This window comes from Amblyomma mixtum, chromosome 9, assembly GCF_055824585.1.
Source record: "Amblyomma mixtum isolate Tamu chromosome 9, ASM5582458v1, whole genome shotgun sequence".
Classification (NCBI taxonomy): domain Eukaryota; kingdom Metazoa; phylum Arthropoda; class Arachnida; order Ixodida; family Ixodidae; genus Amblyomma; species Amblyomma mixtum.
The window spans coordinates 107,543,834-107,686,378 of NC_143020.1; the positions used below are offsets into that span (position 1 = coordinate 107,543,834).

General features: G+C 45.9%; 6 protein-coding genes across 8 annotated transcripts; all 6 read left to right on the forward strand.

The window, feature by feature from the left end:
• Positions 1-372: 372 nt before the first annotated feature.
• LOC149330601 (D-beta-hydroxybutyrate dehydrogenase, mitochondrial-like) lies at positions 373-10,317 on the forward strand. Its single transcript, XM_089559457.1, has 6 exons — positions 373-577; positions 4,133-4,339; positions 5,677-5,859; positions 6,562-6,694; positions 7,714-8,073; positions 10,233-10,317. The coding sequence occupies exons 1-6, from the start codon at positions 373-375 to the stop codon at positions 10,315-10,317; spliced, it is 1,173 nt and encodes a 390-aa protein (XP_089415583.1).
• Positions 10,318-15,835: 5,518 nt separating this feature from the next.
• On the forward strand, positions 15,836-24,390 carry LOC149330602 (retinol dehydrogenase 7-like). Of its 2 annotated transcripts, XM_089561216.1 has the most exons (5): positions 15,836-16,215; positions 17,408-17,614; positions 19,448-19,630; positions 21,659-21,791; positions 23,693-24,390. In XM_089561216.1, the coding sequence occupies exons 1-5, from the start codon at positions 16,011-16,013 to the stop codon at positions 24,051-24,053; spliced, it is 1,089 nt and encodes a 362-aa protein (XP_089417342.1). In that variant the 5' UTR covers positions 15,836-16,010; the 3' UTR covers positions 24,054-24,390. The 2 variants fall into 2 exon arrangements, with proteins under 2 accessions (XP_089417342.1, XP_089417343.1); XM_089561217.1 differs by lacking the exon at positions 19,448-19,630.
• Positions 24,391-30,950: 6,560 nt separating this feature from the next.
• Positions 30,951-44,616, forward strand: LOC149330603 (estradiol 17-beta-dehydrogenase 2-like). Of its 2 annotated transcripts, XM_089561219.1 has the most exons (6): positions 30,951-34,782; positions 34,975-35,181; positions 36,291-36,473; positions 38,402-38,534; positions 40,076-40,311; positions 44,061-44,616. In XM_089561219.1, exons 1-6 carry the CDS (start codon positions 34,578-34,580, stop codon positions 44,138-44,140), a joined length of 1,044 nt encoding a protein of 347 aa, XP_089417345.1. In that variant the 5' UTR covers positions 30,951-34,577; the 3' UTR covers positions 44,141-44,616. The 2 variants fall into 2 exon arrangements, with proteins under 2 accessions (XP_089417345.1, XP_089417344.1); XM_089561218.1 differs by lacking the exon at positions 44,061-44,616 and having other exon boundaries at positions 40,076-42,268.
• A 7,840-nt stretch (positions 44,617-52,456) lies between these two features.
• Positions 52,457-64,222, forward strand: LOC149330604 (estradiol 17-beta-dehydrogenase 2-like). Its single transcript, XM_089561225.1, has 5 exons — positions 52,457-52,881; positions 55,432-55,638; positions 56,995-57,177; positions 58,314-58,446; positions 60,931-64,222. Exons 1-5 carry the CDS (start codon positions 52,677-52,679, stop codon positions 60,977-60,979), a joined length of 777 nt encoding a protein of 258 aa, XP_089417351.1. The 5' UTR covers positions 52,457-52,676; the 3' UTR covers positions 60,980-64,222.
• Positions 64,223-72,225: 8,003 nt separating this feature from the next.
• On the forward strand, positions 72,226-85,706 carry LOC149330605 (D-beta-hydroxybutyrate dehydrogenase, mitochondrial-like). Its single transcript, XM_089561215.1, has 5 exons — positions 72,226-73,016; positions 75,015-75,221; positions 77,816-77,998; positions 80,537-80,669; positions 85,113-85,706. The coding sequence occupies exons 1-5, from the start codon at positions 72,812-72,814 to the stop codon at positions 85,516-85,518; spliced, it is 1,134 nt and encodes a 377-aa protein (XP_089417341.1). The 5' UTR covers positions 72,226-72,811; the 3' UTR covers positions 85,519-85,706.
• A 5,864-nt stretch (positions 85,707-91,570) lies between these two features.
• Positions 91,571-107,222, forward strand: LOC149330606 (retinol dehydrogenase 5-like). Its single transcript, XM_089561224.1, has 5 exons — positions 91,571-91,775; positions 95,857-96,063; positions 98,141-98,323; positions 99,686-99,818; positions 106,225-107,222. Exons 1-5 carry the CDS (start codon positions 91,571-91,573, stop codon positions 106,586-106,588), a joined length of 1,092 nt encoding a protein of 363 aa, XP_089417350.1. The 3' UTR covers positions 106,589-107,222.
• Positions 107,223-142,545: the final 35,323 nt, after the last annotated feature.

Below are 142,545 nucleotides of genomic sequence, written 5' to 3' on the forward strand. Positions count from 1 at the left end.
AGCTCGCAAAAAAAATCTTGTACGTTCGGCAACCTTTGCGTATGCTGTGCACGGTCTTTTACAGAGCCTGGAGCGCCCATACAATGTGCCATCTTCGACCGGTTCTCGACGAATACTGTTACCTGTTCTACACTAACCGTAACTGTTTTCTTTTTCTAAGGGAGGTGTAACTAACTGTCGAAAGACGCTGTCAGCTTCGCGAACAGCATAATCAAAGACTCCGCACTTGGCGCTCTTCGCCAAAGCGGTCTGTAGTTCCTTCACTTTCTGTCTCTTCATTCCTTGGCTTTCTTTCGCTGCGCAAGATAGTCGCAGATCAAGTGAACGCATTTGTTCTGTAGAGAGCTCATCTGCTTGTGTTAGGGTGCGGCCATGCGGACCTCTTGGACATTGTTCGTAGCGTTCACGCTGCTCTTCTGGAACTTGTGGTATTCTGTGCCATTGCTTGAACAAGTTGGAGCCATTGTTGGATCCGTCGCCGTCGTCATCTTCGCGGCACACTGGCTATCCAGGCTCGCCTGGAAGTTGCTCCTTGTGAAGCGCCTCCCCAGTGAAGGAAAGAGCGTGCTTGTCACTGGTGAGTCTCCCGGGCTCCATTACTTTTTTGCCCCAATAGGTCACCTAGGTCACGTGACCATGCGGCGTCATCAAAACCTGCCACCGTGGCAGGTGGCAGTTACATTATCGATTGGTCTCTCGGGCCGAGCAACTTGAGCCTCACCATGCCCGCCGCTGGGAGCACCTGCCATCTCTGCAGGGCAGTGGCGCATCGCTTAACCGCTGCGCCAGGAGGGGTATAGGGACTCCCAGGGATCTATGAATGTAAAATAGAGAATGACCTTCTGCATACATGAGAATTAATCCATTAGGCTATCACGTTACACCCTTTATGCGGAGCTTAAGCCCCCTCGAATTTTTTCTGTGCGTCTGAAGATTTTCTGTGCGTCTGAAGAACGTTGCTTTCAGGTGCATTGCGCGAATCTAAAAACTATGTGTCCTGCTGACTTCAGGATGTTTGCTAGCGGCACAAAACCGGCCATCGATTGTTACTCTTCTGCTGACTAGTCATATCTTTCAAGTTTCAGATTCTGTACGTCTTGATTTCTGCTGGATACCCTGTAGTCATGGATAAAAGTCGGAATAATGGTTATGTATCCCCGGGCTTAGGTGTTTTGAAATCCTTAGCGAGTTTTATTGAAGAGAGCTTTGCGTGACTGCGCGCTTCGCGGAATAGCTGGTCCACACAGCGCGCGTGCACAGCGCGAAGAAGTGTTAGTTTTCACAGCGCAATTCTCTGAAGTTAGCGTTGCGGCTTTTCAGCACTTAGCGTAAAATATGGCAGCGTGCCTCCAAGCGAGAGCTGCCTGCTACAGCCCAAAAACCAGTAGTTCCGGTTCTCGTCGGCACGTTTGCCGATAACTGCTGCTGTTTCTGACTTTCGCTATACGTAATAACTGACCTTGCTTCGTCGACGAAGTATAAGGTGTAAATCATCCCGCTTTCTTAGATACAAACGAATTTGTAGTATATGTTAAAAATTTTTGCGAGCATTACACATTATACGATAGAAACCATTCCTGATCAAGCGGTTTTTACTTAGCTTTTCAGTATATGCCGCAATAATGTTTGTGTTTGTATTCAGCATATTCTTATTCGCTCTGACATCTTGAGCACTTTTGTCGTTTAAATAAGTGTTACTGTCTATCACGGTGCGAAAGGCTGATATATCGTGCCAAGTTAGCGGCAAAAGCTACAATTCAAGAAACGCCAGTAACCTTTATGTGCAATACATTGTGTTTCTTGTTTTCGGAACGGTACACTAAGACTCTCGCTACATATAAGTTGGTTGCGCCACGCTAACATAATTGTCCTTAGGTCTGTTATCAAGCTAATCCTATACTAAAACTCTCTACTAGTGAAGCGGACCCACTATTTCTAAAAATAAAATTGCTTTATTTTGTTACAGCAATCAGCTTACCTCTTTTTCTTTCCTTAATAGATCAATGCTTAGGATCACAGATATAAGCGGTTTAAACAATAAAAAATACCAATATTAAAAATCCCCATAAACTATACTTTAATAGAATATCGTGCTACGAGAGAGGCTACGAAAACACTGCTAAATATGAAAAGGAACTCCGTACGGGCCTCATGCACTAGCGCACACAAAACCGCTTGTGTGCCTGTGTTTTATTTCAGTACCTCGTTTGACTTCTTCTTCCGGGCACAAAGAAAAAAGAGAACATTTTTACCGTGGTGGTAGGAGTAAAGATACGTGGGTGCAGTGCTTGAAAAAACACATTTTTCCAATCATTCGTACCTGCGCCGGTGCAAAAGGTGCAGTGAATTAGTCACACCTACTGACAGAAGATTCCAAAGGGCGATTGCGGAATTGTTGTGCGACTGTCAGCCCAGACGATGGGGCTGTCTTCCTTAAGGCCTTTCAAAACGAGAGAGCGCTACTAAAGTTGACCATAGAACAAGAATTGTAAGGACGCGGTTTCAGTAAAGCTTCGAAATAGAAGGACGAGATGAACGCTGTAATAAGCTTCAGCAATGCTGAAGCCCATTAGTCGCACGTGTCTGCATGGAAGCACCTGGATTTACTCTTTGCGGTCCAACAGACAGACTGAAACGCGAAGGGATTAGTTGTCCCTTCTGTGACACATGTGGTAAAGCGTTATGATGACCGGTCACCCACACGAAGCTACTAAATAACAAACATTGTAACACTACTTTTCTTTTTGGAGGTAGACAAAGGTTGCGTGCTGATGAGCTCTTCTATAGCGCGTGACTTGCTAACTGCACATTTAGATAGAATCAAGTGATGCCTCGACGTTAAATTTAACGACGCTGCATGCCCAGATATGCTGCAGCGGTTGCTAAATAACACTTAATGTCAGTGGTGCAATGTTTAGGGGAATTCTCTTGCGCGGACTAGGCTTGTAATAATGGAGTCATTACTCATTGGCATGCACCCAAACGCAACCGTACGGCTGCAGAATAAAGCGATACAACTTTCACTGAATTTTGTTGTTGAAGAAAAATTTGCCGTGGTGCGGGGTTCGAACCCGGGGACAGGGGAGCATGCCCTCTACCAACTTACCTAAGAGGGACGGTTAGCATATTGTAGGGCGAAAGCGAATTTATGAATAACTAGAAGTGAGAAGGGTGCTAGTCGTATGTTTAGGCGAATTCACCATGGTCGAGTAGGTGTGCAGCAATTACTACGAAGTTTTTGTTCAAGCCGTATAGCTTTCCTTTCTAGCCGTATGGCTGCGTTTGATGCTTGAACTTGATGCATTTAGCCGTCGTTAAAAAAAAAAAGTGCAGAGAGTATTTGTGCGACCTGTGGGCTCTCTGTGATGGTGTGTTTATTTAATATACAGCGAGAAGCTCATTTGGCTGACTTCGGATGCGTTGCAAGTGGCATTCAGCGAGATAGTACACAGTTTTACTGCGATAGCATTAAAGTGGTCACCCACCCAAATTCCGCGGACGTCCGAAACGATATCAGCTGATTGGTTGGGAGAGGTCACGCGACCTTGTCACGCCATCACAACCTGCCCAGCCGGTTCTTACCAACCTAGTTTCTAGACAGCAACCTAGATGAAGAATCGAAATCCCAAAATCAGAAAAAAAATGCCACATACGCAGATGTCGGCACCGTCACAGCATAGCGGGTACCAGTTACTGCAGCTAGCAGTCTGAACTGTGCGGTTCATGGAGAGAAAACCACAAAGCGACAGACGCAAACACGGATAGTTGTAGTCGAGGGATTGACGGCATACAGTCTGATCAGGTATCATGGAGATTAGGAGTGCTGGTCACTGTCCAAGGTCAATAAAGATGAAAACTTTTCACGTTTTGGGAGCACAACGGCCACCTTGGCTAGTGACCAGCACTCCTCATCGCGGACAGTTTTTGCAGCACCTGTGAAAGCTGTGAAAGCTAATGCTACAGGATTCCTATCTTAAGATGAATTAGGCACCCACAGAGTTTATTTTTTCACACGTTGCATGAAAACGTTAATGCCAAAAAAATAGTTAAGCAGGTAGCAGCCACTGGTGCACCTGAAAGGCTATTTTTCGCGCGCTTTGTGTTTCGCTGAAGTCAGAGCGTTTCCGTCCAGGATGCGGCAACGGCTTTGGATTCGCACTGGCCAAGCGTCTCAGCCACGAGGGATTTCTGGTCTTCGCCGGATGCCGCAATTCACAGTGCGAGGGAGCCAAGGAGCTCAGTAAACTGGAGAACGTCAAGGTCCTTCAGATGGACATTACCCGAGACGAGGAAGTTGAGGAAGCCCTCGCCAGCGTGAAGAGAGAGCTCGGCTCCAGAGGCATTGTTCCTTTTCCTGAGCGCTTACGATTAAAATAGTACACCGGAGGAATATTTAACGCACACACCCGATCTGGTTTGTTTTATGGGCGTAAGGAGATGCTTTCTAGCAAGATTTAGTGGCAGTCGTAAGGCGGAACAATGTTGTCCGACGAGTCAGTCGGCATTTCCACTCACATCGGTAGACCTCAGGGTGAATTTTACAACAACTTATGCGACGTCATCGAACGCAGTGGTTCTTCTCAGGAAGAGCCAGTGCTTTTGGTGCACCAACTTCATCAGGAATATGAAAAGGGAGTAGTTGCTCGTTAACAACCACCTAAGTGCAGCATAACAGCTGATAAGGAAAGACGTTCAATTTTCTCAGAAAGTTCTCAGTTGAAGGAAAATTCGTCCTGCAGGTCCGGAGTTTGAACCCTGGACCACCGGTGCACCAGAGCAGTAGCTGTATGAAGTGAGCTAGACATAGGTTAGAATTCTTCTCCGCCTTCGTGGATTCGACTGAATATGGGGCCCTTATCAGGAATGTGGTAGTCAAGGTCGGCCGGTCGAACGTGACGTCAAGGAGCATTTCAAGGCTGGCTCCGACCGAGGTCAACGTTTGTCATTAATTTTAACGCTGTACACTAGTGTTATGAGCTCATTTTTTATGACTGCATGGCCCGTACGCCTCTTTCATGGCAGAAAACGGATATCCAAAAGCTTCGTATCCCTACCTTTTTAAAAATGTCTGCCTGCCTTGCCGTCAGTATTGGAAATTGATGGTTTCACGGTGGTCCTTCGTAGAACCAGCCTTTGCCAATATCTCTCCATTATTAAGCCAATTACTTGAGCTGCTTGGGGTTACAGTTCACCGGTTAACTGAACACCGCAGCCGCAACTAATACGGAGGTTCATTATCACAAAGATTTGGAAATTTAAAGTTACAACGTGGCCTGTCGGAGAGATGACAGTGAACAAGAAGCCTGCTAAGGAGAGCTTGAACGACCACCCGGTCCCCAAGGTCTACACCGACAACAAATGGGTCATATATGTTTCATTCTCATACCTCCATATCCAACAATAAACATTCACCTTAGTGTTCAGTGTTTTTGAAACAGAATCATAGGTATACAATTACAAGAAACAAAATTTACAGTAAAATAATTCATGTTTGTTCACTATGACGCTTATATGCTTATGTGCCTTTAAAAATTGAAAGAATGAATATTAATTGATCTCGTGACCCTGTTTTAAACATACGCAATTTTTTGGACGTGCCCAAGTGCATTAAAAAAGGTATTGCCGTTCCCATGCTCACAAACGTTGTTCTTGTTCTTTATATTTTCTCTTCGTCAGTGCTCTGGTCCGTCGTAGCCAACGCCGGCGTGAACAACGTCGGCCTTTTGGAGTGGCTAACGATGGATAGCATCATCAAGATATTGAACGTGAATGTCTTCGGGACGCTGCGGGTCACCAAGAAGTTCTTGCCAATGCTCAAAAAAAGTAAAGGACGGATGATCGTCGTGAACAGCCCATTTGGTAAGAATAAAGTCACACCTATATATACCTCGTATAGGTATATATATACCTATATATATATATATATATACCTCGTGACAATATATTTTGAGCCTTTCCTGTGGGTGGCTATACCTCGAAGAAAAAACAGAAAAGTTAGTTTTTGAGGAAGAGATGGCTAAGTATGTCTCAAATCTTGGTGGACACCGGAACCGCATTGTAAGGGAAAGGATAAAGGAGGGAGTGACCGAGGAAAGAGGGGCCGTAGTGGAGGGCACCGGAATAGTTTCGACCACCTTAGGATATTTAACGTACACTCACATCACGCAGCACACTGGCGCATTTTGCTTTTCGCCTCCATCGAAATGCGGCCGCCGCGGCCGGGTTCGAACCCAGGAACTCCGGTTCAGCAGCCGAGTGCCCTAGCCACTGACCCACCGCAGCAGGTTTAGGTCGAAGAGGAACCGTAGCTTAACGTAACCACTCTTTATGTAAGGGACAGAGCGGCAACACAAATGAATTTGTTTTAAAAGTAAATTCTGTTCTAGTTTCATTTGTAGCAGCCTTAATAGGTACATTGGTAGAACAATGCCAGCGTTTCATGCTCGTTTTCTTTTTCGGGAGCTGGTGCTGTTCCCAGATTCTTTACTTTTTAACAGTAGTCCTTGCTCCCTGACAACCAAGTGTCCTTCCTGATTACATATTCTTTTTTTTCATTTGCAAGGAACGTTACCATGCCAATGGCGATCCCATACTGCATGACAAAGTATGCATTGGTGTCAATGGTCGACGGGCTTCGAAGGGAGTGCTTAGGAAGTGGCGTAGAATTCATTACCATCGTACCAGGTATATACAGGTGAGTCTTCGGCACCTTGAAGTTTCTGAAAGCTGTGCTGATATAGGGGTGGGAGTTGACGAAAAGTTAGCTTTCTTACGCTACAACAACAAGGCTAAACAACAGGTGAATTGGAGGGAAGGTAGGTAAGAGCTCTTGCAGATATTTGGCCAATAGTTTAAGTTTGCCTAAAACACGTCTCAAATAATTAGCTGAGTTTTTGAAACGCCATGAGGATTTAATTCTACGGGCGCGAGGGCAGGTTATCGCACCATCGGTAAAGTGTTCTTGACCCCCGCAAAGTGAGGTACGAAAATGACCGCCATTCTGTTCCAAGCTCTGCGGGAAAGCCGCTTGTCATGTGGCACGAGCCCCACGAGACGGAAGTTTAGAGGCACCCGTCTTCGTCCTGTTGAAGGCTTCACAATACCCCCTCTGTCGGATAACAAAGCAGTCTGTGCTCAAGTTCAGAGTGGTGGTCTCCTCCTCTTCCCAGTGGCAGCTATACAGTACTTCCCTCAGTCGGGTAACAAAGCAGACTGCGCTCAAGATGGGAGAAGCTGGCCCCCTCCGGCTTGGACATCAATTTGAACATTTGATGCAAGCGGGATCATGTGATCGGCCCTTCGCGATTAGTGTTACGGGCAGCGCGGCGAACACAACCCAGTTCCCTGCAGAGTTGTGTTGTGTAGTGAGCAAAGTGCCCACCGTAGCAGGTGGCAATTAAATTAATGAGCGGTCACTAGAGAAGAGAAACCCGAGTCACACAAGGCCCACTGTTTCGAGCACCTGCCATCGCAGGGAAGTGGCGCATTGCTTTACCGCGGCACCATTGCGCCAGGAGGCATACGAGGACTACCGCAGATCTATGAATGCAAAGTAGAAATTGACCTTCATATATGGTAATTAGCCCATTACGCAATATGGCATCGCACCCTTAAGGCGAAGCTTAAGTCTCCCCCCCAGAAAGAAAAAAATTGTGCACACTAAACGCGCGCGTTGTAGCCTTGTGGTTATCTCAACTTTTCTTTTATTCCCAGAACCCAGCTGACGGCCAATATCGGCAACCCTACTATGATGCGGCAGGAAATACAGCAGCAGTCTCCGGAGATCACTGCCGACTACAGCACAGAGGAGCTTGAGCGCTGGTTTGACGCAGCGAGACTCCTTTACGACGTAATCATGAGGGAGAACCTCGACGAAGTCATCGATCAGATGGTGCTTGCGATTCGCGAGACGGATCCGAAGACCAGCTACGTTTCTCCTTTGCGGCTCGGTAGTTTCTTGTTCTACGCACCTAGAATGGTTCCAGCAGAGCTTGCTGACATCGTGATCGGAGTCACTATAAAGATCTTGTGTTTCGTATCACGAATTGCGGGTTACAACGATATAAAGGTTGAGTAAGTCTTGAACAGTGTCTCTTTTGCACGAGAAGCCCTTCTGGTGATGATAACCTGTCAGCCTAGTTGGTTTCCGCTGATCTTCACTACCAATCAATCATTCAATCAATTAATTAATCAATCAATCAGATCAATAAATCAGTTCAATCAATCAGTTCGATCAATCAGTTCAGTCAATCAGTACAATCAAAAAGTTCAATCAGTCAGTTCAATCAATCAGTTCAATCAATCACTTCAATCAGTTCAATCAATTAGTTCAAGCAGTTCAATAAGCTCAGCCAATCAATCAGCTAGGGAAGCTTTGTGCGCTAACAAAGACTGATAGGAAGGTGCCACTGGATCGGATAGCTCCACTTGTACCTTCTTAAAACACTTCACAAGGTGGAGCGCAAAGCTTAGCTTAAGACCCGGAAAAGAACACCTTGCTAACCCGTCATAGACGAACCGCTCAGATTGGGAAACTGCCATCCTTTCGAGAACCTCCTTCCTTACTGCCCATGTTGGCCTTAAATGCTTCTAAAAAGCTCAGAGTACAACTAACTAGTGTCGCACCAACATCTGTATAACCGCTGCTGTTGCGTGGTGCATCCATGTTGTCACGTGATTCGATGTCCGCCTGCTGCGCATGCTACCAGTAAGTATTAATCGTCTTCTCTGATATGCTGCCACGACTGTGGACAAATAGCTCCAGTATGAAAGAGAAAAGTAAATTTGCAAACAAGAACGAATTCCTTCGTTATACTTCCACAGTGCACAGTTCATGCGATAATTTGGAGCCTCATTTGTAAAGCATTTGTGCCTCCAAACAGCTAGAAATGAACAAGGGAGATTATATTCAGTAAGCAAAGCGAGGGATTAAACATGGCGATGTACAGGTATAACCGCAGTGCATTGCTTGGCGCGTCGCTGCTATGTTTAGTAATTGCTGCTCCGCAATTTTATGCGTTAGTGCGGATAATTGACTGGTCCCTCACCCGTGTCTTCTGGCCCTGACTCTGCATCTTCAAGCCACCTCAAAGTCGAGATGCCACTACAGACCAGTAATGTACGAGAAAAGTGACATCACGACAAGATTCAATTGTTTTATTCAAGCCCTGTACTGTGCATCTTCGAGGTTTGGCGCTCTTTTAGCAGTCATAAGGTCGGTTTGGCCGACCGAAATTTTTCGCTTTTGCAGAGGGCGGAAGGCGTGCATTCTCTGCCGTTTGGGTACGTCGCCCCGAACTTGAATCATGCTTGAGGCACCGAGCTTAGCCGTGCGAGGTCAGCTGTTTCCGACCACTGCAGATTTATACTGTTGAAACAAATTGTACATGATACTATCTACTCATCAAAGCCATTGAGTGTTGCCTCTTCGTAAAGATGCGTGTGCAGTTACCGAAAACCTACTGAACTAGCCACTTTGCTTGAAGGCTGCTGAAGGTAACGGTATTCGTACGGTCAGCGACACGTGTGGCTCATGCATGGTTCACTACTAAACGAGCTCTGTAAACATATTGTCTGCCCCCTTTTGTTTTAATTCTTGTTCGTGCTTATTGAATAATGTACAAAACGGGCCAAAGTACTCACTATTTTACACGTACAGCCGTTCTTTCAGGCCTCAGTTATAGGCTCCTTAGATGTAAACTATAAGTTATCCTTTCGCAAGTGCTTACAACCTACAAATCTTCCAAAAATGCATGCCTGTAGCCTAGTCACACTGACCACTTCTGTGGTCCTCTAGTGTGTGATTTTAACGCGAGAGAAGCTGGGTTCGCAGAAAATTGGGCTTCGTCGGCGTCGTTCACCGCGAGCAAAAAATCAACCAAAAGCACGCAGAGGAGCAACCTAGGTCTCGTGACCTTGCGGCATCATCACAACCTGGAGTGCAACCTGCCACCCGTGGCAGGTTGCACTAAATGATTGGTCGCTCGGAAAGAGGAACCTGGGTCTCAGAAGGTCCACCGCTGAGAGCACCTGCCATCGCAGGGCAGTGGTTCATCGCTTAACCGCTGCACCGCTTCGCCAGGAGTGGAATGAGGACTCCCAGAGATCTATGAATGTTAAGTAGAGAAAAAGCAATTCTGGAGATATCGGCATTAATCCACTAATCTATCGCGTCATATTCTTAAGGCTGAGCTTAAGTGCCCTCTTACATTTCTCTGTATTTTTGTTTTTAGAGCCTCAGATGTTCTTAGCTCGTTCCTCAGGTACGTAGCCCTGGCAGTGCCTCCAGTGGGCGTACCTCCAAGCACCAAACTGTAGAGGTGCGTCTACCACCTACGAGCTCAGCACCTCCCACCCCGCACATGCCGCACCTCCTGTGGCCAAAACTAATCGTGAGCTTAATCCACTGCAGGAGTTCTTCTACTTCGGAGCACATATAAAGTTTCGGAATGCTAAAAAAACAAGTACGATGAGCCAGCACAAACGAAAATGTGATTGGATACAGCGAAGTTCTGACTCGAAGTTTCGATCAGAAGATCGATCTTTTTCACCTTGAAAAAGATCGGTCTTCTGTTCGAAACGTCGAGTCAAATAAATGTTTCCTTTAACGAAGTGTATACTTGGCTATATACTCCTTTAAACAGTCGAGTAGTTTAGTCTCACAACCTATATATATATATATATATATATATATATATATATATATATATATATATAAGATGCGAAATTGAGAAACGCTTCGTTTATTGGGAGTCGACGTTTCGGACAGAGCCTGTCCTTTTTCAAGAGTCTTGAAAAAGGACAGGCTCTGTCCGAAACGTCGACTCCCAATAAACGAAGCGTTTCTCAATTTCGCATCTTATTTTAAACTAGCAATCAAGTACGTTCACCTTATTGTATATATATATATATATATATATATATATATATATATATATATATATATATATATATATATATATATATATATATATATATATATATATAAGGAAAGAGTTGAAGTACACTTCTTAGAGAAACATTTATTTACCGACGGTTTCGGACGGTGGACCGTCCTTCATCAGGGTAAGGTTGTTTGTGCACAAACAACCTTACCCTGATGAAGGACGGTCCACCGTCCGAAACCGTCGGTAAATAAATGTTTCTCTAAGAAGTGTACTTCAACTCTTTCCTTATGTTATCAGCAGTCGAGCAAGTTTTTTCATCGTAGTATATATATATATATATATATATATATATATATATATATATATATATATATATATATATATAAAAAGGGGGATGCATTCACAATGTAAAATCACTCCTGAAGAAGATCGGTCTTCCGATCGAAACGTCGTGTTGAATAATTATGTTTCCTTTAACGAAGCGTATACTTCGCTATATATATATATATATATATACCGGGTGTCCCAGCTAAATGTAACCAAACTTTTAAAAAAGGCGAAGTGTCCTAGTCCAGTGAAACCACCTCAGGGTTGTTCATAATCGCGTGGCCTAGTCATGAGTATTTTTTTCGCTCTTCAAAGTTAATTAATTAGTTAAGTTTAATTAGCTAACTTTTTAATTATTAACTTGAGGAAGAAAGTGTCAATCCAAAAGTTTTAGACCACCTCGAAAAACCGCTGGTAGTGCGGTTTCCGTCAAGTTACGATTTACGTAGCTTCATTTATTGGCCTTAAAAGAAAGTTGTCACGTGACCAGCTGCTCGCTCACTTCTCTGTCCCAGTGTGCACCCAAAGTCTCATCGAGGAGAGGACTTCACAAAAAATGGATTTTATTGTTTAAGGCGCGTCTTGGGACGTTGAAGTGGCACAGTTGTCATGTGAAAACTTTTTCTTATTGTGCGGGTTATGGTTAAAGGCCGGTAAAAAAATTACTTTACGTAAATATTACTTTGCTGCAAATGTCTCAGTAAGCTGTTTCTCAAAGCGATCTACAACTTTTCCATTGACACTTTGTTCCTCAAGTCAATAATTAAAAAGTTTGTTAATTAAGCTTAACTGATTAGTCAATCTTGAAGAACGAAAAAATACTGCAAACTAGGTCAAGCGACTAAAAACAACCCTCATTTGGTTTGAGACGGCTAGGACACCCCGTGTTTTTTAAAAGCTTGGTTACATTTAGCTGGGACACATTGCAACAACCTTTACAGCAACCTGTCCAAGTTTTGCTAAACAAGAATGTGGATTTTGTAGCAACCTATTTCATTCCTATATTTTTGTGTATACTCTGATTCTCTTTTTCACTTCTGAACAAGAGGTCCCCGAACACTTTTTTGCCTCGTGATCTCTTTCTGCAGCCCTAATATAACGCCGTGTAATGAATCTACCAAACTTTCAAATAAATGAATGTAAAATTAAAAACCGCAAGCTCCAAGAAAGCCGATAAAAGTGAGACACCGCCTGGCGCTTATCTCAGCTCGGGAGCTTCATGAGGAGGCTGTTGGAAAAGACGTAGTATTGAGATAAAAGCCCGCTGGGTGGAGCTACCAACACGAGATTACACCAGCGCGTTGGAATGCGGCACGAACAGCTTGCGCAAGCGATCGCATAAAAATCCCGGACGGGATGTCGGATGACCTTGAGAACGGTACTTTCTTACCAATATACTCGGACCTTCTCGTTTCAAGTGCGCGTACTCAGAATACAGGATGATGTCCAGATATCGCATGGGCAGCGTATGAAAACGAAGTGGAGGCCCAGACTTTATTATTCTCACGTCAGTTCAGTAAGTATTACGCAAAAAAAATGCCGACGATTACGTTACTTCCTAATGCGAAATTTGAGCGCAGCTGATCACCTGTTTCACCTTCTCGGTAGATTGAGGCAAAAAATTCGAGCGAGACATGTATGTACAATTACAGACAACTTGTTATTTTTCACACATATTCCTTCTTCAAGAAACCCTCCACTAACTGTTCTTGATTGTGATGAATGAAGCTTTGTGAACGGAGAAACAGGTGGATATATGTTCGACTTGCCGTACCAATGCCTGGTTCTTAAGGACGAGGTCAGCGCAAGTATTTCGCGAGGTTGTCACAGCTGTGGGAGCTGTCACGAGCGAGAGGAACGGGATGTTCTCCCGCATAAGGCATACGAAATTCCCGCTTTTCTTTATATCTACATTAGAGTCCACATCCACCCTGCCACCCTGGCAGGTGGCAGGGTTTATGGCACAACGTTGTCAATGCTAAAGCATGCAGCGCACATCTGTCACTACAGTCACGTAGCTTAAAGCATGATTGAGGTGTCCACTGTTCCAAGAGAGCCGTTATGCTCCTTCCCTCTAGTTCAGGTTTGCACCGAGATGTGTGAGACAGATACTGCGCATTTCCTTTACTTATAAACCAATTTACAAATTTACCCTCTGCTTTCCAACCCCCACTCTATTGGTTTCGCAGCCGTGTGAGACCGGTACTTCGCATTTCCTTTCCTCAAAAAAAAAATCCCGAAGACACTAGAAATTCTAAAGTGTGCTTGGCGAAAGCCTTGTGGTCAACCCACTGCCGCTTCCCCGAACCGCTTGGCGCGGAATCACGGGGCCGCTTCGGTGCCATGCGTTTCCCTCACTTGACTTCAACGAGACGTCTGGCGAAGGAGCGGCGGTGTAGCTGCCACTGCCGACGCGCGCGCTCATTCTACCGCTACTTTGTGACGTCATGGTTGCTATGCATAGCTGCTTCCTTCCTACAGTCGCAACAATGAAAAGAACATGGGCCAGTAGGTGAATGATTGCGAGGAAAAAAACAGCAGAAAAGGCGTTCACAAGAGGAAGGAGTAGACAGGAGAACGTTGAAGAGGCAACTAAATTTTGGTTGATTGGTTTATGGGGTTTAACGTCCCAAAGCGACTAAGGCTATGAGGGACGCCGTAGTGAAGGGCTCCGGAAATTTCGACCACCTGGGGTTCTTTAACTTGGACTGATATCGCACAGTACACGGGCCTCGGTGAAAGTTGTCGCAACATAGCCCGGTGCACATGCGTGTAAGCAACAGCACCGACAAAGAAAACATCTAAAACAGAGCGCCGTTTTGTTCCCAGCGTCGTACTGTCTACTCCTTCCTGTAGTGAACGCCTCTTTTCAGCTGTTTATTTTTTTACTACGAAAAGGAATTTGTGCCTAGGTTTTTATTTCACACTGAAGCGCTTTTGCCTTGCTTTCTCTATAAGGAAAAGAGGGCGGGTTTCACTACCGTTCAGAGTCGAACTTCCTCTTAGTTCCAAGGGTCACGGCGTGTGTGGGGTGACCCGTGAGGGAACTCGCCCTGAGACGCTAGCGAGCGCGCCCGAGGTGGTGGCTCGGCCGAAGTACTGCTCGGAAGAACTTCGCGAATGTCACCTCGAGCGCGAACGCAAGAGTTATCGGGTACGGGGATATCCGAAGGACGCTCGTGCGTCCGTCGATCTCAGCAAAAGCGTCATCAGCGAGCTCGCGGTGCCGAAAGTTGGGACAATCGCGTCAGAATATGGAATTGCGTTCTAATTTCACCCGATCCTGAAGCCACCGGACGCTCGAGCCTGGACCCACTCGATGCCGCTGAAGGTGCACCGTGAGATCAACGCTTACGCGTTGAGCTTTGCGGGTTCAGTCTGCGACAGACCCTCGAATACGCCGCGAATTTCAATGCTAGTTCTACGCTTCGCCGCGTCATCCTTAAGCAACAAAGTAGCGAGGAGTAGATCGGAGAGAAGCTTACGCCTCGCTACATCTTTGAAAGACAAGCCCTTTAATCCTTTCCATTTTTGTTTACACCGTTTTTTGCATTCGGCGGCAAATGTTCACTATTACATCGGGCGCCCGCAATTAGGAATGGGTAATGAGGTTACAGGGCGAAATATTACGAAAGGATGGGGATTGTGCTGTTTTCTCAAAACAGAGGAATCTTTGACAGGCGTAGACACGGATGTGACGAGTAGATGTGTTTCGGTAGGGTAGGAAACTTACCCGTGAGACGTTCTTAGTTTAGCCGGAGCTGCTTGCTGCGGCCAGGCAGCGTGCACAGAAGCCTATGGTGTAACTTCAGGCCGCTTCTCGTCTGGTGAGGCCCCTACAGGAGTACCGGTCTCGAACAGGTGTCATGAGAACATCTTGTGTACTGTTCGCGTTTTTCTGCCTTTTCATGAGAGTTTGAAACCACTTGGCGTCGATTGCGAAAGATCTTTTTGATCGTCGGTTCTGTGTGGGTCGCACTAAGGATATCCTACGGGTGTGCCGCTGGTGCCGAGTCGCCTCTTCGATTTGGAGGTGTGCCAGGAGACGGCAAGGCTTTCCTCATAAGCGGTAAGTGGATCTGTTTAGCACTTATCAAAGACGTGCTCCTTCAGAGTGAAGTTTATATGAGGCCTACAGTGCGCTTCTTAGGTTGTTTTATAAAAAAATATGGCTTCCCAATGTGAAAACAACCAAAAGCAAATGTTTCAAAGGAAAACCGGAGCGGTGTTTCTCCATCGAAGGCTCAAGACAACAGAGTTTGGAACGAAATAGCTGCATAAATGAAAAACACACTCCAAGAGTGTGCAAGCGCTTCGGCTTGCAGATCGACATCGATAATATCAGGAAAGAGTAGGCAAATCCATTCAATACCAAATGACCCGCAAGCCGCCACCGCCGGTATACCACTGCCTGTCGTGGAAACCTCTTTACCAACCGCTCACAAGCAAACGGCACGCTGCCTGTCGCTTCCGCGTAGGCAGCTCACGGCTATTTGCTGGCCTTGAACGTTCTATTGGAACGTCATCTATAACCGGTTCTCGACGGTGGCTTTTACGGACTCTAAATTAATGGAAGCGCACTTTTTTATTTTGCTGCGAGGAGTACGTATTGAATGGCTTTGCCAATGCTGCTAAACATTGGCGCCAATGACTGAGTCTTAGCGCCGCCTATTGTGAAAGAGTTGTCGATTGGCACTTCTTTTCCGACTGAAACCGTCGACACCAAAGTCAACTGTTTTCCTTCTTCTGTAGGAAATCAGTCCGCGCACTTAGGTGCCAGTGGTTTAGTGTGCGGCCATGAGGACTTCTTGGACGCTCTTCGTGGCGCTCAGTCTGCTCTTGTGGAACTTGTGGAATTCCGTGCCGTTTCTTCAACACTTGGGAGCCGTCGTGGGATCCGTCGCCATCATCCTGTTCACGGCACATTGGTTTTCAAGGCTCGCCTGGAAGGCTCTCTTTGTGAAGCTTCTTCCCAGCAATGACAAAAGTGTGCTCATCACTGGTGAGTTTTACGGGCTGCGGTGACGTTCTGTGCCGCGGAGATGGTGCTTCCTACAGTGCAAAAAATCGGTAATTAATTGCTATGCACAACATGGCTTTATGCGCAACATGAAAATAAGCATGTATTGCCAACCATCTATAAGCTGAACGTATATTTAAATTTCTCAAATCCGTAGGTCTCGATTTCTGTTGAATCCTGGGTATCCTGTAGTCCCGATGGAGTCTGGCGGTAGAATAGTGCATTTTTTGGTTTAAATCCTTTAAAAGTATTTCCTAAACACAGGACTCGTTGCTCCCCCACCCCCCCCAGAAAAAATATATCAGAGTAGTTTGCTCCCGTACCTTGTCTGAGAAAATTTTTATTAAGCCAGAATGAAATTGTAGACAGAGAACAAGCTTAAATTCGAAGAAATTGACTCTTTAATAGGTCTGGAATACCTTCAACCCGCTTCAATAAAAAGTATACAATGTTATGCAGCGAGAGATGCCAAAAAGAAACAAGCATGAATTTTTTTTTCGTTGAATATTTTACCGCTGGTAAGATGATATTCATGCCCTCAGAGTTCCTGCTAATTAGCTGCTGCCAAACGCATAGCTATTTCATGATCATGGTCCAGATCTGCGGTCACTACCTGTCCTAAGTGATGCTGATGCTGGTGGTTTGGTTTGGTTCGGTTTATAGCGTTAAATGTATACGAAAGCGAGTCCGGCTATGGGAGGCGGCGCAATGGAGGGCTCCGGATAATTTAGACTATCTGGGTATCTTCAGCGCGCACTGACAGCGCACAGTACGCTGTTTCTCTAGCATTTCGCCTCCATCGAAATGCGACCGCGGCTGCCAGCATCCAACCCGCGTCTTTCGTGTCAGCAGCCAGCGGTGGAATGTGGCCTGTGAAAAACTACGCTCCTACTTCTTATTACCGACAATCGTAATCGTCTTGTCAATTTTTTTTATATTGAGATGCACGTGACATTAGAAGCGCCCCCCCCCCCCCAATGTATATATATATATATATATATATATATATATATATATATATATATATATATATATATATATATATATTACGGGCGGCAAAATCTTCCAGTACGATGAACAGACAGAAGCTCACTTTTTTGTAGAAGTATTGTATGAAGAAGACCTATTTTTCACGTGCCTTGTTCTTCTCTGAAGTGAGTGTATTTCCTCTCAGGCTGCGGCAACGGCATAGGCCGTGCACTCGCCAAGCGCCTCAGCAGAGAGGGGTACCTGGTCTTCGCCGGGTGCCGTGACTCCCAGTGCGAAGGAGCCAAGGAGCTCAGCCAACTGAACAACATCAGGGTACTGCAGATGGACGTCACCCGGGACGAGGAAGTTGAAGAAGCCTACTTCATCGTCAAGCGAGAGCTGGGCTCCAGAGGTAATAGGCGTCTTCCTCAACGATTATCTCTCCGGACTTCTTTCTCTGTACACGACCGCTTCGTTGTGACATTTGTAAACTAAAGACGCCAGAAACCACACACACACACAAACAAGACCAGAGAACGGGACAGAGAGCCACTCACAACTAGTTTTTTTTGCACACCACAGATATATATATACACAATGCCAGCGCCTGCGCAAAAAACAAAATAACGCATCAATGTGACAACGAATGCTCAGAAAACTTTTTTTCCGCCTGAGAGAGAGATACAGAAGTTTCGCTAACACACGAACTGCCTTTTTTACTGATATAAAACGCTTCAATCAGTTCTCTGCCTTTGATATTGCTGCTTCTGGCAAGGATCTGCACGGATGAAAAGCATGGCTCACAAGAGCGTGAAGGGCAGGATTTTATATGTTTCGGCAAATTTGGGCCCTCTTTATTTTGTTCTACGTTTCGTTCATGTTCCCTGATTCGCTCATTAACGCAGCGCCCTGTTTGTACTATATAGGAACGACCGCACGGGAGGGGAATTTCATAAACAACCCCTTCGGAACATTTCATGAAAGGTCACCCATGCTTAGTACCACAGCCTCTTTCTTGTTCTTTTCCTTTTCGTTTGTCAATTCGAGGACAAATACTTCCGATCTTCAGGGGGCCTGAAAAGACGAGCGGGACACTATGCCTGCTCGCAACCTTCTTCAGGTTGTGGGCCAACTTGTGCACGCACGGCACCGCCACAGGTCTTACCTCTTCACGAGGGACCTCTGCCCCAGCTCTCACTGCCCTCATCTTCAACTTATGTAAGAGGCTTTGTAGCCGAGTGTGTCTGGTAACTGTGTAGGTTTATTCACTTGGAGTACGGGGCTATGCTACGACACACACCCCACGGAAAGGTCAGCGCAAAATGGAAATGCGGACCAGAAGCGTGTTCCCTTTTTCTTAAAGCTTCTTTAGTGCTCTAGTCTATTGGCTTCAACGGAAGAACCGAACGCACGCCAAGCACTAGAATCAACAACACGAACCTTTTCAGCCATGGCCGACTCGGTGGAGACGCGAAAACTGGAGAATTCAGAAAATTACCCAGTTCCGGACAGCGATCTTCATCCAGTATCAGCCAGGATGTAACTATTTTCATGGTAAGGACGTAAGGGATAATGTGCCGACAGTTATTACAACCTTATACCTGTGCGCGACTATCCCCGGTGTAAACAGCGTCTCAGTCGGCATAGAATGCCATGACCTTATTGGCCCCGGAAAATAAACCCTTATACTTGTGCCCTTACCGTTGAGAGATACGCACGCAACAGGGAAAATCTGCATTTTTTCACGAAAACGCAACGTCTCAAACTGCCTTTTCGAAGATTTTATTTCAATCTCTTATATTAAATGTGTATGTATATTAATAAAGAAAGACGGAATACCCTCCATGAGCTGCGGTAACAAGGCTTAAAATCTGTAGAGAGGGGAGGGGGGGGGGGGCGCAGTCTGCACCAAAGTTGTCCGTATCATTCTTCAACCTGGGAAGGCCAAGGAGAAAGCAAACTTTTTTCTCAGTTCAACGGATACTGCTCAACATAAAAATTATCTGATCAATAGCTATGGTCTTTTAGCACCGGTACTTTCCACCGCTTTCCACTAGTACCGGCTGTTTAAGTGTACAGACATCGCACAGCTCGCGGGGGTCTACAATTTCGCCACCGTTGAAATTCGACCTCCGTAGTCGGGATCGAACTAGGGCTCTGTAAAGCTATATCAAACGCTAGGCAGACGATTTCGGCCCGTAACTGTTACGGTTGTTCTTGCCTTTTCTTTATTTTCTTCGGACAGCCCTCTGGACAGTGGTAGCCAACGCTGGCGTGCGCGGTGATCGTCTCCTGGAGTGGCTCACGATGGAGAGCATCGTGAAGGTCTTCAACGTGAACGTCTTTGGAACCCTGCGGGTGATCAAAAAATTCCTGCCAATGCTTAAGAAGAGCAAAGGACGGGTGATCGTCATGAATAGCCCACTTGGTACGAACCAAGCCCGCAAAGAGTGTGGAAGAGTATATTTCGAGCATTTACTGTTGGCAGTCTCTTCCAAACACTCCAGGCTTTTTAAGAGAGCCAGTCACCTTCGGTTGCACCCCATCTTATTTTCAACGTGTATAAGAAAAAAAACTGCTTTAAAATTTCCAGAAATTTGACACATGCGAATCTGAAAATTTAGTTGAGCTCATATATTTTATACATGACATGGGAAAGAGTTTGACCACAATACCAGACACGTTACGAGTGGAACAACCTGAATATAGCTTTTCAGAGTAAATATTTACAGATTTTTCACGCCACCTCATATCATCCCCTCTCGCAGTTAAAATGTCGTGGATGTTTGGAAAACATTACGGCTTCCTCAGTTAAAAGGGAACAGCGCAAACACAGCATAATGAGGGGAACGTACAACAGAGCCTGACAACGCCCATTGCAGGGCAAAATCCCCTCTTATGTCTCTCCAATTAGCCCTGTCCTATGCTAGCTGTGGCCACCGTGTACCCACAAACTTCTTAATCTCATCCGCACACCTAACTTTCTGCCTCCCCCTGCTACGCTTGCCTTCTCTTGGAATTCAATCCGTTACCCTTAAGGGCCAGCGGTTATCTCCCCTTCGTGTTACATGCGCAAGCCCGATTCTTCCACTTGATTTCCACTAGGATGCCATTAACCCACAATTGTTCCCTCACCCGTTCAGTCCACTTTCGGTCTCTCAACGTTAAAGCAATGATTTTTCTTTCCATAGCTCGATGAATTGTCCTTAACTTATACTCAACTCTTCTCGTTAGGGTATATGCTTGGGCTTGTTGGTTCATAACTGAAAGGTGAAAAACGTAGCGCAAAGAGACGAGGACACAGAAAGACGGACAACACACGGCGCCGTGTGTTGTCCGTCTTTCTGTGTCCTCGTCTCTTTGCGCTACGTTTTTCATCTTCTCGTTAGCCTACGCGTTTCTGTTCCATAGGTGAGTAACAGTAAGATAGGGCTGTTTACTTTTCTCTTCAGGGCTATTGGTAACCGGTAACCTGCCATTCATGAGTTAAATGACGACTTTGAACTCTAAAACAGCTTTTCACTCTGGAGGTACCTTTAAAGGCCGGGATACATGCGGCGTTTTTTTCGACGACATTCGCGCGGCAGAAAACGTCGCGGCGGCGCGACGCCCGGCTGGAGATACATGGAGCGTTGAAGCGGCGGCGCGCCGCCGCGCATCCCTCGACGCGAAAGCAAATGTGATCAACAAGTGGCAAACACCAACTGTGCAAGGAGGTCTGTGAGAACAGTGACGCTGACCATTCTGTTAAAATCAGGAAAGTTTCACTTCGACACCACTGTGCAAAATTTAGCACGCGCGCTTATATCTATAAAGATTTGCGTGCTCGAATGCATGCCGTAGAGTACCTTTCGACGCCCGCTCAGCCGCGGACACCAGCGGCTGCGGTTTTCTTCGACACATTCGCTTCAGGGAGGGAGCGCAGGCATTCCGATCCAAGATTCGGCCGTGTTCTCCAAAAAAAGCGACATTTCAAGTCTGATGAAGCGTTTATTTGCACGAAAATAACATTTCCGTGCCAAAAACACCGCGTACCTCGTCGGCCATGGCGGCCATGTTGGCGGCGGCAGGGAGAGGACCGGAAGAGCGGGCTTACTGCGCTGCTATTGGCTCGCTTCAGCCGCCGCTTCCGGTCTCACCGGACGCCGCGCGTCAAAATCTAGCCGGTCCTGATCGGCGGCGGCGGGCGTTTTTCTCGACGCCGGGCGTCAAATCTGCGCCGTCGGGCGAAAATCGACGACTCGACGCGGTAAAAACGCTCCATGTATTCCGGCCTTAAGCCAGCAAATGGCTCTCAATCCAAGACGAAATAAGTTCGTTCCTTATCGAAGAGGATATGAGACGGACACTGGGACGGCACAGCGCCAGCTATTCTTTTGTCAAAATATAGTCAGTCAGATTGAATGCTCCCGACCATCGTCTTCCTTTCCTCCGTGCATGTTGCTCTCATTTTCAGGTCACGTTACGCTGCCAATGGGTGTGCCCTACTCCATGACAAAGCATGCACTGGTGTCGATGGTCGACGGTTTCCGCAGAGAGTGCCAAGGAAAAGGCGTGCACTTCATTAACATGGAACCGAATGCATACAAGTGAGCCCCTTTTTAAACCCGAATCGTAATGATAGTTCGTGAAAAATTAGATGTTTTAAATTGTGAACATGTTTGACAGGCGAGCTGAAGAATGGAAAAGTGAACATGCAGACATTTGGTCAATGGCGAACGTTGGCAAAGGCAGTGCATGATGAATATCTCACTGCAGCAATTAAATGTTGTCCTCACAAAGAAGTATGAAGCGCACGAGGCCATCGCCGTTAGAGCATTGTTGGCAGGGAATGGGTAGCTACGCAGGAAGAGTAAAAAACATTCGGTAATACCTACGCATAGTAGCCGCGTCGCGGGTACTATGGGCTATGGGTGTTCACCACTACAACCAAAGAGCGCCAAATTACACGTGCAGATGTCGTACATGAGGCGGCATCTGAAAAGTTCATTAATTTTGTCGTCCAACCTGATCGCAGTATAATTGCTAATCGATAAGTTATTACAGCCCCGCCACGATGGCTCAGCGGTGACGGCGCTCGGCTGCTGGCCCGGAAGACACGGGTTCAATCCCGATCGCGGCGGCGGAATTACGATAGAGGCGAAATTCTAGAGGCCCGTGTACTGTGCGATGTTAGAGCACGTTAAAACCCCAGGTAGTCGAAATTTCCGGAGCCCATCACTACGGCGTCCTTCACAGCCTGAGTCACTTCGGGACGTTATACCCCAATAAACCAAAATTGGTTGGTTGGTTGGTTGGTTGGCCTCAAGTAGAATGGCACATACCCACTACGGGGGAGTGGCCAAGACACAGGCGGTGAACTGTTGGAATGATTAGGAGTTTTAGAGGAAAAGGAGTATTAATAGGGTGTAGGATGACAGATTATTACAGAAAGGCGAGCTCAAGTCAGTGAACACAACTGGCTGGCTTCGCACCATTGTGTCCACACTGTTACTGACCGTAAAAGCATCTGCCGATGGTAGCAGCCATGCTTATATTCCAGTGTCCTCCGACGCTTCTCCGCAGTAGGAATTCTAGATCAGAACGCAGACACACGCAGAAAGGCAGCGCACGCTAAAAACTGGCTTGCTTCATTGTGCACATGCGCCGCACAGTATTCGAGATTCAGCTTTAACGGACGCTCAAGTTGCAGAGTTGTTTTTCAAGTTTAGCGCCGGTCGCTTTTCTATAAGCAAAGAAAACAGCTCTATCAAAGCGGCGACCGACTTTCAACCGAGGTACCCTCGCCTCTTGAGTGAATTTATCGTTGTGATTGCAATTTACGTTATGCTCGCCGGCTATAAATGCTGGAGCACAGCGCTTAGGGCTAGTTGGTTCATAGCAGACACGTACAAGCGCAAACAAACACGGACAGAGAAGAGACTTGGACAACACGAGCACTTGGACAACACGAGCGCTTAGCTCGTGTTGTCCAAGCGCTCGTGTTGTCCAAGTCTCTTCTCTGTCCGTGTTTTTTTGGGCTTGTACGTGTCTGCTATAAATGCTGGACCTCGCTCTCGTTTTTATCGTTTTCGCACAAAAACCTCGAATTCACAATAATGTTCGCGCTATATTTTGTTTCGTTCTAAGATTCAGCATGGTGAAGGCTTAAGCAAACGTGCCGCTTATTTCGCAAACACGAAAATATTTCATGTTATAGACTCCACATGTGGCATCACGGCTGATTGAGCATCATGGCGCCTGAGTTGGTGTAGGTATATATGAATGTGGCGATCATACATACATCGTAATGACCATTCAATTACTAGAGCTAGGCTTAAGTAAGACATCTTCGGCTATTCTAGAGGTCTGTATTAATTCAGCGTCTGCAACCCCCCCCCCCCCCCGCCCCCCTACCATCCTCTTTTAAATCGGAAAAGAACTTATTTTTAAAAAGAAATTTTATTTTGATAGATACCTGTGGTTTTCACAGCTTATACTTCCGTTGCAGAACTCAGATCATGGCCAACGTTGGTGATCCCGATTTGGTGCAGCAGGAATTGCAGCAGCAGTCTCCGGATGTCATAGCCGACTACAGCACGGAGGAGATTCAACGCTGGTTGGAGGCGACGCGGCTCTTCTCCGAAATGATCGTGAGAGACAACCTCGACGAAGTCGTGGATCAGATTGTGCTAGCGATTCGCGAGACGGATCCTGACACCTGCTACGTTTCACCGTGGCGCCTTGGAAATGTCTTGCTCTACGTGCAGAGATTACTTCCCGAAGAGCTTGCTGATTTAGCTGTCGGAGCCGTTCGAAAGCTGCTCCCTTCCGTGGCACGCAATGCGCGGTTCAAAGCAAAAGAAAACTAATTCTGGAACACCAAATCTCTGGCGCGAGAAGCTTCTTTTGTTATAGGATAGGTAGTTGGTCTGGTTGTTTTCTGTTATGTTACAAGGGAAGCATGGTGGACAAGCAAGGACAGATGGGAAGGCGAGTTGAGACACTGAAAGCGCGTACTTCAAGTGTGAATCATTTTGGCGAGAACTGAACTCTAGTGCTGCCTTCACGAAGCACTTGAGGAGGGCTCAAAGTATGAAGTAAGACATGATGTTGGGCTAGTCGGTTCATGGTTAGAGCAAAACAGAAATGCGCGAAAACGACGAGACAAAAGAAGGCACGAATACACACACACACACACACACGCACACGCACACACGCACACGCACGCGCACACGCACACGCACACGCACACACGCACACGCACGCGCACGCGCACACGCACGCGCACATGCACACGCACGCACACGCACGCACGCACACGCACACACATGCACACACACACACACACACACACACACACACACACACAAAGTAAGAATTGAAGTCCCGCAGAAAGACATATTGAAAATGAACCATAGCGGCGAACCGCTCAGAACGTGTCCATTGGCGACTGCCTCCTTCATTATCCTCAAGGTCAGTGCTAGCTGAGCATAATGCATCAGGATATTATCACGCACTGCGTTTGCGTACAGCGTCCCAAGAGCGCTCCTGCTTTGTTGGACCCGCTCGCTCCGGCTTCTCTCATAGATCCAGCGTTACGAGCACGACGTTCCTACTGTAAAGAGCTATAACAAGGTCCGGACCACGCTATAGTGGGGGCTTTCATCAGCCACATTTAAGCGACTGTAACCAAGTGCTGGCATATCCTTCTCGAAACAGTCAGTAACAGAAATGTGAAGCGTGCGTGAGGACACGGTTATTAAAATCGGATATTGTTTTTCGAAAAAAATGAACACTTGCCCAAATTCGTGCGCACATAACTTGGTTTGGTGCTGCGACAGTCTCATGGAGCCGCCGCGGTGGATCAGTGGTTATCGCGCTCGGCTGCTGTCCCGAAAGACGCGAGTTCGATCCCTGGCGCTGCAGTCGAATTTCGGTGAAGGCGAAATTCTTGAGGCCCGTGTACTGCGTGATGTCAGTGCATGTTAAAGAACCCCAGGTGGTCGAAATTCCTCGAGTCCTTCACTACGGTGTCCCTCATAGCCTGACTTGCTTTTCGGACGTTAAACCCCCATAAAGGTTAAAACAAACTGTCTCGTGGAGTCCTCATTTTGTACGCTTAGGGGAAAGGCAAGTAAATGGTGGTTCTTTGCCCGAACCGGCAATCCTTCCCAGAGAATTTGTGAACTTTGTATCGGAGCCATGTAAAGTTTTGTCGTGAATATTGAAGCTTCTGCAAAACTTATACCCTAAGAAGTTACGGTAAATCTATTGGAAGGAAGGGGCCATTTAGGAGCAACAAAGGCTGTGTAAGTAGGGATATCTGCCTCATTCATGAAAGAACGCAGCGAAACTAATTTTAAACTCTGCTAGTGTAGAAACTGCTTCTTACAGTATTCCTTAAAGGAAATACACTGAGGTAAGGGTGCACAGTAGCTCCGCGCAACCTAGTTCCGTTTCGGCCGAATAGCCCTTCTACTTCTTGAAAAGAATATTGGAACACTTCTGGAATCAAACTCGTGGCGTTATTACAAGAAAAATACTCGTTGATTACCAGAAGGTAACAAATTCCGGTGTAACAACGCCTTCTAGAGCATCACTGAGAACGTATTAACCTAACTGCGGCTTTGCTTGTCACATCGCCCACTGACAGTGACACCTGTTTTTCATTTTCTGCCTTTCAAGGCTTACAGGAGCTCCGTTCTCAGTGAAACTAGCCTTTTCCCATGTGGAAAAGTGTAAGCCCGCACACAAACTTATAAATTTTGGCCACACTGACACGTGGAGGTGATGCGCGCCAGAAAGAACAGCTACGCTCTCTCCAGATAACTGGGAATTACGGCACGGTCGGCGCCACTGTGTAACCTTGCAGAGCGCTCGGCCACGCGCTCGCGCCGTGCATCTCATACTGAGCGCGGTAGTACAGCCTTTGTCAAAAGCTTAGAGCCCAGGGCGTTTGCTTCTCGGCTGCATTGATTTGTTCGTAATGCGACCTCAGCGCCTCAAATCTCCTGAAGGTAAGAAGATTTTTGGTCCTGCTCCCTCCGATGCGTAGGACTTCCACAAGTGCTGCAGGAGCGCCAGAATAGTGCTCAGAAGCAAATCCCCTGGGCTCTAAACTTTTGGCAAAGGCTGTACATCGACCGTCTGAAGACGTCCTGAGGCCCATCGCAGCCAATTTCCGGGATTTCAAGCTAGTCTCTTCCCGCGTACTGACGTCACTGTTGCACCCGCCGTCTGTGGACAACGGACGCAAGTTCCCAAATCTTATCGTCGATGGCTGGTGGCCATGTGGAGCACTTCGGCAGGAGCCACAGCGGCCTGCTCCCGAAGGAAGGTTAACAGCGCTCGTCCTTTTTCAGGTTGGTGGCGTAAATTTTATATATACATTATAACGATGTATGCTCTGTAATGTCAATGCTCCCGATGTCATAAAAGCTACTAAGGCGTCGTTTTTCTTCTAAACTGTTGTTCGTTGTTGTCTGGTCATTTCCTGTAACGACCAGCCACGGGGGCTCAGTAGTTACAGCGTTCGGCAGCTGACCCGAAAGACGCGGCTTGCATCCCGGCCGCTGCGGCCGAATTTCGATGGAGGCGAAATTCCAGAGGTGCCACGTCAGTGCACGTTAAAGAACATCAGGTGGTCGAAATTTCCGGAGCCCTCCACTACGACGTCCCTCATAGCCTGAGTCGCTTTGGGACGTTAAACCCGATAAACCAACCAACCTTGTTTCAAGTGGTGAATGCTGCGTTAGATCAGGCGGAACCTAACAGATGCCGGGGAAGTTGAGGGGGAAGGGATACCGAGAGGGGGAGGGAGACGGCACGACCACAACAGTGAGAACTCTGAAGTCAGCGACTAAGATTCATTTGTGTTCATGACAACCGCACATCGTTTCTCCGTCATATGAAAGTACTCCACTGATAAGAGTTTTTTTTGTTTTTACTTCAGGAAGCTTTACTGTGTATCATCATGACTACGTACTTCTCATTTTGTTTTGATTTGGTTAGTTTTGCAAGTGCGTCTTTGTCCTGGGCCTCTTTATTTATTGGTTTGGTTTATGAGGTTTAACGTCCCAAAGCGACTGAGGCTATGTGAGATGCCGTAGTGGAGGGCTCCGGAAATTTCGAGCACCTGGGGTTCTTTAACGTGCACTGACATCGCACAGTACACGGGCCTCGAATTTCTCCTCTAAAGAATTTGTCCAGCCGTGTTCAGAAATAACCTGCTTTTACAGGGACTATGGAATAAATTAACTTAGATTACATAAAGCCGACAGGAGATAGGCATGACATCGTTCGTCACCTCAGAGCAAAACTTTTTGAGCTTGCATCAATATAAACGAAGTTATAGATGATTAAAAATTGCGCTCATCCTCTCCCCCCTCAACTCGTACACGCGGGGCACCGGAAAAACATAAATAAAACAGCTCTGGGACTGGGCCCCGCTCGTGATTACGTCATTCGCTGACGTTCGGCTTGAGACTTCCGGTTGCCGCATCCAGCACCCCAGCAGCAGCGTGGGCAGCGTCTCACCGGTCTCTCTTCGCCTTCCTGGATTGCGGCGCGCGTCGGATTTCTTTGCTTGTCACTGCGACAAAGGCACTGCGAGTGGCTCCCGAACTCCCGACAGAAAGAGGCGGCAGAGGTAAATTGAAACCATATGCGCGAAGGCAATGCCCTGGCTCACGCTTGTCCGAGGGGGTCGAGCGGCGGCACGAGCAGACGATTTTCACGGCCACCGGAAGTGAGCCCGTGAAGTCGTGGCTGCCGTGGCTCTAGTGAATGACAGCGTGTAGTGGCCTGCCAACGTAATGGGACCAGTGACGTCTATTTTCACGATTTTAGTTTCAGAATCGCTCACTACGAAGACACCAATCGGTCCACGAATTTTAAAACACACGATTTTTAAAAATCAAAATAAATTGCCGGGTCAGCTCCGAAGGCTCATACTTGGGGTTAATGCTTCTTAGCATCGTTTTTAAGCGCTGAAAACATTTACAAGCGACTTTTAATTCGTTGCATAGCCCCTTTAAAAGAGTGCATTTCTCTACCATTCGTCACGTTCAAATATATTTTCCAATAAGTTAAATAAAACGTTGACCACATGAGGAAATTATAACCTCAGGAAACTTGACGACACTGACCTCTATGTTAGACTGCAAGTTTAAAACGTGAATTTTATTTAAGCTGTGACTGATTACAGCATTTTAAAACACCCTCTGAGTGTTTGCGTAAGTGCGTGCGCAAATGTGCGTGTGCGGACGGGTTGGGGGGGGGGGGGCACTATTACCGGGGGTTGCTTCTCATTATTTCTAATATCTAAGGCATCGGTATATCGCACCTCACGTCTCGCACCAATGATGGTGGTGGATGTCAGAATCATCAGACTCCTGCTGCTTTAAGCAAACACTTAGTCACATCAGTAAAGCACTGGCATACCTTCCAGCAAAAGCAGACGACTTGACAACCATAAAAGAAACTGTGCCAAACATCGAAACGTCCCTCCAACACATGTCTGATAGCTACGACAAACTACTCGAAACATCGGAGAGGCATGAAAGGGAGATCGAGTTCCTTCGCAAGAGAGTTGACAACATTAAGGAAAGGCTTTAAATTCAAAAACTGCGCCAAGAACTGAACGACATAAATCAGTACAGTAGACGACAGAATATGGAAATTCATGCACTGCCAGTGACTGATGGTGAAAAGCTGCTAGACAAAGTTAACGATCTTGCGGGGAAACTTGATTTGCCCTCTATTGCAGAAAGCGACGTTGAAGGACTACATCGTCTTCCTTGCGAAGCAGACAGGGTCCCTGTAGTTCTAATCCGTTTTGCCAAACGGTCTCCTATGGCAGACTGGTTCTCGAAGCGCAAAGAGTGTGACAACGATGTCAGGTTTTTTGATCACCTGACCCCTTACAACAAGAAACTAATGTGGCTTGCTAAAAGGAAAGCTAAATGAAGTATAAATTTGTCTGGTCGAGGGAAGGAAAGGTGTTTGCCAGGCGCACAGCCAGGCGCACGGGTTATCAGGATCGCTTGCGAGGAGGACGTCGGTAAAATGATTTAAATGCATCAAGCTGTGTGGCTGCGCAGTGAACTTGCTCAAAAATGACATACTTCACTTCTTAGTCATTTAACGAAATGTTGAGTAATGCCTACCATTCACGTAACACTTTGTCTTTTATTATGTAAATTCCCAGAGCCTAAAAAACGAAGCCGAATAGTTAGAAGCAGAATTACACAAACTTAACATTCATTTCGACTTTATTGCTTTTACAGAAACATAGTTTAATTCAAATTCAGATGTTATTCAGCTTGAAGACAACAAACCGGTTTCAGTTTTTAGAGACGGAAGGCGTGGTGGTGATGTGTCTCTATATGTTCGGAACCACTTATCTTTTGATAACGTGTCAGATTATACCCTTGTCCACAATGACTTTGAAACAGTATGCATACTTTGTCATAACACTACCATAATGGCGCTGTATCGCCCACCTCAAGGTGATTTGGATCATTTCTTTCGGTGGATTGAGTCCTTCCTCAAGCTCACAAACCCGAATAAGTGGGGCGTTATATTAATTGGAGATTTAAACATTGACTTTATTTAAGATACTTCTTCAAAGATCAAATTAAATAAAACATTGCTTTCTAATGGTTGTGAGAATACCATTGATTTACCCACGCGCATATCAAAGTACTCCGAAACATTGATTGATCTATGTTTTACAAGTATTCCGGATAATAGAACTACATCACGTGTTTTTTCATCGACGATCAGTGATCATCTGCCCATCTTTTCACTTCTTTCAGAGAAAAAGAACATTAATGGTCTTGTTCGCATGCGGAGAATTCATGATGGTAACAATATTGCCCGATTTTGTAAGTTGATGTCGTCTACTAAATGGGATGAGGTATATCCAGAAACAGACCCGTCACGAGCTTACGATGTATTTATTGAAAAACTACGGAAACTTTACGATGCAGCCTTCCCCATGATGAGGATAAGGAAGCATAAAAAGGCCAGGAAAGAATAGATAACAAGTGCTCTGCTGAAACGAATTGATGTGAAGATTGAAATGTTTTCTCTTTTTTTAACAACAAGAAACCAGGAGGATTTAATTGAGTTCATGAAGTTCAGAAAAGACTAAATACAGATTTAAAAAAGGCCAAGTGTTTATTTTATACAAAGAAGTTTTCGGCAGTCTCGCGCAACCCTAAATTAATTTCGCAAGGTATCAGTGCAATCATAAGGAATAAAAAAAGATCTTCCCTGTGAACTGCGAATTGATGGAGTTAATTACACGGGTGTTTCACTTGCCAATAAACTTAACGATCATTTCATAGTAGCTGGAGCTCATCACTGTACTGTTCATTATTATGCATCCAGAGCGGTAGACTCATACCTGCTTTCCAGAAGTAATGATTCCATATTTTTGTCGCCTACTTCAATAGATGAAGTCGAATCCATTATAAACGCTCTTAGGAACATTTGTTCATCTGGCGATGACGAATTAGCCGTTTTTCCGATTAAATGTGTTGTTAGTAGTATCGCTGGCCCTCTCGCACATATCTGTAATAGAATGTTGCTCACATAAAATTTTCCTGACAAACTAAAAGTGGCGCGTGTTACAGTGCTCTTCAGACGGAGAAAGAAAAATGGCCCGAATAATTAACGCGCCATTTCAGTGCTGCCACTGTTTTCGAAAGTTAGTTTAGTTTCGTTTATCGGGTTTAACGTCCCAAAGCGACTCAGGCTATGAGAGACGCCGTAGTGGAGGGCTCCGGAAATTTCGACCACCTGGGGTTCTTTAACGTGCACTGACATCGCACAGTACACGGGCCGCTAGAATTTCTCCTCCAAAGAAATTCGACCGCCGCGGCCGGGATCGAACCCGCGTCATTCGGGTCAGCAGAAAGTATCTGAGCGCATACTTTTTAAGCGAGTAAATAGCTTCCTTCAAGTTAAAAATTTAATTTGCGAACAGCAGTATGGCTTTCAGCAAAGTAAATCAACCAAAGCAACACTGTTAGACATAAAAAATTGTTTAATTCAGAATTTTGAAAACAGGCTTTACACTGTTGGAATATTTCTAGATTTTTGCAAGGCTTTTGATTCGGTTAAGCTTTCAATATTGCTTAAAAAGTGAGAGCTATACGGAATTCGTGGAATTGCCAATACACTATTTGAGAGTTATCTAAATGCACGGAGGCAATACACAAAAATACATGATGCAAAATCTGAATTTGGTTTTGTAAGCTTTGGCGTCCCCCAAGGTTCTATTCTAGGACCCCTTTTATTCATTGTATATATCAATGACATTGTTAACATTCCTCTAACTGCTAATGTTGTGCTGCATGCCGATGACACAAATGTGTTTTTTTTTCAGGCCCTAGTCTACAAACGATTGAACAGAAATCTAATGTCTTAAGACAATAGATTGCTGTTAGATTGCTAATAACTTAAGAATTGAAGAAGTGCATAGCGTTCGTTTTCTTGGTGAGTATATCCGCAGTGATCTTGGGTGGACCGATCACGTGAATAGCGTCAGATTGAAAATGGCCCGATAGTTATGTGTGAGTTATCGAATGAGACACATTCTGCCACAACAGGTTAAAAACAATTATATTTTGGTCTGGTTCACTTCCACCTAGTATATTCCAATCTAGTATGGGGTACCTGCAATGCAACCGATTCACTTGAATTATTATCTTTCCAGAAAAAGAGCCTTAAGTGCTTTATGTCCACGTACAACTGATGAAACAAATCTCTTCAAAACTTTTCATGCACGCAGTTTCCTTAACTCCTACAACTTTAGTTTAGCGATTGGCATTTTTCATAAAATTAAGGAGGATTTCAATTCTTTTTGAAATATGTATCTTTCTAGAAAAATGAAATACGAACTGCACATCGTTTTTCTATCTATCACAAAATCCAGGACGAATTATGGAACGCAAAGTATGAATAATCAAATTTCAGCTTTATGTATTGCGCACCCATCTCTAGTGGAAATAGCTGAAGAAGCTGCAAGTTCTATTGCCTTTAAAAAGAAATTGAAGTTGCTCTTTCCTGTTTTGTAATTTTGTGTTTATTTGAGTGGGTCGCTACTGTTTTTTGTTGTTTTACCAGTGTTGAGTATTTTTCTCTTTCTTGCATATTTTTACTCCAGTGTCTGCTGACAATTTCGTAAAAGATTTTCTATTTTGCTGGTATTAGTTCTGTTGTATTTTTCTGGTTAGACAGTTCGCGCGTAACGGTGTCATGTTTCTGTTTTTTAAGATTTTAGGAGTGTCTTTCTTTGTTTGTCTTTGGGATTACACTTGCACCCTAAAGTATGTTGTTCTTTTCTTGTAAAGTGTTTTTTTTATTGCATATGTGATTTTCCGTTTAGTCACCTGTGTCCTGATGTGTTAGCGAGGGTGTAGGCCAACGTTTTTAGATCCCTTTCAGTTTGAAAGCTGCGGTGCGCGGATTGTCGCCTTTCCGTTTCCTCTCGTGCGGTGGTGCTCGCCACGCTGTTTGCCCGACCAGCGTGGCCCTTTGCGTCTACGCCATGGTCACCGCCGCCTGATTTGGAGCAGCCAGCAGATATCAGCATGGAAGATATCAGCTGTCCTGTGCCAGTTGTTGGCAGTGACGCTTATCTTACAGTATAAAAAAGCTTCAAGCAAGGGTGCTTAAAGCATCCCACCAAAAAGATGCTAGAGTTTACCAACATTGTAAACAAAGCAATCCCGATTTCTTGGAAGGAAGGTCCCGTTTTTGAAAGGGACGTTTTTTGGGAGCTGCTAGACGAGCTTGAATTGCAAAACCTTGTTCGGCTTGGATGTGCAGAGCATATGGCCACTTTTACATGCCAAGTGCTGCATTTTGTCCTAGTGACACGCATCCACTTCAAGGCGAGAGACGTGAACCGTCGGCTAGAGAACAGAGAAATATTGTCATTGCAAATAAAAAAGCTCGCCTTCAAGTAGCCATTCCCTCCGTGCTTCCGTCTTAGTGTGTCTGCATTTAATGCTTGTCTGTGTTCAATGAAATTAACATTCTAAAAATGAAAGTGCAGTACGCTGCTCCTGTCTGTGCTATCATTGCAAATAAAAAGCTCTTCTATAGTTATTCCCTCCCTGCATCCAGCTAAGTGTGTCTGCATTTATACTTGTGTTCTCTGAAATTGGAATTCTAAAGAACGTGCAAAATGCTGCTCGCATGTGCGGTGCTTCGTTGATAATATAGCGCGGAATTTCGTGACTGATCTAGAAGCGGAACATCGCTAGTTTTATCCTTTCATTAATGTTTCGTGCTTTCTCCCGAATAAATATTGATAGCTCTACTCCACCATACGCATATCATCAGCGCTAAACGTCGCAAACGTGATGCGATAAAGCGCAATGCAAACGATTGGTTTTTTGCGAACTGGCATCAGCCTGCTCTTTATCTCACCCTTACTAGCCAGGTGAAACATTTCTTTAACCATGAGGCTGAAGTTTCAACGTGACAGCTCCAAAAGTACAGCAAATTTGAGTTCGACGTGTTCGCTCCCAATGTTATCGCGGATGAGAACAGGCTGTCACAGCAACTGCCAAGCGCGAGCGCTCCGGCGCCTCCGGGCCGACAGCGACAGCAGCGCCGCGTGGTGAGTGGAAGCGGACGGGGGCCGCTTTCTCGGGCGCGGCGCGGGGGAGCTTGCAAACTGAAAGGGATCTAAAAACGTTGGGTGTAGGCTTCGTCAGGAGGCGTGCTTTGTCTGCCTTCTTTTGCCTCTCCCATGGGGCATATTGTAAATATGGCCGAATAAACTTTTCAAACCTTTAACCTTACAAAAGGTTTTCGGCGCCGAAGGTTCAAGACAACCGAGTTTAGAAAAAAAAGCTGCATAAATGAAAAACACACTCCAAGCGTGTACAAGCGCTTCGGTTTGCAGATCGACATCGGTAATATCTAGAAATAGTAGGCAATTCTATTCAATGCCAAATGACCTGCAAGTCGCCTCCGCGGCTATACCTCTGCCGATAGTGGAAACTTGTTTACCAACCGCTCACACAAAGATGGCACGCTTCCTACCGCTTTCGCATATGCTGCTCGCGGCTATTTGTTAACCTCGAACGTTCTAGTTGAACGCCATCTACAACCGGTTCTCGATGGTGGCTTTTACCTACTATAAATTAATGCAAACGCAATTTTATTTTTGCTACGCGGAGTATGTATTGAAATGCGGTGTCACTATTGCTAAAAATAGGCGCCGCTGACTGAGTCTTAGCGCTGCCTCTTTCAAAGAGATGCCAATTCGCATTTCTTTTGCGAGCAAAACCATCGCCGCCAAAGCCAACTGTTTACCTTCTTCTGTAGGAAGTCCGTGCACTTAGGTGCCGGTGGTTTAGTGTACGGCCATGAGGACTTCTTGGGTGCTTTTCGTGGCGCTCAGTGTTCTCTTGTGGAACTTGTGGGACTCCGTACCGTTTCTTCAACAACTGGGAGGCATCGTAGGATCCGTCGCCATCATCCTGTTTGCGGCGCACTGGCTTGCAAGGCTCGCCAGGAAGGCGCTCTTTGTGAAGCATCTTCCCATCAACGGAAAGAGTGTTCTCATCACTGGTGAGTTTTACGGGCTCCGGTGACATTCTGTGACGCGGAGATGGTGCTTCCTACAGTGCACAAAATTGGTAATTAAATGCTATCCAGTCCGACAAAGAAACAGAATGTCACTTTTTTCAAGAAGTATTGTGAGGAGAAGAGCTGTTTGTCACGTGCCTGCTTGTTCCCTGAACTGAGCACATTTCCTCTCAGGCTGCGGAAACGGCATAGGCCATGCACTCGCCAAGCGCCTCAGCAGAGAGGGTTTCCTGGTCTTCGCCGGGTGTCGCGACTCCCAGTGCGAAGGAGCCAAGGAGCTCAGCCAACTGAAGAACATCAGAATCCTGCAGATGGACGTCACCAGGGACGAGGAAGTTGAGGAAGCCTACTCTGTCGTCAAGCGAGAGCTCGGCTCCAGAGGTAATGTGCGTCTCCCTCAACGCTTATCACTCCGGACTTATTTCTCTGTACACGCCTGCTTCGCTTTGACTTTTGTACCCGAGTGTGTCTGGGAACTGTATAGGTTTATTCACTTCGGGTACGGGGCTACGCTAAGACACGCAGCCGCCGCGGAAAGCTCAGCGCAAAATGGAAATGAGGATCAGAAGGGTGTTTAATTTTTCCTAAAGCTTCTTTAGTCCTTTAATCTCCTGGCTTCAACGGGTGAACCACGCGCACGCCAAGCACTAGAACATCAACAACACCAACCCTTTCAGCCATGGCCGGCTCGGAGGAGACGCAAAAGCTGGATGATTCAGAAAATTATCCAGTGCTGGGCAGCGATCTTCTTGCAGTGTGGGCCTAGATGCAGCTGTTCTCGTGGTAGGACGCAAGGGGCAATGCGACGCCAAATATTACAGCCATATATCTATGCGCGACTGTCTCCTTTGTAAACAGCGTCTCAGTCTGAATAGTATGCCATGACCTAGAAGTCACGTTATTGGGGCTTGGAGAATAAACCGTTATCCTTGTGGACCTTACCTATGAGAGATACACTGGCAGCAGAGAGAACCTCCATTTTATTTTTTCATGAAAACGTAACGCCTCAAAATTGCCTTTTAGAAGCCTTCATTTCGGTGTCCTCCATTAAATGGGCATATATATGAAAAAATATAGAAAGAATATCCTGCACGAGCTGCGGTAACAAGGCGTAAAATTTGGAGAAAGAAGGGGGGGGGGGGGGCGAAGTCTGGAGCATAGCTGTCCGTATAATTTTTTTAACCTTGGGAGGCCTAGGAAAAAGGAAACCTTTTTCTCAGTTTAAGGAACACTCCTTAAACTAAAAATTAAGTACCGGAACTTTCCACCGCTTTCCACTATCACCGGATGCTTAACGCGCATTGACATCGCACAGGACACGGGCCTCGACAATTTGCCTCTACTGAAATTCGACCGGCGTATTCGGGATCGAACTTTGTGAAAGGATGTTATTTTCAAGGGCTCTATAAAGCTAAAGAGAAAGCTAGGCACACGATTTCGGCCCGTAACTGTAACAGTTGTCCTTGCCTTTCTTTATTTTCTCCGGACAGTCCTCTGGACAGTGGTAGCCAACGCCGGTGTGCGCAACGACGGACTCCTGGAGTGGCTCACGATGGAGAGCATCGTGAAGGTCTTCAACGTGAACGTCTTTGGAACCCTGCGGGTGATCAAGAGATTCCTACCAATGCTCAAGAAGAGCAAGGGACGGGTGATCGTCGTGAATAGTCCATTAGGTAGGAATCAAGCTAGCAAAGAGCGTGGCAAAGTATATTTCGAGCACTTACTGTTGGCAGTCGGTTCAAAACACTCCAGGTTTTTTAAGACAACCAGTCACCATTGATTGCACCGCATCTTATTTTCAAGGTCTATTGGAAAAGAACACGGCTTTCCAATTTCCAGAAATTTGACACAGGCGAATTCGGAAATTTAGCTGAATTCACATATATTATGCATAGAATTGACAATGAGGTTGACGACAATACCGGACATGTTACGAGTGAAACATGCCTGAATATTACTTTTCAGAGTCAAGATTTACTGATTTTTAGAGCCCCAATTTCCCAAGAGCGTCGATGACTTGAACAGGTTACACACCGAGGCCTGTGAGTTTCGTCACCGTGTTGTGCTTCAGTGGTTACCCGCTCACTGCGGCCTCGCAGGCAATGATCGTGCTGATGGTGCAGCAAGATCGGCGCATGGCGACACCTCCTTGTTCCTACCCATACCCTTTTCTCGTAGTGATGGCGCGAGTCCTCTTGCTACTAAATCCTGGCAGATGCAACGCTCTGTGGTGTGATCCGCGGCGTCAGTACAGACCCCTCTTCCGCATCGACCCCGCTTCTGAATTCCGCATGCCACGAAATTTAGAGAGACGTAACTTTAATTTCCTTCACCGAATTCGTCTGGACGTTCCATTTACTAAATTCTATCTTTACAAAATTGGTATATCAAGTAGCCCTCTGTGCCCGACATGTGTGCGCGAGGATATTCAACACTTGATCTGCCACTGCCAGATCTTTAATACTCATCGCGAGACACTGTTAGGTGCTTTAGGACTTCGTCAGGACGGCCCCGTGCAACTGGAGCACGTCCTTGAACCCTGGACTGATGCGACTTCGGCTGAGCGAGGGACAAAAGCTTTCTTAGTTTTTTTAAGGGGCACGGGTTTAGTGGACATACTTTGATAATCATGTATGTTTGTGAGTGCGTGAATGTTGAGTATGTTTGATGTCACCTTTTTTTTTTCTCTCTCTCTCTATCACCCTCTTCTTTCACCCTCATCTGGAGTAGCATGCCAGGCCTATAATCAGGCATATCTCTCCATTATTCATTAAAGTCTCTCTATCTCTCTAACTCCCACAGTTAAAATGTCGTGGATATTTGGAAAACATTACGACTTCCTCAGTTAAAAGGGAACAGCGCAAACAAGTAGTAAAGAGAGAAACGTACACTAAAGCCTGGCAACGCCCTCCAAAAGGCAAAGTCCTCTCCCATGTCTCTCCAGTCAACCCTGTTCTTTGCCAGTTGTAGAGAGCGCGTATACCCCGCCTACTTCTTAATCTCATCCTCCTACTTAACTTTCTGTCGCTCCCCTGCTACGTATGCCTTCTCTTGGAATCCACGCCGTTGCTCTTCACGACCAGCGGTTGTCTTGCCTTCGCTTCCATGCCCTGCCCAAGCCCATTTATTCCTCTTCGTTTCGACTACGATATCATTAACCTACGTTTGTTCCCTCACCCGTTCTGCCCACTTCCGGTCTCTTATCGATACACCTATAATTTTTCTTTCCATAGCTCGAGGCGTTGTCCCTAACTTAAGTTGAACCCTTTTCGTCAGCCTCCACGTTTCTGCCGCATAGGTGCATACCGGTAAGACACACTGCTGTATACTTTTCTCTTCAGGGATATTGGTAACATGTCATTCATGAGTTAAATGACGACTCTGAACTCTAAAAACAGCTTTTTCACTCTAGAGGTAAGTTTAAGCCAGCAAATGGCTCACAGTGCAAGACGAAACAAGTTCGTTCCTTATCGAAGAGGTAGTGAGACGGACACCGGGAGGGCACAACGCCAGCTATTCTTTTCTCAAAAAATAGTCACTCAGGTTGAATGCTCCCGACCATCGTCTTCGCTTCCTCCGTGCATGTTGTTCTCATTTTCAGGTCGCGTTACATTGCCAATGGGTGTACCCTACTGCATGACAAAGCATGCACTGCTGCCCATGGTAGAAGGTTTCCGCAGAGAGTGCCAAGGAAAAGGCGTGGACTTCATCAACATGGAGCCGAGTTTATACAAGTGAGCGCCCTTCAAAACTTTCTAATTGCTGAACTAAAATAGCAACGAAAGTTCGTGAAAAATAAATGCGTTGAGTTATGAACAAGATGTTTGACAGGCGGACTCAAGTATAGAAATGTGAACATGCTGGCATTCGTTCAATGGAAAACGTTGGCAAAGGCACCGCATGATGAATATCTCACTGCCGTAATTAAATACTCTCCTCACCAAGAAGTATGAAGCGCACAAGGCCATCGCCATTGGAGCATTGTTGGCCGGGAATGGGTAGCTACGCAGACAGTGTAAAACAGTTGATAATATTCGCCTATGGTAGACGCGTCGCAGCAGACAGTAGCCTTGGAAATTATGTGGATAAACATTACGTTCGCCACTAGAGCCAAAGCCCGCACAGAATTACACGTGCAGATGTCATACATAAGGCGGCATCTGAATAGTTCATTATTTTTGTCGCCCAACCCGATCTCAGTATTTCTTGCCATACGGTAAGTTATTACAGAAACACGAGCTCAAATTAGTAAAGACAACTAGCTGGCTTCGTAACATTTTGTCTAGGACATTTTATATATGTGTATGTCTCTTGCTACAAATACTTGGTTGCGTCATCATTATTGCCTTGGTGTGCTTTCGCACTATAGTACACCCTGTCACTATCGTGTTGTGCTGTGTTTTCTTTGTAGTCCCAGATAGTAAAGGCAGTAAAAAGACAATGTAAAGGCAGTGTAAAGACAAAGTCAGAGTAAAGGCAGTGCAAAAGCAGTGTTCGACCGCACTGTCACTGACCGTAAAAGCACCTGCCAAAAGTAGCCATGCTTATTTTCCGCTGTCTTCCGATGCTTCACGGTAGTAATAGGAGCTCTAGATCGGAGAACGCTGGCATAGGCAGAAAGGCAGCGCAAGCTAAAAACTGGTTGCCTCCTTCTGCGCATGCGCCGATTCGAGATTAAGCCTTAACAGACGCTCAAGTTGCGGGGCTGTTTTTCTCAGCGCAGGTCGCTTTTGTATACGAAAAGAAAACTGCGCTATCAACGTGGCGACCGACTTTCAACCGAAGTACCCTCGCCTCTTGAGTGAATTTACCGCTATAGTTGAACTTTCTGCCAGGCTCATCGGCTATAAATGCTGCACCTGGCTCTCGTTTTGTACCATTTTCGCACTAAAAGCTACAATTCGCACTATTCCTCGCGCTACATTTTGTTTCGTTCTACGATTCAGCATGTTGAAGGCTTAAGAAAACGTGTCGCTTATTTCGCGAACACAAAACAGTTTTTCGTGTTATAGACGCCGCATGTGGCATCACGGCTAGTTGAGCATCATGGTGCCTGAGTTGGTGTAGGCATATATACACACATCGTCAGGTCCGTCCAATTATGTGAGCTAGGCCTAAGGAAGACTCCTTCGGCTATTCTAGAGCTCTTTATTAATTCCGCGTCTCCAAGCTCCCCCCCCCATTCCCTCTTCTCTTAAATCGGAAAGAGATCTTCTTTTTAAAGAAATGTCTTGCAATATACCTCTATTTTTCAAAGCTTATACTTCCGTTACAGAACTCAGATCACGGCCAACGTTGGCGATCCCGATTTGGTGCAGCAGGAATTCCAGCAGCAGTCTACGGATGTTATAGCCGACTACAGCACGGACGAGATTCAACGCTGGTTGCAGGCGCCGAGACTCTTCTTCGATATGATCGAGAGGAACAACCTCGACGAAGTCGTGGAGCCTATTTTGCTAGCGATTCGCGAGACCGATCCAGATGCCTGCTACGTTTCACCGTGCCGCCTTGGTAGTATCTTGGCACTCGTATTTCCGATTCTTCCCGCAGAGCTTGCTGACTTGGTTGTCCGAACCGCTCTGGAGCTGTTGCCATTTGTAGCACGAATTGCGGGTTTCAAAGCAAAAAAAATCTAATACTCAAACACCACCTCTTCATCGCGAGAAGCTTCTGTCGCTATAGGATAGGTAGTCGGTCTGGTTGTTTTCTGTTATGTCACAAGGAAAGCACGGTGGACAAGCAAAGACAGATGGGAAAGACAAGCAGAGGCACTGAAGAATTGATGTTCAGCCGAAAGACCACTCAGAACGTGGCCATTGGCGACACCCTCCTGCATTATCCTCAACGTGAGTGTCCAACAAAGCACGTCCAACGTACTTTGTTGGGCCCACTCGCTCCGGCTTCTCTCATAGGTGCAGCGTCCCGAGAAAGAGGTTACTCCTGGCAAGCGCTATAGCAAGAGCCGCTACAAGCGGCCACGGATCATACTACAGTGGGGGGCGTTCATCAGCCGCATTTAAGCGACTGTAGTCAAGTGCTGGCCTATATTTCTCGAAACAGAGCCATTAACAGAAATGTCAAGCGTGCGTGGGGAAACTGTTATTAAAGACAGATGTTTTTCGGAAAAATAAACACTTGCTAAAATTCGTGCGCACATAACTTAGTTTGGTGCTGCGACACAGTCTCGTGGAGCCGCCGCGGTGCATCGGTGGTTATGGCGCTCGGCTGCCCTCCCGAAAGACGCGCGTTCGATCCCGGGCGCGGCGGTCGGATTTCACTGAAGGCGAAATCCTAGAGGCCCGTGTACTGTGCGATGTGAGTGCACTTTAACGAACCCCAGGGGGTCGAAATTTCTAAAGACCTCCGCTACTGCGACCCTCATAGCTTGGCTTGCTTTGGGACGTTATACCCCCATAGACGGCAAACCAAACTCCACCGTGGAGTAGACATTTTGTGCGCTTAGGGGAAAGAAAGTAAATGGTGGTTCTTTGCCCACACCGGGAATCCTTCCCAGAGAATTTGTGAACTTTGTATCGGAGCCATTATAAGGCTTTGTCTTGAATAGTGAAGCTTCTGTAAAACTTATATCCTAACAAGTTACGGCAAACTTCTTGGAAGGAAGTGTTCGTTTAGGAGCAAGAAAGGTTGTGTAAGTAGGGATATGTGCCTCATTCGTGAAAGAAGTGTCTCCGCAAGGAAAGAAATTCTAAAGTGCTGCGAGTGTGCAAACTGTTTCCAGCAGTGTTCCTTACAGAAAATACACTGAAGTAATGGTGCAAAGTAGTTCCTCGCAACCTAGTTCCGTTGTGGCCGAATAGCTCTTCTGCTTCTTGAAAAGCATAATGGAACACTTCTGGAATAAAACTCCCGACGTTATTACCAGAACAAATACTTCTTGATTATCGGAAGGAAATGGATGTCGGTGTAACAACGCCTTCGAGAGCATCACTGAAAACGTATGAATCAAACTGAGGCTTAGTATGTCATAGCGTCCACTAACGGTGACACCTGTTTTTCATTTTCGGCCTTTCAAGGCTTACAGGAGCTCCATTCTCAGTGAAACTAGCCTTTTTTCTCATCTGGGAAGGTGTAAGCTCGCACACAAACTTGGAGATTTTGGCCACACGGACACCTGGAGGTGATGCGAGCTAGAAAGAACCGCTACGCTCTCTCCAGATAACTGGGAGAGGAGGAGTATAAACTTTACTTCCGCCCACAAATGTAGCAGACGGCATGGGGTTATAGCCCCATCAAGTGGCCATGAGCCTGTGGCGCTCGGCGACTTCTAGGGCTTTTGTCACAACCGGATCTGTGTGTCCGAGTCGGAACTGAGCAATGCGGCCTCCCACTGGTCTGGATTCGAGAGCTGCAAGCCTCGAGGATAGGAGTCCCGAGGGCAAGCCCAAAGTATGTGGGATAGAGTGGCATGTTGGCCACATAGTTGACAGGAAGGAGAAGTAGACCACAGGGTATAGACCAGATTTTTTTACCCTCGCACGCAGGCTGCGGACGCGCGCCTACTCTCGACGCCAGTCGCCATCTGTCGGCGCGCGCGGCCCGAGGGACTGCGGGTCGCGCCGGCGCCGCGCATAGAACGCATGTTTACGTGTTCGCTTCTGCCGTGTTGTGCTCCATCAGCTAACGTATGAGGGTGTGTGCTGTGCGTCACTACTCAAATTTGCCCTCTTCCAGACAGTGCTGCGGTTATCTTGTGCGCAGTTACTCGTTAAAGTGACATCCGAGGGTAGTCGACCAGGTAGTGTACGGACTGGAAACCGGCACTTCGAAGCAGATTTCTGCGCTGTCGTGTCGTTTGTTGTCGCCTTTTACGTGCGATATCATCTATGATTATAGTATGCATCAGAATGTAGATCTATTGACTTGACTCAGTGGAGTAGTAACTGGATAGGCGAGCTGCAGACTGAAGGTTGTCCCGACGGAGCGCGTGTTTTCGATAACCAGTACGTGTTCAGCATCCTTGCGCTGAGCTTGCTCTTGTTCCCATTAAGAACATTTCATGCACAAGATCGTAAGCACGACTGCTACCGATTTCAGCTGCTTTTTCCGCACGCATGTCAGAGGTATCTGGGGGGTAAAGGTTTATCTATAGTACCTTTCTGCTGTTGGTATCTACCTTAGCTTGGTTTTGTTTATTAAGGTTTTACGTCCCAAAGCGACTCAGGCTATGAAGGACGCCGTAGTGAAGGGCTCCGGAAATTTCGACCACCTGGGGTTCTTTAACGTGCACTGACATCGCACAGTACACGGGCCTCTAGAATGTCGCCTCCTTCGAAATTCGGCCGCCGCGGCCGGGATCGAACCCGCGTCTTTTGGGCCAGAGCAGAGAGCCGTAACCACTGAGCCACCGCAGCGGTGCGGTATCTACATTATTCATAGGAAAATATGCGCGATTTCATTACATTTTCCACACTTAGCCAAACGCCTACGCTACGCTCTCACACGCGGCGAGAGCTCCTGAATAAAATAACGCGACTTCGGACCTCAGAATTAGTGAAAGCTGGATTAGCTGCTCATATCTATTCAAGCTTTTATAAATTAAGCGAAAGTACGTTTTTATGCACCAGGTTGCATAAACCATGACAAAATTTGTTTTCTGTTGGCGCTGCGACTCAGTTGAGCTCACAGCGGTAATTTGTTGATAAACTGGCGCGGCGACAAGGAAGCCATGTGTGGAAGGGGGGGGGGGGACTTTATGGCCGGCAGGAAGGAATAAGAGTGCATGGGAATTGGAACTGCATACTAGCCGCACACCTAATTCTTGATATTGAATAAAAAGTTTCTTTGCGGTGGAGCACCAAGACGGAATTCGATATAAGCACGAGCGCGTTCTAAGCGCCGGCACAATTAACCTGAATGTCAAACTAAATGTCATTAAAACGCGTCAATGTTATCGCTTTGATAACGTAAATACTTCCTGTGACACAGCCACGCAGCAGAAGTATGCTCGGCAATGTTTTTTTTAGCGCCCGAAGCGCGGCTATATGCAGGCGCGGCCGCGGAACTGCCGCAGCCCCGCAGTCCCCAAAGAAACGCCCGCACCGCGGCGCGCCAGTCGCTGCAAAATGGCCGCGCCGGGAAATATATCGCGGGGTTGGGGAAGGTGTTCGTTTGGAGTTTCCTCCACGCAACCTCTTGGGGTTTGGTGAGAGAACTATGTCCAGGGGATAAAGAAGCCTACCTAAGAGGTAGTGCATGGCTAGGTCATGAAGTGTAACCATACGACCTCTCGCCGTCCGCAGGACAGGCGACACCACTACGGCACGATCGGCGCCACTGTACAACCTTGCAGAGCGCTCGGCCAGGCGCTCGCGCGGTGTAGCTCGTACTGAGCGCGATAGTATACATCGACGGTCTGAAGACGTCCTGGGGCCCATCGCAGCCAATTTCTGGAATTTCAAGCTATTCTCTTCCCGTGTACTGATGTCACAGCTGCACCCGTCATCTGCGAACAACGAACGCAAATTCCTAAATCTTATAATCGGTGGCTGGTGGGCGTGGCTTTGCCCATTTCGGCAGCACCCGCAGCGGCCTGCTGCGGAAGGAAGGCTAACACTCGTCCTTTTTCAGGTTGGTGGCATATTGTTTGATATTATATAACGATGCATGCTCTGTAATGTCAATGCTCCCGCTGCCATAAGAGGTTCTAAGGTGTCGTGCTTCTTCTAAACTGTTGTACGTTGCTGTCTGATCACTTTCTGTAACGACCCGCCGCGATGGCTCACTGGTTACGGCGCTCGGCTGCTGACCCGAAAGACGTGAGTTCGATCACCGCCACGGCTACCACATTTCGGTGGAGGCAAAATTCTAAAGGCCCGTATAATATGCGATATCAGTGCTCGTTAAAGAACCCCAGTTGGTCGAAATTTCCGGAGCCCTCCACTACGGCGTTCCTTGTAGCCTGAGTCGCTTTGGGACGTTAAACCCCATATACCAACCAGCCTTGTTTTAAGTGGTGAATGCTGCGTTAGATTAGGCGGAACCTAACAGATGCCGGGGAAGTTGAGGGGGAAGGGATACGGAGAGGGGGAGGGAGACGGCACGACAACAATAGTGAGATCTCGGAAGTCAGCGACTAAGATTCATCTGCGTTCATGACAAAAGCACATCGTTTCTCCGTCATATGAAAGTACTTCATTGATAAGAGTTTTTATTGTTGTTTACTTCAGGAAGCTTTACTGTATATCATCATGACTACTAAGAGGATTCTGGTGTGGGCTAGTTGGTTCATGCTTAATAAACAGATTCACAACAGCGCTACGGAACAAGGACAGAAGGAACACGAAAAACACATTTTTGTTTTGATTTGGTTAGTTTTGCAAATTTGTCTTTGTCCTGGGCCTCTTTATTTATTGTCAAGCCGTATTCAGAAATAACCTGCTTTTAAGGGACTATGCATTAAATTAATTTAGATTACATAAAGCGGACAGGAGATGGGCATTCCATCATTCGTCACCTCAGAGCAAAACTTTTTGAGCTAGAATCAATATAAACGAAGTTATAGACGAATAAAAATTACGCTCCTCATCTCCCCCCTCAACTCGTACACGCGGGGCACCGGAAAAACATAAATAAAACAGCTCTGGGACTGGGCCCCGCTCGTGATTACGTCATTCGCTGATGTTCGGCTTGAGACTTCCGGTTGTCGCACCCAGCACCCCAGCTACCCCAGCAGCAGCGTCGGCAGCGTCTCTCCGGTCTCTCTTCGCCTTCCTGGATTGCGGTGGGCGTCGGATTTCTTTGCTTGTCACTGCGACAAAGGCACAGCGAGTGGCTCCCGAACTCCCGACACAAAGAGGCGGCAGAGGTAAATTGAAACCATATTCGCGAAGGCAATGCCGTTCCTCACGCTTGCCCAAGGGGGTCACGCCGCGGCACGAGCAGACGACTTTCACGGCCACCGGAAGTGAACCCGGGAAGTCGTGGCTGCCGTGGCTCCAGCGTATGACAGCGTGTAGTGGCCTGCCGACGTCATGGAACTACTGACGTCTATTTTCACGATTTTAGTTCCAAAATCGCTCACTACGAAGACACCAATAGGTCCGCGAATTTTAAACCACACGTTTTTTTAAAAATTCGTAATAAATTGCCGGCTCAGCTCCGAAGACTCATACTTAGTGTGAATGCTTCTTAGCATCATTTCTAAACACTATAAAAAAATTACAAGCGGCTTTTAATTCGTTGCACAGTCCCTTTAAAAGAGCGCCTGTCTTTCTCTCCCATTCATCACGTTGGCTGAAATATCTTTTCCAACAAGTTAAACAAAACGTTGACCACATCAGGGCATTAAAACCTGAAGAAACTTGACGACGCTGACCTCTATGTTAGACTGCGTGTTTAAAACGTGGATTTATTGAAGCTGTGACTGATTACAGCATTTTAAAACTCCCTCCGAGTGTTTGAGTGAGTGCGTGCGCAAATGTGCCTGTCAAGACGGGTTGGGGGGGGGGGGGGGGGTACTATTACCAGAGGTTGCTTCTCATTATTCCTAATATCTAAGCCATCGGTATCTCGCACCTCACGTCTCGCACCTCACGTCTCGCACCAATGATGGCGGTGGATCTCAGAATAATCAGACTCCTGCTGCTTTAAGCAAACACTTAGTCACATCACTAAAGCACTGGCATACCTTACAGCAAAAGCAGACGACTTGACAACCATGAAAGAAACTGTGTCGAACATCGAAACGTCCCTCCAACACATGTCTGATAGCTACGACAAACTACTAGAAACATCGGAGAGGCATGAAAGGGAGATCGAGTTCCTTCGCAAGAGAGTTGAAAACATTGAGCAAAGGCTTGAAATTCAAAAACTGCGCCAAGAACTGTATGACCTAAATCAGTACAGTAGACGTCAGAATATGGAAATTCATTGACTGCCTGTGACTGAAGGTGAAAAGCTGCTAGACAAAGTTAACGATCTTGCGAGGAAACTTGATTTGCCCTCCATTGCAGAAAGCGACGTTGGAGGGCTACATCGTCTTCCTTGCGAAACAGAAAGGGTCCCTGTAGCTCTAATCCGTTTTGCCAAACGATTTCCTAAGGCAGACTGGTTCTCGAAGCGTAAGGAGTGTGACAACGATGTCAGGTTTTTTGATCACCTGACCCCTTACATCAAGAAACTAATGTGGCTTGCTAAAAGGGAAGCTAAATGAAGTATGAATTTGTCTGGTCGAGGGAAGGAAAGGTGTTTACTCGGAAACAGCCAGGCCCACGGGTTATCAGGATCGCTTGTGAGGAAGACGTCGACGAAATGTTGTTGTTGTGTGTTGTGTTTAATGGCGCATAAGCGGCTGAGGCTATCATGCGCCAAGAACAAGGTTTAGAAAAATTGGCTCGAGCAAAGTTTGAAGACAAAGTGTATAAAAACGGTGGTGTAAAGGCCCTAAAAGTTATTTTTATTACCTGGCTGATTAAATACAAACACTTTAGAAATGGCTGTTTGCAGAAGCTTTTAAAATTTGGTTAACCTCCGTGGACATCCTTGGCTTGCCAAGGATCTCCAGGCCCCCAACTACTCAGATAAAAATCTCAGCTTCCATCTCAGGACTGAGAAAGTGTGTCGATGAAATGATTTAAATGCATCAAGCTATGAGGCCGCGCAGTGAATTTGCTTAAAAATGACATACTTCACTTCTGAGTCATTTAACGAAATGATGAAGAGTAAGGCCTACAATTCGCGAAACACTTTGTCTTTCTATCATTTAAAGTCCCAGAGCCTAAAAGCAAAGCCGAAGAGTTAAAAGCAGAATTACACAAACTTAACATTCATTTCGACTTTATTGCTTTTATAGAAACATAGTTTAATTCAAATTCGGATGTTATTCAGCTTGAAGACTACAAACCGGTTTCAGTTTTAGAGACGGAAGGCGTGGTGGTGATGTGTCTCTATATAGTCGGAACCACTTATATTTTGATAACGTGTCAGATTATTCCCTTGTCCACAATGTCTTTGAAACAGTATGCATACTTTGTCATAACACTATCATAATGGCGCTGTATCGCCCACCTCAAGGTGATTTGGATCATTTCATTCGGTGGGATGAGTCCTTCCTCAAGCTCACAAACCCGAATAAGTGGCGCGTTATATTAATTGGAGATTTAAACACTGACTTTATGGAAGATACTTCTTCAAAGATCAAATTAAGTAAAATATTGCTTTCTAATGGTTGTGAGAATAACATTGATTTACCCACGCACATATCAAAGTACTCCGAAACATTGATTGATCTATGTTTTACAAGTATTCCGGCCAATAGAACAACATCAGGTGTTTTTTCATCGATGATCAGTGATCATTTGCCCATCTTTTCACTTCTTTCAGAGAAAAAGAACATTAATGGTCTTGTTCGCATGCGGAGAATTTATGATGGTAACAATATTACCCGATTTTGTAATTTGATGTCGTCTACTAATTGGGATGAGGTATATCCAGAAACAGACCCGTCACGAGCTTACGATGTATTTATTGAAAAACTACTGAAACTTTACGATGCAGCCTTCCCCATGATGAGGATAAAGAAACATGAAAAGGCCAGAAAAGAATGGATAACAAGTGTTTATTTATTTATTTATTTATTCAAAATACCTTACAGGGCCCAGAAGGGCATTGAGTAAGGGGGGCAAAAACAATGGATTAAGCAAGTAGTAAGAATAAATTAAAAACAACGCGTGATACAATGCAAAAATTAAACACAATTATAAATATACAGGGCAAAACGTACTAAAAGACATACATCACCGCGAGCAACAAAAATTAAATTAGTAGCAAGAATGCATCGCATGTGCCCAATACACATCAAAAGAAAAAGCAGTAGCCATAAAAAAAAAACATACAAATGGTTGAAATTGCACAAGAAACCAAAACTTTGTAAAATACCAACGAGAAGAAAAGGGAACCAAGGACACAGAACAACCTGAAACAAGACACTATGTCGTTAAAGAAAATGTTTGTGCAGTTGGTCTTGAAATGATTGGTGGTTGCCGATAGATGCGATACAGTTGGGAAGATCATTCCAAAGAATAATGGCACGTGGAAGTGCAGATGAATTGAATGCTAAGGTTCTTCCGTAAATGCGTTTAATGCTATACTGATTATGTAGGCGGCGTGAAATGCGTGAAGGCTCTTCGAGGGGCAAAGGAGATGGCCTGGTGCTATGACGATATTTATGAAGTAAGCATAAAAGAGCGATGGAGCGACGAATATGTAATGGTTCGAGGGAGATATCAAGTTTAATCTTAGTGATACTGGACTGGGGGTGGTACTTTTGTGTGATGAAACGAGCGGCTCTATTTTGTACGGATTCAAGCATGTTGATCAGGTAATTTTGATAAGGGGACCACATAGGTGAGGCAAATTCTAGTTGAGGACGCACGATTGTTAAGTAAGCGACTTTTCTCACGTTATTAGGGGCGTTTCGCAAGTTCCGGCGCAGGTACCCGAGTGATCTTGAAGCTTTGGCACAGATGGATTGAATGTGTGTGGCCCATGAAAGATTATCCGTGAGGTGAATACCTAGATACTTATAAGATGATGCCCGAGACACTGCGGTACCTTCAATGGAGTACGAGAAATTAGAATTAGTACGCTTGCGGGTGAAAGAGATGACCTTGCATTTCGATGAGTTGAGCATCATTTGCCATTTACTACACCAATTTGAAATTAAGTTCAGGTCAGTTTGGAGGGCAAGGTGATCATGCATAGAATTAATGGGCCGGTAAATGATGCAGTCGTCAGCAAAGAGTCGTATAGAAGAAGATATGTCTGTTGGCAAGTCGTTAATGTATATTAGAAACAATACGGGGCCAAGAACACTGCCTTGGGGTACGCCAGACTCTACATCACTGAGTGGGGAGGTGAAATTGTTAACTGTAGTGAACTGCTGGCGAAATGAAAGAAAGTTACGTAGCCATGACAGTGTTAAAGAATCTAGGCACAGAGCAGACAATTTTGAGAACAAGCGGGAATGAGCAACACGGTCGAAGGCTTTAGCAAAATCTAAAAAGATACAGTCAGTTTGAAGGTTAGCATCCATGTTGAAATGCAAGTCTTGAAACGAAACGAATTGATTTGGAGATTAAAATGTTTTCTCTTTTTCTAACAACAAGAAACCAGGAGGATTTAATTGAGTTCAAGAAGTTCAGAAAAGACTAAATACAATTTAAAAAAGGCCAAGTCTTTATTTTGTACAAATAAGTTTTTTCGGCAGTCTCGCGCAACCCTAAATTGATTTGGCAAGGTATCAGTGCAATCATAGGGAATAAAAAAAGATCTTCCCTCTGAACTGCGAATTGATGGAGTTAATTACACTTGCCAATAAACTTAACGATAATTTCATAGTAGCTAGAGCTCATCACGGTGCAGTTCATTCTTATGCAACTAGAACGGTAGGTTCACACAGGGTTTCCAGAAGTAATGATTCCATATTTTTGTCGCCTACTTAAATAGTTGAAGTTGAATCCATTATAAACGCTCTTAGGAACACTTGTTCACCTGGCGATGACGAAGTAGCCGTTTTTCCGATTAAATGTGTTGTTAGTAGTATCGCTGGCCCTCTCGCACATGTCTGTAATAGAATGTTGCTCACAGGAATTTTTCCTGACAAACTAAAAGTTGCGCATGTTACAGTGCTCTTCAAAGGGGGAAAGAAAAATGACCCGAATAATTATCGCCCCATTTCAGTGCTGCCACTGTTTTCGAAAGTAGCTGAGCGCATACTTTTTAAGCGAGTAAATAGCTTCCTTCAAGTTAAAAATTTAATTTGCGAACAGCAGTATGGCTTTCAGCAAGGTAAATCAACCAAAACAGCACTATTAGACATAAAAAATTGTTTAATTCAGAATTTTGAAAACAGGCTTTACACTGTTGGAATATTTCTAGATTTTTGCAAGGCTTTTGATTCGGTTAAGCTTTCAATATTACTTAAAAAATGAGAGCTATACGGAATTCGTGGAATTGCCAATAGACTATTTGAGAGTTATTTAAATGCACAAAGGAAATACACAAAAATACATGATGCAAATTCTGAATTTCGTTTAGTCAACTTTGGCGTCCCCAAGGTGCTATTCTAGGACCCCTTTTGTTCATTGTATATATCAATGACATTGTTAACATTCCTCTAACTGCTAATGTTGTGCTGCATGCCGATGACATAAATATCTTTTTTCAGGCCCTAGTCTACAAACGATTGAACAGAAATCTAATGTCTTAAGGCATTCGATTGCTGTTAGATTGCTAATAACTTAAGAATTGAAGAAGTGCATAGCGTTCGTTTTCTTGGTGAGTATTTCCGCAGTGATCTTGGGTGGACCGATCACGTGAATAGCGTCAGATTGAAAATGGCCCGATTGATTTATCGAATTAGACACATTCTGCCGCAACAGGTTAAAAACAATTATATTTTGCTATGATTCACTTCCACCTAGTATATTCCAATATAGTATGGGGTACCTGCAATACAACTGATTCACATAAGTTATTATCTCTCCAGAAAAGAGCCTTAAGTGCTTTATGTCCACGTACAACTGATGAAACAAATCTCTTCAAAACTTTTCATGCAAGCAGTTTCCTTAACTCCTACAACTTCAGTTTAGGGACTCGCATTTTTCATAAAATTAAGGAGGATTTCACTTCTTTCCGAAATATGTATCTTTCTAGAAACATTAAATACGAATTGTGCATGGTTTCTCTATCTAACACAAGATCCAGAAAGAATTACGGAACGCAAGGTATGAATAATCAAATTGCAGCTTTATGTATTGCGCACCCATCTTTAGTGGAAATAGCTCAAGAAGCTGCGAGTTCTATTGCCTTTAAAAAGAAATTGAAGTTGCTCTTTCCTGTTTTGTAATTTTGTGTTTGTTTGAGTGGGTTCCCACTGTTTTTTTGTTGTTTTATCATTTTCTGGATTTTTCTCTTTCTTGCACATGTGTACTCCAGTGTCTGCTGCCAATATTGCAAAAGATTTTCTATTTGCTAGTATTAATTGTGTAGCATTTTTCTGGTTAGACAGTTCGCGTGTAACGGTGTCATGTTTCTGTTTTTTAAGATTTTAGGAGTGTCTTTCTTTGTTTGTCTTTGGGGTTAGGCTTGCTACCCTAAAGTTTGCTGTTATTTCCTTGTAAACTGTTCTTTTTATTGCATATGTGATTCCGTTTTGTCACCTGTGTCCTGATGTGTTCGCTGAGGTGTAGGCCTCGTCAGGAGGCATGCTTTGTCTGCCTCCTTTTGCCTCTCTCCGGGGGCATATTGTAAATATGGCCGAATAAACTTTTCAAACTTTCAAACTTACTAAAGATTTTCGGCGTCGAAGGTTCAAGACAACAGAGTTCAGAACAAAGTATCTGCATAAATTAAAAACACACTCCAAGCGTGTGCAAGCGCTTCGGTTTGCAGATTGACATCGGTAATATCTGGAAATAGTAGGCAAATCTAATCAATGCCAAATGACCCGCAAGCCGCCACCGCGGCTATACCTCTGACGATAGTGGAAACCTGTTTACCAACCGCTCACGAGCAGATCGCACGCTTGCTGTTGCTTTCGCATATGCTTCTCGCGGCTATTTGTTAACCTCGATCTTTCTAGTTGAACGCCATCTATAACCGGTTCTCGATGGTGGCTTTTACCCACTCTAAATTAATGAAAACGCAATTTTATTTTGCTACGAGGAGTATGTATTGAAAGGCGGTGTCACTATTTCTAAACTTGGCGCCACTGACTGAGTCTTAGCGCCGCCTCTTTCAAAGAGATGCAGATTGGCATTTCTTTTCCGAGCAAAACCACCGCCGCCAAAGCCAACCGTTTTCCTTCTTCTGTAGGAAATCCGCGCACTTAGGTGCCGGTGCTTTAGTGTACGGCCATGAGGACTTCTTGGACGCTCTTCGTGGCTTTCAGTCTGCTCTTGTGGAACTTGTGGAATTCCGTGCCGATTCTTCAACAATTGGGAGGCGTCGTGGGATCCGTCGCCATCATCCTGTTTTCGGCACACGGGCTTGCAAGGCTCGCCTGGAAGGCTCTCTTTGTGAAGCATCTTCCCAGCAATGGCAAAAGTGTGCTCATCACTGGTGAGTTTTGCGGGTTCCGGTGACATTCTGCGCCGCGGAGATGGTGCTTTCTACGCTGCGAAGAAATCACAATTAAATGTTAGGCACAGCTTAGGTTTATAATAAGGGAGTAATTACTAATTGACATCCACCCGAGCGCAGCCATACGGCTACAAAGGGCTATACAGCTTTCTCAGAAACTTCGCAGTTAAAGAAAAATTCGTCCTGGTCCGGGATTCGAACCCGGGACCACCGCTTCACCGGAGCAGTCGCTCTACCAATTGAGCTAACCGGGACGGCAAGCTTATGGTAGAGCGAGAGCGAATTGATCAATAACTCGAAGTGGGAACTGTGTTGGTCAAATGTTTAGGGGAATCCCCCAAGGTGGAGTAGATTTGTATTAAGGGAGTAATTACTAATTGATTTGTAGCCGTATGGCTGCGCTCGGGTGGATGTCAATTAGTAATTACTCCCTTATTACAAATCTACTCCACCTTGGGGGATTCCCCTCAACATTTGACCAGCTTAGGTTTATGCGTAATACGAAAACAAGCATGGACTGCCAGCGATCCACAAGCTGAACGTATATTTCAATTTCTCCAATCCGTAGGTCTGTATTTCTCTTGAATCCTGAGTATCCTGTTGTACCGACTGAATTTGAAGGTAAAATAGCGCATTTTTCTCCTTAAATGCTTTAAAAGGATTACCTAAACACAGGACTCGTTGCCCCCACACCCTCCCTTGGGGAAATAAGTCAGTATAGTTTGCTCCGGTACCTTGTCTGAGAATATTTTTATTAAGCCACAAAGAAATTGTAGAAAGAGAACAAGTTTTAATTGGAAGAAATCGACTGTTTAATCGATCTAGAATATGTTTAGTCCGCTTCAATGAACAGTATACAATGTTATGCAGCGGGAGATGCCAGCAAGAGACAAGCATCGGATTTTTGTGGTTGAATATTTTACTGCTAGCGCCAACAAAATGTACTCTACGGCTGCTATCTTGCTTGAGAATCGCGACAGATTGCTGGCACCGAGTGCTCGGATCTGGAAAGAAATTGTAGCTTTTGTAGCGTTTAACCTCACAGTGAAGTTTGCTCGAAATTCAGCATAATGTATTTTTACCAGTCGCGATGCAAATATAGCTTCAGCTGAAATATTGTACTGTTTCAAAAGGCTCCAAAAAATGTTACAAAAAGGTATCGTGACTCAGTTCTTCAGGACGCCTGCCTATTGATCTTTGCTGTTGGATAGGGGGCCTGAAGCTGTGCTCGATGAGGAGGAATTAGCCCTGAACCCTGTCCTGCTCTAGGTGCAGAAACCTTACCCCCTTCATCCTCTGTAATCAAATCTGCCCACATGACTTCATATTTTGCCCCCTCTCCTCACTATGTTCGCCTTCCCATTTAATCCACTCCTTCGCAGTAATGCGCTATCATTTATGAGCTGTTCACGTTACACTGTCTCCCTATGATTACTTATTCTTCAGTTCATCTATAGGAAATTAACTCGCGTTTCTTCTCTGATCCACTCTGATCACTTCCGGTCTTTTAATGTCGCAGCTATTGTTTTCCCTTCCCCGCCTCGTTGCGTAGTCTCCTGTTTCACTTCGACCCTTTTCGTTAGCTTCCTCGTTTCTGCTACTTAGATGAGTACCGGTAACGTGCAGCTGTTATGTGCTTTCCTCTCGAGGGACACAGGCAAGATGCTATTCACGCCCTTAGAGTTCCTACCAATTAGCTGCAGCCAAACGCACCGCTGTTTCATGATCATCGTCCAGATCTGCGCTCACTACCTGTCCTAAGTGGTCCTGATGGTGGTGGCTTGATTTGGTTCGGTTTATAGGGTTTGTGTTTGCTTTGCTTTGTTAGAATACAATAATTTAACTTCGTGTTTGAGCGTATGTTAAGTGTATTGGATGTAGTGTATACGTTAGTGTCTTTGTTTCCTTTTCTGTTCAGTTTCAACGTTTGCTGCCTGTACAAGATGTCTGGTATATGCTTGCAAATTTTGTGTGGAATTACATGCTGTCTGGCGTTTCAGTTCCATAGGGCAGGAGCTCCTGTCAGGCTACGCGTTTAGCTTCTTCTTTATTGCGTGTTTTTTACCTGTATGTCAAAGCAATGAAAAAACTTCAAACATATACCAAAGTGACTCCAGCTATGCGAGGCGCCGTTATGGAGGGCTCCGGATAGTTTAGACTGTCTGGAGATCTTTAATGTACACTCACATCGCACAGTACACAGGTTCTCTAGCATTTCGCCTCCATCGAAACGCGACCGCGGAGGTCGGTATCGAACCCGCGTCTCTCGTGTCAGGAGCCAGCGGTGGTAGGTGAGTTGTGAAAAACTGCGCTCCAACATCTTATTTGCGACTATCGTAATCGTCTTGTCATTTTTGTTGCTTCAAGATGCACGTGACGCTCGAAGCGTGAAAAAAATATATTACCGACGGCAAAATCTTCCAGTCCGGTGAACAGACAGAAGCTCACTTTTCTTGACTACTATAGTAGAAAGAACAGCTGTTTTTCGCGTGTCTTGTTCTTCCCTGAAGTGAGCGCATTTCCTCTCAGGCTGCGGAAACGGCATAGGCCATGCACTCGCCAAGCGCCTCAGCAGAGAGGGGTACCTGGTCTTCGCCGGGTGTCGCGACTCCCAGTGCGAAGGAGCCAAGGAGCTCAGTCAACTGGAGAACATCAGGGTGCTGCAAATGGACGTCACCAGGGACGAGGAAGTCGAGGAAGCCTACTCCATCGTCAAGCGAGAGCTCGGCTCTCGAGGTAATGTGCATCTTCCTCAGCGCATACCACTCCTGACTTCTTACTCTGTACATGCCCACTTCGCTGTGACATTTGTACACGAGTGTGTCTGGTAATTGTGTAGGTTTATTCACTCGGAGTACGTGGCTATACTATGGCACACAGCCTCCACGGAAAGTTCAGCGCGAAATGTAAATGAGGATTAGAAGCGTGTTTCCTTTTTCCTAGAGCTTCTTTAGTCCTGTAATCTCTTGGCTTCAAAGGAAGAACTGAGCGCACGCCAAGCATTAAAAAGTCAACAACACGAACCCTTTCAGCCATGGCTGGCTCGCTGGAGACGCAAAAGCTGGACGATTCAGAAAATTACCCAGGCAGCGATCTTCTTGCAGTATGGGGCTGGATGCAACTGTTCTCGTGGTAGGACGCAAGGGGTAATGTGCCGCCAGTTATTACAGCCATATATCTATGCGCAACTATCTCCGGTGTAAACAGCGTCTCAGTCCGAATAGTATGCCATGACCTAGAAGTCATGTTACTGGGCCCGGAAAATAAACCGTTAAACTTGTGGCCCTTACCTATGAGAGATACACTCGCAACAAAGAGAATCTCCATTTTTTCAAGGAGACGTAACGCCTGAAACTGCCTTTTAGAAGCTTTTATTTCGGTCTCCTCCATTAAATCTGTATATATATGAATAAAGAAAGAAACAATCCCAAGCCACTGTGGTGGCTCAGTGGTTATGGTGCTCGGCTGCTGGCCCGAAAGACGCGGGTTCGAACCCGGCCGCGGTGGTTGAATTTCTTTGGAGGAGAAATGCTAGAGGCCCGTGTACTGTGCGATGTCAGTGCACGTTAAAGAACCCCAGGTGGTCGAAATTTCCGGAGCCCTTCACTACGGCGTCTCTCATAGCCTTAGTCGCTTTGGGACATTAAACCCCATAAACTAACCAAGAAACAATACCCTGCACGAGCTCCAGTAATAAGGCGTAAAATTTAAAGGGGGGAGGCGCAGTCTGGAGCATAGCTGAACGTCTCATTTCTTCAACCTGGGGAGCCCAAGGAGAAAAGAAACCTTTTTCTCGGTTTAAAGAACACTCCTGAAAGTAAAAATGAACTCATCTATTCGCCATGATATTTTAGCACCGGAATTTTCCACCGCTTTCCACTAGCACCGGATGCTTAACGCGCATTGACATCGCACAACACACGGGCCTCGACAATTTGCCTCTACTGAAATTCGACCGCCGTATTCGGGATCGAACTTTGTGAAATGATGTTATTTTCAAGGGCTCTATAAAGCTATAGAGAAAGCCAGGCGCACGATTTCGGCCCGTAACTGTAACGGTTGTCCTTCCCTTTTTTTATTTTCTTCGGACAGTCCTGTGGACAGTGGTAGCCAACGCCGGTGTGCGTAACGACGGACTCCTGGAGTGGCTCACGATGGACAGCATCGTGAAGGTTTTCAACGTGAACGTCTTTGGAACCCTGCGGGTGATCAAGAGATTCCTGCCAATGCTTAAGAAGAGCAAAGGACGGGTGATCGTCATGAATAGCCCATTTGGTAGGAATCAAGCCGACAAAGAGTGTGGCAGTGTATATTTCGAGCACTTACTGTTGGCAGATTGTTCAAAACACTCCAGGTTTTTTAAGAGAGCCAGTCACCTTTGGTTACACCCCATCTTATCTTCAACGTCTATAAGAAAAGGAAACTGCTCTAAAATTTCCAGAAAATTAGGCGAACCTGAAAATTTAGAAGAATTCATATATTTTATACATAGCATGGGCAAAAAATTTGACCACAATACCAGACACGTTACGAGTGAAACATGCCGGAATATAGCTTTTCAGAGTGAGTTTTTACAGATTTTTAAAGCCCTGATTAAATTATTATTTATACCCCACTCGCAGTTAAAATTTCCTGCATGTTTGAAAAACATTACTTCTTCTGTTAAAATGGAACAGCGCAAACATAGCACAAAGAGAGAACCGTACAAAATAGCCTGATTACGCCCACTGCACAGCAAAAGTTTTGCTCATGTCTCTCCAATTAACCCTATCCTTTGCTAGCTGTGGATACCGTATCCCCCGCCAACTTCTTAATATCATCCGCCCAACTAACTTTCTGCCACACCAGTTATACTTGCCTCCTCTTAGAATCCACTCCGTTACCTTTAAGGACCGGCGGTTATCTTGCCTGCGCATAGGTGCCTTGCCCAAGCCAATTTATTCATCTTGGTTTTGACTACAACGTCATTAACCCACGTTTGTTCCCTCACCCGTTCTGCCCACTTCCCGTCTCTTAACGGTACACCTATCATTTTTCTTTCCATAGCTCGATGCGTTGTTCTTTACTTAAGCTGAACCCTTTTCGTCAGCCTCCACGTTCCTGCCGCATAGGTGCGTACAGGTAAGACACACTGTTGCATACTTTTCTCTTCAGGGATATAGGTAACATGCCATTCATGAGTTAAATGACGACTTTGAACTCCAAGAACTGCTTTTTAACTCTAGAGGTATTTTTAAGCCAGCAAATGGCTCACAATGACAGACGAAACAAGTTCCTTCCTCATGGAGGAGGCATTGAGACGGTCATTGGGACGGCACAACGCCAGCTATTCTCTCAAAAAATAGTCACTCAGTATGAATGCTCCCGACAGTCGTCTTCCCTTCCTCCGTGCATGTTGTTCTCATTTTCAGGTCACGCTGCAATCCCAATGGCTGTACCCTACTGCATGACAAAGCGTGCACTGCTGTCCATGGTGGAAGGTTTCCGCAGAGAGTGCCAAGGAAAAGGCGTGGATTTCATCAACATGGAACCGAGTGTATACAAGTGAGCGCCCTTCAAAACTTTCTAATTGCTGAACTAAAATAGCAACGAAAGTTCGTGAAAAATAAATGCGTTGAGTTATGAACAAGATGTTTGACAGGCGGACTCAAGTATAGAAATGTGAACATGCTGGCATTTGTTCAATGGAAAACGTTGGGAAAGGCAGGGCATGATGAATATCTCACTACTGTAATTAAATACTTTCCTCACCAAGAAGCATGAACTGCACGATGCCATTGCCGTTGGAGCATTGTTTGCCGGGAATGATTAGCTACGCAGAAAGTGTAAAACGGTTGATAATATTGGCCTATGGTAGACGCGTCGCGGCAGACAGTAAGTAGCCTTGGAAATTATCTGGATGAAGATTATGTTCACCGTTACAGCCAAAAAGCGCACAGAATTACACGTTCAGATGTCGTACATGAGGCGGCATCTGAAAAGTTCATTATTTTTGTCTACCCGATCTCAGTATTTTTTGCTCAACGGTAAGTTAATACAAAAAGACAAGCTGAAGTTAGTGAAGACAACTGGCTGGCTTCGTAAAATTGTGTCTAGGACATTTTATATATGCGTGTCTCTTGCTACAAATAGATGGTGGCATCATCATTATTGCCTTGGTGCGCTTTCGCACTATAGTACACCCTGTCACTATCGTGTTGTGTTGTGTTTTCTTTCTAGAGCCACATGTTATAGTGGCACATAGTAAAGGCAGTAAAAGGACAATGTAAAGGCAGTGTAAAGACAAAGGCAGAGTAAAGGCAGTGCAAAAGCGGTGTTCGACCACACTGTCACTGACCGTCAAAGCACCTGCCAAAAGTAGCCATGCTTATTTTCCGCTGTCTTCCGATTCTTCACGGTAGTAATAGGAGCTCTAGATCGGAGAACGCTGACACAGGCAGAAAGGCAGCACAAGCTAAAAACTGCTTGCCTCCTTCTGCGCATGCGCCGATTCGAGATTAAGCCTAAACAGACGCTCAAGTTGCAGAGCTGTTTTTCAAGTTAAGCGCAGATCGCTTTTGTATACGAAAAGAAAACTGTGCTATCAAAGTGGCGACTCCCTTTGAACCGAGGTACCCTAACGTCTGAGTGAATTTACCGCTGCGGTTGAACTTTCCGTTATGCTCGCCTTCTATAAATGCAGCACGTGGCTCTCGTTTTGTGCCATTTTCGCACTAAAAGCTTCAATTCGCAATATTTCATTTCATTTATTTCATGTACTGAAAGGACATGAGGGGGGGAGAGAAAAAAGCAGCCTTACGGGCAGCTTGACAAGCTCGCACCCCCTATTACATATAGACAAGGGCAGACACAGTACATGCGCGAAACATTAGGAATTACATATTTTGTAAAGCCATTAGAGTAATTAGATAACAATTATTATCAAAACACATGGTAACTCTAGAAATACTGTAATAACATGCAAATTTGACAAACCAGAGAGTGGCAATTTTCCATTACCGTGTAAAAAAATGTCGACATAATACACACCACTTTCACACAGACATATACACATTAACTACATTTATCAGAATTCATATACCATAAATAAAATCAACTGTACAAGACGTCAAGGTTTTTAATATGTTCATGCATTGTATGGCCTTTATTAAGGTTATTTAACAGTCTGGAACTTACATTACACAACATTTACATTCTATAGTTTGTTCGTGATGAGGGAACTTCCCAGAGTTCTGTGTGTCGTGTGTGATATGGGTGAATGTTGTGACCTATGTTTGCTAACTGCAAGAGGAAGTTACTTTGTTTTTTATCTTTCACTAGGGCCTTGCGTAAACAGAAATCAGAATAGTGTTCCATGTTTACTAAGTCAAGTTCTTTAAGAAGTGCAATAGATGAACATATTGGAGGTGAGTTTGTAATAATTCTTACAATTTTCTTTTGAACGCGACCAAGTTTAGCAATATTTTTACATGTACTATTTCCCCACACGATAAAACAGTAACGTACAGTGGACATGAAAAGTGTGTGGTATAGCAAAAGTCTGACGTTAAATGGAAGTACGTCGCGATATTCTCATCCTTTCTTTTGGTCGGCGCCTTGTAATTTCGTCATGTACCATCCCGACCAGACGGGTTTCCGTCAAACACTAGACTTCAAGCATATTCCTTGCGCTATATTTTGTTTCGTTCTACAACTCAGCATGTTGAAGGCTTAAGAAAACATGTCGCTTATGTTGCAAACACAAAACAGTTTTTCGTGTTATAGACGCGGCATGTGGCATCACGGCTGCTTGAGCAACATGGCGCCTGAGTTGGTGTAGGCATATATACATACATTGTAAGGTCGCTGCAATTATGTGAGCTAGGCCTACCTAAGACGCCTTCGGCTATTCTAGATCTCTCTACTAATTCGGCGCCTGCAAGCCTCCCCACCCCCCACTCCCTTCTCTTAAATCGGAAAGAGAACTTTAAAAACAAATTGTCTTGTAAAAGATACCTGTGGTTTTCACAGCTTATACTTTCGTTGCAGAACTCAGATCACGGCCACCGTTGGCGATCCCAATTTGGTGCATCAGTAATTACAGCAGCAGTCTTCGGATGTGATAGCCGACTACAGCACGGAGGAGATTCAACGCTGGTTGCAGTCGCCGAGGCTCTTCTTCGATATGATCGAGAGGGACAACCTCGACGAAGTCGTGGAGCCGATTTTGCTAGCGATTAGCGAGACGGATCCAGACGTCTGCTACGTTTCACCGTGGTGCCTTGGTAGTGTCGTGTTATACGTGCACAGAATACTTCCCGGAGAGCTTGCTGACTTGGCTGTTGGAGCCGTTCTGGAGCTGCTGCCTTTCGTAGCACGAATTGCGGGTTTCAAAGCAAAAAAAATCTAATACTCAAACGCCACCTCTTTAGCGCGAGAAGCTTCTGTTGCTATAGGATAGGTAGTCGGCCTGGTTGGTTTTTGTTATGTCACAAGGGAAGCATGGTGGACAAGCAAGGACAGATGGGAAGGGCAAGCAGAGACACTGAAAGCGCGTACTTCCAGTGCGACTTCTTTCGGCGAGGATGGAGTTGTAGTGCTGCCTTCACGAAGTACTTGAGGAGGGGCTCTAAGCCAAAATTGAAGTCCAGGTGAACGACATTTTCAAAACACTGTGGCGAACTGCTCAGAACTTGTCCTTCTTTGCCGATTCCCTCCTGCATCATTCTCAGCCTCACTTTTAGCTCAGCATAATGCGTGAGGATATTATCACGCAGCGCGTTTGTGTGCAGCTTCCCGAGAACGCTCCTGCTTTGTTTGACCCGCTGGCTCCGACTTCTCTTATAGGTGCAGCGTTCCGAGCATGACGTTCCTCTGTGCAAGCGCAATAGCAAGAGACGCTACAAGCGGCTACGGACCATGGTACAGACCATGCTCATCAGTCGCATTTAAGCGACTGTACTTAAGTGCTGGCATATCCTTCTCGAAACAGTCAGTAATAGAAATGTGAAGCGTGCGTGGGGGCACGGTTATTAAAATCGGATATTGTTTTATGCGAAGCATATTACCAGAGCTACACTACAGCCCGTCGAGCGCGGCGGTGGAGCTACCATTGACCTTTGGCGTGACCACGTGACACCACGTGACAACATGACGTCACAGCAGAGGGGAGATGGGCCGCCGGCTCGCGCGGTCGGCCGCGGCGGTGGAGGCTCCACATCAGAGGCGCGGCGGCTGACCACGTGACAACATGACGTCACAGCAGAGGAGAGATGGGCTGCCGGCTCGCGCGGTCGGCCGCGGCGGTGGAAGCTCCACATCAGAGGCGCTGCAGCTGACCACGTGACGCTACAGCAGCGGTATAAAGCTGAGCTTGCCTCGCTCTCCTGGGCACTTACGAGGCGGCCAGGTGCTGGGATGCCGCCTAGAAGCAGGGCTGATTTGAACGAGAAGCGAAAGCTTCAGCGTGCCACAGAGACCGATGAAGAGCGGGATGAACGTCTGGCTAAGCGGCGTGCTCAATATGCGGCTCGGCGACAACGTTCTACAACTGAAGAACAAAGCGAGGAACTTTACCAAGCCTAGCCATCAATATGCTTCGCATCTGACTAGGCTCAACCTTAGCTAAGCCTCAGCCATTTATTTTTCGAAAAAATGAACACTTGCTCAAATTCGTGCGCGCATAACTTGGTTTGTGCTGCGACACTGTCTCGTGGAGCCGCCGCGGTGGCTCCCCAAAAGACGCGAGTTCGATCTCAGCCGCGGCAGTCGAATTTCGGTGAAAGCGAAATTCTAGAGGCCCGTGTACTGTGCGACGTCAGTGCACGCTAAAGAACCCCAGGTGGTCGAAATTTCCGGAGCCCTTCACTACGGCGTCCCTCATAGCCTGAGTTGTTTTAGGACGTTAACACCCGGGCGTCGGCCACCACCACTGCGGTCCCATACTATAGTGCTCCACCTATGCATCTTAGGACCGGTCCCTTACGGGCTGTTCCAAACATACCTCCTGTCCCTTCTTAATAACTGTTTTCACCACTACCACTGCACGTTAACAAACCTCAGGGGGTCAAAATTTCTAAAGTCAATCACTACGGCGTCTCTCATAGCCTGGCTTGCTTTGGGAAGTTAAACCCCCCATAAACGATAAACCAAACTGTCTTGTGGAGTCGTAATTTTGTACGCTTAGGGGAAAGGTAAGTGAATGGTGGTTCTGTTAACAGTAGCACTTCCTTAAGGTCTAGAACTGCCAGCTCAAATTGCAAAAACAAGGTGAGAGCGGGGATGCACGCAAAGCTTTCTCTCTTATGTCTGTACGAGTTCACTGCATCTTCTCTTTTGGAACGCAGCACACACGAGGTAAATCTTTGTCGACCTTGTCCTTAATGCCTTGCCTGCAAGGCATTAGAGCGATCGACGTATGGAAGTGAGTGTGACGACGAAGGCAAGTGAATTACGTAAGAGGCGTTTTCTGCGCATTCATTTTTTCTGCGTAACGCCAGATTGGTGCTTGGGACACGAACTAGCCATTATTTAGCGTGGCTTTCACGGAACACTTAAGTCGTGGATCAGGTTGCTCTACTCAGTCGGAGATGCATCCGAAGACTTGTCAGGCTTCCCCCCGGGGGGCTGGGCAGATTCTTTGCTCACACCGGGATTCCTTCCCAGGGAATTTGTGAACTTTGTATCGGAGCCACCGTAAAGCTTTATCTTGAATAGTTAAGCTTCTGTAAAACTTATGTCCTAGGAAGTTACGGCAAACCTCTTGGAATGAAGTGATCGTTCAGGAGTGGCAAAGTCTGTGTCAGTAAGTATATCTGCCTCATTCGTGAAAGAACGCAACGAAACTAATTCTAAAGGGCTGCAAGTATGGAAATTGTTTCTTACAGCTTTTCCTCAGAGGAAATACACTGAAGCAAGGGTGCACAGGTAGTTCCACGCAACCTAGTAACGTTTCGGTCGAATAGCCCGTCTAGTTCTTTAAATGCATAACGGAACACTTCTAGAATCGAACTCTTGACAAGCCGCCGTGGTGGCTCAGTGGTTACGGCACTCGGCTGCGGACCCCGAAAGACGCGGGTTCGATCCCGGCCGCGGCAGCCGAATTTCGATGGAGTCGAAATTCTTGAGATAAGTGAAACAGCGCGAAACAAGAAGCCCGAAGGCGAAACGAAGACGGGACAGCCGCCGCGGTGGCTCAGTGGTTATGGTGCTCGGCTGCTGATCCAAAAGACGCGGGTTCGATCCCGGCCGCGGCGGCTGGAATTTCTTTGGAGGAGAAATTCTAGAGGCCCGTATACTGTGCGATGTCAGTGCACGTTAAAGAACCCCAGGTGGTCGAAATTTCCGCAGCCCTTCAATACGGCGTCCCTCATAGCCTGAGTCACTTTGGGACGTTAAACCCTATAAAACTAACCATAAACCAAACCAAGGCGGGACAGGAAAGAGCGCTGTTTCCTGTCCCTCCTTCGTTTCGTCTTCGGGCCTCTTGTTTCGCGCTGTTTCAGTTATGTCAGATCGGACCAACTAGCCGAGCAAAAAGTTCTGCTTGAAATTCTAGAGGTCCGTGTACTGTGCGATGTCAGTGCACGTTAAAGAACCCCAGGTGGTCGAAATTTCCGCAGCCCTTCACTACGGCGTCCCTCATAGCCTGAGTCACTTTGGGACGTTAAACCCTATAAAACTAACCATAAACCAAACCAAGGCGAGACAGGAAAGAGCGCTGTTTCCTGTCCCTCCTTCGTTTCGTCTTCGGGCCTCTTGTTTCGCGCTGTTTCAGTTATGTCAGATCGGACCAACTAGCCGAGCAAAAAGTTCTGCTTGAAATTCTAGAGGTCCGTGTACTGTGCGATGTCAGTGCACGTTAAAGAACCCCAGGTGGTCGAAATTTCCGCAGCCCTTCACTACGGCGTCCCTCATAGCCTGAGTCACTTTGGGACGTCAAACCCTATAAAACTAACCATAAACCAAACCAAGACGAGACAGGAAAGAGCGCTGTTTCCTGTCCCTCCTTCGTTTCGTCTTCGGGCCTCTTGTTTCGCGCTGTTTCAGTTATGTCAGATCGGACCAACTAGCCGAGCAAAAAGTTCTGCTTGAAATTATAGAGGTCCGTGTACTGTGCGATGTCAGTGCACGTTAAAGAACCCCAGGTGGTCGAAATTTCCGCAGCCCTTCACTACGGCGTCCCTCATAGCCTGAGTCACTTTGGGACGTTAAACCCTATAAAACTAACCATAAACCAAACCAAGGCGGGACAGGCAAGAGCGCTGTTTCCTGTCCCTCCTTCGTTTCGTCTTCGGGCCTCTTGTTTCGCGCTGTTTCAGTTATGTCAGATCGGACCAACTAGCCGAGCAAAAAGTTCTGCTTGAAATTCTAGAGGTCCGTGTACTGTGCGATGTCAGTGCACGTTAAAGAACCCCAGGTGGTCGAAATTTCCGCAGCCCTTCACTACGGCGTCCCTCATAGCCTGAGTCACTTTGGGACGTTAAACCCTATAAAACTAACCATAAACCAAACCAAGGGGAGACAGGAAAGAGCGCTGTTTCCTGTCCCTCCTTCGTTTCGTCTTCGGGCCTCTTGTTTCGCGCTGTTTCAGTTATGTCAGATCGGACCAACTAGCCGAGCAAAAAGTTCTGCTTGAAATTCTAGAGGTCCGTGTACTGTGCGATGTCAGTGCACGTTAAAGAACCCCAGGTGGTCGAAATTTCCGCAGCCCTTCACTACGGCGTCCCTCATAGCCTGAGTCACTTTGGGACGTCAAACCCTATAAAACTAACCATAAACCAAACCAAGACGAGACAGGAAAGAGCGCTGTTTCCTGTCCCTCCTTCGTTTCGTCTTCGGGCCTCTTGTTTCGCGCTGTTTCAGTTATGTCAGATCGGACCAACTAGCCGAGCAAAAAGTTCTGCTTGAAATTATAGAGGTCCGTGTACTGTGCGATGTCAGTGCACGTTAAAGAACCCCAGGTGGTCGAAATTTCCGCAGCCCTTCACTACGGCGTCCCTCATAGCCTGAGTCACTTTGGGACGTTAAACCCTATAAAACTAACCATAAACCAAACCAAGGCGGGACAGGCAAGAGCGCTGTTTCCTGTCCCTCCTTCGTTTCGTCTTCGGGCCTCTTGTTTCGCGCTGTTTCAGTTATGTCAGATCGGACCAACTAGCCGAGCAAAAAGTTCTGCTTGAAATTCTAGAGGTCCGTGTACTGTGCGATGTCAGTGCACGTTAAAGAACCCCAGGTGGTCGAAATTTCCGCAGCCCTTCACTACGGCGTCCCTCATAGCCTGAGTCACTTTGGGACGTTAAACCCTATAAAACTAACCATAAACCAAACCAAGGCGAGACAGGAAAGAGCGCTGTTTCCTGTCCCTCCTTCGTTTCGTCTTCGGGCCTCTTGTTTCGCGCTGTTTCAGTTATGTCAGATCGGACCAACTAGCCGAGCAAAAAGTTCTGCTTGAAATTCTAGAGGTCCGTGTACTAGCGATGTCAGTGCACGTTAAAGAACCCCAGGTGGTCGAAATTTCCGCAGCCCTTCACTACGGCGTCCCTCATAGCCTGAGTCACTTTGGGACGTTAAACCCTATAAAACTAACCATAAACCAAACCAAGGCGAGACAGGAAAGAGCGCTGTTTCCTGTCCCTCCTTCGTTTCGTCTTCGGGCCTCTTGTTTCGCGCTGTTTCAGTTATGTCAGATCGGACCAACTAGCCGAGCAAAAAGTTCTGCTTGAAATTCTAGAGGTCCGTGTACTGTGCGATGTCAGTGCACGTTAAAGAACCCCAGGTGGTCAAAATTTCTGGAGCCCTTCACTACGGCGTCCCTCATAGCCTGAGTCACTTTGGGACGTCAAACCCTATAAAACTAACCATAAACCAAACCAAGGCGAGACAGGAAAGAGCGCTGTTTCCTGTCCCTCCTTCGTTTCGTCTTCGGGCCTCTTGTTTCGCGCTGTTTCAGTTATGTCAGATCGGACCAACTAGCCGAGCAAAAAGTTCTGCTTGAAATTCTAGAGGTCCGTGTACTGTGCGATGTCAGTGCACGTTAAAGAACCCCAGGTGGTCGAAATTTCCGCAGCCCTTCACTACGGCGTCCCTCATAGCCTGAGTCACTTTGGGACGTTAAACCCTATAAAACTAACCATAAACCAAACCAAGGCGAGACAGGAAAGAGCGCTGTTTCCTGTCCCTCCTTCGTTTCGTCTTCGGGCCTCTTGTTTCGCGCTGTTTCAGTTATGTCAGATCGGACCAACTAGCCGAGCAAAAAGTTCTGCTTGAAATTCTAGAGGTCCGTGTACTGTGCGATGTCAGTGCACGTTAAAGAACCCCAGGTGGTCGAAATTTCCGCAGCCCTTCACTACGGCGTCCCTCATAGCCTGAGTCACTTTGGGACGTTAAACCCTATAAAACTAACCATAAACCAAACCAAGGCGGGACAGGAAAGAGCGCTGTTTCCTGTCCCTCCTTCGTTTCGTCTTCGGGCCTCTTGTTTCGCGCTGTTTCAGTTGTGTCAGATCGGACCAACTAGCCGAGCAAAAAGTTCTGCTTGAAATTCTAGAGGTCCGTGTACTGTGCGATGTCAGTGCACGTTAAAGAACCCCCGGTGGTCGAAATTTCCGCAGCCCTTCACTACGGCGCCCCTCATAGCCTGAGTCACTTTGGGACGTTAAACCCTATAAAACTAACCATAAACCAAACCAAGGCGGGACAGGAAAGAGCGCTGTTTCCTGTCCCTCCTTCGTTTCGTCTTCGGGCCTCTTGTTTCGCGCTGTTTCAGTTATGTCAGATCGGACCAACTAGCCGAGCAAAAAGTTCTGCTTGAAATTCTAGAGGTCCGTGTACTGTGCGATGTCAGTGCACGTTAAAGAACCCCAGGTGGTCGAAATTTCCGCAGCCCTTCACTACGGCGTCCCTCATAGCCTGAGTCACTTTGGGACCTTAAACCCTATAAAACTAACCATAAACCAAACCAAGGCGGGACAGGAAAGAGCGCTGTTTCCTGTCCCTCCTTCGTTTCGTCTTCGGGCCTCTTGTTTCGCGCTGTTTCAGTTATGTCAGATCGGACCAACTAGCCGAGCAAAAAGTTCTGCTTGAAATTCTAGAGGTCCGTGTACTGTGCGATGTCAGTGCACGTTAAAGAACCCCAGGTGGTCGAAATTTCCGCAGCCCTTCACTACGGCGTCCCTCATAGCCTGAGTCACTTTGGGACGTTAAACCCTATAAAACTAACCATAAACCAAACCAAGGGGAGACAGGAAAGAGCGCTGTTTCCTGTCCCTCCTTCGTTTCGTCTTCGGGCCTCTTGTTTCGCGCTGTTTCAGTTATGTCAGATCGGACCAACTAGCCGAGCAAAAAGTTCTGCTTGAAATTCTAGAGGTCCGTGTACTGTGCGATGTCAGTGCACGTTAAAGAACCCCAGGTGGTCGAAATTTCCGCAGCCCTTCACTACGGCGTCCCTCATAGCCTGAGTCACTTTGGGACGTCAAACCCTATAAAACTAACCATAAACCAAACCAAGACGAGACAGGAAAGAGCGCTGTTTCCTGTCCCTCCTTCGTTTCGTCTTCGGGCCTCTTGTTTCGCGCTGTTTCAGTTATGTCAGATCGGACCAACTAGCCGAGCAAAAAGTTCTGCTTGAAATTATAGAGGTCCGTGTACTGTGCGATGTCAGTGCACGTTAAAGAACCCCAGGTGGTCGAAATTTCCGCAGCCCTTCACTACGGCGTCCCTCATAGCCTGAGTCACTTTGGGACGTTAAACCCTATAAAACTAACCATAAACCAAACCAAGGCGGGACAGGCAAGAGCGCTGTTTCCTGTCCCTCCTTCGTTTCGTCTTCGGGCCTCTTGTTTCGCGCTGTTTCAGTTATGTCAGATCGGACCAACTAGCCGAGCAAAAAGTTCTGCTTGAAATTCTAGAGGTCCGTGTACTGTGCGATGTCAGTGCACGTTAAAGAACCCCAGGTGGTCGAAATTTCCGCAGCCCTTCACTACGGCGTCCCTCATAGCCTGAGTCACTTTGGGACGTTAAACCCTATAAAACTAACCATAAACCAAACCAAGGCGAGACAGGAAAGAGCGCTGTTTCCTGTCCCTCCTTCGTTTCGTCTTCGGGCCTCTTGTTTCGCGCTGTTTCAGTTATGTCAGATCGGACCAACTAGCCGAGCAAAAAGTTCTGCTTGAAATTCTAGAGGTCCGTGTACTGTGCGATGTCAGTGCACGTTAAAGAACCCCAGGTGGTCGAAATTTCCGCAGCCCTTCACTACGGCGTCCCTCATAGCCTGAGTCACTTTGGGACGTTAAACCCTATAAAACTAACCATAAACCAAACCAAGGCGAGACAGGAAAGAGCGCTGTTTCCTGTCCCTCCTTCGTTTCGTCTTCGGGCCTCTTGTTTCGCGCTGTTTCAGTTATGTCAGATCGGACCAACTAGCCGAGCAAAAAGTTCTGCTTGAAATTCTAGAGGTCCGTGTACTGTGCGATGTCAGTGCACGTTAAAGAACCCCAGGTGGTCAAAATTTCTGGAGCCCTTCACTACGGCGTCCCTCATAGCCTGAGTCACTTTGGGACGTCAAACCCTATAAAACTAACCATAAACCAAACCAAGGCGAGACAGGAAAGAGCGCTGTTTCCTGTCCCTCCTTCGTTTCGTCTTCGGGCCTCTTGTTTCGCGCTGTTTCAGTTATGTCAGATCGGACCAACTAGCCGAGCAAAAAGTTCTGCTTGAAATTCTAGAGGTCCGTGTACTGTGCGATGTCAGTGCACGTTAAAGAACCCCAGGTGGTCGAAATTTCCGCTGCCCTTCACTACGGCGTCCCTCATAGCCTGAGTCACTTTGGGACGTTAAACCCTATAAAACTAACCATAAACCAAACCAAGGCGAGACAGGAAAGAGCGCTGTTTCCTGTCCCTCCTTCGTTTCGTCTTCGGGCCTCTTGTTTCGCGCTGTTTCAGTTATGTCAGATCGGACCAACTAGCCGAGCAAAAAGTTCTGCTTGAAATTCTAGAGGTCCGTGTACTGTGCGATGTCAGTGCACGTTAAAGAACCCCAGGTGGTCGAAATTTCCGCAGCCCTTCACTACGGCGTCCCTCATAGCCTGAGTCACTTTGGGACGTTAAACCCTATAAAACTAACCATAAACCAAACCAAGGCGGGACAGGAAAGAGCGCTGTTTCCTGTCCCTCCTTCGTTTCGTCTTCGGGCCTCTTGTTTCGCGCTGTTTCAGTTATGTCAGATCGGACCAACTAGCCGAGCAAAAAGTTCTGCTTGAAATTCTAGAGGTCCGTGTACTGTGCGATGTCAGTGCACGTTTAAGAACCCCAAGTGGTCGAAATTTCCGCAGCCCTTCACTACGGCGTCCCTCATAGCCTGAGTCACTTTGGGACCTTAAACCCTATAAAACTAACCATAAACCAAACCAAGGCGGGACAGGAAAGAGCGCTGTTTCCTGTCCCTCCTTCGTTTCGTCTTCGGGCCTCTTGTTTCGCGCTGTTTCAGTTATGTCAGATCGGACCAACTAGCCGAGCAAAAAGTTCTGCTTGAAATTCTAGAGGTCCGTGTACTGTGCGATGTCAGTGCACGTTAAAGGGAACCCCAGGTGGTCGAAATTTCCGCAGCCCTTCACTACGGCGTCCCTCATAGCCTGAGTCACTTTGGGACGTTAAACCCTATAAAACTAACCATAAACCAAACCAAGGCGGGACAGGAAAGAGCGCTGTTTCCTGTCCCTCCTTCGTTTCGTCTTCGGGCCTCTTGTTTCGCGCTGTTTCAGTTATGTCAGATCGGACCAACTAGCCGAGCAAAAAGTTCTGCTTGAAATTCTAGAGGTCCGTGTACTGTGCGATGTCAGTGCACGTTTAAGAACCCCAAGTGGTCGAAATTCCCGGAGCCCTCCACTACGGCGTCTGTTATAGCCTTGTTCGCTTTGGGACGTTGAATCCCATAAACGAAACCAAACCAAACTCTTGACGATGTTACCAGAAAAATACTCCTTGATTACTGGAAAGAAATAGATGCCGGTGTAACAAAGCCTTCGAGAGCATCGCTGAAAACGTGTTAACCTCATAAAGGCTTCGCTTGTCAAAGCGTCGACTGACGGTGATACCCTTTTTCCATTTTCTTCCTTCCAAGGATTTCAGGAGCTCCGACTAGCCTTTTTCTCATGTGGGAAAGTGTAAGCCCCCACACAAACTTGGATTTTTTTTTCCACATTGACACCTCTATGGGAGACTAAAGTGGACATGATAAAAGGACACTTGGGGTACGGGCATTACGGCATGCATTCCTTTTTGGAAATGTAACGGCGCAAAAATTAGTCGCATGGTCAGAAATACTGAAAGCTCTCCTTGAGAACTGTCTCTTACGTGTACGAATAAATTGCACAAAGCATACATGTCCAACACAACACACAATGTAAGGCAGGTGTTGTATACATGTTATGAAGACTAATCGGTAGTTTGCAATGCCTACGTGAGACTTCAATTTTTTAGTTCATTGTAGGTGTTTGGGATAAGTTACTTTAGGCGCCATTTTACTTGGAGTAAACTGTACTGGTAATAAGTGCCTGCCCAGAGTTCTTTGTGGTTTGCTTAATTTCTTTTTGTACTCTCCTTCATGCAGCTACAGCTTCTTCTCAGGTCACCCGCAATGTGGGCTGCTGCGGTTGATACCTGTCACTCGTTTTCAAGATATGCGTACAACACTAGGTTAGAAGAAGCAGATCAGATGTCGAGGAAAAGCTGAGAGGCGTGAAGGGGGGAGGTGTTGAGGTGGCAGAGCGGATATAGTGAGTGAGTGAGGGTGAATATTCATCGGCATCTACGCCTACCGAGCATCGTTGCTCCGTGAGATGAAAATGGCGCGGTGATAAGTGTTTTCTTATTATTTCAGCAAGATTCATTGCCTAGGTTCATGACTCCGCACTTTTCCATTTCATTTGGTTTCCATTTTGCTTGCTCGTGTATTTCTGTTCTTGTCCTGCTTATTTTTTGTGCCGCCGTGTTTCGAAATCCGCTACTTCACGTTCATTCAACTTCACTTTCATGGTCCTTCGTATCATTCTTCACGTTCTCACCTTATACCATGCTCAAACCCTTTTTCGGATAAATTTTCTTCTTAATTAAACAATACGCTAAGCACAAGAAGAAGTAATAACGGCCCGAAACTTAACGACTATGACTTGTACATTAGACTGAAAGATTCAAACGTGGACTTCGTTTAATGTGATTGATTTGAGCAGTTTCCAGCACCCTATGTGAGTGTGTTTGGCTGGAGGGGGGGGGGGGATGCTCTTGCCAACTGGCACTTTTTTCTGAGGTTGTTCCCCTCCATTCTTACCATCGAAGCAATCGATATACTATGCGTTTTCTGCATGCAAGTTTCAAGACAAGAGCACTTAGAGCGAAACAGCTGCATAAAGGAAAAACAGACTCCAGGCGTTGTAGAAGCGCCGCTGTCTACAGATCGATATCGATAATACGTGTATGAGGAAAAGGGCGGATGTTTTTAATGCCAATTGCTACGCAAGCCGCCACCGCCGCAATTCCTCGGACCGTAAGGGCAAGGCATTTCTCGACCACTCGCATACAGATGTTACGCTTGCTTGCTGCTGCTTTCGTATATGCTGTTCGCGGCTATTTGCAAAGCCCTGAGCCCTCAATTGGTAAGTCATCTTTAACCGGTTCTCGACGATGGCTTTGATCTACCTCTAAAATATGCTAGCGCACTTTTAAGCTTTGCTGCGAGGAGTACGCAGTGGTAAATGGTGACAGTGCTGCTAAAAAATGGCGCCAATGGCTGAGTTTTAGCGCCATTTTTTTCGAACAGATGGTGATTGGCATTCCTTTTCCGAGCGCAACCATCGCCGTCAAGGCCAAGTGTTTATTGATTTTTTTTTGTAGGAAATCCGCGCACTTAGATACTGGTGGTTGAGTGTATTGCCATGAGGACCTCTTGGACACTCTTCGTAGCTTTCAGTCTCCTCTTGTGGAACTTGTGGGACTCTGTGCCGTTTCTTCGACAACTGGGAGGCATCGTCGGATCCGTCGTAATCATCCTGTTCACGGCGCACTGGCTTGCAAGGCTCGCCTGGAAGGCGCTCTTAGTGAAGCATCTTCCCAGCCACGGCAAGAGTGTGCTCATCACTGGTGAGTTTTACGGGCTCCGGCGACATTCTGTGCCGCTGAAATGCGGCTTTCTATACTGCATAAAATTGCAAATCAAGCGTTACTGCTTACAGTATTAGTTTACGCACAATACAAAAACCAAGCATGTATTTCCAGCCATCCAATAGCTGAACGTGTATTCCAATTTCGCGAATGAATACCTCCTGTCAAGCTTCCGGTAATCGAATGACAGTGCAGAGATTGTGGCGCCTACCTCAAACAACTTCTACTTAAAAAAAAAGTCCGGACTGGCTGGTTTATTGTGATGCTCTCTTGTGTTTCGTAGGCACTTCCTACTGGGTCCTCCGAGCAGTACTTAGGGAATTCTTATGACTGGAATTTTATTAGTTCCCCTGTGAGATGTTTACCGCTCTGCAGCAGCTGTAATTACTTTAATGCGAAGCGTTCTTTGTCTATGTCACTCAGATTTCGCCGCGCATGCGCACATGTGGCTGGTCGGTTCCCCGCGTGCCGGCGCTTGCTCGCTGAGCGGGAGGCCGGGAATCGGCGCGTCGCTGTCGTACGGAACCTGACCACTCACCGTGTCAGACGAGATGAGGCTTTGCAAGCGACTACCACCATAAGAAGATGGGCTCCTTGAAACACAACTTGCAAGTGCAGCCGCAGCCATGAACCGCTAATACGCATTTGAAAGCACAGCGGTGGGGAGCAATAGCGCTTACAACTGATGCCAGAAGTCCACCATAGCCCCTGCGCAACTAGGGCTGGGAAGTAACGACGCCTATAACGGATGCCGGAAGTCGAAGCTGCACCCGCGTGACCCCAGAAGAATACGACGCGAGACTAAAAAAAGATGCGTGGAGTTAGGAGTGGTAGTGTGCCCGGAGTACACAGCACCCTATTTCAATAAATTTAATGAGACTGGAAGAATGCAGTTATGAAACATGAAATGCTTTTAGCTCCCGTTGTCGGCAGTGTGGTGACGTCACGCCGAGACCGATAGCCAACATCCGGGCACTGAATTCCACTCACCCGGGCACTGAAACGAGAACATCCGGGCACCGTACGAGATTTAACGAGACTCTCTAAGAGAGAGGGTCGCTTAAGCAAGAGGGGAGCTCCAGGGTGAGAAGGGCTTTGGGCGGAAAGACTGCTTCCGCGCCGTCCCAAGGATGGCGCTGCGGTCCCACACTCACGCATGTATTTTCTTCGGTAATTTGATTCCCATTTCCAAAGTAATGGAATCACTTTTTGGATGGATGATGGATTTTCATGGCGCAAGAACATCTGTGGCCATGGAGTGCCATGGCACGAGAAATTTTAGTCTTCTCAAGGCGGGGTCAAAGACCCATTTCCAAAGCATATTGACCCTAAAGAAGCCGAGTATCGGGCAGGGGAAGCTTGTACCCATTGTATCACCGTGTAGTAGCTGGTGGCACTGAGGATCGAACCCCGTACCTCCCGGATACTCAAACGACTAGGCCACCGCTGCAGTCATTACTTCTTGAGAGCACTAATTGGTAATGTAATCTAATTACATTCGCGGTATTTTAGCTGAGGCTGGGTTACCTGCAGTTTGTAGTACCGCGCTAATCCATTCAAGCATTGCTCTCCACTTCTGCTCACTCAAAAAAATTGTTTACATCCTAAGCAGTCAACGCGGACGTTACGGAATGTAGTTAGTAAGGTTTAGTTCTCAAAGCAGCGGTGGTTTTTCTTTCTTATAGGCAGGCGCGAAATTTTGCAGAAATTGTCGGAACAGAGGTAAATTGTAAAATCGAAACACCAGCCTAGTCAGAAGAATCGTGGGGAAGCCACATGTCCTTATTTTTTGCTTTGAAGGATCGCGGGACATTAGAAGCGGTGAAGAAGAAAAATTACATTAGGTGTGGCAAATTCTCTTCCATAACTATGCCGAATGACACGGCATAATAGGCTCATAGTTCGAGAAGTACAGCAGGAAGAATAACTATTCTTAGCGTACCTTGCTCCTCGTTTAATCAGTGCATTTTCGCTCAGGCTGCGGAAATGGCATTGGCTTCGCACTTGCCAAGCGCCTCAGCAAGGAGGGCTTCCTGGTCTTCGCCGGGTGCCGTGATTCCAAATGCCAGGGAGCCGTGGAGCTTAGCCGCCTGGAGAACATAAGAGTCCTGCAGATGGACGTCACCCGGGATGAGGAAGTTGAAGAAGCCTTTGCCACAGTCAAGAGAGAGCTTGAATTTCGTGGTAATGTGTCTCTATCTCAACGCTTACCATTCGCAACTTGATTCGCTCTTGATAAAGCTGTGTGCCTCATCGCGATGACATTTATTACCGAACACATTAAACATCGAGAGATCGTTTGAGGGCTAACATGGATGCACTATCCCAAGCATCTTCCTCTGGTGGTTTCTTTTTACTCTCCCCATTAAGTTACCTCCGGATTGTTTTAAAACTCCGGATGTAAAAACTATGCAAAACGTTCCAGACTGATAGAATTCCGGCGAGTACTCAAACCTCTCGATCGATGCGCCACAACACTGGCAGGCGGCTGCTTGGAACACCATGTCCAACATTCCTACTGTTACGGAAATGTTGAAGATAATGGCCCATTCTTCCCATGTGTAGCAAAATATTTCTATTGAAAGCCTTTAATGGCTCATACTCGCTTTCATGACTGTGTACGTCCGTCCGTCCGTCCGTCCGTTGCATATGAATAAGTGAAGTCAGCTAATTATTACCAGTCACAAGTCATGACTAACTAGTCATTAACCAGTCGCGACTAGTTAGTCATGAATAGTTAGTCATTAAACAATCATGACTAACTAGACAATAACCAGTCATCAATTTATTATTCATGACCAGTTTGTTATTAACCAGTCATGATTGGTTAGTCGTGGGTGATGACTGATTAGTCATGACTAGCCAATCCAGGTCTCCCCACAGCCGCCTCCTGTGTGCCTACGGCCGTGGAGCCAAAGTTGCGTGGAAAAGCTTTCGCCTCACGCACTTTAGGTCGTCAAAGTGGCCCCTAAATTTTAAAGTTTATCCATCGTTCGCATCGAGATATGAAGACTACCATTTAAAGCCAACGGGGAACGCTTTTGACGATAGCGAAAACGTTAATAGAAAAAATGCCCAGGCTTAGCTTGGTTAAGCCAAGAATGCGTTACATATTGCGCGGTCTTTTTGCGCGACGTATTGCTTGGCGGCACTCGATTTTCTCAGCAGCTTTTCCTCCGTGACGTATGGATGGATGGATGGATGGATGGATGGATAGGAGCGCCTCCTTTGAAACGGAGCGGTGGCAACCGCCACCATGGTCAGCCGTCTTCGTTTTTTTTTTCTTCGTTTTTTTCTTTTTTTCTTTTCTTACGTGGTTTGGTGACGTCACGCGGTGACGTGACGTCACCAAACCACGTGACGTCACGTCACGTGGTTTGGTGGCTGCCCGGCCGCGCCCAAGGGCTGAACTGAGTGATTGCAATATGCTACGCATAAAAGAAATGCAAGACTGCCGTCGGGAGATCTGCGGATATATTGTTTCGCAGAGAGAAATTTTACAACAGCCGCCGCGGTGGCTCAGCAGTTATGGTGCTCGGCTGCTGTCCCAAAAGACGCGGGTTCGATCCCGGCCGCGGCGGCTAGAATTTCTTTGGAGGAGAAATTCTAGAGGTCCGTGTACTGTGCGTTGTCAGTGCACATTAAAGAACCCCAGGCGGTCGAAATTTCCGGAGCCCTCCACTACGCCGTCTCTCATAGCCTTAGTCGCTTTGGGACGTTAAACCAAACCAAACCAAACCAATTTTACAACATGCGAAAAAATTGCCTTCATAAACTCTTTCCCATCCAAAACCGCTTTCGTCCAGTATTTTAGTATATACTCCTAATCGTAGGAGCGCTGGCGTAGGCCCCAGTTCTGACATTGTAGCTGTAGTAGAGCCGTTGTGGGGGCTGGCCTGTGGGCGCACTTTTTCCAGTGTTGAAGTTGTTTATTGTAGTTTTCACCTCTTATGTGCATGAACTTCGTGCTCTAGGGCAAAAAACAAAGCATCTCTTGTTACTAATTCTTTTAAATCACTTCAGCTCCTGTTTAACGAAGCTCCATGATTAAAAGCTCTATTTGGTGTCCAGCCGTAGCCGAAATGCAGTATAGTCTTGCGGACCAAGCTCAGATAAGAAAGATATTTTGTTTATTTATGACGGCACACGTATTTGATCTCCTTATAAGGCCGAGGACACTAAATTGCTGCCATGTCGGCGACGAAATATTCCGGCTGAAAAATAGATGATAATGGCTAGATTGCAAGAGTAGTCGTCTTGTACTAGGATGGAATCCCCACTTCAAGTGGTTGCTTTTTCAGAAGTGTTACGATTCTAATTTTATAACTGCCTGTTTACATCTCCTTTGCGTGAAAATGCGTGCTCTTTAAAAGTGTGCAACCGCTTTTCTCTGAATTCGCAAAAAAAAAAAAGCGTTTGGACATTATTTAGATCCTGATCCTTCTGACTTCCTTAATAAGGAACCCCAGAGTCCTCATCGTGGACATAACTGCTTTGAGCAACGTTCCCACCAGATGGAACCATAGAATAGAAGGGCTTCACCACGTCACTGTCCATACATCGCTTTCCTCCTTTTTCCTAAGGGAATGTACAAATGACCGGCCAATCGGGCGATGCGCAATAAGGAGCTCTCTGAATCTGTTTTCTCTGCTTCCTATTCTTCTCCTTCAGCGAGAAATGTCCTTTCGAGGGGATCTACAGAGCAAAAGAAACGGTGGCACAAAATGTAGGCCCGAAAACTATAACGGCTGTAATTCTCTGTTTATTTCCTTTTCCAGTGCTATGGTCCGTCGTAGCCAATGCCGGCGTGCGCAGTGACGGTCTCCTGGAATGGCTCACGATAGAAAGCATCGTGAAGATCTTCAACGTGAATGTCTTCGGAGCCCTGCGGGTGATCAAGAAGTTCCTTCCAATGCTTAAGAAGAGCAAAGGACGGGTGATCGTCGTGAACAGTCCATTTGGTATGAATCAAGCTTGCAAAGATGCAGAATATACTTGGAGGTCTTCTTGGTGTCAAAACAGCGCAGCTATCTTGAGACCACCACTTTGATTTGGTTGCATTCCAACTTCATTTCAGCGTTTGTCAGAGAACGCAATTAAAACCAGAGAACGCACTTAAACTCTGCCTTAAGGGTATGACGCGACTTCGTTAACAGAATAATACGCAAATATGTGCAATTAGCAATTCTCTACTTTGCATTCATAGATGCCTGAAACTTCATATACCAGTCCTGGTGCAGTGGTGCACAGAATAAGCCATCCGCCATTGCCCTTCGATGGCAGATGCTGCCATCGGTGGGGCTGCTCAGCTTCCTCATTCCGAGCAAGTTCTCGCGACCAACCTTTAACTTCACTGCCACCTGCCACGGCTGGTTGTTTTCCCATAGTCGGGTGGGTAGGTTGTACTGGCGCTTGAAGGCCACGTGACCAAGGTGACCAAGGCGGGCCACCTGGGTGGCCCCATTGGTTTTGTATCTGGGGATTTTACGTCGATTTTTCCGTCACGATCAAGAACACCGACTTTTATGTGACACGGACTCTTTAAAAAGATCTCGCGTTAAAACTTCCAGAGATTGGCCTCAAGCAAAGTCCTCCATAAAGTCAGGAATAAAATTCTTGTCTCGGAACGCTCTCGGAAGGGAACAGCAGTTTAAAATTGGTAGCGTGGTGCTGGAAGTGGTCAGATAATACGTCTACATAGGGAAGGTAGCGACCGCAGGCCCGAATCACATGAGCAAAATAACTAGGATTGCTTTATTAGGGTTTAACCTCCCAAAGCGGCTCAGGCTATGAGGGACGCCGTAGTGAAGGGCTCCGGAAATTTCGACCACCTGGGGTTCTTTAATGTGCACTGACATTGCAGAGTACACGGGGCTCTAGAATTTCGCCTCCATCGAAATTCAGCCGCCGAGGTAGGGATCGAACCCGCGTCGCGGCCTTGAACCCCGTCAATCCCAGTTAGAGGCTTCTTGATCACGGTACTCAGCTTCTGTAATGTTGAGGTTGGTATAGAATGGTGATGATATCTTTCGGGCTAGCAGCCGAGCGCCATAACCACTGAGCCACAGCGGCGGGGCAAACTAACTAGGAATAAATAATTTATACCTATAGAAGTAAATAGGAATAAGAAGAAGGTGGAGTGCATTTGACACGTTCTCACATATCATGAAGGGCAGTTTACCAATATCCCTTAAGAGAAAGAGTATAACAGCTGTCTTAACGGCACTCAACTATGGTGCAGAAACGTGGAGGATGACGAAAAGGGTTCAATTTAAGTTACGGATAACGCAGCGAGCTATGGAAGCGGAAATGATAGTTGTAATGTTAAGAAACAGGCAGAGGGCAAAGTTGGTCGGGTAATAGACGCGGTTTAATGCCTAGTCGAAATCAAGACCACGAAATGGGCATGGGCAGGGCATGTAATCCAAAGGCAAGATAACCGATGGTCATTAAGGGTAACGGAGTGGATTTCAAGAGAAGGCAAGACTACCAGAGGGCGGCAGAAAATTAGGCTTAGGATAGGGTGACTGCATCATAGTTTACGGGGATAGGTTACCGCGGCTGGCACAAGACATGGTTAACAAGAGAGATGTGGAGAGGTCTTTGGCCCACAGTGGGCGTAGTTAGGCTGATGAAGGTGATCACAGCTGAATTTTAATACAGATAATTCGCTCTTACTTTAAAATACTGTGGATGTTTCGAAAGTGTTAAGATGATTTAAATGATTTCGCAGCTTTGAACTAAAAAATTATGCTTGGTTCTTTTTCACTCGAGAGGTAACGGCAAGCCAGTAAGAGGCTCATCATGCAAGACGAAACAAGTTCCCCAATGCTCAGTGAAACTGCACTGGACGTTCAGTGGACGTCCGCACGACGTCCCACACGTCCATGGGACATCCAAGGGAACTTCAGTGCCCATTGGGTTATTTCCTCTTCGAAGCGTCAATGCGACGGACACCCGGGTGACACAACGTCAGCATGTCGTAATACGTATTTTCTTCTTCCAGACTTTGCGCTGGTTTCGTCATTTTTTCGAAAAATAGATCACATGCTCCTGGCTAGCTAATCAAAACAGCATAGGTAATCGGGCCAAATGTTGGAAACGTATTGGTAAAGGACGGCTCTACCAAGGACAAGGGTGAAACCATTCATTTGGAATATGGGGCCGGTTACATGTGCTGCTTGGGAATGTGTACACTTCATTGGTGCAGTTTTGGTGGTCGGGTGGTCGGTAGCAACTTTATTGGAGCCACTTCAGTGGATCAGGTGAAGGTGGGTGAAGGGGGTGGAGGAAGAGCAGGATGGTTGCGCGCCCTCGGAGGACTCTTGGGCCACGGTGACCTTCAAGACGCAGCCCAGGATGCGATGCAGCAGCTCCGGTTGTGAGCTGCGCAGAGCAACTTCCCATCGCTCCTTTGATTCTATCTCTTGAAAAGCAGGTTTCGTTTTGTTTGGGAAAGTTTCGGTTTGCAAGTTTGTGCATGTTCTTTTCATTTTCAGGGCACGCTACGATGCCAATGGGGGTTCCCTACTGCATGACAAAGCACGCCATGGTGTCCATGGTCGACGGCTTCCGCAGAGAAAGCCAAGGAAAAAGCGTGGACTTTATTAGCATCGAGCCGGCTGCATACAAGTAAGCCCCTGCTAAGCTTACCAATCGCTAAACCAGACTATAATGAAATTTCGCGCGAAATTATATGTGTTAAGCTACGAACAAGATTTTTAATTGAAAAGCGAGTTGAACGATGGACACCAGTGTGCTCAGGCGGTCATTTGATAAATGGCTAATGTTGGCTAGGTGCGTATGATGTGTGTATCACTGCAGTAATTACATGCTATCACAATGCCGTATCGAGCGCATAGCGCCTGCCCCTTTGGTTTACTGTTCGCCAGGAAGGGGTAGTTGGGCAGAAAGCTTTAAATAGTCCCTATAACTGCCGCATAGCTGCCGCGGCGCGGCACATAATAGCCCTTAGAAATCATTATATGGATAATCATTATTTATTTATTTATTTATTTATTTATTTATTTATTTCAGGTTCCTTCATGGCCCTTGGAGGGCATTAGAGAAGGCAGTGAGCGGTTACAAATACGTACAGAATATATACACAACGGGTTATTTAAAACAATAGCTAACGCGCGTATTTAGCAGCATCATTACACAAGATTTCGAAGTGAAGAGAATACAAGTAAACAAGTTTGCAAAATAAAGTATGAAGCGCGAAAAAACTTTAGGTTTGAGAAACAAAAGTATACAAAGCAGTGTTAAGGCATAAGGTCATTTAGAAATACTCATAACACAAGCTATAATACAAAGCAATGACAACACAGTTAGCAACAGTAAGCGGCAAAAATAACGAAAATGCATGTTTAAAATTGGCGAAATCGCTGTATACAGGATAGCAACGTGAAAATAAATAAAATGACCATTTTATCTAATCTACTACAAAATGATCCCGCAACCGTTTTTTAAATTCTTCAATGTTGTTAGTAGTAAGTAAGGCTGCAGGTAGGTGGTTCCACTCCGATGACGTCCTGGGAATGAAAGATGCCAAGCAAGCAGTAGTGCGGCAAAGTGGGATGCCGACCTTGTGCGGATGATCAACGCGTGATGAAATGTATGTAGGTGGAATGAACAGTGCTCTTTTTAGGTATTCGTTCGTGTGAAAAATTTTAAAGAAAAGGCTCAGTCGTGACACTTTTCTGCGCGTCTCAAGGGGTGGTAATGACAATGCATTTTTCATGAGTGTCACGCTATGTGAACGATTATAGTCCGAAAAAATAAAACGGGCTGCTCGATTTTGTACAGCTTCAAGAGCAGTTATCAATGATTTAGTTTGCGGGTCCCAAATTGAAGAAGCATATTCTACCTTAGCACGCACCAAAGATTTATAGAGTGTTAGTTTGACAGAAGAAGAAGCAAGAGAAAAATTTCTTTTTAGGTATCCCAGCATGCGATTAGCGATCAGCATGCGATGTACCATGTTCAGCACGACACCCAAAAAGCACGCAGGAATGCACCTGTAGAAGTCATACATGAGAAGGCGCCACAAACGGGATCATTATTTTTGTTGCCAAGGCCTGTCTGAGTATTTTTCCTAAGAGATAAGTCGTTAGGGAAAGACGAGCTGAACTGTAGAAACAAAGGGCTGGCTTCATACCATTGTGTTTAGGACGTTATGTGTGCCATGTTGCAAATAGTTCGAAGCTTTTATTATTGTTGTCTTGATGCACTTACCCACTATACTACACCCTACCATTATTGTACGGCTATATAGTAAAGGCCGTGTTTAATTTGGTGTACTGTGCGCCGACATCGCACAGTACACGGGAATTCTTACAGTACACGAGCATTTCGCCTCCATCGAAATTCTACCGCGTGGCCAGGATCGAACCCGAGTCTTTCGGGTCCGCAGCCAAGCAACATACCCACTGGGTCACAGCAGCGGTTAGTAAAGGCAGTAAACGTAGTGCAAATTAAAGGCACTGTAAAGGCAGTGTAAAAATAATGTCGGAACACGTTGTTGCTGACCGTTAAAGCACTTGCCGACAGAGATAAACATAAAGCGCTCAAAACAATCTTTTTTTCTTATTCCTGTTTCCCCTCGTGAAATCGAACTGCTGATTACTGGCCTCAAGGACACTAGCCCTGGATTAGATAAGATATCCTCTCGGCACCTTAAACTTGTAGCCAATCTGATCTCTGAACCACTTTGTCATGTTATTAATCTCATCCTAACGACAGGTGTTTTTCCTGCTTGCCTTAAAACAGCTAAGGTAATCCCAGTGTTCAAGAAAGGAGACAGACGCTTAATTTCTAACTATCGACCTATATCTATTTTATCTTCTCTGAGTAAGATCATCGAGAAATTGATAGTTGAACGCTTAAACAATTACCTAGATAAATTTAAGATAATTTCCCCTCATCAGTTCGGTTTTCGGTCTGGCAGCTCGACTAACTTAGAACTGATCTCTTTGACTGATTTTATCAAGCAAGGTATTGATAATGGCGAGTTTGTTGGTTCTGTCTTTTTAGATTTCACAAAAGCTTTTGATATGATTAATCACTCCATATTGCTTCCATATTTTATGGTATTACAGGTCCCGTGTCGCGACTGCTGAAAAGCTATTTACAAAATCGTCAACAAATAATCAATATTGGTGGAAGCTTTTCCCAAGCTAAAACTATTAACCAAGGTGTTCCTCAGGGCTCTATTTTAGGACCCTTACTATTCTTACTGTATATTAATGACCTTCCTAATTCTATTAATCCAACTCACTGTGTCTTATATGCTGATGACACTACCGTGTCATTATCTAATACTTCCATAGATGATCTAACTCTTGAATTGAATGCCGTTCTAAGTATTGTAGCCAAATGGTGCACTGATAATCAATTGTTGATTAATCCCTCTAAAACTAAATTCATAGTGTTCAAAAGTAGCCAGAAAATTATTTCGTGTCCTCCTACGTTAAACCTTTGTTCTTGTAATATTCCGGCTTCTGATAACACCAACTTCCTCGGCGTTGTTCTTGACTCAACTCTTAAATTTTCCGTCCATATCGCTCATCAAAAAAAAAGATCTATGTTTGGCATCAAAGCTCTAATTAAGGCGCGTCCATATTTTCCATGCAACCTACTCCTATCTTTGTATTATGCCTTCATACATAGTCATATCACTTATGGGATTACTGCATGGGGAAATACTTATCATTGCCATTTATCGTCTCTGCAACACTTACAAAACCAGGCCATCCGCATTATTACCCGTAGCCCTTTCTCATCTAATGCTCGTTCTTTATTACAGGAGCACAGTATTCTACCAGTCCACCAGCTTTTCCAGTATCACCTTGCAATCATGTTCTTTAGATTACTACATGGCACCCTACATTTTCAGTTTGTAGACCCCAATCAGCTCATCAATCACAACCCTACCAGATTTGCAGCAAGAAACAATTTTCTACTCCCCAAAGTCCATACCAATTATGGTAAATCGACGTCGTCTTTTCAAGCCATTTCAATTTGGAACACATTGCCACCCAATCAAAAAACATCAATTTCCTTGCCTGAATTCAAAAACAAACTTAAAGTATTTTTATTGTAATGCTGATGTATTATTCTTTTTTGGTGATTTTTGACCTTCTTTTATGAAGTATTGATTTTATATTTTCTATATTTTGTATTTATCCGCTAACTATGCTGTAACCATTTCTTGTACTAATGATTTATCGAGGGTCCCGGTGCAGTCTTTGACTTTGGGACCCTCGTCTGTACATTTATGTTGTTTTGTATTTTTTTTGGGGACCAACTTTCTTCTTAACTTTCTTTTTAGTCATGCACCATTCCAGCGCCTTAAGGCGCTTCTCTGCAGTAGGTTTTTGTACAGAGTACGCTGACATACGCAAAAAGTAGCGCATGCCACAGAATAGCTTGCCTAATCGTGCGTATGCGCCGAACGCTATTTGAGATTAGGCCGTTACCGACGCCCAGGTTGCAGAAGTTATTTGTGAAGTTTAGCGTAGGTCGTGTTTGTGTACGCTAGGAGAATAGCGTTATCAATGTGGCCACACACTCTGAATCGAGAGACCTTCACCTATAAGGGAATTAGCCGTTATTTTCGCCTTCCGTTCTGCTCATTGCCTGTAAGTGCCGTATCTGGTTCTCGCTTTGTATAATTTTTCATGTAAAAGCTTGAACAAGTAATAATTTTGCTCTACAATTCAGTTTGCTTTACTATTTGGCAGCTTAAAGGCTTCACCAAATGCCTCGCTTGCTTTGAAAAAAAATAACGCCGTGAATGTTGTAGGCGCTAGATATAGCATCACGGCTTTTTGAGCATCTATGAGCCTCTGTTTGTGTAGGTATAAGTGAATGCACCATTCATACATTTTGATAATGTCCCTCCAAATTCTTGCGTTTGGCGAAACTTATAATCATTGAGCTGTTCTATAGCTTTATAGTAATTCCGCGTCTGCATGCCCTGCCTTAAATCAGAAAAAATACACTGTTTTTCTTTAACTGAAATTTTCTTATGTTCGAGACCTGTTGTTTTCTCAGCTCATACTTTATTTGCAGAACTCAGATGACGACCAACTTTGGTGATCCTGCTTTGGTGCAGCAAGACTTCCAGCAGCAGTCTACGGATGTCATAGCCGACTACAGCACGGAGGAGTTTCAACGCTGGCTGCAGATGCCGAAGAATCTCTTCGATATGATCAACAGGGACAACCTAGACGAAGTCGTGGATCCAATTGTGCTAGCGATTCGCGAGACGGATCCAGACGCCTGCTACGTTTCACCGTGGCGCCTTGGTAGTGTCTTGGCCCTAGTGCTTCGAATTCTTCCCGCAGAGCTTGGGGACTTGGCTTTCAGAGCCTTTCTAAAGCTACTGCCTTCCATTACGCGGATTGCGGGTTTTGGAGAAACAAAACCTAAGACTCTAACTCAGCCTTGTCACGACAAGTTTCTGTGGCAAGAATGACTAGTCGGACTATTCTTTTCTGTTCATCTTGAAAAGGAAAGCATGGTGGACAAGCAAATATGGATAGGAAAGACAAGGAGAACATTGATAGCGCATAATTCCAGATCGCCTACTCTTCCTAAAGACCGAGCTGCAGTGGTACACCGTCACGAAACACTTCAGGAGTTAAATGTCGGGCTTGGTGTACAGGCGAAGAACATCTTGAAAGTCAGTCGATAGCAGCGAACCACTAATAACTTGTCCTTGTTTGGCGACTACCTCTTGCATTATTCTCATCGGGGGCTGTACAGTCTCTAAGTAAGCACTGTGAAAATCTCACTGGTATCCATGAGCCTTTGTAGCGGCACTGCTCCCCTCTTTCAATCCATGCTGTCCGGTTCTTTCATCTTCGCCAGTCTTGGAAGCTTTTCAAGTCTTTCCTTGCAGATCCAGACTTTGACAGAATAACTGTGCATGAATGACGATTATTCGTTTATAGCGTGTCCAGAAGACAGAGTCAGCCAGCTGCACGTGCCCAGCAACTGACGAAGACATAAGCCTAGACAGGCGTGACATAAACTAACCCTAGCCTGGCGAATGGATACAGCTATTTCCGAAGCCCAGACATTTCTCTTGCGTACTGCTTTCTCTGAGACGGTGAAGCTTTTGGGAAATAACATCACGTCATTTCGGGAAATGGCCTAGTTTGGTGCATTAATAAACGCCGCATATTCGTTAATAAACGAAGCAATAAACGAAGCATATCGAAGCGACACAATGAACTCTTACTGAAACATTATTTTTTCACCTGAGCGTAGCAAACGAGGACGGAGCACGGAGACACAAGATGGCGCACTAGTCACTGCAACATTTCGGAGCGCTTTTTTTTCAATCGTTTATCACTCGGAGAGTCGGCAATGAAGTCGAGCGCTTCTAATCAGTAAATAAACTGATGGTTTCTTAGGACAGCGGCATACGGACTCAGCAGCGCCCACGCGCTTAGCGGGTGCTCCACCCCAGGTGATCGAAATTTCCGAAGCCCTCCACTACGGCGTCTCTCATAGCCTTAGTCGCTTTGGGACGTTGAACCCCATAAACCAAACCAACCAACCATCAGTGAGCACTCAGTGTGGGAGCGTTTATAGCACTGTCCTGATTTCTCTCGTCTTCCAAGCAGAAAGAAGATTGATTCATGCGCAAACCCGCCAAAGTATTAGCCTTTTTTGGGTGCAGAGAGTTCCTTGTACAATTCGATTCTGCGTTTTAATAGGACAATAACGATAACAATTATCGTATTTTAAACCATCTGCCGACTCGGAAATTTCATGCAAACCAGGTTGCAGCCGGTTACCTGAAGCATACGACAAGCGGTCGGCCCTAGTTCGTTCACGAAATGATTAACCCATTCATAACACCCCACGTGTGATGGTTACGGAGATTGCGTTTACGTTTTCGGTGGAATACTAGCTATTTCTTTTAGAAATGTATGGACACGATACACTTTAAGAAATAAGGCGCTCTGAAACACACCAGATGAGATAGGACGACCATGTTTTGTAGTTCACTGTTGTAAGGAGATAGCGCCACCCAGCGTCGATTGTGGGGCAGAAGACGAAAAAGCACGAGGAGCGCGTGCGAAGGGGTACGGCGGAACAGGTGGAAAAGGATTACGGGGCAGAGGAGAGAAGAGCGCGGTCGGCGACGGACGTGGACGAGTTCTGCTGGCTCCCCGAGTTCCGGGTTTGGGCCTCAGCCGCAGACGTCCGGGCCACCAGACCTGGGCACCCGTCGTCGAGAGCCTCAACCACCAGGCCCAGGCGCCACTCTTCTCCGTCCATCCGTCAGCTGCTCCACACAGGCCGCCTCTGACGCCTACGTGGCGTACCCGGGCTACCAGACCTGGGAACCGTGCTGGGAGCCCACAGACGCTGACGCTGTGGCAGCGTAGAAGGCCAACGTGGGAAACGCCGGCAACTGTGCGTCCGCACTGGGTCGCCCAAGGAGTGCCTAAAGACTGCTCGACACCCAGCCAGTCCTCCCCGCTCGATGCTCGTATGAGAGACAAGTAGTGTGCCTTTCCTTTTTGACTTTCCTTTTCCTGTATTTTTCGCGAGGATTTTGTTCTGTTCTCCCGTGTGTTTTTTTCCGTGTGTTGTCGCGTTGCTCTCTTGTCTCTTTCCTCTTTTCACGCCCATACCGAAATTAGTTTCGTTTCCTATACGAGGTCTGTTAGAAAAGTATCCGACCCTTGCCCGAAGAAAAAAAACTGTCATAACTGGAGCGTTAGAAACCTAATCACCTTCAAAGTAGTCTGCTTGGGACTCCATATACATCTCCCAGCGGTGCTGCCATTGTTGGAAGTATTCCGAAAAGGCCCTTTTCGGATTGGAATTTAGCTCTGCAGTCGTTGCAGCCATAATGTCCTTTCTTTTCTGAAATCGCGCTCCTTTCAATGGCCTATTGATTTTAGGAAACAGCCAGAAGTCGTAGGGGGACATATCAGGAGAGTAAGGAGCCTGTTGAACTACAGTAGTCTGGTTTTTCGCCAGAAAAGTCTGAATCAAATGCGAGGAATGTGCAGGAGCAGTGCCGCGATTGATGCGCCAATTTCTTGTTGACCTCAATTCCGGTTTCTTGCGCCGCACAGCACCACGTAGGCGATGGAGGACATCCCTGTAGTACTCTTTAGTCATTCTTTGATCCTGTGGGGTGCGTACTCGTGGTGTGCCACACAGAGGGAGTCAAAAAAGCAGTCAGCATCACTTTGACATTGCTGCGCACTTGGCGGGCCTTCTTTGGTCTTGGTGACGTGGAATGCGTCCTCTGTGACGACTGGGATTTGGTTTCCATGTCATACCCGTACACCTAAGACTCGTCACTAGTGATTACGGCGTCGGTGAAGTCAGGGTAACTGTTTGTGGAATCCAGCATCTCCTGTGAGACTTCAACATGAAGCTGCTTTTTGTCCACCGTCAGCAGCTTCGGCACGAATTTCGCCGCAACTCTCTCCATGGCCAAATCTTCGGTGATAATGGAATGTGCAGAAAAATTGCTGATGTCCACCTCTTCCGCAATTTCTCGCATAGTCACACAGCAGTCCAGCATCACCACAGCGATCACTTCGGCAATGACCTGGTCATTTCGGCATGTTGATGGCCGACCGGAGCGTGGCTCTCTCTCCACAGATGTGCGGCCGTCTTTAAACCAGTTGCACCACTGCTTAATCTGTGTGCTGCTCACAGCATCATCACCGAAAGCCATGTGAACATTTCGAATGGTTTCCACTTGGCTATCGCCATGTTTCTGGCAAAATTTGAGGTAGTAGCGCTGCTCCTCTCGCTCCGCCATTTTCCTTGCAACAAAAAACCGACGAGAGCACTGCGCACTGCCTCACTCAAACGCTGCTTCCCAGCGACTGACGCTATCGGCAGGCGAGAAAAAATTCGTGCATGCGCACGAGGGTTCAAGGTCGGCTGCTGTAAGCGAGCTTGTTTCATATCCAACAGGTGTTCGCAAAAAAAAAATACAGTCGGATACTTTTCTAACAGACCTCGTAAAAGCCGCCTCGTTTATTGCTTATACCTTTGGTGTATGTGTAAATTCAACCTGCAGTCTTCACTTCCTCACAACTGTAGTTCACTCACGTGTTTTGTACCGCCTTATTTCTTTAAGTGTAATATGAATACCCAACTAGCACAGCAACAGACGTTCTTGAAGTATGGGCATGAACTTGCGGATCTTGTCACACCACGCGTTTGCATGCTGCGTTCCAAGAGCGGTTGTTCTTGTGTTCGATCCACCGCCTTCTGTCATACGTGCAGCGTTCCAAGCATCACGTTCCGCCTTGCAAGCGCTACAGCAAGGACCGGCCGCTACAAACAGCTACGGCCCATGCTACAGCGGCGCGTTTTCATCTGCCACATTTAACAAATGGCAGCGAAATGCTTGCAATTCTTCCTGGAAACTCATAGCCAGTAGTTACATCCCTGAGACTGGGGCTTTGCACTGGCGGCTCTCCAGATCGCTTTTGTCGTGCTAATGATGCGCGTGGCTGCAGCACAACGGTGCATGACCGAAGCGTTAGTCGCGAAGGATGCGTATTTATGGTGCAGAAGTTCATTCCTTTCCCACGTATTGAAGCCTTATAAAGGTAGCCTACAGACTTCATGCAGACTTCTTATATACTTTGTTCCATTCTTTTAGATATTTCCTCTGTCTATTCAGTTTACAGACAAAAGTCTACAAATCTTGTATCAACATAATAGAGATTGTCCATAGAGTCTCTTTAAATTTTCTCTATAGAACGTCTGTAGACTTTTTTGAGACCTTGATCCCGGCCACGGCGGTCGAATTTTGATGTAGGCGAAATTCTAGAGGCCCGTGTTCTGTGCGATGTGAGTGCACGTTGAGAAACCTCAGGTGGTCGAAATTTCCGGAGCCTTTCACTACGGCGTCCCTCGTATCCTGTGTCGATTTTGGACGTGAAACCCTCATAAACCATTTTCTGAGACCATTGTAGGGACAGTCTATCGACTGTGGCCAAAAATATTAAGGCGAAAGCCTTTAATGCCTGATACTGTCGTGGCCAAGGAATGTTAGCTAGTGTGTCCGCGTTTCGGCGTCACTACTCAAAAAGAAGCTGTGTCGAGGGTGGGAATCGAACCAGGGCCTTTGGCATTTGAAGTGGAGACGCTACCACTCCGCCACGAAGGCTTAGGGTTTGAGCGTGAACAAAGGCACATCTAGTGAATGCGTGGGTTTCATAAATAAAATAAAATAAATAAACGAAAATAAGAAAAGCAAGAAAAATAAAAATAAAATAAATATGAAAAATAATAAAAACACAGTGCGCCAGGAAAGGCTTTCGCCTTGCAGCACTTTAGAGAGCCAAAGTGCCCCCTGAATTTTTTGCAAGAGAAGCGGCGGATACTCCGCACACGTTTCTTTTTTTTTTGGTTATGTTAACTAGAATGGCTTCGTGGCATAGCATGGCTTCGTCACTGCGCAAAATTTATTTGTTTTTTTATGTTGTTAGTTTTGCGCATGCATTCCTGCCCTTGGCCTGTTCTTTTATGGTGCAGCCATCTTCAGAAATAAAGCTGTCGCAACTCAGTGTCCGTGCTGCTTGTCCCCTTCTTCATGTCCTCGACTTCTGTAGCGCTCAATCTTTTTTGCAGATAACTTTCTCCCTATGCCAATCAAAAAATGAAATTATCAATTATAAACCGCAGAAATGTAATGCCTGTGAGTTACTTCATCGAGTGACACTTCAAAATGGCCATTTTATTTTATGCTCTGATTGGCTAGCGAAGTTCTACAGCACTTTCCGAGGGTGGACTGTTGTTGCAGACTGCTGCTATTTTTTAGTCTTCTATCCTACTCGAGAAGCAATCTTTATTACTGAACAATGTCTCCGTCGAAGATTGATTGAATGTGTATAAATAATAAAGTTTATACATAAAGTAAGAATGGATTACAAACTTTGTATAACCACATCTCCTTAGAGACCAATATCGTATCAGGTCAGAGTAGGCAGATCTCTTGCTTCTGATTGAAAACAGCGCGGAAAAACCGCATGAGAGAAAGAACGGACACACACAAGTGCTGAACGCAGCTCTTTTCAGCTCTAATGAAATCGTTGGGCAAGTTCGTGACTTAACACTCTAATTGAAAACAACGCGAAAAAGCGGGTGTGTGTTTTGCCCGTGGGAACGCGTTTGCCTGCCACTCTCAAGAAGTTGACGCGCTTGCTTCCACATTTACATACGCTATTCACGGCTATTTACTTATCATTCAGGATTCATTTACCGTGTCGTCTATGGCCGGTTCTCAGCGCGAGCTTTTACCCGCTCCCACATAGCTCTAGAGCAAATGTTGTTTCAGTAAACGTTCACATGTGCGGTACATGTCAACCTTGCTAAGAATTGCTTCTACGGCTCGGTCTTAGCGCCACCTCTATTTAAGAGATGCCCAGTGGCATTCCTTTTCAGAGAGAAACCATCGTCAGCAAGGAGAGCGTGTTTGCTATGTAGGAAACTCGAACACTTGTTTGCTGGCGTTATAGTGTACGGCCATGAGGACCTCTTGGACTCTCATCGTGGCGTTCGCCCTGCTCTTCTGGAACTTGTGGGACTCTGTTCCATTTCTGCAACGATTAGGAGGTATCGTGGGTTCTGTTTCCATCATCCTGTTCGCGGCACACTGGGTCGCCAGGTTCACCTGGAAGGTGCTGTTTGTGAAGCATCTTCCAAGCGACGGAAAAAGTGTCCTCGTCACTGGTGAGTCTTGCGGTTAAGGGGTTAATCTCTAAACCCTTATAGATGTTGTTTTTGGAATTAGTGAATATAAATCTACGTGTTTTTGACCAGAACCTAAGCTTACGCCAAAGGTCGAACTATATGTGACTTATTACCCATATTTTAGCGGAACATTGATTTGAAGTTTGAGAACTGCATATGTGTGTTGATCTGTGCCCAAACCACTCTATGATACAGTAATCGCAAAATATTCTGTCGAGGCACAGTGGTAAACTGCTATTCATCACTCATAAGAGAGCAGCGCGAAAAACTACACGAAAAACACAGTAGAAACGCAGAATACTGGACTGGCGCTAACTACCAAGTGTTCGATGATATGTAGTCGAGCACATTATAAAGCCATCACAATGGCTTTATGGGCTTTATGTTATCGCTTTATAATGTGGTCAGTCGCTTCACTATAAATAGTTGGTAGCCAGCGTCCGTTCTGTCTTGTGTGTTTCTGGTGTGTTTCATGCCCTTTTTTGCGCGGTCCTCTTATGAACCAAGTCAAGTATGAACCAACAAGCCCAAACACAAACATGTCCAACACTCTGGGACAGAAATTTTTAAAATTGGAAAATTGCAAGATACTGTCACGGAAATGTTGAAGGTAATGGTCAATTCTTCTGATATGTAGCAAAATCTTTCTTTTAAGGTGTTTCCATCGATCTCATCAAACAGTTAAGATTGCCGTAGGAAACCAAATAGTGATTGTTGTAGTAAAGTATTAAATTATATAAAAAATTCGCGTTTATAAACGATTCCCCACTCAAAAATGTTTTGTCCAAAATCTTTGGATATGTTTTAGTCTAATTGCTTTCTATGAGCTGAGAGCTAGTATCTGCCAAAAGTAGTCCACCTCATTCTTATCCTCATCATATTTCTAGTTCATGATTCGGATCTGCAATAACTTCCCGCCGTAGCTTAGTTGTATTAGCTGGCTACATCTAATGTTTCGCCGGCATTTCTATACTTACGTTCTCACCGTAGACAGCAGAAAACTTCTCCCTGGCTGAAACCCTCACTGAATAATATTTCATCACCTTCGCTGTGAAGGACAACGGTAGCTTTGCAAGCTCGAAAGATATTTTCGAGCACATTCGCATAGGCCTCTTCACACCCTGCTTAAGGGACACCGAAAAAAAAGGAAGCAGGACAAGATAGAAGAATGCGACGCCATAACACGCTTGTCGTCTGGAAGAAGGAAAACAAGAACTTCAGGATCTTCGTATGCAAAGTTGCACACGAAGCGAGAACGAAAAAAGGAGACACAAGGAATTCTGCAGGCAAGAAACTGTTCTGATAGTCAATGCCGATCACGTAGTTTCCCCTCGTTCGCGTCTGCGGCGTAGCTCAGAATTATAATAGGTAAATGTACCGCTTAGCCATTTTATCTTCCTGGTATCAATTATGCTCATCGTATCGAAACACGTCGAGGCTTTCACATGCGAGCTGCAGATTCCAATCTACGGGAATAGCTTGAGCTCCTATTTATTACCACTTGTGTCATTCTTTTGTCCTGCTTTTATTACCCTTTTGTCAATTACCAACTAGGGCTACTGGGGGGAACAGATGCGAACACGTAGGTCATTACAACACAAAACTAAAGTTAGGAAATGTTTGAGATTATTGTTTTGACAACACTCGAAAATCTCGGATGCGAATCGATGGAACATTGTATACTGATTATTCGTATTTATTTGGAAGACTGCACCTGCCATGTACGTTTAATATTCGAAAGGACACCTGTCATCGGTACAAATAAAGTTGGCGGCTGTCCAAGGAAAAGCACCAGAAATTAACTGTATGTTTTCTTTACAGCCCTGTTCCTAAGTTTTGAAACCATTCCAGCGCAGATAACATTTAATGTTTGTTGTTTCCGTGGCCTCAGTTCGGGCAATTTTAGCAGGCAACACAGCGTTTGGGACATCAAAAACATTAATCACATGTTATTGCCAGCTCTTCGCGTCAACAAAAAAAGCTTGAGGCTTATATCAGCTCCTTCTACACACCTTATGAGCGGAGTCATCGTTTCCAACCGCTATTTCAGTCTTTCAACGCACGTGCGAATGTTTTTCTAATAACATCTGTGACGTCATCGCTGCGTAAACCGAAGCATCATCTATTGCCACGAAACGAGTTTCGGTTTGCTTTCTTAAAATTGCTCTCTTTGGAATTTTGGATAAAGTTCTATTGTGACACAGACAGGGGCCTCAAAGGAATGTAGTGCGATCATTAACTCAAGATGTTCGAAAAAGCATTGGAGTTGGTTTTTAATGAAAGCTTTAACACGGCATAAAAGCTGTTTGATTCTCTCTTTGGAACCAACTTTTCCTCTGCAGGGTACAGTGAAATGCTAGTTTAAAGAGCATAGATGAGCTTACATATAAGTATCCTGAAGGCTGCGTTCCTGAGCAGAGCCATCTAATGAAGTAACATCGCAATGTTTGCAGTCATACTTCGTGCTGCAAACGCAGCAATAATACTTGAGTTGAGCTCAGAAGCTAATGATGTATTGTGCCGCGGAGCATACAATTTACTCGCGAAAAAATTACAATTAAAAAACTGCAAGAGAGTGTTATCTTAGAATTAAAGGCTGGTTTAAAGAGCACAGATGAGCTTACAAATAAGTATCCTGAAGGCTGCGTTCCTGGGCAGAGCCATCTGATGAAGTAAGATTGCAATGTTTGCAATCACACAACGTGCTGCAAACACACCAATAAAACTTGAGTTGAGCTCGAAGCTAATGATGCAGTGTATCACGGAGCGTCCAATTTACTCGCGAAAAAAATCACCATAAAAACTGCAAGAGAGCGTTATCTTACTGCAAAATGAGCACTTTCGATAGGGATCGACAGAATCGGGATTGATCTCAATGCAGATCGCAGTTGCTGCACGGCCAATTCAATCGCAACCGGTCACGATCCTGCCCAACCCCCAAGGCTGTTCACGAAGAGCGATTGAGAACTGCTAGACTCGTGCTCGGCAGACAGACAAATGCGAAATAAAAATGGCGCAGGAATCTTTCCTGCGCACATGCATTGTGTCTCCATAGGGAGCAGCAATTTATATTGGCAGTGGTGAACTGGGAGGGTAAAGAAAATACATTTACCCACGGCAGATACTAGCCTCAGATCGGGACGAAGAGAGTGAAATGACAGGAGTACAGAAATGGAGTGGAATTCATTCGGCTGGTAATCCTCGGCTGATGCATCCCCGCCTACCGTAGTGTTCTTCAAAAGGAAAGTATACAGCAGTTGTATCTCTTCAGTACTCACCTACGGGGCAGAAACTAAGAGGCTTGGTTAAGCCCGGTAATTGCGAAAGCAATATCCGTAACTACGCCATGGTTCAGCTGGTAGTGTAGCTGGTGGTGGTGCTTGTGGTTAGACATGAGGTGATGCATCGGTTAACAGTCCAATCCAAACCAATCCAATCGAATGCACTCCAATCCAATCCAATGTAATCTAATCTAATCTAATCCAATCCAATCCAGTCCAATCCAATCCAATCCAATCCAATGTAATCTAATCCAATCTAATCCAATGTAATGCAATCAAGGTCAAATGAAGGTCAATGGTGGTCACCGCCGCGGTATGGCAAAGGCGTGAATTGCAAGTAGTATTGCTTTCGCAATAAAATATATTAACTTTTATGTTTTCGTTTAATCATTTCAGTATAGTTTGATTAAGTGCGGCTTTATTTTCAGAATTCTATTCCCTCTCTAACGCCGCCCGATTGCCTTGCCAGTAAAGAAACAATATCACCCATGTATACGGACCACTGCTAAGGTGTTTAGTGTGCGTTTGCGATGTGCTCCAGCGCTTTCGTAGGAGGAGTTTTTTTTTTGTTCTGCGAAGATGTACATCATGCTGAAAGAGGAGGAAAAAAAAATGTAATGCAGATGACGAAATTGTGTCCATAAACTTGCTTCCAAGCAACCTATTTTTCTAAATGTTACACACACCTTTTTGCTGGCTAATATTAAGCGTGGTAAATTCATCTGAATGAAAGAAATGCGGATATCCGTGGAAGTTGGACTCACTCTATTTCCTTCCAGGCTGCGGCAACGGCATAGGCCGTGCACTCGCCAAGCGCCTCAGCAGAGAGGGGTACCTGGTCTTCGCCGGGTGCCGTGACTCCCAGTGCGAAGGAGCCAAGGAGCTCAGCCAACTGGAGAACATCAGGGTGCTGCAGCTGGACGTCACCCGGGACGAGGAAGTTGAGGATGCCTACTCCATCGTCAAGCGAGAGCTGGGCTCCAGAGGTAATAGGCGTCTTGCTCAACTATTATCACTCCTGACTTCTTTCTCTGTACACGCCCGCTTCGCTGTGACCTTTGTACCTGTACACAGTCGGAAATGTTACAGTGCGTTTAAGAACCGTGCAACTTATTTGCACGGAGTATCATCATCATCATCACCAGCCTGACTACGCCCACTGTGGAGCAAAGGCCTCTCCCATGTCTCTCCATTTAACCTTGTCCCTTGCTAGTTGCGGCCACCGTTTCCCCGCAAACTTATTATTCTCATCCGCCCACCTAACTTTCTGCCGCCCCCTGCTGCGCTTGCCTTCTCTTGGAATCCGGAGAGTATAGAACTGCGCTATTACACGCAGCTGCCACCGAAACCTGAGCGTAAAGAGGAAATGCGGATAAAACGCGTCTAAATTTTTTTTCTAAAAGTTGATAATCTCTCGGCTCCAAATGAGGAACCAAGGACACGCCACCTCTAGTGCAATAACAACAAAAATACTGGCGCGCATGGAAAGTTCACTAGACAGAGAAAAGCTGGACGATTCGGGAACTTATCGAGAGTTGGACAGCGATCTGTACGCGGTACTAGTACGTGCAGTGTGGCAAGAATTTTTGTTTGTAGGGACGCATGGGATTAAGAACTGCTGGTTTATCCAGCAAAATCTGTGTGCGCGACTATTTGCGGCTGAACAGTGTCCCAGTCGGAGAAGTATGTCATGACCAGAAAGTTCTTCGTCTTTCTGCTTGCGAAAGAAAATACGTAGGAACCCAACAGTCAACAAACTCGAAAAAAGCAACAGGATTTTTTCTTTTAATTTGTACGCTGATCCATGGGAAATTAATAGGGCATTCACTTAATAGCTGGAATATGATCTATTAGAAAGGACAACAAAAAGCAGCATCATGCCCCATATGTGGTTGTTTCTAATCTTGAGCTTAAGATGGAAACGACATTCTTTAAAATCATAGGAAACGGCAGGACGTCGGACCCTTAAATATACCTGCTTTTCTTGCCTTTAGCCGCGTTAACATTTAACGGCCAAGGTTCCCAAAGAACGCGGTTTTGTTGTCGTCGCTAAAAAGCGTCCGTGCCGCCCAGCGTCACCTGAAGGAACTGCGCAGGGCGACCCGAACACGCTGAATATATTCATTATCTCGAGTCAGCTGGAGCCGAATTTCCGCATTATGAGTTGCGCAATCGCCATTGAGTTTTTTTTTTTTTTAACGCGATAGCATCACAGAGTCACGAAGGCGAAAACAGCCCGTCAATGTCTGTGCGGAGCCTACACCTGTTGGGTGATGTTCAGGAAGGTTTGCCTCTCTCCACCTGCCATCTTTCAACCACCCCCCTGATCTCTTGCCCCTCTCCCCTTCGTCCTCTCCACCTGTAGATGCCGCGCGAAGAATGACTCAACAAAAATGAAAATGACTTCGATGAAAATCCCTCAGACAACAACAGGCCTACGTGCAAACCGCTACTCCAAAAACTATCAATGCGAACATAAGGCTTGCGGGAGTGCTGCTAGCATTTCTCAAGAAGCGCAAGCTACGTCTCACAAGCCCCACCGGTGGCTTTGTTTGAAACAGTCACCTGCCAGTGCAGTGGTACAGGGTTGGTCAAAAGTTCCAAGGCCACAGAGTCTGTTTTGCATACTTATATCCTGGCATTTATGATGGCGGTAAAGCTGCAAAGACTCTCAGAGGTTTGAACGATACTTCTTCTACCCTCTAGAGATACTTTGAGCTTCGGTGATGTCGTAAAATCCTGACTATGCTGCTCAAAAGCAGACCCTGCGGCCTGAAAACTTTTGACCGACCCTGTACATCGCTTAACTGCTGCGCCGCTGCGCTGGTAGTGGTATATGAGGACTCGTCGCCACCTATGGTTTTGACATTGTTTTCTCTACTTGCCTACTCGAAATTCGAAGCGAATAAGAAATGGAGTATTTTGGGGAGTGAATGACAATGAACTCAGAACTGGAATAGTATCAATACTGGAATTGACTGCTTAGGGAACGAAACAAGCTATCGCAATTCATCCGCATTAGTCAAATTGATCGAGCCCAATTTATTTTTTTTTCTTTGACAGTCCTCTGGTCCGTCGTATCCAACGCCGGCGTGAACAACGTCGGCCTTTTGGAGCTGCTCACGATGGATAGCATCATCAAGATATTCAACGTGAATGTCTTCGGAACGCTCCGGGTAACCAAGAAGTTCCTGCCAATCCTTAAAACGAGCAAAGGACGAATGATCGTCGTGAACAGCCCTTGCGGTAAGAATCTAGAAGCTAGTAGAGTGTGTTGAAGAGTATGTTTCCAATCATTTCTAGTGGTGTCTAGTTTAATGTACCGCGGTTTTTTTAGTTAAAGACTCTTGTCAAAGGAACATTGAGAGGAACTCCGCCCGTTTATCGTTCTCAAGATGAATTGATCCTTTGGTTCTTTCTGGGTATTTTGACCTAATTGTCCTGCTGCCAAAGACTTTTTATGGTCGAGAAACTTGAATTTAATGGCTTTCCCGTTCCTTGATGCAAACTCATGACGCATACACCAAAAATGATTGGTTGTCTTCGTTTTGAAGTCAGTAGAGGTGGCTGGGCCTCCCGGATCCGCTCCCCACAATTGTTGCCGGAGCATGCAGTTCAATTTCCAAATGGGCGCGTGATGACGACACTCGTATTTAGTTTAAAGTCTTTTGTAGCTTGTAAAACCTACTTTTCGGTAAAACTGGTCACGTTGTGACTAGAACGCCTGATTCTACTGATTCACTCCAACTTCAGTTTGTCTTCAGTGTCCTTTTAAGGTATATTCTGACTTCGTGTCGACCTCGGTAAGGGAAAATGAAAGACCACCAAAAACCAAAGATGAATTTGCGGAAACTCACCACAGATGAGTCTCAGAATTCTCAGTGTGTTCATGTGATGTCATTACTCTAGGTTAAGAATGTGAGCACCCACATTCAATCCTTTTCACGATGTAAATATTGATGGATGGTTGAGAATCATTGTGCCCGCTTCAGTTTTTTGTGAACTTCGGCATAAGAAGAATAAAGTTTTATTTCGTATTTCCTGGTGAGCCAATATGTGGACGATATTGCAAGACAAAACAAGCTCATTTCTCTTCGAAGCCACAATAAGACAGAGATGGGGACCACACAACGCCAGTGTGTCCTATGCCATGCTTCCTTTTCTGCAATCCTGGCACTGGTTTACCGTTTTTTTTTTCTGAAAAAAAAAAATGCCCTGTTGTATTATATGACCCAACTAATGTGTTCTCACATTGTGCACAGATTTTACAGTGAGATCTGTTATTGGCAAGATTTGTTGGCGCGGAGTCGGTGTCGTTGGCGTGCTACAACACGTGCAATGCACCAAGCTCCTTCGCCAGAGGACTGATAAGCCGTGCGGTATCATTACAACGCTCGAAGGTTGTAGGGCACAGTGGAGTGAAGTCAGGCATGACGTCCCAACATATTACCACTCTCACTGGGCCGTGCAGAATGACGTGATGCATGACGTCAAAAATTTAGCAAACACGCCGACTGGCATCCCTATTTCGCAGCGATGAGCTATCGCTGATATCGGTATTACCGCAAAGGTAAATGCGTTGTCAATTATCTTCCTTCTCATTTTCAGGGCACTTTACGATCCCATCGGCAGTCCCCTATTGCATGGCAAAGCATGCTCTGGTGTCTATGGTCGACGGCCTTCGCAGAGAGTGCCAAGGAAAAGGCGTCGACTTCATTAACATCGATCCGTCTGCATACAAGTGAGCCCTTGCTAAGCTTACCAACGCTAGACCCGAAATCGTAAAGAAAGTGTGCGAAAAATTAGACGTGTAAGATTTTGAATAGGGTGTTTAAATAACAGGTGATGTGAAAGAAGGCTTGCTATGTGCACACTCTGGCATTCGCTCAGTCTCTAAGGGCCGTAGTTAACGGAACTTATCATGAAAGATTGACTGTATGAAGAAATGCTGCCGTTAAAAGCCGTGTGGAGGTCTTGCGAACAGCCCGTTTAAACGCATATTCACTACTGACTGGCCACTGGTCCGAAATGGTAAAGCATTTGATAACATCCTATTCGCCGACAGCTTTCGTGGTAGTGAATACAAGGCAACAGGGCCGGATCGCAACGGCCGCATGGCATTTTGCTCGCTTTGCGGTTGCTTCGCGCCGTGGCTGGTATAGCTGGCGCCATCTCTGAACCTTCCTCATAAGTGAGCGCATCTCACCATGGCCGAGCCCAAGCCGGCCGCCATCTTATAAGAGAGATTTCTGTGGTTTTTAGAGTTTCACTTATTCCAATGAAACGCTTAAATAGGTTATTCTCCCCGTCGCAGTCATCTTCCCCAAGTTTGGCAGCCAGGTCGTAATTCTTTCCTGCGCAGTCCCATTTGAAATTTTGCGTTTTTGTAGGACTCAATTCAGTTTATTTCTGCCGGCAACACGGCGTTTGCGATATAAAAAAAAATCATTCATCGCACGTTACTGCCCGCTCTCTACGTCAGCAACAAATTTTGAGACTGCTATTAAGTCTTGATAGAAATTTTATGAACGGGGCAGTCATTTGCAGTCATTATTTCAGTTATTCAACGCAGGTACGAGTGCTTTTCCAATGATGTCATGGACGCCATCAGTGCCTCAACCAGAGCATCCTTCCTGGCTAAGAAGAAAGTTTTGGTTTTCCTTTGGTGTAATTGCTTTTTCAAAGGACTTGCCTTTAACACTTGGTTTCAGTTAAAGAAGCTGTTATTGCCGCGCGATGAGGCCTTGGAAATTGCAATTAAGCTAGAAATGTGCCTTTAAAGGGGTCGCTGCATTGCAATTCAAACATTACGAAAAAAAATGATTGTTCAAAATTATTGTATTTACTCGCATGCCTAGCTTTTTATGTTCCTAAGTTTGATTCCTAAAATTTATAGGGAAGTACACTAAAAAAATTGTTTCGCAAACCATGGTGGCTGTGCATTGCGGATAAACGACTAAAGAATGAAAACCCTACATGTTTCTCCCTAGATACCCACTTTGCGGAGCAGATTTCCACACGACTAATTTATATATTTACCACGTTTTTTCTTCTATATATATATATAGGTTACGAGAGCATAAAGTTCTCGGCTGCGTACAGGAGTATATAGCGAAGTGTATGCCTCGTTAAAGGAAACAATTATTTGACTACACGTTTCGATCGGAAGACCGATCTTCTTCAAGAGTTGACTCTTGAAGACTCTTCTATATATATATATATATATATATATATATATATATATATATATAGAGAGAGAGAGAGAGAGAGAGAGAGACAGAGAGAGAGAGAGAGAGAGAGAAAGAGAGAGAGAAGTATACGCTTCGTTAAAGGAAACATATTTATTCGACTATATTCGACTCGACGTTTCGATCGGATGACCGATCTTCTTCAAGAGTGATTTTACTTTGTTAATGCATCCCCTTTTATGGGGGTGGGCACAGAACGGGTGAGAAACACTGCTTTAAAAGGTTTTTTCTTTTTTTCCGAGGTCCTTTCCCTGCTCTTTTCGTTGTCTCGTTGTCTCTTCTCTTTTTTTTTCTCTCCCCTCCTCTCTCAGTTGGGAGTCAGATATATTTGCTTCCTTTTTTTCTTTTTTCTTTTTTCCTGCCCTCGCGGCCAGGTGCCCGCATTTTTCCACGAAAGTTGCTGCACGGTCACGCACCCTGTCGAGCCTCTGGGAGCTGGACACGCCTGTCAATATGCAAGCCTGTGGTGCTTAACAAAGCCGAGGCCGCATCTTGACGTTGTATTTTCTTACTGAATACCTGTTCGTCGCATTTTTTTTTTGCGTGTGGGTCGCACTCCCTCTATATTTTTTATGTGTATTGCTCTGCTATGTGCTTTGTGTTTCTCACCTGTTCTCTGCCCACCCCTATAATAGGGGATGCAGTAACAAAGCAAAATCACTCCTGAAGAAGATCAGTCTTCCGATCGAAACGTCGAGTCGAATAAATGTGTTTCCTTTAACGAAGCGTATACTTCGCTATATAGTCCTGTAAGCAATCAAGTACTTCATGCTCTCGCAACCTATATATATATATATACTCTTGGGCACAGATATGTGAGTGAAATTGTGTAACAGTATTCATAAGATTATTCCTAACATGCTTAAACAATTACATGTCTACACAACCACAAGTAAAAAAAAATTTGCTGATAGCCACGGCCCCCCTTAAATAATGAGTACTTTGCAGAAAGTTGACATGGTAATTATTACTGGGGAAAAAACTATTGTTCGGCAGTACAGCCTAAAATGTCGGAGAAGTAAGCCTGCAGAAGCCGTAGAAAACACGGCGTCACTAAACCTATTCAATAGTTCTTCTTTGAGACTAACAGTAATATTATCGCTAAGTGAGAAGTTATTATTTATTTCTTCTTTAAGAATACTGTACGCCTAATTAGGCTCTTACAGGAGTGGGCAAAATAATGGGACAGTTATACAAAACAATAGCATATCCAGTATAACATACACAAGATAAAAAACAAGATACATGCGCACAGCACTAGGATAGACCATAGCGAAAAGGCTGTTAACAAATATACAGTCCGTTAAGAGACTGTCAAAGGGCATGCGCATTGCCATACACGTTGATTTCGATGTAACTAAAATACGGGAAAGAAGAACGACAAAACCACGAAGAGATACAATCAGGTCAACTTGGTAGGCACAAGGCACAAGTACAAAAAAAATATTATTCAACTAAACACTCGCGGTGAATAACTCGAGGCATCGTATAAGTTACTTTTTTATAGTTAATTCTGTTTTTCAAAGAATGACTCAACGTTTTCCAAAAAGATATCAAGAGATACGTCGTCCACGAATTCGTGAGGCAGATTACTCCATTTTTCAATGGATAACGGGAAAAATGAGAATTCATATGTGTTGCATCGCGCTGGAATGGGTCTGATACACTTTTCATGGTTTAATCGCTTGGAACGATGACAAGGTGCTTTGATGTACTGATTTTTATCAATTCTTATACGATCGTTGTAAAGGAGAAAAAGAAACGTCATCGAAACTACGCGTCGCCGACAAGTAAGGGTAGGGATACGCGCTTTAGCTCGCAGGGAAGATAGGCTGTCATGGCGTGAGTAGCAGGAATAAATAAACCGAAGGACCTTATTTTGAATTTTTTTCTAGTTGTTCGCTGAGGTATGACTGACGAGGGCTGCAAATGATGGTGCCGTATTCACGGATGGGCCTTATGAGGGTATTATAGGCTGTTATCTTTACATGGTGAGGAGCTGCCGACAGTTTTCTACGAAGAAAGCCAAGCTGGGCAAATGTTTAGGGGAATCCCCCAAGGTGGAGTAGATTTGTAATAAGGGAGTAATTACTCATTGACATCCACCCGAGCGCAGCCATACGGCTACGAAAAAAAGCTGTACAGCTTTCTCAGAAACTTGGCAGTTAAAGAAAAATTCGTCCTGGTCCGGGGTTCGAACCCGGGACCACCGCTTCACTGGAGCAGTCGCTCTACTAATTGAGCTAACCGGGGCGGCAAACTTATGGTAGCGCGAGAGCGAACCAGGACAAATTTTTCTTTAACCACGAAGTTTCTGAGAAAGCTGTATAGCTTTCCTTTGTAGCCGTATGGCTGCGCTCGGGTGGATGTCAATGAGTAATTACTCCCTTATTAGAAAGCCGAGCTGTTTGAATGCTTTTGCACACGTGTTGGTTATATGAGTGTTCCAGCTTAGCTTATGGATAAATGCAACGCCTAAATATTCCTTGCTACAGTTATTGCACACAAAGGGCTGGCTTCGTGCAAGTGCCTCCAGGATGCTATTCCACTCGTGTGGCGAGGAGGCCGTTGCGTACATGCGCTGGCTCACTATAAGCCCATCCCTCCGTTGTTATAGCTGTATTTTTTTCCAGATCGTGAGGAACATCGGGCACGGTTTCATTCGCGCCTAAAAGAAGGTGCTGGTAAGACGAACGCACTGTTTGCTTTGAACCACCCCTTTCTACTGAGGACAGCGGTAGAAGAAGAAGGAGGGTCAAGTATTGATGAAAGCTCTGCAAGTTGGTTCACATTTGCGCTGGCTCTAGCGCAGGCCTCCTCGCCTCCTGCGTTTGTCAGAGCACATTTTAAAATCCCAGCTGCTAAAAATTGATCAAGAACCGTCCATTACAGCCACCCTGGCAGGCTATGAGCAATATGAGAAACCATGCCAATACATACCTTTGGCATGTCATACCTTGACTTGGCATACAATACCATGCCAACAGCTTCGTCATTGTGTCACCCTTTCTCTTGTGCGCTGCTAAGCCAGTATGACAGCTTTACACCTTTTTGGCGCACAGTACATCAAGTCAACGAGCCCTCAAGCTATGTAATTTTCTTTTGAAGCTTACCTCCTCTTGTGGGCTTTCAGTAAAAGCTGTGTCAGAGTACCGTTCGGTGGCAGTATTACTGAACCCTAACGCACGACCCTAGAGTAGCCATGCACGCTCTCCAGAGGTATTCGGCTCTTCTCAAAATAAGTGCTTTGGCACTGCACACACAGGCATACGCGAAAGGCACAAGGTACCCCCTTTACCAAAAGTAACTGAGCAACTGGTTTTCGCTTCTCAACCGTATAACGGAGCCTTTACCGCACCCCTGAAGACCTGAAGGTGTCAGAATGTGATGGCAAGGGTTCCCCTTACTTTACCCAGAGTCAGAGCATAAGGACTACCTTAAGTGCCTCGGTAGGCGGCTAAGAAAGAAACCACCGTTTCTCGGTTATTTTTCGCAGAGACAGTACTCTAACAAATGTTCAGCTTCTGAGTAGGTATCCACCGAACACTATCGAAGTCCAAGCTCTAATGTACGCTCATGTCGTAAACGCTACCTTGTAAGTTCAGTGTGCGCGGCTGTTCGCTTGTCCTGTCAAGCATTCGAGAGAGGATCTCTCACATCAAAGAGAATTCATTGTCGTGACTGCGTCTTAGGCTACATTCAGTAGCCTCCTGATATGTCCCCTGAGCGTCGGGCTCAGGGGACATATCAGGAGAGTAAGGAGTCTGTTGAACCACAGAAGTCTGATTTTTCGCCAAAAAAGTCTGAATCAAGTGCGAGGAATATGCAGGAGCATTGTCGTCATGGATGCGCCACTTTCATTCCATAGGTTACATCAGTACTCGCCATTGCATCCTTAGTACCCATTTCATGGCCGCATTTTATCTTCGTATTTTTTTTTTCTTTTACCTCTTCCACGCTGCTCTCCTCCTGTCTTTATCTCCCAAATCCCCCTCCCTAGGCAGAGTAGCGTACGAGCGATATTGAAACGCCGGCTAAATTCATTACTTCATTAAAGAGTCTCTCTCTCTCTCGGGCTCAGGCTTCGTTTCATTTAGCCGATATGAAATTCCAAGATAAGTTTTGTTTAGTTCGAGTATTCGGCAGCTTGTAGCTTGTAGGCTTTACGAGGAGGGTTTGGTTGTCGACAAAAAAATTCAGGGGGCACTTTGGCTCTCTACAGTGCTGCAAGGCGAGAGCCTTTCATGGCGCATTGTTTGGCATTGACTGCGAGACTGTTTTTGCTGTACTAGTGCTTCATTTGACTACACACTTTGATTGCACATTACAACTACACACTTTGGCCGCCGACTCTGACTGCTTTTTTAGCACGACTCTCTCTCTGCTTCGATGAGTTCAGTTGTATCCATGGCTCTGTTCGCAGTAATGAGGTATGTAATGAGGTCACCCACGGACGCCTTACGCCCCCTGTCGGAGCGGACGACAACTATTTTATTAGTTGTGTGCTCCAAAAGGGGGTGTCAGGCATCCGTGGATAACCTCATTACTTCGAATCCGCACACTATGACGTCGTAACCATTTCGACCAATCGAAAAGCGTGACACCTCTGCTGACAACCTTCTGTGGACAACGACGAGGCATTAAAGGCTTTCGCCTTAAAACAAATGGTTTGCGTTTTTGACGCCACATGGTTTAACTCTCATTTGAGCATAGTACTACCCACATTTGCGAACGTGTAACTACAGGCGGGGCTATGATACACTACACAAGCGTTGCCTGTGCTAAAGCACTGCAGTACTTCCGCGTCTGCATGCGCTCTTAAGTCAGACAAGCAATATCGTTGGTGAACTGTCCTCATGTTGGAACTCTGTGGTTTCTCATCTAATCTTTCCCTCACAGAACTCAGATGACAGCCAAGATGGGCGGCATTGATTCGGTGCAGCAGGAATTGCAGCAGCTGTCTCCGGAGGTCACAGACCACTACAGCGAGGCCGAGATTCGACGCTGGTCGAGATTGCCGAGACTCATCTACGATGTGATCGAGAGGGAAAACCTCGACGAAGTCGTCGATCAGATAGTGCTAGCGATTCGCGAGACGGATCCGAAGACGTGCTACGTTTCACCATGGTTTTCCGCCAATTTCTTGACCCACGTGCCTCGGATTCTCCCCGCAGAGCTTGGCGACTTGGTCATAGGAACCATTGTGAAGCGTGCGCGCTTCGTATTACGAATGGCGGGTTATGGAGGAACAAAATCCAAGTAACGCGGGAGGCTTGTGTGGCGAGGATGCGTGCTAGGGCGAGGTGGTGGCCGTCTATCTCCGCAAGAAAAGCATGGCACACGAACCAAACCAGACGGGAGGAACAAGGAGAACACTGATAGCACGTATCTCTAAAAACTGTATCATCTCCGGGCATCAAAAATCTCTTAAATGCCTTAGGGACCAGGCGAAGTACATACTGAAACCCATCCGGTTTCAGGAAATCACACAGCAACGGTCGTTCTTTCGAAGCTCCCATCAGCCTTTTTCTCTGCACCGGACTTTCCTTCTCCAAGAAAACTCGATGAAAGTGTCACTGGGATCGCATGGGACTTCTGTATCGGCCTTGCTTTTGCATGGTACACCCATGATGGCCAGTTCTTTCTTATTGGACAGCTGTGGAAGCTTCCAGGAGGCTTTCCTGTAGATCCGGACTTTTTCGCTATTACTGCGTACAATATGGAAACTTGTAGAAATAGCGTGTTCCGGAGACGGACACAACCAACATCACATGCCTAGCATTGTGAAAGATAGAAGAGTTGGTAGACGTGATATTCCCCGCCCATTTCCTGGCACTTACATAGCACTATTTCGGAAGCCCAGACATTGTTCGGGCGCGCTGTTTTCCCTGTGCACGATGCAAATCTGCAAACGCGACCGACGACTACAAGGACACGCATCCGGCTAACAGGGCCCCCGAGATCCTCGTCTCGCGCAGGGAGTTTGTTGCTGAGGCTATAGAGTCCTGGTTTGACACCAGCAGGCGGCCACTGTCTCTGCAATAAAGCTCTCAAATTTCCTCATGCACACGTGCTGTAGTTTTTTAAAGTTGCTTTTGTTAAGAGCGTTTTCATGTATACATCCATGCCAGAGGTTCAACTTTTACTTCCGTGTGTACTGAACTTCTAAAAAATGAACTGAAAGCTTTATCACACAGGACGGGGCTTTGTGAACATGCCGACCTAATAATAATGTGCGCTTCCGCTGTTCTGAAAGCAGCATAAAAATTTACATATTTTAACAAACTTTGGTTATTTTCATGAATAAAGAACGAAGATGTGTTTAATTGCACCTTAACGCAAAGTCTTCAAGGTGCGGAAGGTGTATCGGAGAATCCCGGACGGGTCATTTTGATTTATTTCCCTGCGGGCTGGAGGGGCGTGATCTCTGCAGCTGTCTGTTTCAGGCAAACTGTTCAACGCCAGCGCAGCTTACTACATAGATAGCGCCACCTTAAGGACTGCGTCTGCGCTGGCCTCAGAAGGCAAACAATTATTTTCGTTTTTCTGAAACCGACAACTTCAGAGGACCGTTTACTATATAATTGAAAGGCCCACAAGGCACGAAATAAAATGGCCAAAAACATTTGGCTTCAGATGACCTGAGAATACATAAATAGGCTATTCATTTTGATCAAAGTGTAGGAATTAAGATGAACACACTATTTCACACGACAACAGGTGAAAAATTGCGCGGACACTTTTTCAACTAAAGTGTTGAGAGGCGAAAGCTGAGGACACTATGCCGAGACGACTTCCGGTGGATGGGACGTCACACCATTCCCGTGGCTATATGGATATCCAAATTATACATCTTTCGGGGAACCTTAAGTGTTAATTACGCTTACTTACACATTTTTACATCTAATTTGACACAAATCCGACGTTTTTCCGACTGTCGTGACAATTCTCTCTATGCCGCGATGACTTCCAGTGGATGAGACGTAACATCGTTCCCGTGGCTATATCGACGTCCACGCTATTTCGACGCAATTTCGACATTTTTTCCTATAAATAATTAACTAATTAATCTGCAGTCCTCAAACTTGGCTTCTAGGTTAATTTTTTTCCTCCCCTATTTGATGGAACCATTGGTTTTCTTCAATCTCTTTTAGTTCCCGAGTTAAACGCGTGTGACACGCTTTGTTAACGGACGACAGTATGAGCCATTAAAGGCTTTCGCCTTAATAATATATATCTTTCGATTGTTAGACGACGGCTCATAGCTTGATCACTTTTCGGAAGAGCGACTCTGCGTTGAAAATCTCCGCCTCATCGTTGTGTCACCTCAATAACAAAATTGTTTATATGGGACGGAAAAACTTCATTAAAAGCAGAGTCAAAAACTTTTCGCTATGTTGAGTCTCTGAATACGAATGTCTCGGGCTTTCAGAAGATTTCGGCAGCGCTTTCTACAGCTTTCACTGACAGGTTGCTTAAAATTTATTTTCGTTTAAATAACTTGAGCTACTCGGACAGTGCAGGGCACCATGAATCAGATATTTTGAATAAACAGAACTCTTTTTTTTTCTTCCCCTCTAATTAAGCATGTGGTTCCTCGGTGGTCCCGTCACATGACTTTACATAAGGGGAGTGTTTTGAAGTAGCGACTTCACAAGACATTATGGGTTGTCATTGTCATTTGCTAAAACTTTATAACCACACTGGTATGTTATCACGGTGACGTCAGCGGGAAGGTCGTTAAACTCTTACCTAGCCCCTAAAAAGATTTTCGTGCAAGCCGAAGACGATTGCCGGTCGAAAGACTATAAAGAGAGTTGCCGCACGCACTGGTCGGATGACGCGGCTGATCTACGGAAGAAAATTGAAACTTCTTTCCAAAAGCATATGTTTACGCAGCGTTTCAGGTTAGTGAGGAAGCCCGACTCTTTCCGCTCTCAGAATAACTCAAGTGCCAAAATAGCGGACGACCTTTGTAACCCTTTGGAGAGCTGCTTGTCTTGTAGTGTCTGGAAGGGTTCCAAAAGAGAACATTTGAATAATTTCTAAAGAAAGCAGTGGATTACGTACAATGCCAAAGTCAAGCGAAAGTGTGGGATATAAAAGTGCTAGATAGTTGAGTATTAACAAATTGGCCTCGAAATGCTTTTAAAGAAATGTCGACCGAGATCATCGCAAATTTTTCAGTGCAGGATGCAGAGAAGAGCCAGCTCGAGAAGCTATTTACTCATGAGACGAATAGTCCCGCAAACTAGCAGCACTCCAACAGTTGACGAAAACATTTACTCCCCGGTGCCCTATACAGTGCCTTGTTCGTCAACACTTGAATCTTAACAGCTTTCCAAGTCTTTTGCCGACAATTTATTTGGCCAATATATAGCATGCCTACACGTGAGTGTCGCTTTTATTTGGGCTGCTACAGAACAACATTCTGGATTTTCTGACGCGACGGCATTACTCTTGCTAACGTTGCATCTGCAGCGATTAAAATTGTGAAAAAGTGTGTCGCAAGCTGCCGTCGCGTTAAGTCGAATCTTGAAAGGCGTGAATTAAAGCGAGAGCAACTCGATACACGCTTTTTCGCAAACTTAACGGCTGCATTATTCGCAGAAGTAAAGCAGTCACGCCAGATAACTCTGAGCCTGTTGTTCTTTCGGATATCATGGGTGTTCCAGACTGCACGGCAACATTTAATGACTCCGTACACGTCACTTGGCCAGTGGGAGATAAGCTATCCAGCGTCAGCTTGAGAGTACGGACACCCCTCCGTCAAAAGTATACGGCCCTAGGGGTTTGCTTGTGAGGCCTGCTACATGCGTCGTTATGCATCCTCAGCAACCGTAACCTCTCGAAAGAGGAATGACTTTGCGTCCTCAATCCTCCTCAGCTTTGGACAGCTAGATGTGCTAGGGAGCCCCACTAAACACCTTAAAAGCAAACCTGATGGGCTGTATACTTTTGACGGCGGCTGTACATCCCGGCATGTGCCCCAATCGGATCTAATGAAGACATGGCAGCAGCGCCAATCCAGTGAAGGTTGGCGAGACAGATCAAACTAAGACGGCTATGACACAGACAACTGCATTTTGGAAGCGTTTACAAGAAAATAACGTTGCTGTTGCTGAAAAAAGAGGGAAAGTACAAGTGTCCAACCTTCTGAAAAGCCAAACGTCGATATAAAGCTTAAGAAATGTCACGCAGTAACACTGAACCCGCACACACTGAACATATATACGCCATTTAAACCGATATTTGACCTTATATATGGTAGAAAAAAAGGCAACTTATCCAAATGAACATTGCTATGAGTGATTACACGCAGCAGTTCGACTTTGATACATTGCGATACAAAGGCGCTGTACGCTGACAAAGAAAAATACGATCATTCAGCAAGGCACACAGCAACATGTTTGAAAATACAAAAACTAAGCAAGACTACGCTGACGTAAACCAATTACATCGCCGTAATCAGGCAATATAACGTTCTTAGTGAAGGCTCACAATGCAGACACGACCAAGGCACAGAAGAGTACTGAGAAACGGGGCGCCGACCGCAGAAATCATTGAACTTCTAGATTCTCCATCGTCACGGAAATTGCACTGTGAGCCTATCTGTATTGCTCATCCGAGGTATCGACTCGGTAACGTACCTCAGTTTGTGTGCAAAATCCTAGTGTTTTACGCGAGAAATCGTCACTATGAACCCAAGAATATTGTGCAATGTTTTAGGCTTGCCACTTTGGAGGCATTACATCTGAAGGCGCTGTCAAACTCGATCATGTTTAGGATTGGCACAAGACACCGTACCCGAGAATAGAGTCCTGTATCGATGGCGCTGCAAGTCATGAGGCAGAACCTGCGGAAGAAAGTCCGCTGTGCTGCGGCCCAGACGTGCTCAAAGTCCTCACTGCTTCTATTGGCGTCGTAGACGTGCATCGTCACGGTATGGGCTACCTTAACGGCGCGGGCCCAGGAGAACAGTTCCAGACCTTGTCGTGGAGACATCCTAGCGTTGCCCATAAACGCACGCTGGACACATTGCACAAATCTATCAACGTTCTCTACATACCAGGTCTTCCCGCTTTTAGGAGACGGCAGACCAGCCTGAAATACTTCCTTAGCTAAGAGGACGCCAACTGTGCCCATGTCAAACTCCACTGGGACTGAGGTAGAATACATCATAGGGGGTTGTCGCACTGCGGGCGGCACCACAATCACGTTCAGAAGGCGGGAGTAGGTGGTCTTTCCCGTCAAGAAGGATTCGCCGACGAGGAATTCTGCGAGGGAAGGAGGCTGTTTTAGACGTCTCCTCGCTTCAAGAGCCTTGAGAGACGCGTAATAGTAAACGAAATTGTCGGCGGAATTTAAGTCATCTATGGCGGAGCCATCGAATGTTGACCCTGGCTGCAAGGGCACGTAGTCTGCAAGCATGGTGATGCCTTTCAGCGTTATCAGTGCCTGCGTCTTGTCAGCCTCTACCATTGAAGCATCTAGCAACTGATGTGACGATAGCCTTCGAACGTCATAGAAAATGTTCCGCTCGCGGGACGGCGTCGACAGCAACGGCCACGTGAGGCTTGAGAAAAGCTTTAGCCAACTGGGCCCCATCACTTCTTGGCTCGCAGAGAGACATAATGCACCTGCTTCTCTGGGAACGGTGCTTTTGTAGTAGAATCGGCCAGCTTCAGCTAAGATGTGGAGGAAGATGTATATAAGCCCAATTCTGTGGTTCCTCCCAAGGTACTCGACTGCTGCCTTAACAAGACCTAGTCGATGGCTCATTACAGGTGACCCTTCGCTCAGTCTGAAATTTCCATGCGAGAGGGAGTTGATGAACTGCAGCCAAAGCCGAGGATCTGCTTCTTGCATAAGTACGGCAAAGTGGGATGCGTTAACCGTCTCCGCCGTCGGCAAGGGCTCTTCTTCCGAAGAGGTTTCGCTCTCGAAGATCAACAGCTCTTGTATTTTGGTCCTGATCCTCGATATATTAACGCTGGCTCCCATCTCATTCGTCTGCTCGAGTGCCTCGCCAATATAATCCGTGAGTGTGGAACTGTGAGAGGCGTCGGCCAGTTTCTCAGCCAAGGTCTTGCCTCTGGAGACGTAGAGGGCCCTGCCTCGGTCGCCATGTCGCACTATACTGACACTGAGGAGCGTGGAGATTCCCCGCTGCAGAGAGAGAAGAACGACATGACGAAGAGCGGCAGCTGTGCTTGGAAGCCGCAAAATGTCGATGTCACTTTGGTTTGCGCTTACGAATCGCCTTCCATTGTTGACGTGTGCGGAGGTCAGGAACTGCCGGCAGCCGAGGTAGAAGCGTCCCAGTAGGGATTCGGCTTGCGACGCTAAAAAGAAAAAAAGACTCATGATAGTTAAAGGAATGGGCTCGTGTTTAAAGCGAATCACTTCTGTTCGATGCCGCCGCAGGTGGCCCTAACTGCTGTTATGGGATGCACGTTCTTTTCTAAATGAAAGTTTTGTGCCAATAATTGGAAACCAGTCAACTCTATATGCTGTGGAGGCGTTCATTGGTTTCTGGCAACTGTAATTATGGTAACTAACATCTACAATCTGCAACTTTGTCACTTCTGAGCACCTAACAACTGCGCAACTTTTATTTCCTTATTGCGAGATAGCGAGAGCATAAAGCTAGAAACTTAATCAACCCGACGGTGTTCGGGAATTCTCAGAACGGGGTCCATGGTAGGCTACCTTGCATCACGTCAACGACTACAATGACACAGAAAAATAATGATTACGGATTTCATACTGATATCGCTGATACTGATTACATTCATGCTGATTACATACTGATTTCACTTCAGGAAACGGCATCTACATTAATGTAGTTGATTTGATTGGAACAATCAGGCTCACTTGCATCATGGCGTCTTGCATTTTGGAGGAGCGTCAGATCAAGCGAACTAATAAGGTCTCGTGCGGCTTTCTCGGCCAGGGTGGTGCCCTGGACGTGCTCCAGGTGCCAACGGCGGCACACATGGTGGTAGAAGTCGCTGCAGGGCTGGATGGCCCGGTCCAAAAAGGAGTCCAGAAAGGCGCGGGCATCGCGGCACTCGGCGCTCGCACATTCGTGCCGCCGATTACTCGGATCCGTGGCCCACATCATGAACACCAGAGCGAAACAGGACAGTGCGATGAAGGCTCCGCCCAGACTGCCGTACATCGCGGGCAACTGCGTCATCTTCTCAGTGATGGTGCTCAGAAGAGCGAACTCGCGCAGGGTTGCTCCACCAACTGTACGGTATAACGAAGGCGAGACGTGCTAAGTCGTAGGACAGAACCTCCAGTGATGAGCGTTAATTACACTGGCGCACTCCCTCCGCCATATAATCTAAACGACTGCGAACTAACACGTGCTGTTGATATCCAAACTTATGCACAGAGAAAAGAATGAACTTCACCCCAGAGAGTTTGAATCCCCAACGGTGGAGGCAATTTCAGTGCAAGGGGAAGTTTACAGATTGCCATTGCTCTGCAGCCTTCTGGCGTACTGGTTAGCTTCGCTGTACAGCAAAAGTTTACAGATTGCCATTGCTCTGCAGCCTTCTGGCGTACTGGTTAGCTTCGCTGTACAGCAAATTTCAAGACCGAGTAGGAAAAGGATGAATTCTTAAACTGCGGAGATCCTCTTTCTCTCTTTCTTCTTTCACTCCTACCTTCCTCCCTTCCCTTACGGCGCGGTTCAGGTGTCCGCCGAGATATCTGAGACAGATACTGCGCCCTTTCTTTTCCTCAAAAACCAATTTACCAACTTACCGCGCGACATCCCATCGGCGCCGTTTGGCAGTGGTCATATGATTGCTATACATATTTAGCGCGTTAAAGGAAATAAATTTTGAGCATTCAGACTAGCACATTAAATTCAAGGGAAGAGAAAACGTATCCAGAAGCGAGAGAACACACAGGGGGAGATATACGATGAGCGAAAACCTAATAAGACAGCGTCCCCGCGACTGGCGCAGGAGTGTGCTGATTGACGTCAAAAGAGGTCTTAATCCTTCAGTAGATGAACCTTGGCTAATAATGATCATGATTCAAGAGCTTTAGTTTATGTACAGTAATTACAAACTACTGGAATAAACTGATGATACACGAAAACAGTTTTCATCGCAACCAATACTTTTTTTCCCGCTCCGCATTCTTTGTGGCAAGGAACAAAATACTTTTCTACCTTAGTCCGCAGTAGGCTCATCATTCAGGTACTACGATATGTGCAGCTGCTGCATGGCTACAAATGCTAGTCATTAATAATGAGCTCGGCGCACAGAAAAAGGTCCAGTCTTTGTGCTGCGGGAGTAATCAGTCATTAGCATCGACCCAACGACCGCCTTGCAGCTACAAAGTATAGCTATGTAGCTTTCACCGGCACTACTTCCTCTTGCGAGGTTTCGAGCAGAGAACCACCGCCTAATCGAAGAAATTGCTCTGCCAACTGAACTAACCGGGCGCCAGCCGTTCCGGTTATGTCAGTTAACCAGATAGATAGAATGCTCCGGTGAGGCGCTTCACGCGGGTTCGAAACCCCGGGCCATGACAAACTTTTCTTTTTGTCAACAACGAGGTTCGTATGAGGGCTGCATACACGGTTTCGACGTGGGTGCTGATGATGATACTAGCCCCAAAGCGCTTCCCATATCAGTGACGCAGCGTTTGAAAATGTTTGGCCGGTGCATACAACGCATGTCGCGCTGGTTTTGACAAGACAGCGAGGAAAGCGAAGTATTGCGCGCAGTGTGTAATAAGGCGCCATGCAGGTGATGCGCCAGCTTTTAATACACGTAGGAAGTGTGTTGGGGCGAATTCAAAGCTTTCCAAGAACAAAAACCTTCGACAAAATCGTGTATAGCGTTCCTGTGTAGCCGTATGGTAGCGCTTGGGTGGGCGCCAAGGCTAATTACTCCCTCATTACAAAACCTACCCCATCTTGGGGGATTCTCTCAAAACTTTCGGCCATAGAGCGAGCCTTTTCTACGAACAGTACCATTTCTGTTGATCTGTTGAACGTCTTCCCGAAGACGTTCAAAAACGCATGCAAGTTCAAGCCTTGAAAGTTTTTCAGGAACTGAACGCCGTGGATAATTACGTAAAGAGATCGAAGATACTCACATCGAACAATTGTCTTGCGCAGCGATAATACAGTTGAATGCTTCGACTCCGCAGCGGTGCTCTGCGACACTGCGTAGTGGTCCAACTGCAAATGGCCAAATAGCAGCTTGGTCTCAGGCTTTAATTATTTGACAGCAGTAGATTAAAGAGAGAATTTCTCCAGAGTTGACTAATTGATTGCTCGATTATTGAATTTTGACGCGTCAAATAAACACCAGAGGCCAGGAAGCGCGACGTTAATTCGAGGCTTTTTTGAATTACGACGATCGCCTGATCTTTTTCGAAGCGGCATTGAGGATAAATGAACGTGGGCTATTTTGATGGATTATCTCTTTGAAATGGATTGGTAACAAAAATTAAGCCCCGAGTTTCTACGGGAAACTAAATTCGACGTAGATGCGCTAGCACAATATGTATGGATCCTACGCACAGGTTACTTTGACTGTTTCACAGACAGTGTAAGGGGCAGCTGACGCGGCGCGATTTCTGTGTTTCCGTTTGGCTGCAGTTGGCTTCAGTTGGCTGCAGGTGCACTAGTGCACCTAGTGCACGAAAAGGAAAGGGGGATTTCCCTCTTTTACTCTCTCTCCCTGTACAGCCATCTCTCCTGCCAACCATGGCAGGTGGCAGTAGGCAGGGGAGGCATCACCCCAGACAGGACGGCTTTTTCGCTAGCTAGGCCTCTAACGCTAACGCACTGAAACTGAAAACGTAACATTGGCCGAGAACATGTCTGCACTCGTGCTCGGTTCTCGTATTAACTTTAGTGCAGATCTTTGTCCTTGCTGCTCTCTGGTTACGTGTTCTTGCTCTGAAGCAAAGTGTGTGTTTCTTTTCGGTGGCCCAACACAGTTCCCAGCAGTCGTTCATGCCAATTGAAGCAGTAGGTGTCATTGTCAGTTCCCTTGAAGACGGCCTCTTTAAAAATGTCCCTCACAACAACGGCATTATCATCACTTTGTTGACTTAGGCAAGGATGAAGGTGCGCGTGTGGTGTTCTGACCACTGCCCACTGTGCTTGCCGATGCCAGTATTGAAGCCACCACAACTAACATCAGCGCTAACGCTAACGCCGTCTCAGAAATTCACAGTACGCGAACAAAGCTAATGTCCGTATGTTTCTGAAGTGATTCGCAATTGGCATTGGTATAAAGCACAAAGGCCGACATTTCTATCTCGCACCACATGGTCGATCTTCTTGGCTCTAAGCTTTGCTGAGCGCTCGACCTCTTTCCACCGGCTTTCAACGCAATTTATTAAGGCGAAAGCCTTTAATGCCTCACCGTTGTCGACAGAACGTTGTCAGGAGAGGTGTCACGCTTTTCGGTTGGTCGAACTGGTTATGACATCAGAGTGCGCGGATTCAAAGTAATGAGGTCACCAACTGATGTCTAACGCCCCCTTTTGGAGCAGACGACAACTAATTAAAAAGTTGTCGTCCGTAAGGCGTCCGTGGGTGACCACATTACATACCTCATTACTGCGAACAGAGCCATGGATAAACCCGAACTCATCGAAGCAGAGAGAGAGTCGTACTAAAGAAGCAGTTAAAGTCGGCAGTCAAAGTGTTTAGTTGTAATGTGTAGTCAAAGTGGGTAGTCAAATAAACCACTAGTACAGCCCAAACAGTTTCGCAGTCAATTCCAAACAGTGCGCCAGGAAAGGCTTTCGCCTTGCAGCACTTTAGAGAGCCAATGTGCCCCCTGAATTTTTTTGCGATATTTGCCCGAGCTTCTTCTATCAGAGTCTCTGTCATTTTGCAGTTGTCAGTTTTACAATTGTTTGAGAGCAGTTCATGCCATCTATTCACAAAGGCGGAACTCCGTTATAGATCTCATATCCTGAAGCCACACGAGACACTACACTGATCAATATTAATCAAGGAAAGCGCAACTATCGGACGTGCCATGTCTGACGACATGGAATTATGTGGTCACCTTCCGAACACAAGCGGAGCGGTTACCGCCCTGTACCGGCGCTTCCCGAAATATGGCAGTGCACCCGCCCTAACCATCCTGCCAGAGCCGCAACTTGCCTTTGCCCGCTCACCGCCTAATCGCACACCGCGACTAAACTGAGGAACCACTTTTGCAGACTCTACAGTCAATGCTACAAGACCGAGGCAGCTGGTTATCGATAGGCTGTTCTTATATCGACAAGATTCAACACAGCAGACCCAAAAGCTAGGGCATCGCAACAGTAGCGTCCCCTGCAGAGCCACAGCTAGGAACTTGTCAACGAGTATATCTTAATCGGACCGACATAGGCGGCCGATCCCCCGCACAGTATAAATAGGTGAGTACGGGTGATTTAAGCTCGTAGGATAAAATACTGCGGGAAACGCCAACTATTATGCACGATGTCATGCCTGCATGATGGGAAAAATGGCGGCGATTGATTTATTAGGGCAAGGATTTAAACCGATAGCGTTAAAGGTCTCCTTACAGAGAAATTCTGCACTTTGCGTTGAGCGGAAAATCACGAGCAAGTCTCTGGCAGGTGGTGCCAAGGGAGCGACCTGCCTCCTAGGTCACGTGACCTTCTCTACGTGCCCACCATGGCAGCTGGCAGTTAAAATAATGTTTCATCGTTCGGGAACCGCAACCCGTACCGCACAAGTCCCAATGCAGGGAGCACCTGCCATCGCAGGGCAATGATGCATCGCTTAACCGCTGCACCATTGCACCAGGAGGAGTATAAAGACTCCCAAGGATCTATGAGTAAAGTAGACAGCGACCTTGTGCACATATGCGGATTTACTTTCATGGTGAAAATCTTAAACAACTTGAAATTATTTCTAATACTTGGCTACTGGAACTTAGCACATGGCTTTTCCTAAATGAACTTGAATTAAATACAAACAAAACGAAGTTTATGTTGTTTTGTACAAAAATAAGCCCATATCCCATGTTATGCGACTGTCATTTCGAACTTCTGAGATTGAACAGGTTGAAAATCTTTCGTTTTTAGGAGTTACTTTTGACAGGAAGCTTAGTTGGTCATATCATGTTAATAATGTCCGCATCAAGGTTGCAAAATCAGTTGGCATTCTATACAGGCTTCGTAATCTGTTGCCCGTTTGGCTCAAGAAGCGACTGTATTTTTCTCTTGTTCAATCTCATATAAATTATTGTCTGTTGGTATGGGGAACTACCACAAAAACTGATCGCGAAAGACTATGTGTGCTCATTCGGAAAGCTGCACGTTTATTTCAGCCAGCAAATGGACAAGCTAGTGCTTCTGAGCTTATGATCCGCCACAATCTACCGTCTTTCATGTATTCATATCACCTGAAACTGAGTCTGTATATATATAAAGAGATGACAACAAATTCTGCGGCGTTTTGTAGTCAGTACCTTGATAGAGATACCGGTTATTCATTGCGCCATACTACCTTACTGACAGAAAGGCCAAGAACAAATTATGGTACTCAAACTATCGAACATCAAATTTCAAAGTTCTGCAATTCCTATCCAGATATAATAGCTACTGCAAAAAATGTTACATCTGTACATCAGTTTAGGCAAAGAGCACGTGCCTTATTGTGTCATTGATGTTCTGGTTTGTCTTTTTGTTTTGTGTTTGTTAAATATTCCTATGTTTCTTCATGTCGGTATTAAGCAAAGTGCCATTTATTTCCCGCAGCTTGTGCATATGCACATTGCATGTAGAATTATATAGTAATCTGATCTGATCGTGATTAGGATGTATGAATATGGCGATATGTTATGTACTACTGCCTCTGCTGCGCCCGGCGAGGCCGAGACCTAGTCAGGAGACCAATAGTCTCCTTTTGTCTTGCCTCGTGGGCAATACTTGTATTGCCTAAAAATGAATAAATAAATACAAACTAACGCGTAATATCTTTAAGGCGGACGTCGCCGCTGTGGCTCAGTGGTTACGGTGCTCGGCTGCTGACCCGAAAGACGTGGGTTCGATCCCGGCCGCGGCGGCTGAATTTCTTTCGAGGAGAAATTCGAGGCCCGTGTACTGTGCGATGTCAGTGCACGTTAAAGAATCCCAGATGGTCGAAATTTCCGGAGCTCTTCACTACGGCGTCTCTCATAGCCTGAGTCGCTTTGGGACGTTAAACCCCATAAACCAAACCAAACCTTTAAGGCGGTTCTTAAGTGTGCGCTCCAATTTTTTAACCATGTCCTGAGCTTACCTTATGAGCCAGGGTGCCTTCAAAAGCTTTGAGGGCGCCAGGTGACGGGAAGTTGTCCTCCTGGTATGATGTCTGGACTTCTGTCGACGGCGAGGAGACCACCTCCGGTTGGGCACCAGGATCCATAACCCGAGCTTCGTACCTGGTGGCAGGGAGATCACTGCCGACCATCGACGGCTCAGTCCAGTCATAAGGCCCTGCGTTTGAAGAAGCCGACGCGTTATCACGGCCAAAGAGCGGTTCCGCCCAACGCCTGGCGGTGAACTAGACTCCTCAACTTCGGCTTTAATAGCCTTTTCCTCTGTATGTTTGATGGCCCCCAAGAATGAGTGCAGCTTCTCACATCGATACCGAAGGCTTTGCACACGATAAATAGCTTTTATATACATCATATCTTCCAACGAGAAGCGAAATCTTTGTTCGAATCTTCGAAAAAATATTGCAGGAATGTCCGTGATACCACCGGGCTAAAATACTGTGTTTGCTTGTGTGCAGCGCCGGCTCGTGCTGCTGCGCATGCACACCAAACGAGGATAGCCGGAGGACGCCACACAAAATTTACCACAACCCTCCTCTGTATTCCTCGAAAAGCTCGGATAAAGACCATGTGTTCTATCGAGGCCATCTTTTTCTGTGCTGCTTCATCCTGTTTTCTTTTTCCAAGTGAACATGGAGTCGTGATATGTCCTAAGAGGCGATGAGACAATGTTCTGTAATATGTCGCAGTGCACAGAGTGCTAAATCACTGTCTAGTAGCGTTAAAATCATACTCCGGACTACAGGCACCATACCTAGCGCTAATCCTTGGTCCAAGAAAGGCTGCAACTAATCACGTGAGCAACCTGGTCTGAGTAGCCACAATGCTGGAATGCGGCTCTCGAAGCACGCGTTATCGTCCGCTAAGGCGTCTCAACATTCGTCTTCCGTTCCGTGGGTCCCCATAACGGTTAGGCAGAAGGGCAGCACCGGCTGTACAATCCGTGCTTTTTTCAACGTTCGGTACTTCCCCTTGCGTGCAAACGCCGGGCGTACCAGTGCCTATTACAATAGCTCCGTACCTGGAGACGAGAAACAGCCTTCCTTGCTGGCAGAGGCAGTAACCATGGCTGTGTCCTTGGCAGGAAGAGGAGATTCCGACGTCTTTATTTTGCCGTCGCGAGTCCCAGTTCTTATCCCAGCCGTATCATCGCCTGGAGGGTTCACATCTGGCAGTGGTATCTGCTTCTCACCTGGAGATACATAACCACCATTGCTCTCGGCGCTTCTCGTAACCACGGCTGAGTCCTCGCCTGGACGAGAAGAGCCGGACGTCTGTCCTTTGTCGTGGTGAGTCCCAGGGTCGATGATGGACGTGCCAGTGGCTGCGGCCGCGGCATCTAACCGTGGCGTCTGCCTAGCATCCAGTGAGACTGAACCGCCATCATTCTTGGCGCCCGTAATCACCACGTCCGAGCCCTCGGCACGACGAGGCGAGTCCGACCTCTGTCCATCGTCGTGGCGAGTCCCATTGCAGATGCCGGACGCGTCCGTGCCTGAAACGTCCGCATCTGGCGATGATGTCTGCTTCGCATTTTGCGTAACGCAGCCACTGTCCCTTCTGGCGCCTGTCGTCGTCTCAGCACGACGATGCGGGTCCGACATCTGTCCTCTGTCGTCGTTCTTGTGGAAGTCCGTTTCCAGGCTTTTGATGTTCTTCGAGGAACGCCTCCATGCCGACCGCCGTCGATGACGAGAGTGTGCTCCTCCTGCCTCTGCCAAGCTGGGCCTCTTCTCGGCCAAGCTGGGCCTCTTCCCTGCCAAGCTCGACCTCTTCCCTGCCAGGCTGGGCCTCTTCTCTGCCAAGCTGTGCCTCTTCCCTTCCGAGCTGGGCCTCTTCTCTGCCAAGCTGGGCCGCTCCTCTGTTAAGCTGTGCCTCTCCTCTGCCAAGCTGGGCCTCTTCTCGGTCAAGCTGGGCCTCTTTCCTGCCAAGCTGGGCCTCTTCTCTGTCAAGCTGGGCCTCTTCTCTGCCAAGCTGGGCCTCTTCTCTGCCAAGCTGGGCCTAGACTTGGTTGCAGTGCTGTTGGCTTCTTTGCTGTTCTCCATGGATGGGTTCTTGGGCATTTGATTGTCCGTCATCCTTGCAAGAACGGTGAACGATGGGGCAGCCGACAGTGAAGCCAAAAAATCTTCTTCTGCTTCCTCGCACGTGCAAACGCGGACCTAATGAGCGCGCGCAAATAAGAGCCTTTTTGTCGCAATTTCTCGGTATATACAGAAATATAATTCAGCAGTTCAGTTCTTCCGAGGCAGTTTGCTCTATTCATATTCCAGTGGTCTCCGTTTTCGATAAATGAGATGGGTAGTGATGGTTGTCATGACCTCTGTTCTGTAGAAGAAGCCGACGATAAAACGAAATGAAATGAATTTTTTTTCTAGTTTCAGACATTCCACTATTCTACCTCGCCGTCTCGCTCCTATTTTCCCGCCAAATACTTCCATGACATTCACCGCCATACCTTGGCCAATCCCGCCGCGTGGATATAGGCCGTGTTTATTGAAGTAAACAACAACAGCAAGAACAGCAACATCAACCACTCTTATGCAGTTGTGCCCACCTATAGCCGTGCTAAACCATGCCTTTTTCTTTCACTTACGTTCTGCTGTTCACGAACCCGTTTCCACCTTATTAACTATAGCTGCCAATTCTCTACTTATCTGTCTTGGGTATGAGTTATTTTGAGCACGGATAGCAGCAACAAGAAGAAGCATATATGAAGCTACAAGTCTGTCCAGGGTCTTAAGGCTCAGTCTGAGCAGTCGCGTGGAGACGACTCCAGACAGGCACGTATCCGAACTTACACATGCTAGGCAGAATGCATCCTACGGATTACACCGAGAGGTTCCCGTGGTGCGGAGCTAAACTCACGCTTTATCACGATACATGAGAGCGTCAGGAGATTGACGCGGTTCCCAAAAAAATGGCTGAGGCTTAACTTGGTTAAGCCTGGAAAATGCGAAGCATTATCGTGTCGCGTAATTTGGAGGCGCACAACCACAGCGACGGCGCGAGGTGGGTCCCCGTTTCTCCACTGTCGTGACGTCATCGTGTCACGTGGTGTGACGTCATGTATCACGTGATTTGGAGGTGCACAACCACATCGACGGCGCGAGGTGGGCACCCGTTTCTCTACTGTCGTGACGTCATCGTGTCACGTGGTGTGACGTCATGTATCACGTGATTTGGAGGCGCATAACCACGGTGAAGGGCTGAAGTGGTAGCTAAAGTAGTATGCTTCGCATAAAAACAAACTGAGGTGAGGAGTAATGGAAAACACTGCTGGCCAGCGACCACTGCGAATACCAAAGCGGTCTGGTTGAGCGAGCGCAAACGTCATCATGTGCGAGCGGAGACCTGGACTGAGGGCAGCCGGCCATTGCTGAAGGCGACCGGCAGGGATCGTCGACGGACCGGATATGGACCCGCAGAGGACCAAGAGACCGCCAACTCTCTAGCCTCAAGGGCATCGTTTATTAGAGCGCAATGAAGGTTTTCCTAACCGAACCATCATCAACGTGCTGGACAAGGGTCGGAGATGGCAGTGTTATTGTCTACTATATGGGAAGGGGCATAACAAAGACGTACATAGGGCAAAACACATATCTAGAAAGACCAAACTCTCTGTTCCACAGCTCCCAAATCCGCTGCGAATAGGAAGGCAAATAATTACAGTGAGATACTATGAGTTTAAATGCACGTGCTTACATCCAGACAATTTTGAACCAGATATTATCGTTAGGTATCGCGTGTTCAGCCCGAAACACACCCAGAACGTTTTCTAGGGAAGCGTTTTGCCCCCTGTACATGCGTCCTCTTTCAGCTGTCTTGATAGATCTTCCCTGCTAGACATTGCTCATATGAACAAAATAAATGGTCTAGAACGTCGTCGCGAGCGCCTACGCTCATTTGGCCTACGCTCACTAATTGGCCTTAAGACTCACTCGGCTGGACAAAACATGTAAGTGCTAATCAGCATCGCTTGGCCGGTCGGAAGGCCTCCAGGTAAGGCATGCATGTCCCGAAAAGAGGCCGCGACTTGTTTATCATTTTTTTCATCGCTCAAACAAAACCGATTTCAAAACAGATCATTCGAAGGCTTCCGAGCTCTCAGCTGTGTTTGAGGCCTGCAAGGAACGATCGTTTATCACTTCGCAGCGTGAGTTGTGCACCTGCCCGCCTTACCAAATGCCTTAGGAGATGCAGTAAAGAAGTAAACTCCCCAGGATTAGAAAAGATGAAAAAGTCTTGCCCAAGACTCATGATCAAACACGCCGTGTTTTAGGGATTTTAGTGCGAAGCATTGTCTTTGTTTTTCATCTGTTTTGCTTATGGCTGCCTCTTTCTGTTTTGCTTTGCCACTTCCCCACCCACGTGCAGGGTAACTAACTATGTATTGCCTGATTAACCTGTTTTCTTTTAGTCCGTATCCGTTTCTTCGTCGCCGAAGAGATGGAGGGGACTTTCTACTCTACTCAGTTTCATGCAAATATGTTACTGAATTTTCTTTTGCTGTCTCGTAACTCGACTGATATTCATTCAAAGTTTCGGAATGAAATAAGAAAAAAACTTTTTCGGTGCCTAGTAAACTTTCCTCTCTTTTTGTTTTATTTCGTAGGAACTTCTAATTCAACACTTTAAAGTACCAGCGCCAGGATTTATGCTTTTGGCGTCAGGTGAGCCAGAAATTTCAAACAAATACGACAGTTCACGAGGGCTGCGTGTCGACAATATTTAAATGATGATCCGGCTACAAGCAGGAAGAGCCAGCGAATTCTTTCGTATGGCCTTCTGAACAAATGGGGCTCCGGGAGGTAGGCTGAAAAATGGTCGTTCGTCCTCGTAGGACAAATGCATATATCATCCGGTGCGAACATGTGCGACTTTTGTTGGACGAAAACAGCTCATGCGAAGCTGCGCCGTCGCTACTCAGCTGCAACGTATTCGTTTTACATCTGGAACCTTCAGCTGGAAGTACGCTTGATGAAATGTAAGCTTAGTTAGCCACCGTGGTTACATTTAGCAGTGAGCCATCTTGTGGCAAGAATTCTGTATCTGCCAAAATGACACTTTAAATCTGGTCTGAAAAATTAGTTGAGGAATACGCAATTTATGCCACGCTGTGGGCGTTTTGAGAGCTTACTCGGAAACTATTAGCGTTCTAACATTCGGTCAATGCTGGGTGGTGCATCTCGTTCGAAAGTGTAGAACCCGAGATTGCTTCTATTACTTGATCTATTACTCTTTATGCATTGCCGCGTTCCAAATCTCTTGAAGGCAGAAGGAACTCTCGTCCTCACCTCACCGGAAGTTAGGATTTGCAAGTGTTCCTGAAATTCCCTATTACAGGGGTTAGAAGGCAGCTGACTGGCCTCCTCACTTTTGGCGTAGTCTGTACATTCTGCCATGTCTCCGGTAATGTGCGTCCAGCCACCGATGATTTAAGCATGCGACACTTTCCTTGCCATTCTCGCAGTCGTCAGGACAGGTTAAGTGAGGGAATAAACATTTTCTGTAAAGAGGTGCGTTTCTATTTGGCCACAATTGGGGCTTTTAGTCCAGGGCTGCAGTAACTTCAGCAATCTCTTCCGGCCCGACCTTCAAGTGAAAGCTGGTTCTTAGGTGTGGCGGATGTCTATCTGCCTACATCACACAATCGATGCGGAAAAAGGCTTGTGATATTTGAAGGTGGCTCGTTTGGAGTTGACTGCCGGTACACATAAAGCTAGCTAATAATTCTTAATCAGCTGCGAATAAGTATCTTTTTACAACTATTTCTACTTTATAGCTGACAGATGGACCCACCTCATTATCAGGTATTGCAGCAGGCTACCGAATTTTATCTTTGTCAAGCGGCTACTTAGCACAAAGTAGAGGACGCTTCGCGTAGGCAGCCTGACAATACTGCTACTGAAGGTACTAATGTTTGCATTTTTGATCATTTTGTTCCATAAATCATATGAAGAGGAATGTTGTTTTGGTTTGTTACACATTTGTTTTTCGGTGCTGTATATGATACATAGAGGGTATTTGCGATGTATGGTTATATGATTTCAGTCTTCTGCTCTTGTGCAATTGAAATTTGAAACATGTCTTCGCTAAGACCCGCAATTAGCCGATGGAAATAGGTCAAATAACTGATTTATATTTTACTTGACATTGCCTAAGAACAAAATAGAAAACGTTGATCTTACAGATCATGGTTCGGCTTTGGCCCATGGGTTGTTTTGGGGCATGCTTTGGCATTGCTTAATTTTTTAATATTGCTAGACCGTCGAGCTTCGTTTATTTCTGGGAAAAACCGGCGTTTGTTTTTCTTCGTTCACTTCGTTTTTGGGAAATGGACGTCTTTCTACTGCTTGCATGGCGCAAGTCCTAAAAGCGGTTTTTGCAGAAGGAAATATTCTTGAAGTTTACACAAGGGGGTGATGATAATGAAAAAACTGCAATTTTTTACAGCTTTCGTACACGCGTTAAGTCCAGTTGGTTGAAGGGATAGGCTCGGTGACCCTCTTGATTTCATTTTCTCAAGCACGCTCGTGTTTACAGCGCGCAGCCTTGAAAGTGCTGGTTGCATTTAGCACTTTGGATGTAAAAAGCAGTGCGGATATTACTGGCTTCTCTACGCAATTGCTTTCCCCAATAATAGAAAGACAATGACAGCACTAACAAATCTGCACCCCTGACTGAAGCTTCTTCAGGCTGCATTCTTTCCACACTAAGTGTCTGTAGGTAGGTTCATAGTTGGACTATTTATTTGGAAACTAAGTTTTCTACAATGCTAAATAATTTGGTCGTGGTTTAAGAGCCACGTCCAAATTATAGATTATAGATTATTCTATAATCTATTATAGAATAATTATAGATTTATAGATTATTCTAAAGCCTTCGACACCTTTAACCACGATACCCTGTTATTAAAGTTGCAACATTATGGCTTCCGTGGCGTTTTTGTTCAGTTGCTAAAATCCTATCTTCGATACCGCCGCCAGCAAGTTGTTATCAATAATCATTTGTCTGATGTACGAGCAGTTCACGCAGGAGTACCTCAGGGAAGTATTTTGGGGCCTCTGCTGTTTTCTTTTTACATCAATGATCTGGTAAACATTGACAACACAGCAAAATTCATCATATACGCTGATGATACCAGCATACTTTTAATAGGGTCTGATGCCGAGCTTCTTATCTAACGCGCAAATGTACTTCTAAATAAACTACATTCCTGGAGTACCGTTAATTCGCTTGCCATAAACAACAGTAAGACAAAAGCTGTTTTTTTCAGGCCGAAAAACCGAAACATAGACACGCAGGCCATACTCCATCTCGGCACTGCAGATATTCAGATAGCGTCGCAAGTTAAATGTCTTGGTGTTCTGTTCGAAAAAAACATGTCCTGGAATGCTCACATAGATGCAGTTGCAACTAAAATTTGTCGCATTACAGAGATCCTGTGCAAATTGCGATATTTTGCTCCTGTTTGCATTAAACGCCTTATTTTCAGTGCCCTTTTTACTTCACATATTAACTACTGTCACCTAGTGTGGGGTACAACTACTTTGTCAAATATTACTAAACTTCACCTCCTACAAAAAAGGCAATTCGTATAGTTGCAAACGCTGCATACGATAGTCATACTGTACCTCTCTTCAGGGAACTAAACATTATCACACTTCCTGACATTTATGAAACAATGCTCCTTAAGCGTTATTCTAACGGAATTAAACAGAATAAAAACATTCTAGGCGGCATAGCAAACCTGACACCTAAACGAAAAACACGAAATACCCGCAGTACTGAACTGTGGGAAATACCTCGAGCACGCACTAACTATGGATACCAGATGCTACATAATATGCTCCCGTCGCTTCTAAACAAACGAGTTGTTTCATAGCCACAATACTGTTTTTTTTTTGTAAATATATCATAGCCACAATAATTGCACTTTCTAACCTTTTTCTGTATTGCACCGTACATTGTATACATTCTTCGATCTAAGTCCTTAAATGCTCACCTGCCATGTTCATAAGGCTCTCAACGCTTCAGTGCATTTCTACTGACGTCTGAATCCATTTCTTTAGACTGGCAACAAGTTCCATGCGAAGGAAAGGACACATCTCGTATGCATGGTTTTTCTTCGACTGGAGCGTCCGCATAGCCACGGGTAACGAGGCAGTCATCTCGTACTGAAAGGTAATTCTAAAAACCTTTTTGCAAATATTGTAGAGTTTAGACTGCGTTTTGAGCGTTTCGAACCTATCGCTGACTGCGTCAGTGCTCTTCAGGAAAAGGCGACCTTGAGCACTACGGCTTCACAACATCGGTGAGTGGTTGAGAGAAAACACCATGGGGGATCGCTATAGACAGGCTGATCTGTTATAGACAGCAGCTCTTCTTGAAAGCCTCAATCCAGTTCTCTCCATCAAGACAGCTAATCCTTTTGTGCGTGAGCTCAGTCGACTGCAAGCTTTTCCACCATAAATAAGAAATGCTTTCACGCATCGACCAGTAAAATACATCACTAATGACAAAAACCTTCTTACGTAATTGGCCATGCCCACACTACACTCTCTAGCCGCCGCGGTGACTCAGTGGTTATGGTGCTCGGCTGCTGACCCAAAAGACGCGGGTTCGATCCCGGCCGCGGCGGCTAGAATTTCTTTGGAGGAGAAATTCTAGAGGCCCGTGTACTGTGCGATGTCAGTGCACGTTAAAGAACCCCAGGTGGTCTAAATTTCCGGAGCCCTTCACTACGGCGTCTCTCATCGCCTCAGTCGCTTTGGGACGTTAAACCCCATAAACCAAACCAAACCAAACCAAACCAAACCACACTACACTCTTTGAAGGGACAAATCGAGTGTTCGGGCGATGTTCTCGTCGACGTAGGCTTAAAAACTCGGCGGTCCTATTACGAGTGCCTGCTGATCATTTCGGTGATTCGTAAAAGGAGGACGCATAAAATTTTCTTGCCGAATAAGGTCGTCGGCAAGCTTCAAATTGTCTAGAAGCCGATGCCTTTCACTTTAAGCCGACTCCATATTTTTCAGCGGCATATGTTTGCTGCTGTTTTTCGCTGAAACCGACAACTGGACGGCCTAAATATAGCGTACGGCATTCCCCACAAAATGGAAATTCTTGCAGCTATAAGTTGGTCTACGTGTGGTGTGAAGTAGGAGCTTTCCGCTGCCGTAGCAGGGGGGGGGGGGGGGGGGGGGGCGGCTTTAGACAGGGGTCTGTGAAGCCTTTAGGCATACCGGCATTTTTTGCCAGAGACAAATGTCCTTTGAGTACGTTGCTGGTAATGGACTGCGTGCTTTTGCTGCGCGCAGGTATAGGAGTGCACCGTACAGCGCACCTGGACGAGAATGGCCGTAACGCCGTGCACTCTTCATCCAAACAAGTACAAGCTATGCTTATTGCTGAGCATCCTTGCTTGGCATGAGGCACTCGCATGCGACACAAAACTCCCGCGTAAGTGTTCGCCAAGATCATGTTGATCATGCGGAAAGAAAAGGAAGGCCAAAGATTATGCTGTTACAGCGGTCGGACCGAGGCTGTTCAGAGCTAAGGCGCGGTTCGGGGAGGCGATGAGACTGTGCCAAGGAGCGCTTGCTGCTGCGGCGAAAGACGTCCCGTCTGCGAAATTTCGGAAGGTGGGTGGACGTGTGATAAAATTAGACGGTCGCAGTATGATAAAAGAGAGAGAGAGAGAGAGAAAGGACGGAAAGGCAGGGAGGTTAACCAGGCGATCCCTAGTTGGCTACCCTACACTTGGGGAGGGGAACAAAGGGGAAAAAAGGAAAAAGAGCAGCAACGAAATGAGTTTTCCAAGTGTCCAGCGACCACTATGTCACAGGGACAGAGGGCTCGCACTGAAAACTTAAAGATTATAGACGGGAATACAACCCTGAGTGCCTTAAAATTCTCAGGCGCGCTTTTACCACTTTCCTTTGTGAGGAAGGTTGTGTCCAAGGCCCCAGAACGTTGGACTCTGTTAAAGGACGCGAGTCCAAAAAAATTTATTCGGAGCGCATTGGCTGTTGTGTAAGCAAGGGTGCCAGCAAGTCAGACAGCTCTGAAAACTCAGCTCCTCGAAACAAGCGAAATGCTCGCAACGCGTAAAAGAAGGGATCGCAGTAGATCAGTGTATCAGTGGACGCGACATTGGTTGTCCTTGTGACGCGCCCCATTTTGAAAGCCTCGCGGTGTCTTCAAAGAAGTATCAAAACAAGATTGCAGAATTCCAGACATTATCAGTTTTTAAAGATATGTGGTTCAATAATACGCTATCACCTTTCTGTAGACTACAGGTCTCCAAGCCCGCATTAAAAGGTCAAAATCGACGTTTCAGCGGAACTATATATGCATCTGATAAACTAGTTCATCTTGTTGCTTATTATGTCGGCAGGCATAATCGTGGACAACAGGCAATCAGGCTTGCGCAAAACCCAAAAGATTCTCGAGTGACTTAAGCTCACAAACAGAAACAATTCAGCGGCTCAGCAAATGGACGTGAGGGCAGTGGTTGGGATCAGACTACGCGCTGTTATCGGCCAGGTTCAATTTTTAGGTGGCAGGAAACTTTCAAAATAAGGCGACTAAACGACTATCAACAATCCCGAATATCCTAGCGACTTTCTGCTACGATCATTATCGTTCTGCTCAAGCCCCGCGTAGGAAACAAAATGTTAAGTCTTCGTTCTCCTGGAGATAAAGCGTATACACGGAAAACAATTCCCGGCAATATTTATATCGAGCCGATTGCAGATAAATCTTAGCCATTTGACTCGTGTAATGATGGTCATAATGGAGCATGCCATAGTTCCGCCATTTACGCGAATTTTGCGAAACTGTTGTCCTCAATAACTGCCGGATTCCCTGATAACTTCGAATATCTTTAAGTAGAAGTTGAATGGGCAGAAGAAGAAATATTCTTCCACCTACAATAAACCAGTTTAACTTTATCTTTTAGATCCTGAAAGATTCGTCTCTATTGATTTCTTGTCTTACCGTGTAGAATGATTTCTACTTACGCATGTAATCAGGTGGCAGCCCGTAATGTAAAACCAATGTAATTTTCTCAAACTGAACTGAAGACGTTTGAAGTGGTACCCCTCCTTTAATTACGGCGTCCAAAAACGTGTTTAAAACATGCTAAATATAGAGGTTCATTAATTGTTGCTACCAAAAATAGAGTGTATGCATTCCTGACCTGCATATAGTACAAACAACAAAGTTGCAGATGAAAGTAAAATAACATGGACGCTTTTTCTGAGACGCTGAATGCGTATTGTCACATGCTGAACGTCTGCAAGGAGTCAATACCAGAGAAGACATCGCGGGTGGCAAGTACATGATTCTTAATTACAGTTGACTGCTTGCTCGATCATTCGCGCTTTGGGGAGCTTTATTTGACTTGAAAAGCTCACAAGCTGGAACGACTGTGCTTCCTCATAGGAATCGCTGTGTCTTTTGAACTGGTACTTCGTGAGTAGTTAGATGGTAAAGCAAGGAAGCCGTAGATGTGTGTATCGAAACAATAAAAAAGTCTTTTTGGCATATTACGAATGCATTTTAATTCTCTGGCATTACTGGGAGTCCTGGAGCTGGATCTGTAATTTTTGAGTGTGTTCTCAGCAAACGAAGTTTGTTTCAACTAAGACAATTAAGAGATTCTAAAAATAGGCTTAGTTAGTTAGAAGAATGCTTCCTTCGGCATAGCATTGCAACGATGGTGCGCATCAGAATGCAACTAAGACGTGTTAATTAGCAGGATGATTAAGTAATATTCCGTAGTAAACCTTTTAGAAGTTAAAGGTAGGCTCCTAATTACTAAGAGGTTTCGTAACGTAGCGCAGTTAATATCCATATCAGTTCTTTGTATTTTCGAAAATGCCGTTGTGGTCGCGGCTGCAGCACAAGCATTTTTGGGGCCATACACGACGCGTATCTCACGTACTCTCTGTCTGCTCACCTCTGCCGCCCGCACAGCGAAAAGACTCATGACATCCGCGCCGCTCTGCGACTCGCTCTCGTAGTCGTGACGAGCGCTGCGACGTGACAGCTATATCTAAACGTTACTCGACACGTTCACTTCTCATATATGATCAGTAATTGCGTCATAATAAATGGCCACATATGTCGCCGTTGATACAGAAAGGGAGAAATGTTAATTTCGTCGTTCATCACCTTGGCCACCGATTCGATGAAAGCTATTCAGACAATAACGTCAACAAAGCAGTGGTACTGCATGCTGGAAAGAAAAAAGGTGACATATAACACGTTGCTTACATAATATGCATCCGCAAATTCTGCCTCTCTTTCACAGCAAGTGCCCTCAGTCAATAAACTAATGGGTAGAAGGAGCTGCCCAAATGACGTCGGCACATACCTCGAATATGCGCTTCACTGTTATTCTGCGCTTTAGCTGACTCGTGTTCGGTTTCGAAGTTATATATAACTGAAGTTGCGGGTTACGCCTTCAAGGTGTACCCATTTAAAGAAGAAGCCGAGTTATAGTGGTTACGGCGCCAGGCCGCTCAGCCCGTAGCTCGAATCTCGGCCACAGTGCCCACAACTCGATGGAGGAGAAATGCAAACACGCTCATGTGCTGTGCGATGTCAGCGTACGTAAGACAGCAGATGGTCGAAGCTAACTCGTAGTACTCGATTATGGCGTCTCTCATAGCCAAAGTGCAGCTTCAAAACCTTAAACCCCACATACCGTACCATACCATACCATACCATACCATACCATACCATACCATACCATACCATACCATACCATACCATACCATACCATACCATACCGCACCATACCGCACCTCTTAAAGTTTCAGCTATGGCGTTTCGAAAATCATAGTAAGCTCATTTCTCCCAGCGAACTCATGCAGCTGATGGACGAATGATTTTGGCGGCCAACTATCAGACACTAGGTTAATGTATGTATCAGTAAGGTGGTCGACGCTACCGGTCATTGCTACTCAATGTTTCATTTTAGTTCAGCGGAATTACCACAACATTTATTTTTTAGTTCCCTGATGGTACTATTTTTCTGTAAAAGAAGACTAGAATAAATGATTATCAAAACATCTAATCTGGCTCACGGCTTCAGCCTGAGTGAATCATGGGCTGTCGCAGCATCAGTATGTAAGTTTTGATGGCTAAATATCCCTCACAATGTAATGGTTAGATGGTTCATCTAAAAAAACTGCCGCACTCGTGAGCATACCTACCGGACACTTAAATTTCGCAGCGCTCGCTTCATGTTTTGCTTTTTTCATTTCAGCTTCATACCTGCATTGAGACGCATACGCTAAACAGGGTAATGATTTTGTTTGCATTTGCTATTGTGCTAATGTGCTAACATTTTCTCCGACTCCCTGAGTCTTACCTCCGGGTTAGACGGTAATGGAAGTGTCATTTCGAGACTCACTGCTAGAGGAAATGCATGAGCTTAAGAAATGGTTGACTGATGTAATGCTGGCGTGAATTTATCCGAAAATGTCTACTGGTTACCCTGAATGAAGTGTGCAGTTTGTAATGTTGTACCATAGCGCTTTTCAGATAAGACAATTAAATGGGTGAATGTGAAATTAGTGAAAAAAGACATTTTTAAAGAAGCGCAGCACCAATACGGAGAAGGCATGAAACTTTGTTCTGTAAGAAAAGACGCCAAATGTACAGAGGCCAAAACACATGCCTAGATCGACCGAACTGTGGGCTCAGCAGATCCCAAAGCAGCTCCGACAAGGAAGGCAAAAAATGACGATTAAACCCTATTAGTTTAAATGCACACGCTTACATCCAGAGCATATTTAACCGAATGTTATCGCTAGATATCGCGTGTTCATCCCGAAACACGCCCAGAACGGGTTCTAGACAAGCGTCTTGGCCTCTTTACATGTTGGTTGGTTACTGATGAAACCAACAAACTTAGTCGCGAAGTGAATAAAGAAACAATTACGGAGCGAAACGCGAAAACATTGTTTTTTATTTCTATTTTGTATTCTATTTTTATTTGTTTTAATTTTTTTTCTCCATCTCTAATGATGCTCCTACTGATTAGATCGTGGGAGGGAACAGCGCGAACAAGACGACCGACGAAGCAAAAGGACACAAAGACGAGCGCTGACTCGAAACTGAATTCTTTATTGAAAAAAGAAAACATATATACATTATAATCACGTGAACAAACAGAGCAAAGAGCATTGGTCTAGCGGAATCAAGATCACCAATCGCACCATGTGCCACGTGGTGAACCAGATACTCACATCTTAAAGATCACTGCCGCGATTGTGGGAAGGAAAATGATAAAAAGAAACAGAAAAAGTGCCGCCCTTTGGTCACAAAAACTAAAATTTTGTTTAGACACCGGGATTAATTGACCAGGGAGATTGTGGAAGCTTATTTCATAAGGAATAAGGAATCACAGTGTATCAGCCAGCCTTCTTTGGCATTAGTTGACAAAGAAGTATCCTTTTTAGATAATTCGTGACTTGTTTCATTTGGGTTCTCAGGGGTGCCTTTCTTCGGAGTTCACCACGTGGCATATGGTGCGATTGGTGATCTTGATTCCGCTAGACCAATGCTCTTTGCTCTGCTTGTTCACGTGATTATGATGTATATATGTTTTCTTTTTTCAATAAAAAATTCAGTTTCGAGTCAGCGCTCGTCTTTGTGTCCTCTTGCTTCGTCTGTCGTCTTGTTCGCGCTGTTCCCTCCCACGATGTATTATTACAAACTCGCCCAGCTATCCATCCTTCTTCCTACTGATTAGCATATAGTCCTAAGGCAACGCATATACTAGGTTCACATTGGTTGGCCAAGAAGCAACGCAGTTTGTCTGGCCAATCGATTGCGTTCTCATCTCGCGGTCTGAAAGTGCCGGCTTCAGTTCCCCACATGTTCTAGATAAATTTCATTTTTATTTTACGCCAGCCTGACGTCACCTGCAATTTTTTGTGACTACTGGTGTTGGTGAACGCCAAAGCCGGGTTTCTTTGCCGATGTGCCAACATTGCTTTCGCATTAATAACCACAATTCCAATTCCATACGCATGCCAAAAGTCCATTCACACTGGCAAAATAAAAAGTTTTAACCTTTTTTCAAATCGCTAAAAATAAATAGAACCTCTCTGGTCGCTGTACAGTAAAGGGACTACTAAGATTTCTGCCAAGCTTGCAACTGCAAGTATATTAGGACTTCCCCACTATTTCTAAGGGCGCCGAAGGCATAAGTGCGAAGTCACGATATCTACTGATTCAGCTGGCATGCTCGGCCAGTAGTAAGGCACTTCACGATAGAGTTGATAGCGGAGTTGGTTTGGAGGTGCTGTTAGACAAATACATTCGGGAGAATCCTCAACAGGGACTTAGTTTGATAAAGAGCGCCCTTTAGTTCATACTTGCGGGCCTCAGCTTCATTGTGACCGCATCGAAAGTTTGTACATACGGCGGGGCAATTCCCTTGTAAAATACTAACTTCGTCATGGTTCAGTTAAGGGTGAATATGTCACACCGTATTCGTTGCAGCAAAAATATGACGCAGGTTGGCGGGGAAGACTTGGTGACTGCAATTATACCGAAATTTGTGTTAGTGTGTCTTCTGCGTCCAACATATTCTTGCCTTTGTATATTTCGATAGACTGGAATCCTGTATACGGAAGTGGGGCTGCCTTATTCTTTTGGTGAGAACATTCAGAAATTTTACGTGAGTAAAAAAGATTAAATTTTATTCTTGAAACTCCTTGTTGAAATGCTTGAGATGGTTCCCTTCTGAATTCATGGTGAGCTTTGATGCATCCGCTCGAGCTAGAACAACGTGTTACAGCTGCAAAGTTATAATTACTGAACCATATAAGAGCTGGATCTATGTTCCGACTGTGGTGCACGTTTCTTTATTTGTTTTGTCCTAGGATTCGCTCTAATCCATGATCTCTGAATTGTGACCAACCATCTCACATGCAAGTCTAGTTCCTAGGTTTTACTTTTGTTGTTTAATGAAACCACCCATTATACCATTATACCTTAGACACGCTCACTCCCTAATTCCTTCTTTTAACATCCGTACTTGGAAGTAAGGTGCCACAAGGTTAATTCAGCACCTTTCAACAAATTCCGCTACCTCTGCATTACCACCCTGTTTGGAATCCCAATAACTCTTAGAGACTTCTCACAAACAAGGATGGATCGCAGAATGTCAATAAACTTGCTATAAGGCAGAGGAGGATGACACCAGCGCAAGCTCACTGTAACACAAAAGCCTTCCCAATGAGCTCGACTTGCCCCTGTATTTAAAATAAAAGAATTCGGAAGATTTTTAATAACACTTCCCGGAGAATTTGTTTGTCTGCCTTGTCTAATCTTCCCTTTGTTTGTTTCACACTCTACGATATTGCCACGCATCATTGTAGTGTCCTTTCGTTCGCGCTCAAGGCCGCAGGAAAGGTGTGTTATCATTTTAGTTCGTGACGCGATAAGCGACCGGACTAATCTCGATTGATCACAGCCATGAAGATCTGCCATACCTTTTTCCAGATTACTGTAGATGATCTTGACCTGTTATCTCGAAGTTTCTTTGCCGGCTTTAAATTTAGTGATGCTGCGAGCGGCGGGCATTCGTAGTTCGACGGCTAACGAGCACGTTTGTTGCTTACACCTCCGCGGAGTGATTAAGATCTTTTGCGCGCGCAAGTCAGCCCAAATAAAAAGCTTCGTTTTCAAGTCTTGTTGCTGTCTTCCTGAGCGCTGGACTGCCGTCACTGCAACGTGACAATATGCTGTTTAAGCTGGCCTTCATTGCCCCTACTTTGGGCAGCCACCGAATTATGGAAGCCTCGCAATCTGAAGCCAGTCTCAAGACAGTCTCAAGGCATGGCTCCTATTGGTCGGCCTTGATCACGCCCTGACCGTGATTAGCGCCAACCGATAAGTGCGGGGCCTTGAGAATGTCTTGAGGCTGTCTTTAGACTGAGAGCATACCGTAATTGAGACTATCTTTAGACTGAGAGCATACCGTAATTTGGCCTCCTGATATCCTTCGACTAATATAGTTTACGTTTTTCTAGTAAGAGCTTGAACTACAGCTTTCTTTCTAGTGCTCTCGTCCTGGCGCGCGTTATCCTGAGAGCTTTTTCCTGTTTTTCCTTTCCAAGTGCAGAGTAATTCTTGAGGACACAATTATATGGCCGCAGTGGTTTTACATTATAAACAAAATCACATGAGGGCGCAATTCAAGGGTAGTTTAAAATGAATGAATGCCCTCAGATACAATAAAAAATGACCAATAATTTGCTTCAAAATCAGGCAGTTCGAAAGTCACACAGGTTAATACGTCCTTCTTGCTTTACTAATGAAAGGGTGTGTGGAGGTCGAAGTTGTAGTTCGTTGGCAGACTTGTAAAACTATAGCCTCGATACAGCATACTTAAACATACTTTTAGTGCTATTCAAAATGCTTCTAGCTAGCTCTTAGGCTTCCAAACTGATCACTCAGAATTTATTTCCTGCGTCACATCGTAAACAAGCTGCATGTACTTCCTTTGCAGAAGTGCCTCCGTGACGGCAATATGACATCAGTTCATCTCGAGGTCGTACTGGATGCTACTTCATTTGCCCGCCAGACAGCCCTGAACTTTGGTTGGAACTGAATAAAATACATAACGTGAAGAAAAAATACTGCGCTGTGTGAGCATTTTTGGTTTCTAGTTTTGACGCGGGCAAATGGTAGCCGAAGAACCATTTCTTAGCTTCGACTAGATCATGGCGGAATAGCACACTTTCTCACAATGAACCTAGCAATGATAGACGTTGTGCTCTACGGTTATCTTATAATCTTCCGGGCTGAGCCTGCGAGACCGTATCAATTCTTTCGGCGGACAAGCAGGCAAATAGTATCTTGACTTGCGCTGAAGGAAAACACATAGCTTGGCTTTTAACAAACGTGCAAAAACTGAGGTCACAAATACCTTAGCATTTTTAGTTCATTAGTAAATGCAAGCAAATTATGAAAGGCGTGATCTTATAGATATAATTGCTAACGCGTTGCAAACGTCAGCGTGCCAGTGCAGTGCACCAGCCCGCGTAGTCCAAATTACCTGACTTCAGCTTACTCCAGATACAACGGAGGTACTATGACGTACGACAATACTTACTCAGCGCAGAGATACTTCTTCGTTCTACTGCGTACTTTTAATGGAGTTCTCACAGTGTTCATAAGAAAAACAATGACAAGTTACCTAAAATAACAAATTGGGTTTACTGATCCACAGCGTAGGTCAACCGTCCGCACAACTTTATGAAAGCTGACCTCACCAATCTCTCCCTAGCAACCTGGCCAAGGGTTTCGCTTTTCTGCTTACGCCAGTCGAAGTTTAGAAAAAATGGCGTTGCCCATGACACCTGTTAATACAACTTCCCTACCCAGGAATTCAGGGCAGTGTCCAACTAATGCCGTAATGCCTAGCGGCGTTTCATGTTCTGTTCTGTATCCAATCGGTCATCCTATGTATTTCTTATGTCACAGATGATGTGAAACGTGTATCTTTGAGTGTTCAAAGATATGCGCCACATGGTGAAAGCAAAGTGAACTAAAACATCTTGTCGCTAATTCCTGGCAGTGTGTAAAAGTAAGTCGAGTTAGGTCCCTGCGACTATGTCGCTTCAGAAAAAGAACTTCCAATGTGCGTGTCTGAAGAGTTGAAATGGGAGCATACACTGTGCCAAGCGACAAGGAAAGAAAAAGGGAAGACACATGGGAAACACGAGCGAAGATTAAAAATGTTTTTTTCTAACCTCGGGATGGAATATATTGGAAGAGCTTGGGCAGCATCCTACATTCCCAGCAAGCGGGATATTCATTTGATGCCGCAGGTAGAACAGCTCCTTGCGAGTAAGGGATATCGATGGCTCTGATACGCGCGAAGCACCAAATCGGTGTATCATTTCTGCTTCAATGATTTCTCGAGTCAGTAGACGTGTGCTTTTGGTGACAACAGTGCATCACGTTAAATAGACTGTCATGTGGATGCTTCAGCTATTTCGTTTCGGTTTTCTCAAATGGTCACTTGACCTTACTTCCTTGTTTCCTCCTCCCTTAGTGCGCTGTACACTTCAGTCGTGACAAACCAACATGCTCAAACTACCACGTTCGTTAAAAGTTAAATATTACGTGCTAGCATAGGTATATGAATTCTGCAGATGCAATTCTGCAATTTAACTTCTATAGTAGGGGCGTGTTGGTTCAAGGCAACGAAAAACGAAATTCTATGAGCTGATTTACACCCCTGCTAGCACGCAACATGTAACTTTAAATGTGGCCATTTCGGCTTGTTGTTTGGTGAATATATATATATATATATATATATATATATATATATATATATATATTTATATATATATATATATATATATATATATATATATATATATATATATATATATATATATATAGTATTCAGTAGGGGTTCCGATGGGCCAGGTTATTAGTTTAGGTACAGCATTACGACACACACGATTGTCGTTTTAAGGTTTATTTTGACAACAATTTCGGGAATGGCATTTCCTTCGTCAGAGGCACGCTTACAATGAATCGGGTTCGTCAATGTAAGGACACAGAGCGAGAAGGTATGATCTCCGCCCTCGAAACGAACTTGAGAATGAGGTCAAGGGACCCTATAATAGACAGCACTCACAGGGGCCGCTACTGAACAAAACAACCAGAAAAACAAAGGGGAGGTGGAAATGGTAAAGGAGTAGCGAAGAACCAGTTTTAACAGCGATAGAAAAGAGAAAAAACCGTTAATTAAGCAGGGGTACGGCGCACACGGAGGCAAAGGACTGTGTTGATTGGAGAGACATGAGACAGATCTTTGCCCTGTGGTGTGCGTAGCCAGTTTGACGATGATGATGACAATATAGAAGTGGTATCTATTGCTATCACAAATTTCTCACACATGTAAATAAATCCGCGTCTCTCGAAAAGAGCAGACGATTTAAATTGTTTTCGTCCACTCATGCGTACAGTGTACCGAGCATTCGAATTGCCACGCTTTTTTTTCGTGTTTCCATTTGCTGCGAGTTACTTATAGGAAGGTGATCGCGTTAGTCTTTCTTACTCAGCGCCGTTCGATGCTGGAAGTTGCGAGAAACATGAAAGAAAAAATAATCACATACGGAAATATATATTTCCACTTGTGCTAAAGAAGGCATCTTGCTGTTGCAGCCTTCTGGAAGTACGGCCTTCCAATCTGTGCAGTTTCTCATTTTCACAAAGCGAAGGTCAATAAGCGTTTCACGGACGCTGTACGGATGCGCAAACATGCATGTTTGATGTCTCGCGCTCTCCTTGCACAGCGGCCGAGTGCAAATAATGAGCGAACTATGAAAAAGATGGATTAACGTGTTGTTTCCTCTCTTCCTGGCCAACTGGCACGTCGTCTCTGAGCAGCGTGTCGAAAAATTGTCACTATTTTGTATGAAACATGCAAAACTGCGTGCGAACACGTACGGGATGCAGTCCAAATAAGATAAGGAAAAAAGGATGGAAGCGCGATTGCTGTTCGTTCAGCTTCTCGATGCGTACTAACTGTATCTTCGAAACTTCCTGATGACAGCGAAAACACTGCGAGCACACAAAACCAGAGGATTTATGAGGTGCTCTTTGAGGGGACACGCGAAAGTGAGTTGCAGTTTAAGACGAGGCGTAATCGACTGCGGCGATAGTATAGTGTAATGACCTCACATACTGCAAGTGTCCACACGGGACGGAGAAACAAGGAGACACCGCTAGACTCAGCTACACAGTACTACACAGTACCGAGTACATGATGCAGGGGCCGGGGTGCCCGAACTTACATTGAGCTGCGTTCGCGCCTGAGCCTTCGTCAGGAGGAACGGAGGGCCGGGTGGCGGAGTTGCCCTTGTTTGGTCGCTCAGTCTCGACTTCTCCCCTGATGGCTTGGTCTCCCGGGGCACCGGAGGACGATTGGCCAGCGGTGTTGTCTCTGGCCTTGCTCGTATTTCCAGCCACCCGCTTTGCTTGTTTAACCGTCCATTCGAGTGACTCTTCTTGCCAAGCTGGAGCGTATGCCTCGCACTCCGCTCAGCGCCGGCGTCTGCGGCATTCCCGGTCTTCCCAGGACCTCCCGCCGGCTTGGGCTTTTTCCCTACTGCCGGCGTCTTTGTCATTCTTGCGAGGTGTGCAGCTGTTGATACGTACCGGCAGTCTTATTGGGCTGGCTTCTCTAATGCGGTAGAGGCGCTCATGTTCACAGCGTCACTGAACGTGGGACGCTTAGTTCGAAGGGAGGGGAGAACGGAATGATCTGCGGTTTTAAGGCGAAAGCCTTTAATGGCTCATGCTCGCGGTGTCCGTCCGTGCGCTGGAATCGTGCCAACTGTGGCCTCTCCTCCGCGCAGCGGCGCAACCGCCCCCCCCCCCCCCCTTAGCAACTGGCGCACCGGTGGGGGGCGCAGCTGTGCAGAGCAACCGTGACGTCACCCAGCAGCGGTAGAACGAGGGCGCGCGCGTTGTGGGTGGCAGCTGCACCACCGCTCCTTCGCCAGACGTCTCGTTGCAGTCGAGTGAGTGTGACGCATGACTCCGAAGCGGCCCAGTGATTCCGTGCCAAGCGGTTCGGGGAAGCGGCAGTGGGTTGACCACAAGGTTTTTGTCAAGCACACTTTAGAATTTCCGTAGTGTCTGCGGTAATTTTTATGCGAAGCATATTGCTAGAGCTACCACTCCCGCCGTCGCCGTGGGACCCCTAGCCGTGAAACCACGTGACACCGTGACGTCACACCACGTGACATCGGATGAGAGAGCCGGCCTCCACCTCGCGCCGTCGCCGTGGGACCCCTAGCCGTCACGCCACGTGACACCGTGACGTCACACCACGTGACATCGGATGAGAGAGCCGGCCTCCACCTCGCGCCGTTGCCGTGGGATGCTGCGCATTCCGAAGGCTTAGCCAAGCTGAGCCTCAGCAATTTTTTTTTGCCGGCTCTCTAAATGGGCCCGTTTACTGCAAACAGATCACCGCCAACCCTCTTGACCACTTGAATGCTTGTCGGCGTGCGAATAAAAATGACGGACAGGCTGTCGGCATTCGGGCCCCTTCATGAGCATCGGCCCCCAACAACCGAAGATTCCTGGTGCCATGAGTATCTTGCTCAAGCGCCTCCGGGGTCCCGCAAAGGGAAGATGACGCCGGAGATAGCGGCCCTCCGGAGGCGCGTAGCGCACTGTCACACTGGTATTCGCGAGTTGTAGGAAAGGAAATGGAAGGAGTACGGAGCGTTATATGCTTTTGTCTTCATTTCGCGTCAGTGCTGAACTATACTGGTAACCAAGTACGGGGGTCGAGAGTTGCCACAAGATAACAGAGACACGGCCGCTCCATCTCCCGCTAGCCAGAGAGATAATTGCACCAATGGAGTTGCGAACATTACTCGGTAGTACACTGTTCGGCGTTTTTCACGTCATCAAAGGCGGTGGCTCGAGAGTGCTGCGTTGCGTCTGCTCGGTTAGCGGACTCAACGGGCAGCGAAGAGGGATGCAGGCATTCGGACATCGTTAACGCCGAAGCAGAGACGGGCCAGGAATAGAGAAACTTAACCGAGATTTATTTACATGGTGATCAAGGAAATTTCGGTGCTGGAAATGAGCCCTGTGGCTCTTTTTAAAGGGGCCACAGCGGTGGCTCAGTGGTTATAGTGCTCGGCTGCTGACCCGAAAGACGCGGGTTCGATCCCGGCCGCGCGGTTGATTTTCTTTGGGGGAGAAATTCTAGAGACCTGTGTACTGTGCGATGTCAGTGCACGTTTAAGAACCTCAGGTGGTTGAAATTTCCGGAGCTCTTCACTACGGCGTCTCTCATAGCCATAGTCGCTTT

Bases quoted from the DNA above. Each gene is read 5' to 3' on its own strand.
- LOC149330601 (XM_089559457.1), top strand. From the start codon at position 373: ATGCGGACCTCTTGGACATTGTTCGTAGCGTTCACGCTGCTCTTCTGG. The intron at 578-4,132 runs GTGAGTCTCCCG...GTTTCCGTCCAG, and splicing joins AAAGAGCGTGCTTGTCACTG to GATGCGGCAACGGCTTTGGA. The intron at 5,860-6,561 runs GTAAGAATAAAG...TTTCATTTGCAA, and splicing joins CGTCGTGAACAGCCCATTTG to GGAACGTTACCATGCCAATG.
- LOC149330604 (XM_089561225.1), top strand. From the start codon at position 52,677: ATGAGGACTTCTTGGACGCTCTTCGTGGCTTTCAGTCTGCTCTTGTGG. The intron at 57,178-58,313 runs GTAGGAATCAAG...TCTCATTTTCAG, and splicing joins CGTCATGAATAGCCCATTTG to GTCACGCTGCAATCCCAATG. The intron at 58,447-60,930 runs GTGAGCGCCCTT...CTTTCGTTGCAG, and splicing joins ATGGAACCGAGTGTATACAA to AACTCAGATCACGGCCACCG.
- LOC149330606 (XM_089561224.1), top strand. From the start codon at position 91,571: ATGAGGACCTCTTGGACTCTCATCGTGGCGTTCGCCCTGCTCTTCTGG. The intron at 96,064-98,140 runs GTAATAGGCGTC...TTTCTTTGACAG, and splicing joins GCGAGAGCTGGGCTCCAGAG to TCCTCTGGTCCGTCGTATCC. The intron at 99,819-106,224 runs GTGAGCCCTTGC...TTTCCCTCACAG, and splicing joins ATCGATCCGTCTGCATACAA to AACTCAGATGACAGCCAAGA.
- LOC149330603 (XM_089561218.1), top strand. From the start codon at position 34,578: ATGAGGACTTCTTGGGTGCTTTTCGTGGCGCTCAGTGTTCTCTTGTGG. The intron at 34,783-34,974 runs GTGAGTTTTACG...ATTTCCTCTCAG, and splicing joins AAAGAGTGTTCTCATCACTG to GCTGCGGAAACGGCATAGGC. The intron at 38,535-40,075 runs GTGAGCGCCCTT...CTTCCGTTACAG, and splicing joins ATGGAGCCGAGTTTATACAA to AACTCAGATCACGGCCAACG.
- LOC149330605 (XM_089561215.1), top strand. From the start codon at position 72,812: ATGAGGACCTCTTGGACACTCTTCGTAGCTTTCAGTCTCCTCTTGTGG. The intron at 75,222-77,815 runs GTAATGTGTCTC...TTCCTTTTCCAG, and splicing joins GAGAGAGCTTGAATTTCGTG to TGCTATGGTCCGTCGTAGCC. The intron at 80,670-85,112 runs GTAAGCCCCTGC...CTTTATTTGCAG, and splicing joins ATCGAGCCGGCTGCATACAA to AACTCAGATGACGACCAACT.
- LOC149330602 (XM_089561216.1), top strand. From the start codon at position 16,011: ATGAGGACTTCTTGGACGCTCTTCGTGGCGCTCAGTCTGCTCTTGTGG. The intron at 19,631-21,658 runs GTACGAACCAAG...TCTCATTTTCAG, and splicing joins CGTCATGAATAGCCCACTTG to GTCACGTTACGCTGCCAATG. The intron at 21,792-23,692 runs GTGAGCCCCTTT...CTTCCGTTGCAG, and splicing joins ATGGAACCGAATGCATACAA to AACTCAGATCATGGCCAACG.